This window comes from Daucus carota, chromosome 8, assembly GCF_001625215.2.
Source record: "Daucus carota subsp. sativus chromosome 8, DH1 v3.0, whole genome shotgun sequence".
Lineage (NCBI taxonomy): Eukaryota > Viridiplantae > Streptophyta > Magnoliopsida > Apiales > Apiaceae > Daucus > Daucus carota.
The window spans coordinates 21,968,193-22,110,203 of record NC_030388.2 but is presented as its reverse complement, the minus strand read 5'-3'; the positions used below and the strand labels follow the sequence as shown (position 1 = coordinate 22,110,203).

At 33.1% G+C, this 142,011-nt stretch overlaps 12 protein-coding genes across 25 annotated transcripts; 5 read left to right on the top strand and 7 right to left on the bottom strand.

The window, feature by feature from the left end:
- Positions 1-421: 421 nt before the first annotated feature.
- LOC108199323 (protein RDM16) lies at positions 422-5,282 on the top strand. 2 transcript variants are annotated; one of them, XM_064082657.1, is made up of 7 exons: positions 1,062-1,083; positions 2,239-2,316; positions 2,394-2,520; positions 2,630-3,040; positions 3,139-3,333; positions 3,414-3,574; positions 4,151-5,282. In XM_064082657.1, coding segments are annotated over exons 1-7 (1,839 nt in total). In that variant the 5' UTR covers positions 1,062-1,081; the 3' UTR covers positions 5,016-5,282. The 2 variants fall into 2 exon arrangements, with proteins under 2 accessions (XP_017222581.1, XP_063938727.1); XM_017367092.2 differs by having other exon boundaries at positions 422-1,083; positions 2,239-2,520.
- Positions 5,283-6,980: 1,698 nt separating this feature from the next.
- Positions 6,981-11,420, bottom strand: LOC108199324 (rRNA 2'-O-methyltransferase fibrillarin 1-like). 4 transcript variants are annotated; one of them, XM_064082658.1, is made up of 10 exons: positions 11,183-11,419; positions 10,546-10,750; positions 10,251-10,459; positions 9,487-9,726; positions 9,096-9,194; positions 8,923-9,000; positions 8,646-8,813; positions 8,174-8,254; positions 7,910-8,076; positions 6,981-7,165 (listed from the first exon to the last, which is right to left on the bottom strand). In XM_064082658.1, the coding sequence occupies exons 1-9, from the start codon at positions 11,273-11,275 to the stop codon at positions 7,924-7,926; spliced, it is 1,326 nt and encodes a 441-aa protein (XP_063938728.1). In that variant the 5' UTR covers positions 11,276-11,419; the 3' UTR covers positions 6,981-7,165; positions 7,910-7,923. The 4 variants fall into 4 exon arrangements, with proteins under 4 accessions (XP_063938728.1, XP_063938730.1, XP_063938732.1 ...); XM_064082660.1 differs by lacking the exon at positions 9,096-9,194 and having other exon boundaries at positions 11,183-11,420; XM_064082661.1 differs by lacking the exon at positions 6,981-7,165 and having other exon boundaries at positions 7,936-8,076; positions 8,174-8,244; positions 11,183-11,420.
- Positions 11,421-18,934: 7,514 nt separating this feature from the next.
- Positions 18,935-20,953, top strand: LOC108203598 (protein RDM16). The gene is made up of 3 exons (XM_064083457.1): positions 18,935-19,001; positions 19,083-19,243; positions 19,822-20,953. The coding sequence occupies exons 1-3, from the start codon at positions 18,939-18,941 to the stop codon at positions 20,684-20,686; spliced, it is 1,089 nt and encodes a 362-aa protein (XP_063939527.1). The 5' UTR covers positions 18,935-18,938; the 3' UTR covers positions 20,687-20,953.
- Positions 20,954-22,647: 1,694 nt separating this feature from the next.
- On the bottom strand, positions 22,648-27,126 carry LOC108197840 (rRNA 2'-O-methyltransferase fibrillarin 1-like). 2 transcript variants are annotated; one of them, XM_017365552.2, is made up of 10 exons: positions 26,901-27,126; positions 26,251-26,455; positions 25,957-26,165; positions 25,170-25,409; positions 24,785-24,883; positions 24,613-24,690; positions 24,336-24,503; positions 23,864-23,944; positions 23,609-23,775; positions 22,648-22,835 (listed from the first exon to the last, which is right to left on the bottom strand). In XM_017365552.2, the coding sequence occupies exons 1-9, from the start codon at positions 26,988-26,990 to the stop codon at positions 23,623-23,625; spliced, it is 1,323 nt and encodes a 440-aa protein (XP_017221041.1). In that variant the 5' UTR covers positions 26,991-27,126; the 3' UTR covers positions 22,648-22,835; positions 23,609-23,622. The 2 variants fall into 2 exon arrangements, with proteins under 2 accessions (XP_017221041.1, XP_063938550.1); XM_064082480.1 differs by lacking the exon at positions 22,648-22,835 and having other exon boundaries at positions 23,635-23,775; positions 23,864-23,934; positions 26,901-27,112.
- Positions 27,127-43,774: 16,648 nt separating this feature from the next.
- On the top strand, positions 43,775-46,707 carry LOC108199935 (ABC transporter G family member 1). Its single transcript, XM_017367961.2, has one exon. The coding sequence runs from the start codon at positions 44,164-44,166 to the stop codon at positions 46,396-46,398; it is 2,235 nt and encodes a 744-aa protein (XP_017223450.1). The 5' UTR covers positions 43,775-44,163; the 3' UTR covers positions 46,399-46,707.
- Positions 46,708-55,160: 8,453 nt separating this feature from the next.
- Positions 55,161-62,734, bottom strand: LOC108197036 (SAC3 family protein A). Of its 3 annotated transcripts, none has more exons than XR_001801895.2 (8): positions 61,954-62,734; positions 61,679-61,819; positions 61,432-61,491; positions 59,763-59,893; positions 57,415-57,548; positions 57,102-57,337; positions 56,224-56,876; positions 55,161-55,966 (listed from the first exon to the last, which is right to left on the bottom strand). XR_001801895.2 is itself a non-coding variant. In XM_017364512.2 (7 exons), the coding sequence occupies exons 1-7, from the start codon at positions 62,566-62,568 to the stop codon at positions 56,775-56,777; spliced, it is 1,419 nt and encodes a 472-aa protein (XP_017220001.1). In that variant the 5' UTR covers positions 62,569-62,734; the 3' UTR covers positions 56,123-56,774. The 3 variants fall into 3 exon arrangements, 1 of the variants encoding a protein (XP_017220001.1); XR_010286407.1 differs by lacking the exon at positions 55,161-55,966 and having other exon boundaries at positions 56,123-56,568; positions 56,647-56,876; XM_017364512.2 differs by lacking the exon at positions 55,161-55,966 and having other exon boundaries at positions 56,123-56,876.
- A 2,028-nt stretch (positions 62,735-64,762) lies between these two features.
- LOC108199302 (uncharacterized protein At3g06530) lies at positions 64,763-84,358 on the bottom strand. Its single transcript, XM_017367070.2, has 39 exons — positions 84,089-84,358; positions 83,428-83,641; positions 83,231-83,326; positions 83,028-83,145; positions 82,771-82,944; positions 82,216-82,386; positions 81,487-81,542; positions 81,292-81,381; positions 81,072-81,220; positions 80,804-80,886; positions 80,559-80,666; positions 79,992-80,066; positions 79,211-79,379; positions 78,247-78,386; positions 78,053-78,145; positions 77,472-77,658; positions 76,866-76,963; positions 76,600-76,752; positions 76,339-76,492; positions 75,806-75,939; positions 75,591-75,672; positions 75,353-75,512; positions 74,965-75,040; positions 74,622-74,795; positions 74,423-74,491; positions 74,231-74,335; positions 73,494-73,583; positions 71,874-72,085; positions 71,522-71,732; positions 71,228-71,410; positions 70,542-70,637; positions 70,403-70,470; positions 69,974-70,322; positions 69,265-69,486; positions 68,270-68,926; positions 67,565-67,971; positions 66,800-67,058; positions 65,534-65,704; positions 64,763-65,339 (listed from the first exon to the last, which is right to left on the bottom strand). The coding sequence occupies exons 1-39, from the start codon at positions 84,249-84,251 to the stop codon at positions 65,109-65,111; spliced, it is 6,447 nt and encodes a 2,148-aa protein (XP_017222559.1). The 5' UTR covers positions 84,252-84,358; the 3' UTR covers positions 64,763-65,108.
- A 2,449-nt stretch (positions 84,359-86,807) lies between these two features.
- LOC108197437 (CDP-diacylglycerol--glycerol-3-phosphate 3-phosphatidyltransferase 2) lies at positions 86,808-91,148 on the bottom strand. Its single transcript, XM_017365057.2, has 7 exons — positions 90,503-91,148; positions 89,388-89,485; positions 89,227-89,277; positions 88,926-89,039; positions 87,544-87,600; positions 87,365-87,450; positions 86,808-87,246 (listed from the first exon to the last, which is right to left on the bottom strand). The coding sequence occupies exons 1-7, from the start codon at positions 91,068-91,070 to the stop codon at positions 87,126-87,128; spliced, it is 1,095 nt and encodes a 364-aa protein (XP_017220546.1). The 5' UTR covers positions 91,071-91,148; the 3' UTR covers positions 86,808-87,125.
- Positions 91,149-94,235: 3,087 nt separating this feature from the next.
- LOC108197359 (cytochrome b5 domain-containing protein RLF-like) lies at positions 94,236-101,379 on the bottom strand. 7 transcript variants are annotated; one of them, XM_017364949.2, is made up of 7 exons: positions 101,241-101,379; positions 100,684-100,793; positions 97,918-97,978; positions 97,515-97,815; positions 96,692-96,829; positions 94,855-94,905; positions 94,236-94,651 (listed from the first exon to the last, which is right to left on the bottom strand). In XM_017364949.2, exons 3-7 carry the CDS (start codon positions 97,948-97,950, stop codon positions 94,575-94,577), a joined length of 600 nt encoding a protein of 199 aa, XP_017220438.1. In that variant the 5' UTR covers positions 97,951-97,978; positions 100,684-100,793; positions 101,241-101,379; the 3' UTR covers positions 94,236-94,574. The 7 variants fall into 7 exon arrangements, with proteins under 7 accessions (XP_017220438.1, XP_017220437.1, XP_017220439.1 ...); XM_017364948.2 differs by having other exon boundaries at positions 97,918-97,983; positions 101,241-101,378; XM_017364950.2 differs by having other exon boundaries at positions 97,918-97,983; positions 100,684-100,818; positions 101,241-101,372.
- Positions 101,380-102,298: 919 nt separating this feature from the next.
- LOC108196992 (uncharacterized) lies at positions 102,299-109,134 on the bottom strand. Its single transcript, XM_017364453.2, has 5 exons — positions 108,892-109,134; positions 105,100-105,258; positions 103,958-104,218; positions 102,825-103,484; positions 102,299-102,687 (listed from the first exon to the last, which is right to left on the bottom strand). The coding sequence occupies exons 1-5, from the start codon at positions 108,970-108,972 to the stop codon at positions 102,601-102,603; spliced, it is 1,248 nt and encodes a 415-aa protein (XP_017219942.1). The 5' UTR covers positions 108,973-109,134; the 3' UTR covers positions 102,299-102,600.
- Positions 109,135-116,510: 7,376 nt separating this feature from the next.
- Positions 116,511-119,125, top strand: LOC108197417 (putative RING-H2 finger protein ATL21B). Its single transcript, XM_017365028.2, has 2 exons — positions 116,511-117,273; positions 118,537-119,125. The coding sequence occupies exons 1-2, from the start codon at positions 116,514-116,516 to the stop codon at positions 119,010-119,012; spliced, it is 1,236 nt and encodes a 411-aa protein (XP_017220517.2). The 5' UTR covers positions 116,511-116,513; the 3' UTR covers positions 119,013-119,125.
- Positions 119,126-119,748: 623 nt separating this feature from the next.
- Positions 119,749-130,237, top strand: LOC108197044 (mitochondrial inner membrane protein OXA1). The gene is made up of 9 exons (XM_017364521.2): positions 119,749-120,296; positions 121,330-121,420; positions 123,175-123,222; positions 125,089-125,147; positions 126,780-126,855; positions 126,975-127,106; positions 128,192-128,299; positions 128,880-128,934; positions 129,321-130,237. The coding sequence occupies exons 1-9, from the start codon at positions 119,851-119,853 to the stop codon at positions 129,608-129,610; spliced, it is 1,305 nt and encodes a 434-aa protein (XP_017220010.1). The 5' UTR covers positions 119,749-119,850; the 3' UTR covers positions 129,611-130,237.
- The last annotated feature ends 11,774 nt before the right edge of the window (positions 130,238-142,011 follow it).

Genomic DNA, 142,011 nt, shown 5'->3' with positions numbered 1-142,011 from the left:
CAACATGTTCCGATTAGAACTATTATTAGTTTTAGAATCCTTACTTTATTTATAGCATTAATTAGAGTTTTGTAGCAGAAATGCACATAAAAAAATATCGTATTTATATATTATATTTTGAAATTAATTTCAAACACACAATGATTTAAAAAAATATATTTATATTAAGTGCTTGGTATAAGGGTGTGATTTAAATTGTCTGTTTAAATTATTTTTTAATCACAAATGATTATAAGTACTAAAATTAATATAAAATAATTATATAAATTAATTTTTTAAAATTAGTTTTTGTTTTTTTTTTGAAACCAAAATTAGTTTTTGTTAAAATTTATTAAAAAATTATAAATTATATAAAATTACGAATTACCGGCCTCTAGGAAATATCTTTTGACTTAAAAAGAAAAATGGAAACACGCTCGATAACTCGAAAGCCCCAAAGTTACACAGGATCTATAAAATACTACGCTACGCAGAGGCGGAGTGTGTGTTCAAAAACCTAGGGTTATTATGGATAAACCATCGGAAAAAGATAAATCCAGCCGGCGACACAAAGATCCCGATCGCGATAGAGATCACCACCACAAGCACCGCAGCTCTAAGCACAAATCTCGAGACGACGACGACAAGCACAGATCGAGAGGCGACCGAGAGAACGATCGCGAGCGGCGAGAGAGATCGTACGAGTCACGGGATGAGCGAGAGAGGAGTAGAGAGAGAGTATTGGATGTTAATTTGAGTAAGAGGAAGGAGAGAGGAGGGAGCGAGGAGGAGAGATTCGATGAGAAGAGAGCTAGGGTTTCGGATGAGAGGAGAGAGAGGAAGAGGTTTGAGGATGTGAATGGAGAGGAGAGAATCGAGAGAGACGAGAGAGAGGAGAGGAGAGAGAGGAAGAGGATTGAGGATGGAGAGGAGAGAGGGAAGAGGAAGGAGAGGAGGAGGTTTGGGGATAAGGTTAAGGAGGAGGATGTGGATGTTGATAGTGAGAGTAAGCGAGGCAGTTTCGATGAGGTTTTGGTGAAGAGAGAAGTGAAGAATGAGGAGGTGAATGGGAATCAGAATGGTGCGGGGGGTTCTGTTGCCAATGTGAGTATTACTCACTGCATTTCTGATGAATTATTGTGTGTGTTTGTGTTTTATGTAGTGGTAGAAATTTAATTATTTATTGAATGTGTGATAGTAAGATTACATTATGCTGATTAGATAGCCTGCTTTTTGTGATGAGATGTGTTCGATTAGCTTAGTGTCTTTGTCTTTTATGTCATAGTTGGAGCCTGGAGGATGAGTCTGTAACTGGGCTATGGGATGTTTGATTTCAGGACTGAAATGCCTTTGGATTTGATTAGTTTATATCATAACCTAGGTGCCTGGAAGCTTGATTGTTGTTTCGATGTTTAGCTTACTAATTAAGCCTGATTTGTGTTCATGTTTTATGCATTTGTCATTGTTATTCTCTAATTTTTTCTAGGTATGATCCATTTCAATATTTTAGCCAAGAATCTATCCATGTTATATAACGATTAAAAGCATATCTTGTTCTGGAGATGATGTAAGTGATTTGTATTTGAGCTAAATTTGAGGTCCTAGTTAAACCATTCATTAGTAGTCATTTTATATATGGTTTTTGTATTATCTATAATGCAATATCACTGTTGTGCATATATACAGCTATTACCACATGCTATTAGATCTTTTCACTTAATGATTCATTATTCTTCTGGTTGTATACCAATTTTAGCAATATAACTCGCTAAAGACGAGATTGCTTCACATCTTAGGTGGGGTTCCTTTTTTTTTAGAACTATTGGAATTGGAGCGTGCTATCATTTCTTGTGTCAGCATATTTGTTATGGTACCAGTTGTATGACTCCACACCCTTTGTGAGGACCTCAAAATGGGTTCATCAGGTGTCCTATGGCAATATGGCATTCACAGTTCACGTTATTATGTTTTCAAACATATATACCCATACATGTCTTCTTTGCAGAAATTGTATATTGCTTTTTTGTGATCAACATTTAGTATTCAATGTTATGCACAAAGCAGTAAAGCACATATCTGCAAGTAAACTGTCGGCTGGTCAATGGTAGTATTTGTGGAAGACTTTTGATGAGTTTTTAACTTTTCCTTTTAGTTGTCATGATGTTGGTGTGCTCTAAAGATATATTCTCAAGCATAATATTTTTTTCAAAACTCATAATTCAGTATACAGTTTTAATTGATTGATTCTATTTTTTACAGGGTGCTGGTTCGGAACCACTCAACATGGCATCAGGAACTCTGCCTGGGGCCTCTTTTACTCCTGTCGACAATCCTAAGGTATCTTCAATTTATACCACAAATGAAAATAAGGGAGTTATTGTGAACAGATCTTATGAGGTTCCTGGGAAATCTAGTACAGATGGGACAACTCCAGCAGCTGGGAGAAGTGGAGGTCTCCACTCACTTGATGCTTTGACAAAAGCGAGGATAACCTTGCAGAAGCAGAAGGAAATCTCCGAGAAGTTAAAGAAAATTCCATTGGTAAGTATACGATATAATATCACAAGTTTTACGCTTTCATTTTATTTCTTCAGTAGTTACCTGTCAATAATCTACTATGCACACCTAAAATTTCTTGTTGATCTTGTAGTTAAACAAGAGTATTGGGTCGAAAGAGGGATCTAAAGCAGCAGTCTCTACATCAGGCATACTTCCTACTCCTGCTCCATCTGCTGGAGTAACATTAAGTTCTTCAATTCTACCTACTTCTGCTTCAGCAAAACCACTTGTGAGTGGTGTGCCTCATCTAGAGGGCCTTACAGCACCAAAGGTTGAAGCGGTTAAACGTGCACAGGAGCTTGCCGCTAAAATGGGATTCAGACAGGACCCACAATATGCTCCTCTGATAAACATGTTTCCTGGACAGTTACCACCTGATGTTACTGTCCAGCCAAAGCCTGCAAAGGCTCCTGTTCTTCGTTTGGATGCGTTGGGCAGAGAAATAGATGAACATGGAAATGTGGTGAATGTTCCAAAACTGAACAACCTCAGCACCCTGAAGGTTTGTTATTTGTTTGCTTGCTGAGTTATAACATTCTATATCTTTGTTTAAAGTTATCTTAATGCAAATTCACCAGTGCTTTCTTTTATGTTGTCCAGGTTAACATTAACAAGCAGAAAAAAGATTCATTTCAAATGTTAAAACCTGAACTGGAAGTTGATCCCGAGAAAAATCCACACTTTGATCCGGACATGGGTATTGATAAGAATAAGCTTCTGAGGCCTAAAAGAATGAATTTTCTATTTGTAGAGGAGGGTAAATGGTCGAGAGATGCAGAGATTACTAAGTTGAAGGTATTCTGGTTTATATTTTCTATTCTCGCTCTGGTTATGTTAACATTTTTTTTATTCTCCACTTCTAATTTCTTTTTCAGAGTCAATTTGGTGAAGCACAAGCGAAAGAGTTGAGGGTCAAGCAAGCACAGTTTGCAAAAGCTAAAGCAGAGCCAGATATAAATCCCAACCTGATTGAGGTATCAGAGAGAGTGATCGTGAAAGAGAAACCAAAAGAACCAATTCCTGAAGTTGAGTGGTGGTAAGATACCTGAATCTTTCATTATACAGTATAATTCTGCTTGATTTATTTTAAGAGAATATATTTATATTAGCTTTAAATTGTTGTCGGGTCGTTATAAATCAAAGCAGTAAAGTCTATCTATGCTCTTTGAAACTGTGATTTACTGATTATGTTACTTAATTGGTTCCTTCATTATATGTAGAACTCAACATGTGAAGTTTTATTTATCAAGCATGTGAATTAAATTCTTTTTCGTACTATTCCATATTACATGTGAGGTTTGGGTTGCAGATGATATTAGCTGTTTATATTGTTAAAAATGCTAAACTCACATATAAAGCTGATTGAGAAATCAGCTTCATAATATTGGAAGTGTAAGCTTGTTGCCAGGTCCATTTTAAAATTACATTGGTGATGCCTGCACGTGCCTATGTACACTTGTGAAAAGTGCCAGATCCTATATTGAAGATTTTAAGTTCGTGTACGATAGTAGTGATGCTAAGTTTGGTGTTTTTCCTAATTATTCGCCCTTTGTTGATCAAATTTAGCATGTCAAATAACTAACAAGCGTATGCGATTGCTCATTATTTTCAGGGATGCACCTCTTTTATTGGCTGGTACTTACGATGATATATGTGACGGTAAAATAGCGGAAAATAAGTTGAGGATGGAGAAAATTACCATTTATGTGGAACATCCACGGCCTATTGAGCCACCTGCTGAACCTGCTCCTCCACCTCCTCAACCCTTAAAACTGACGAAGAAAGAACAGAAGAAACTCCGTACACAGAGACGACTTGCTAGGGAAAAAGATAAGCAAGAGATGATCAGGCAAGGCCTGATAGAACCTCCTAAACCCAAAGTTAAAATGAGCAATCTGATGAAAGTGCTTGGTTCTGAAGCAACCCAAGATCCTACTCGACTTGAAATGGAAATCAGAAGCGCTGCTGCTGAGCGTGAACAAGCTCATGTCGACAGAAATATGGCACGGAAGCTAACCCCTGATGAACGCAGTGGAAAGAAGAAAAGGAAACTTTTTGATGACCCTAATACACTAGAGACGCTAGTTTCTGTCTATAAAATTAATGATCTTTCACACCGTCAGACCCGCTTTAAGGTTGATGTGAATGCCCAGGAAAATCGATTGACAGGAAGTGCTGTGATATCTGACGGCATTACTGTTGTGGTAGTTGAAGGTGGAAGTAAGTCCATCAAACGGTATGGGAAGCTTATGCTTAAGCGAATAGACTGGGCTGCAGCTGTGAGAGATGAAGACGAAGATGAGGATGAAGCTGTTGTAAACAAATGTGTCTTAGTGTGGCAAGGAAGTGTTGCTAAACCGAGTTTTAACAGGTTTACTGTCCATGAGTGCAGGAGTGAAGCAGCTGCTCGGAGGGTATTTTCTGATGCTGGAGTTCCTCACTATTGGGATCTTGCACTCAACTTCACAGAGGAGTGATTAGTCTGCTGCAGAGTTATATTGATAGACCAAGTTTTTGCAGTTGCTTGAGCGGTATCCTTTTTATGAGTTCATGTATGATTTAGAGCTTTAAACAGGAAAAAACTGGCTGATTTTATGTATCCCTGCTCCATGAAATACTTGTTTTGAGGTGGGCACTTCTAGCCTATAATTTCTAGTTTGGTCTTTGGTCTTTGATCATTATCTTGTAAGCTGTTGCTATAATAACAATATGGACAGTAATCCACTCTTCTTTTTATACCTTCATTTTATGGGAAAACAATATATGCTAAGTTGTATTCCTGAAAATAAGCCGGTTGGAGATATGTTATTAATTACTGACACTCCAAATATGTAGCATGTTTTTTTATCTTGTTCAATTTTTTTTGAATTTGGTGCTAACATAGTTTCGATGCAACTTGCAGAACCTCATGTATTTTGCAAGGCTTGTTAGTGCAAAGCGTAGATCAAATTTGAAGTTTTCTACTACTATTTGATTTTCTGATTTTATTGCATGATGTTTCTTGAATGCTAAGTTTTGCCAATATACTATATTTGAGGGAATGAATGCTCATATTTAAGCAAATCAGTTGGGATTAGTTGCTGATTTATGAGCTTGTTTGACTAGATTTAAATTAATGTCTTATGATTTATAATGATTTAATAGTATAAATAAGCACTTTAAATTGTACAAATAATTTTATATTATAGATAATTTTTAAGTTATAAAAAATATAATAAAAAAATAAATTTGATAAATTATTTATTTAAATGATAAAATTTATATTTATTAAATTTTATAGAAGTATAATTCTTGATTATGAATCTTGTTTTAAATTCGATCCTGATTTTAGTGTAGTGTGATTAAATGCATGCTCGACTGAGAAATAAGGTTTTAAAAAAAAACATGCTATTTCGTTGATGGACTGTATTCTCTGGTTCTAGTACATCTAAATAGTTTTCCATGACCTTACTCTGAAGATGATGAAGACACAAATAACAATAAATGGCAATCCCTGGTGTGGAGATTTATAATTTTAACCAATAATATTTGGTTATGAAGGCGTAACATCATGTAACAAACATATTCTCCGCTACTCTCTGAGTCTCTACTATAGTAGTAGTTCATTTTTATTTACACCCCCAAGTCGAAGCTCTCCTTTCCATTCTAGAATCATTTCCTTGATTTTTATCGAACAATAACCTTGACTCTTGACAGAATGGTTCCTAATAGAATTTTTTAAGTAAATTAGGAGAAACGTTGTATGGTTGGCTGGAAAAGAAAAAAGACTAGATATATATAATTTCCATCTCAAAGAATTCTGGCAAGCAGAATGAGAGCCTCCTCTCGAACGAAGGACTTCAGCAAACCAAGGAAGATTAATGCAGTTGTCAAGTACTTCAAAGCTCAATGTACGCGAAACACAACACAGACTGGCCGACCTGGATGAAAATGTTCAATTTGGATCAACATGAATAACTTTTCTTTCTTCACTACATCACTACTAAATTACAAACCAAGACAGCATGATCCATTCAAGTTTTTCATCTCTCATGATGCAATCCAGTTCTTCTAACTTCTTTTCATAGTTTCGGTTAATGAAGGATCAGGGGATGTACACCATCGAGAAAGAGCAGGTATTTTTTACAATAAGATAGACAAGCAACTTGACAAGGGAGATTTGCTGCTAATTTCTATTGGTCACGCAACTATAAGAAATCCATTGATAAGGTTTAAATTTTGCATTCCACACTTTGCAACAAAACCTTAGTTAAGGCTTCTTCTCCAAACGGAAAATCATATCATGCCATTTTTTTATCTAACACAAGCCATACACCATCCTTCAAACATGAACCATAAGCAGTTACACTTAGACAGGTACACCGTAAATGTTGGAAGCAGCATTTATGTTTATCTCGAGAACAACAAAAGAAGAAATGCATGGAGCATCTTCAAAGAGATCGGAAAACAAAATGTGATGATGATCAAATTACTGAATATCATATTTATAACTACCACAGTAGTATTAGATTAATACAAAATTAAACCTAATTTTGAAAAGGATTCAGATTACTTCAAATTGAATATAAAAACAACCAAACACCAGACAAGTCTACAAAGAGGAGCCATTCCATCCAAGGTTGGATCCCTGCAAACAACAGATATATAAGACTAGCAGAACATCAAGACAATAACACGTAAACTACAAATAGCTGGATATACCGGGTACGTTTGGTTTGGTTTATTATCACAACTTGTGAAATGCAATTAGACCTTGGCCACCCCAATATCATTAGGTAATTTCAATTTGTCAATATTTAAATCTTTTTCATACTCGAAGACCTAATAATGAATAAAAGTTACGGCCGCAAAATATGCAAAAAAACTAAACAGAAACAACATAAAATGCAAGCATTACCAAAGATAGAACAATCAACTAGATAACATGAACAAATACTGCTTAAAAATTAACCAAATGCCAATAAGACTGTATTTTAGTAACAAGAGGTTTTTGACCGGTTGGGGGGGGGGGGGGGATTGGAAGTCAATGCTGAGCTAGGGAATCCATTTACTTTATTCATCAATCATAATTATGAACGTTAACTACATGTTATGAGTAACTGTAGTTGACTTGCCTAATCTCTTATGATCGATCACCGAGAAATAACTCCTCAGATCCTTAACACGTATATTGTCATTGGGATGCTATGAGATCACAATTGTGAGGGCACTGACTAAAGGCTTAAATTCAATAAACATAGTCATGGTTATGACAACCAAATCATAATTTTAAAGAAAGCAAATATGAAAGAAAAACTAGTATATTAAAATAAACAAAATTCATACACAACACCAACTTAAATTTAAGATCTACCGTTGAAGAAAAACACACCTTTGAACATGCATTTAATCATCAAGTAAGCGATAACTACCAACAACCAAGGAACATGCTCCCTCCATCAAATTCAGCATGATTGTTTCAATTTGCTTAAATTCCTTTCGTTGGAAATGAATAGTAAAAACATCTTTAACTTGACCAGTCGAATTGAGGTTGTTCGCCTACAATTAACATTAGTCATCAGCATAGTTCAACAAAGACATCAAAGATATCAAAGACATTATTACACAGTAAATCATATACTAATTGAAAACAAACCCGTGTAGAGATCATGTAATGCCCACCAGCTCTAAGATAGAAACGAACATTATTAACCATAAATAGCGTCTCTGCAACATACTAGCAAACACAAAACCAAAATCACTACTATGTAAACCAGAATAGTAATAGAACATAACAAGTTATTGAGTAAGGTGTAATTCTCTACGCACGTACGAAGAATTATGAAATATCACAAATGAGCATGGTTACAAAGATATATTAGATATTCAACTAATAGCCATTAGCCCATTCTTTGAAACATGGAAATCATACCGACTATCATATGAAATAAGCAAAACAAAAATTGAATGATGAACTATACATGATTAAAAAGATATAGTATTACAAAAGTTATTTGTAATTAGAGTAAGACCCCTGTCTCAAATTTATTTAAAAACACTTAACACGAAATTGTGCACTTAATGGAGTACGAAATATTAAACTTCATATTACGGGGACAGAAGAGAACCTCATCCAGATGACGATCAGTCTCAGCAAAGATCACATCAACCGTACTAACAAGCATGCGGTAATTCCCATGATTCCAGAATTTTTCTATAATTGTCACAACATTGGGCCTCGTCCCGGCCATGCCTACAACATCATCAATATTCCCCACTACATAGACCATACCATCCTGCAAATGAAAATTATGGAAATATGTTTTCAAACTACTATTGAAACACATGTCTGGTCAAGGTATAAATGATAGATATATGTAACCTACGACAGACTACATAACTTACCGAACCAACAAGATCGGACAGATTAGAAACCGTAAGTCCACATACATTTCCCAAGTATAAAACACGAGAGCCGGGTTTCTAAAAAACATAAAACAAAAATAATTATTTAGATTTACAAAAATAATTACACAACTCATATTCTATTTCAAGTTCCGAGATATGATAATACTTACAATCCATATGTTCGTAACACCATACATGATTGCGGCACTTAATTTCGATCTGAGGGGATTCCACACTCTGTACTCGACTTCAGTTATGTCCCCCTCATTCTGAGATAAAAAGATTGAAATAATTCCTAATAAGTAAAAACTTGGTCGGCGGATGGAAACACAAAGCTATGCATTATTGTGCATTAAACAATGACAACACTAAAAAAGGACAAAGGACCAATATGGAGCCTTTTTAAGACATTAATTGAGAACTAATACATTGGGTTTAAAGAATTTAACACGTGACAAAAAAAAAAAGCAGTTTCAACATAAAGATAATAATATTCATGGAGATTCATAACTACATAAATCAATTAAGAGGCAAATATTAATCACAGATAAATCGACTCACCTGAACACGCATTAATTCTTCACCATAAAGAGCTTCGCCGGGTACTAAATTTTTGGTGCACAACATGTTGTCTTTACCCTTGGTTTTGAAAACACCTTCAAATCTAAATGGCACAACCCCAATTTGTTTTTTTAACGAAGAAAATGATGAAACCAAGATCGGCCTTTTGATGACTTTTTGAGTACACGTCCGGTTGTAAAGGCGCGCCAGATTAAATTGAGCCCTTTCCAATTCACCATGCTGCATATAATCAGAATTCAAAAGTGTTAGTATGAAAAATTATATATATATATAGGTCCTACTCCAATAGAAACTAATAGAATAGAAACTAAATAGAAACCAATGAGATTAAGTAGAATGATGCGGGTTTTGGGACCGGGGATGGATCCCGAGATGGGCCTAGACGGGGTCTAAGTGGGGCCTAATAGGGCCGGGTCGGGGCCTAGTGGCAACATGGTGGGACCAAGTCTTGGCTATTTAAGATTGTCTACAGCATGTCTAGGGCCTGTGAGGAGCCTTAGCGAGGCCCTAGCGGGCCCGGGGTGGATTGAGTTGGGGTGAGGGCGGGCCTTAGGTGGGTGATGACATATAGGGGGTGGGTGAGGTCATTTAGGTATAGTTTCTCTTGGTTTCCATTTTAGTTTTTATTTTAGTGGTTTGTATTTGAGCAATTGCCTATATATATATATATATATATATATATATATATATATATATATATATATAGATGTTATAAATGCTAGCTTGAAAAAAGAACAACATACCCCCAAGCCTATCAGTTGATCAATTTTCATCCGCAAGCCACGCATGACATCACTAATCAGTCTAGCACTTCGAACACATAGTCCTGTTTTCCTTATAATCATTGCTCCCAGCATTGAATCACCAACTCCAACGGTATACATACTTCCTCCCGTTTTTGGTTGTGGAAGAGCATCCTCGAGAAATTTCTGTAACTGATCAGTCACGAGTGCTAAAAAAGAAACAAAATTACAACTTTGTGTAAAAAGAAGAGGGGATACATGGAAAGAAGTGGATTAAGACAGAAATGAACTTTACACTTGGAAATAGCATTCATTTGAATTAGGGCATTCTCGACCGATGAAAATGGTAGATAAGATTCAAGCTCAAAGGGCTGCTCTGATTGGTTGAGGTACTCCTCAACTGATTCAAATTTGTTCATCCCAACTTCAGTGATTCCACGGGCAAGAACAAGGGCATATCCGGTGGCACATTCAAAAAGTAGATGAATCGGCATAACTTTCTGAGAAACATAAAAGGCCAGTTAATTGTACACCACTTACACAAGGTCTGTCAAACCCAAACCAATTTTAAATTTTGAAATATTTAACAAATGCAAGGTGGGCATGAATGAAGTTTGTGAGAGTTTTTGAGAATGATTAATATTGCAGGGCTAATACTGTGATTTACTATAAGTGAGAGGGAGTGAAGTGTAATTTGAGTCTTTCTGTTACTTTTCTCTTACAAACTAAGGTGATAGTACAGGGCCTATAAAAGGCTGCATAACAAATTTCTCTAAATGAAACATTCTCAAGCGATCTTCTTTTTTCTATAGAGAAGAATAACAAAAAGTATAATAATCAAACAAAACAAATAATTGAAATCCACAAATATATCTACAAAAACATCAGCAAGCAATTGAATTGTCGACAATATTAGTTGAAAAATAATTTACCCCTCTTCGGATACGAGTAACTTCTCCGAGTGTTAGCTCTCTACAATCATCATCACCTTTTCTTTTTCGCGATAGGTCGAGGATATAAGCCATTAGCCAACCAGCCAAACTTTAATCAGATGCTAAGGGATGGAGAAAGGGGCTTCCACTGAAATCACCGGCTTCACTCACCTTTTAAACACAAATCAGTGTTTCCCCATTGGACGTGGATATAGAACCGTCCCGTAAAGAGAGCTATAGAAACTATCACGACACTCTTTTATTCGGGACGGGAAATTGGAAAATTTTATGACCCTAAAATATTAAATTATTCTTTTACACAAATTATTAAAAATAATATAATTTTATATGTACTTATATTATTCTCTTTTATTTTTTACTATTTTATATTGTATTATGGTTTACTAATAATAAGTTTATGTGTGTTTTTGATTATATGATAATTAAAATTAATTCATAGTCGAGTAATTAACTGATTAATTTTAAAATATATTTTAATTTATATTAGTTTTAAAATTTTTAGGAATTTTCAAAATACTTGTGGATCCTTATTTGTCGTTCGAACGATGATCAAAAAATATACTATATCAGTATTTGTGCAAATTCAAGAATTAAGACGAAACTGAATCCATATTATTTAGATTTTAGGTTCTGAAATTCGAAGTAGAGATTGAATTTCATAATTCTTGAACCGATAGTCGATCTTATATAATATTTGATTGAAAATAAAATATGATTACTATATATTTTATTTAATATAATAATGGGACATTTATATTTGATCAAAATTAGAGCATTTAAGATATAATAAATTATTTAGAAAAATTATACATATATTTAAATTTAATAAAATTGTATAAATGATATCAAAATAATCAGTACTTTTTTTTTTTGAAAAAGAAAATAATCAGTACTTAAATTTATATATTAACATGATTATTTTTATTTGAAAAATTGATTGTTCAATGCGTAGCACAGGTAAAACGTAGAAAAAGTCCTGAATATCACAATTTGGATTTTAGGTTTCGTGGTGCGGTTTGTGAAAAATTCAAACCGTACCAAAAAACGTGGTTTTTAAATTTCGTGGTGTGGTTACGGTTTGAATTTTCCACAAACCGCACGATGCGGTTTACAATCCTTCAACCTGATTTTTAGTTTATAATTTTATTTTCTATTCAAAATTTAAGAGAATTATAACAAAAATAAGAATTCTATTATCATACAAATCTTAAATATGAATTGTGTTCGTTCTATGATTGTTCAATAAACACAATCTTATTCCTTTTAGGGTTCCTAAATAAGAAAATAATTGTATTACCTTTACAATTCAATAAGAAAAGAATTGTATTATCTTTACAATCCTTTATTTTCTATTCGAAATTTAAGAAAATCATAAGACTAAATCGAAAATAAAAATTCTATTATCGTACAAATCCTAAATATGACTTGTATTTGTTCTATGATTGTTCAATAAACACAATCCTATTCCTTTTAGGATTTCTAAATAAGAAAATAATTGTATTACCTCTAGAATCCAATTAAAAAAGAACTGTATTACCTTCAGAATCCCTCAACCTGATTTTTTGAATTACATTTTTATTTTTCAATTTAAAATTCAAGAAAATTATAAGACTAAATCGAGCAATTCCGGAGACGCCACATCACCGCCCTTCGTATCCTCCTACTAGCTTATAGCCAGTGCAATGCACGGAACTTTTTTAATTAATTTATAAAAATTTATTATTAAGTAAAGGACTATTGCAGTTTTTGCTAGCCTTTCATCATAATCAAGGCAGGTTGATTCCCACTCCTCAAAGAATCCAATAACATCACCTGCAAGAGCTTTGAGCATATGACTTTGGCCCTTTCCAAATTCTATGGACCTCAGCAAGATTGGAAGAATTTATAGAAAAAGTAATATTATAATTAAAAAAAACTATTTTATGATAGAATTGTTCTCCTATAATAATCAATACATGTCTTCAAAATTATTTAATAATACAAATAAAATCAGAATTACAATAATTATATAATCAATTATTTGTAATAAAAACCCTTTTCATAGTAGAATTTTGTACGATATAAAGATTCAGATGTTGGTTTCACTGTATATACAATCCAAAGTTTATTGATCACGTCCTCTCTAATTTTCTATATTTAGGATATTTCATTATAGATTAGATTATTTTGCATCTTTGTATATTATTATTATTATTATTATTATTATTATTATTATTATTATTATTATTATTATTATTATTATTATTATTATTATTATGACCATTTAATGGATCTATTGCACTAATAATATTACATTGATGAACAATAAAATGAGAAAATTAAATGAATTTGTACTTAATTAAAAAAATAATTAGATCAACATAACCGGTTATGTTTAAAATCGTTCCTTTTGTTTCAGGAATTTAGCCTTTGGATCTAACATGGATCTTGCTCGTAGACTCCTCCAGCGTTTTGATGAATTTATAGATAACACCAATAACCGTTTCATTTTTTATCAACAAACAATCGAACAACTTCCGGCTGACCATCAGATTGTTCGTGTCCAGAGTGCACAAATTAGGCATGTTTCTCCGATTGTTCATCGGGTGCATCCAGTGGCGGATGCAGCTCCGAAAATAAGGGATGTCGTATATAATATTTTGTAGCGATATTAATTTGAATGAACACAGGGGAAAAATAATATTCATATTATATAAATATTTACCGTTTCATAACATAAATAAGTCATATCCACTCTGATTAGAATGACGGATACCAAAATGATTCAGACTACGTAATTTTTTACCGTTGCACGACATTATGTAATTATATAAAACTAATTATATAAAATCAAGGACAAAAATTTAAGAGAGGTTAACTGATCCCTCTTGCCCCTGTTGTCGAAGGGCATAGACTGAGAGTGAGAGTCATGAGGAATCAACATATGTCTCATGGTAATATTGCTATGCGAAATGCAAGATTTTTTGGAAATGCTGTACGTCTTGTCATTTACCGTGTAAATGAGGATAATGAGTTGACATATATCTACCAGAGGTATATTGAGTGGTAGAAGACGAAAAGGAAGACGGAGAAGAAGACGAAAAGGAAGACGAAGAGGTGCTCACGGATGAGGGGCACGTGGTGTATTAGTATGTAGGACTTCCACGGATGTTGGGTTCGAATTGAGTATCTATGGTGAAAAAAGATATCCGTAAATTTCTAGAGTTAGTTGTAAAGTTAGTTTTAAAAGAGTTTGCTATCTTGTTATGTTAAGTATTAATATCAATTTTATGTTTTCTGGTACATTATACTTCTCTCAAATAACTCTGTTTTTTTATAAATTTTCTAAGATTCTTTGAAACTGAATGGAACATCTTCCAACTTATTAGGAAATTGGGTCTGCAAATACTTTTGCATTGTCTTTTTATAATTAAACCGACTAATAAAGACAATTGTTCATTGTTCTTGAATAGTGTCGAGATAGATATGTATATGTTAATACGACGAATTTTTCGAGATCATAATCTTCCGTCTCTAGACTGAGTTGTTATTTTTCGAGATCATAATCTTCCGTCCCTAGATTGAGTTGCTAGCTCTTGGTTTTAATATTTTGAAGCCTAAGAATTGTCCAATAAAATTCAGAAAATTGAAATTACTTCTCTATTAGATTATATTTGCATCAACAAATTGACTTTAAAGATTTAATTGTCTAAGAGTATTTATTACTACATTAGTACTCCCTCTATCCCATTTTATGTGACCCTTCCTTTTTGGGACGTCTCAAAAAGAATGAACCTACTATATTTACTATTTCTGAACCCATACTTTTCACTATTACACTCATCACTTATCTATTTTATACTCTCTTTTTATCAAATAAATACTATTACAACCACTACTTTTCTCCAATCTATTATTAAATTTTAGTAGGTCCCACCACTTACCCACTTTTAAACTAAATTTACTCTTTCTTACTACTTTTTCTTAATCTCCGTGAAAGTCAAACCAGCTCACATAAAATGAGACGGAGGGAGTATACTGATAGCTATGCAATTGGAGCAAATAAAAATAGTGGGATAGTATAGTTTTGATTAAGATTGTTGCAGGAACCAATTTTCGTTTTAGTCTGTCCATAATAGTATCTAGTGATAGCTTGTCAATTAGATTTTATAGTAATTCTACAATGTTGTGTGGTGATTGTTCTTTTGCATGACTTGTTTGGCCACTGATCAACTTTAGTTTTTCTCATTTCTAACACATGAAATACTTCAGATTCATGATGTAGTGGCCTACGTCTGATATATTGAAATATGAATGTCAGTTTTTTGTTTGCTTCTTGCTGATCGGGCCTTTTTCCTGAAGTAAATGAGTAAGATATGTTAAATGCATATTATTATGGGATAAGCTGCCACCATAAAGCACTCTCCAAGTCACCCTCTATATGTATATGGTATTTAATTTCTCCACAAGCTTCTTTTTGCATAATGTTAGAGCATCTATAATAGACTCTTAAATAGGTTTCTAGCTCAAAATATAAAGAGAATGATCAAAAATTGAGCTCCAAGAGGCTCTTAGTGGATCTTAAAAAACTTAAGATCCTCTTCTCTCTCCTCTATTTTAAGAGCCTCTTTTCTCTCCTCTATTTCTCCACAAGCTTCTTTTTGCATAATGTTAGAGCATCTACAATAGACTCTTAGATAGGCTCCTAACTCAAAATATAAAGAGAATGATCAAAAATTGAGCTCCCAGAGGCTCTTATGGATCTTAAAAAACTTAAGAGTCTCTCCTCTCTCCTCTATTTTTAAGAGCCATGTAGTAGCTCCACTACATGAATTTAAATCCTTGACATAGTGGGTTTAGATATGAATAAAATATACAATAATGAGAGGATATAGAGAGCATTGTTGGAGTTATCACTCTTAAAATTATACTATATTACTAAGAGTCATATTTTTTTATATTATATTTAGGAGTCTATTAGGAGACTCTTGGAGATGCTCCTAGGTATTAGAGCAAGTCCAAGAGTGTCCTAGTGATTGCCTTATAAATATTAAAAAAATAGTGTCCTAGTAGTTTAGGACATAACTTTTGTACATCTATTCCAATAAGTCTTATCTTGATGCCCTATTACTAATATATATATATATATATATATATATATATATATATATATATATAGAGAGAGAAAAGTTCAATGGAGTACACATAATGATTGGAGTATTGGAGGACAAAGTATCCACCATCCACTCATTTTCCATCCAAGGGCTGACATTTGTTTGACAGTTTTCTATTTTTAATATAAAATAAATTCATTTAAGTCATACTGTATTTATGTTAGTATGTCTACACGTATACTGTACTCATTAACTGGCAGTTACAACTACCGCAAGATTCTAGCATCTCTATTCTGATAAAATGAAGTGTACATTCAACTTTGCTTTTTCCATGTTCTTAGTTTGTGCTGCACTCCAATATCGGAGATTTTACAAGTTTTCGAGTCATAGCTTCTTTTTTTTTTTTTTCTTCTTCATTCTCCACAAACACACATGGCAATTGATCGTCATCAATCAAATTCGTTGGATTGCCTTTAATAATTGTATTCTGGTTGAGTTGTTTGTGTGTAAATATTTAGAGTATAAACGTTTCTCCTTTGGAGTCGACAGATCATGTGTATTTTTCTGTCCTGCGCGCTCAAAACTTTGTTCAAATTATATAGTTATATCGGACGAAGCAGGGTCAGCGAAATAACTTCATGGAGGACAACAAATTCTTCAAAAATATGTGTTGTGGAGGGCACAATGCATAAGTCACAAAAGGGGAGAAAAACGATGACTGTATATTATGTCTTTTTTGACACAGCATGCATTGCAGACCCCTAGCGTGCTCTCACCTAGCGCAGGCAACATTACTACTTCAAATCTCGTGTTCTTAACCCTTGTGGAGTATAAGAAGAAATCTTATAGCGTCTAAGAATTTATCCCAGGGAGTAATGAATTTAGGGTAATTAATATAGTTCAAATAGAGGTTAATATAGTTAAACACCTTGTTATGCAATTGGATGAGAGAAGTATGAAACTATTTTATTCTATAACTAATTTGTTCAAAAACAACTAGTCCGGGAGAAAAACCTTAAGGTGTTTCATATAATTGAGCTTTACGAGTTAATAATCGATAGAGTAAACTGATGGTGGGACAATTTATTATTGCCTATGTAAGCTTCATTTTCGGTTGTAGCTTCATTTTCAGATGGGAAACGATCAATTATTTACTTCAATCTAGTAAATAATGAAGCTACAAGTTGTTTCTGGGCTAAAACGAGTCAAGAATGAAACTAAAAGTTCATTACAATTTCAAACAACCGAAAATGAAGCTACAAGTTGTTTTTAACTTGAAACGAGTCTGGAATGAATCTAAACGTTGTTTCCAACTTCAATCTACCAATATTGAAGCTACAAGTTGTTTCCGGGCTCAAACGAGTCAAGAATGGAACTACAAATTGATTCCAATTTTAAACAACCGAAAACGAAGGCACAAGTTGTTTTCAACTTCAAACGAGTCTGGAATGAAGCTACAAGTTGTTTCCAACTTCAATCTAGTCAGTAATGAAGCTACAAGTTGTTTCCGGGCTCAAACGAGTCAAGAATGAAACTACAAGTTGATTACAATTTCAAACAACCAAAAATGAAGCTACAAGTTGTTTTTAACTTCAAACGAGTCTGGAATGAAGATGCAAGTTACTATATTAAGCTATCCTGAGTACCTTGGGAGCTTCATTAACAGTTTATTAAAGATTTCTATTAAATTTATATTGGAATAGTATACCAATATAAATTTAATAGAAATCCCCCATTTACTACCTAATAAGCATATAATATTTAAACTTATAATTTAATATATATTATAACTTATAATTATAATTTGACAATGTTCCCAAATATATATTATAAGTTATACAATTTGGTTCCCAAATATTATGTCTTGTACTCTATTAAATCCTGATCTATGAAGAATTTTCATAGATCCTTAAATTTAGCTTCATTATTTATATGATTAATAAATTAGTATATATAAGCTAGGGATTATTGACTATTCCAATGTCAAGAATGGATATCAGTTTATTAAAGATTTCTATTAAACTATATATAATTAAATACAAAACTGTTAATGCGCGAGGAAGGATGTAACATCCCACTATTTGAAACCTTTAATTACGAGGACAACATGTATACCAATTTGTTACTACTTTTGTACCGACCTGTGGTGGGTTTTTGATCCCGTATTCACTTGCTTGGATGTTATATAGGAGTTCTTTTGGCTGTAAAGCTGAAAACAAAGTAGTCGATGTAGATTTTTTTACTAAATTCCGGACTTCTAAAATGTTTCTTTGATAAATTTGAAGTTCTAAATTCAGTAACTCAGAATTTTTGATGAATTTGTACTTGCAGAGTCTGATATATAGTTGAAGGCCGGAGAGAGCAAAGAACTGACAGTGCTGCAACATTCACCCTAAAACATTACTAGTATTATTTACCTTCCACAAGTGAATTTATTTAGCAGTCTCATTTTAAAATGTTACCGCATATTCAGAATTTTGGATGTTAAGATTATTTTATCATTTGTCTCATATATTATGCATTAACTCTGCATGCATATCTGTCAAAAAAAAAAACATAGTCCATATAACTATGTCTAGGGTAATCATACCATCTAGCCTCTTTTGTAAAGTTTAAAATATATCTAGTAAATATCAAATGGAATGAATTTTCTATTTGTAGAGGAGGGTAAATGGTCGAGAGATGCAGAGATTACTAAGTTGAAGGTATTCTGGTTTATATTTTCTATTCTCGCTCTGGTTATGTTAACATTTTTTTTTATTCTCCACTTCTAATTTCTTTTTCAGAGTCAATTTGGTGAAGCACAAGCGAAAGAGTTGAGGGTCAAGCAAGCACAGTTTGCAAAAGCTAAAGCAGAGCCAGATATAAATCCCAACCTGATTGAGGTATCAGAGAGAGTGATCGTGAAAGAGAAACCAAAAGAACCAATTCCTGAAGTTGAGTGGTGGTAAGATACCTGAATCTTTCATAATACAGTATAATTCTGCTTGATTTATTTTAAGAGAATATATTTTTTATTAGCTTTAAATTGTTGTCGGGTCTTTATGAATCATAGCAGTAAAGTCTATCTATGCTCTTTGAAACTGTGCTTACTGATTATGTTACTTAATTGGTTCCTTCATTATATGTAGAACTCAACATGTGAAGTTTTTTTTATCAAGCATGTGAATTAAATTCTTTTTCGTACCATTCCATATTACATGTGGGGTTTGGGTTGCAGATGATATTAGCTGTTTATATTGTTAAAAATGCTAAACTCACATAATAAAGCTGATTGAGAAATCAGCTTCATAATATTGGGAGTGTAAGGTTGTTGCCAGGTCCATTTTAAAATTACATTGGTGATTGCCTGCACGTGCCTATGTACACTTGTGAAAAGTGCCAGATCCTATATTGAAGTTTTTAAGTTCGTGTACGATAGTAGTGATGCAAAGTTTGGTGTTTTTTCTAATTATTTGCCCTTTGTTGATCAAATTTAGCATGTCAAATAAGTAACAAGCGTATGCGATTGCTCATTATTTTCAGGGATGCACCTCTTTTATTGGCTGGTACTTACGATGATATATGTGACGGTAAAATAGCGGAAAATAAGTTGAGGATGGAGAAAATTACCATTTATGTGGAACATCCACGGCCTATTGAGCCACCTGCTGAACCTGCTCCTCCACCTCCTCAACCCTTAAAACTGACGAAGAAAGAACAGAAGAAACTCCGTACACAGAGACGACTTGCTAGGGAAAAAGATAAGCAAGAGATGATCAGGCAAGGCCTGATAGAACCTCCTAAACCCAAAGTTAAAATGAGCAATCTGATGAAAGTGCTTGGTTCTGAAGCAACCCAAGATCCTACTCGACTTGAAATGGAAATCAGAAGCGCTGCTGCTGAGCGTGAACAAGCTCATGTCGACAGAAATATGGCACGGAAGCTAACCCCTGATGAACGCAGTGGAAAGAAGAAAAGGAAACTTTTTGATGACCCTAATACACTAGAGACGCTAGTTTCTGTCTATAAAATTAATGATCTTTCACACCGTCAGACCCGCTTTAAGGTTGATGTGAATGCCCAGGAAAATCGATTGACAGGAAGTGCTGTGATATCTGACGGCATTACTGTTGTGGTAGTTGAAGGTGGAAGTAAGTCCATCAAACGGTATGGGAAGCTTATGCTTAAACGAATAGACTGGGCTGCAGCTGTGAGAGATGAAGACGAAGATGAGGATGAAGCTGTTGTAAACAAATGTGTCTTAGTGTGGCAAGGAAGTGTTGCTAAACCGAGTTTTAACAGGTTTACTGTCCATGAGTGCAGGAGTGAAGCAGCTGCTCGGAGGGTATTTTCTGATGCTGGAGTTCCTCACTATTGGGATCTTGCACTCAACTTCACAGAGGAGTGATTAGTCTGCTGCAGAGTTATATTGATAGACCAAGTTTTTGCAGTTGCTTGAGCGGTATCCTTTTTATGAGTTCATGTATGATTTAGAGCTTTAAACAGGAAAAAACTGGCTGATTTTATGTATCCCTGCTCCATGAAATACTTGTTTTGAGGTGGGCACTTTTAGCCTATAATTTCTAGTTTGGTCTTTGGTCTTTGATCATTATCTTGTAAGCTGTTGCTATAATAACAATATGGACAGTAATCCACTCTTCTTTTTATACCTTCATTTTATGGGAAAACAATATATGCTAAGTTGTATTCCTGAAAATAAGCCGGTTGGAGATATGTTATTAATTACTGACACTCCAAATATGTAGCATGTTTTTTTATCTTGTTCAATTTTTTTTGAATTTGGTGCTAACATAGTTTCGATGCAACTTGCAGAACCTCATGTATTTTGCAAGGCTTGTTAGTGCAAAGCGTAGATCAAATTTGAAGTTTTCTACTACTATTTGATTTCTGATTTTATTGCATGATGTTTCTTGAATGCTAAGTTTTGCCAATATACTATATTTGAGGGAATGAATGCTCATATTTAAGCAAATCAGTTGGGATTAGTTGCTGATTTATGAGCTTGTTTGACTAGATTTAAATTAATGTCTTATGATTTATAATGATTTAATAGTATAAATAAGCACTTTAAATTGTACAAATAATTTTATATTATAGATAATTTTTAAGTTATAAAAAATATAATAAAAAAATAAATTTGATAAATTATTTATTTAAATGATAAAATTTATATTTATTAAATTTAATAGAAGTATAATTCTTGATTATGAATCTTGTTTTAAATTCGATCCTGATTTTAGTGTAGTGTGATTAAATGCATGCTCGACTGAGAAATAAGGTTTTAAAAAAAAACATGCTATTTCGTTGATGGACTGTATTCTCTGGTTCTAGTACATCTAAATAGTTTTCCATGACCTTACTCTGAAGATGATGAAGACACAAATAACAATAAATGGCAATCCCTGGTGTGGAGATTTATAATTTTAACCAATAATATTTGGTTATGAAGGCGTAACATCATGTAACAAACATATTCTCCGCTACTCTCTGAGTCTCTACTATAGTAGTAGTTCATTTTTATTTACACCCCCAAGTCGAAGCTCTCCTTTCCATTCTAGAATCATTTCCTTGATTTTTATCGAACAATAACCTTGACTCTTGACAGAATGGTTCCTAATAGAATTTTTTAAGTAAATTAGGAGAAACGTTGTATGGTTGGCTGGAAAAGAAAAAAGACTAGATATATATAATTTCCATCTCAAAGAATTCTGGCAAGCAGAATGAGAGCCTCCTCTCGAACGAAGGACTTCAGCAAACCAAGGAAGATTAATGCAGTTGTCAAGTACTTCAAAGCTCAATGTACGCGAAACACAACACAGACTGGCCGACCTGGATGAAAATGTTCAATTTGGATCAACATGAATAACTTTTCTTTCTTCACTACATCACTACTAAATTACAAACCAAGACAGCATGATCCATTCAAGTTTTTCATCTCTCATGATGCAATCCAGTTCTTCTAACTTCTTTTCATAGTTTCGGTTAATGAAGGATCAGGGGATGTACACCATCGAGAAAGAGCAGGTATTTTTTACAATAAGATAGACAAGCAACTTGACAAGGGAGATTTGCTGCTAATTTCTATTGGTCACGCAACTATAAGAAATCCATTGATAAGGTTTGAATTTTGCATTCCACACTTTGCAACAAAACCTTAGTTAAGGCTTCTTCTCCAAACGGAAAATCATATCATGCCATTTTTTTATCTAACACAAGCCATTCACCATCCTTCAAACATGAACCATAAGCAGTTACACTTAGACAGGTACACCGTAAATGTTGGAAGCAGCATTTATGTTTATCTCGAGAACAACAAAAGAAGAAATGCATGAAGCATCTTCAAAGAGATCGGAAAACAAAATGTGATGATGATCAAATTACTGAATATCATATTTATAACTACCACAGTAGTATTAGATAAATACAAAATTAAACCTAATTTTGAAAAGGATTCAGATTACTTCAAATTGAATATAGAAACAACCAAACACCAGACAAGTCTACAAAGTGGAGCCATTCCATCCAAAGTTGGATCCCTGCAAACAACAGATTACAGATATATAAGACTAGCAGAACATCAAGACAATAGCACGTAAACTACAAATAGCTGGATATACCGGGTACGTTTGGTTTGGTTTATTATCACAACTTGTGAAATGCAATTAGACCTTGGCCACCCCAATATCATTAGGTAATTCCAATTTGTCAATATTTAAATCTTTTCATACTCGAAGACCTAATAATTAATAAAAGTTACGGCCGCAAAATATGCAAAAAACTAAACAGAAACAACATAAAATGCAAGCATTACCAAAGATAGAACAATCAACTAGATAACATGAACAAATACTGCTTAAAAATTAACCAAATGCCAATAAGACTGTATTTTAGTAACAAGAGGTTTTGACCGGTTGGGGGTTGGGGGGGGGGGGGGGGGGGGATGGTTGGGGATTGGAAGTCAATGCTGAGCTAGGGAATCCATTTACTTTTTTCATCAATCATAATTATGAACGTTAACTACATGTTATGAGTAACTGTAGTTGACTTGCCTAATCTCTTATGATCGATCACCGAGAAATAACTCCTCAGATCCTTAACACGTATATTGTCATTGGGATGCTATGAGATCACAATTGTGAGGGCACTGACTAAAGGCTTAAATTCAATAAACATAGTCATGGTTATGACAACCAAATCATAATTTGAAAGAAAGCAAATATGAAAGAAAAACTAGTATATTAAAATAAACAAAATTCATACACAACACCAACAACTTAAATTTAAGATCTACCGTTGAAGAAAAACACACCTTTGAACATGCATTTAATCATCAAGTAAGCGATAACTACCAACAACCAAGGAACATGCTCCCTCCATCAAATTCAGCATGATTGTTTCAATTTGCTTAAATTCCTTTCGTTGGAAATGAATAGTAAAAACATCTTTAACTTGACCAGTCGAATTGAGGTTGTTCGCCTACAATTAACATTAGTCATCAGCATAGTTCAACAAAGACATCAAAGACATTATTACACAGTAAATCATATAATAATCGAAAACAAACCCGTGTAGAGATCATGTAATGCCCACCAGCTCTAAGATAGAAACGAACATTATTAACCATAAATAGCGTCTCTGCAACATACTAGCAAACACAAAACCAAAATCACTACTATGTAAACCAGAATAGTAATAGAACATAACAAGTTATTGAGTAAGGTGTAATTCTCTACGCACATACGAAGAATTATGAAATATCACAAATGAGCATGGTTACAAAGATATATTAGATATTCAACTAATAGCCATTAGCCCATTATTTGAAACATGGAAATCATACTGACTATCATATGAAATAAGCAAAACAAAAACTGAATGATGAACTATACATGATTAAAAAGATATAGTATTACAAAAGTTATTTATAATTAGAGTAAGACCCCTGTCCCAAATTTATTTAAAAACACTTAACACGAAATTGTGCACTTAATGGAGTATGAAATATTAAACTTCATATTACGGGGACAGAAGAGAACCTCATCCAGATGACGATCATACTCAGCAAAGATCACATCAACCGTACTAACAAGCATGCGGTAATTCCCATGATTCCAGAATTTTTCTATAATTGTCACAACATTTGGCCTTGTCCCGGCCATGCCCACAACATCATCAATATACCCCACTACATAGACCATACCATCCTGCAAATGAAAATTATGTAAATATGTTTTCAAACTACTATTGAAACACATGTCTGGTCAAGGTATAAATGATAGATATATGTAACCTACGACAGACTACATAACTTACCGAACCAACAAGATCGGACAAATTAGAAACCGTAAGTCCACATACATTTCCCAAGTATAAAACACGAGAGCCGGGTTTCTAAAAAACATAAAACAAAAATAATTATTTAGATTGATCAGTACATTACACAACTCATATTCTATTTCAAGTTCCGAGATATGATAATACTTACAATCCATATGTTGGTAACACCATACATGATTGCGGCACTTAATTTCGATCTGAAGGGATTCCACACTCTGTACTCGACTTCAGTTATGTCCCCCTCATTCTGAGATAAAAAGATTGAAATAATTCCTAATAAGTAAAAACTTGGTCGGCGGATGGAAACACAAAGCTATGCATTATTGTGCATTAAACGACAACATTGAAAAAGGACAAAGGACCAATATGGAGCCTTTTTAAGACATTAATTGAGAACTAATACGTTGGTTTAAAGAATTTAACACGTGACACAAAAAAAGCAGTTTCAACATAAAGATAATAATATTCATGGAGATTCATAACTACATAAATCAATTAAGAGGCAAATATTAATCACAGATAAATCAACTCGCCTGAACACGCATTAATTCTTCACCATAAAGAGCTTCGCCGGGTACTAAATTTTTGGTGCACAACATGTTGTCTTTACCCTTGGTTTTAAAAACACCTTCAAATCTAAATGGCACAACCTTAATTTGTTTTTTTAACGAAGAAAATGATGAAACCAAGATCGGCCTTTTGATGATTTTTTGAGTACACGTCCGGTTGTAAAGGCGCGCCAGATTAAGTTGAGCCCTTTCCAATTCACCATGCTGCATATAATCAGAATTCAGAAGTGTTAGTGTGTGTGTGTGTGTGTGTCTATATATATTATATATATATATATATATATGTGTGTGTGTGTGTGTGTCCTACTTTAATAGAAACTACTAGAATAGAAACTAAATAGAAACCAATGAGATTAAGTAGAATGATGCGGGTTTTGGGACCGGGGATGAATCCCGACATGGGCCTAGACGGGGTCTAAGTGGGGCCTAATAGGGCCGGGTCGGGGCCTAGTGGCAACATAGTGGGACCAAGGTTTGGCTCTTTAAGATTGTCTGGAGCATGTCCAGGGCCTGTGAGGAGCCTTAGCGAGGCCCTAGCGGGCCCGGGGTGGATTGAGTTGTGGTGAGGGCGGGCCTTAGGTGGATGATGACATATAGGGGGTGGGTGAGGTCATTTAGGTATAGTTTCTCTTGGTTTCCATTTTAGTTTTTATTTTAGTGGTTTGTATTTGAGCAATATATATATATATATATATATATATATATATATAATAGATGTTGTAAATGCTAGTTTGAAAAAAGAACAACATACCCCCAAGCCTATCAGTTGATTAATTTTCATCCGCAAGCCACGCATGACATCACTAATCAGTCTAGCACTTCGAACACATAAACCTGTTTTCCTTATAATCCTTGCTCCCAGCATTGAATCACCAACTCCAACAGTATACCTACTTCCTCCCATTTTTGGTTGTGGAAGAGCATCCTCGAGAAATTTCTGTAACTGATCAGTCACGAGTGCTAAAAAAGAAACAAAAATACAACTTTGTGTAAAAGAAGAGGGGATACATGGAAAGAAGTGGATTAAGACAGAAATGAACTTTACACTTGGAAATAGCATTCATTTGAATTAGGGCATTCTCGTCCGATGAAAATGGTAGATAAGATTCAAGCTCAAAGGGTTGCTCTGATTGGTTGAGGTACTCCTCGACTGATTCAAATTTGACCATCCCAACTTCAGTGATTCCACGGGCAAGAATAAGGGCGTATCCGGTGGCACATTCAAAAAGTAGATGAATCGGCATAACTTTCTGAGAAACATAAAAAGCCAGTTAACTGTACACCAGTTACACAAGGTCTGTCAAACCCAAACCAATTTCAAATTTTGAAATATTTAACAAATGCAAGGTGGGCCTGAATGAAGTTTGTGAGAGTTTTTGAGAATACAGGATATTGCAGGGCTAAATATGTGATTTACTATAAGTGAGAGGAAGTGAAGTGTAATTTGAGACTTTCTGTTACTTTTCTGTTACAAACTAAGGTGATAGTACAGGGCCTATAAAAGGCTGCAGCGCCACACATTGTACGCATAACAAATTTCTCAAAATGAAACATTCTTAAGCCATCTTCTTTTTTCTTTAGAGAACAAAAGGTATAATAATCAAACAAAACAAATAATTGAAATCCACAAATATATCTACAAGAACATCAGCAAGCAATTGAATTTTCGACAATATTAGTTGAAAAATAATTTACCCCTCTTCGGATACGAGTAATTTCTCCGAGTGTTAGCTCTCTGCAATCATCACCTTTTCTTTTTCGCGATGGGGCGGGGATATAAGCCATTAGCCAACCAGCCAAACTTTAATCAGATGCTAAGGGATGGAGAAATCACTTCCGCTGAAATCACCGGCTTCACTCACCTTTTAAACAGAAATCAGTGTTTCCCCATTGGACGTGGATATAGAACCGTCCCGTAAAGAAAGCTATAGAAACTATCACGACACTCTTTTATTCGGGACGGGAAATTGGAAAAATTTATGACCCTAAAATATTAAATTATTCTTTTACATAAATTATTAAAAATAATATAATTTTATATGTACTTATATTATTCTCTTTTATTTTTTACTATTTTATATTGTATTATGGTTTACTAATAATAATTTTATGTGTATTTTTGATTATATGATAATTAAAATTAATTCATAGTCGAGTAATTAACTGATTAATTTTAAAATATATTTTAATTTTTATTAGTTTTAAAATTTTTAGGATTTTTCAAAATACTCGTGGATCCTTATTTGTCGTTCGAACTGTGATCGAAAAATATACTATATCATTATTTGTTCAAATTCGGGAATTAAGATGAAACCGAACCCATATTGTTTAGATTTTGGGTTCTGAAATTCGAAGCAGAGATTGAATTTCATAATTCTTGAACCGATAGTCGATCCTTATATAATATTTGATTGAAGATAAAATATGATTTATTATATGTTTCATTTAATAATAACGGGACATTTATATTTGATCAAAATTAAAGTATTTAAGATATAATAAATTATTTAGAAAATTTATACATATATTTAAATTTAATAAAATTGTATAAATGATATCAAAATAACCAGTACTTTAATTTATATATTAACATAATTATTTTTATTTGAAAAATTGATCGATCAATGCGTAGCACAGGTAAAATGTAGAAAAAATCCTGAATATCACAATTTGGATTTTAAGTTTCGTGGTGCGGTTTGTGAAAAATTCAAACCGCACCATAAAACGTGGTTTTTAAATTTCGTGGTGTGGTTACGGTTTGAATTTTACACAAACCGCACGATTCAGTTTACAATCCCTCAACCTGATTTTTAGATTATTATTTTATTTTCTATTCAAAATTTAAGAAAATCATAAGACTAAAACAAAAATAAGAATTCTATTATCATACAAATCTTAAATATGAATTGTGTTTTTTCTATGATTGTTCAATAAACGCAATTTTATTCCTTTTAGGGTTCCTAAATAAAAAAAATAATTATATTTACCTTTACAATCCAATAAGAAAATAATTGTATTATCTTTACGATCCTTTATTTTTTATTCGAAATTTAAGAAAATTATAAGACTACTATCGATAATAAAAATATCGTACAAGAATTGTATTTTTTTTTTGATAATGAGAATGAATCTCAACGAAATATGAATCGGCAATTCACCGTGATAATTCTTTCATTCAAGAAAGCTTATTATCTAACCGTCGGACATGCAAGATGATCGGGGAAATTTAGACAATAAAATTTTAATGTCCGAAAAGAAAAACCGGTCTTCTTCCAATAATCCTGAAAATAAAACATGGGAAACAATAATTAAAAATATAAGTCGATATATATAACAGATTATATCAAAAATATTCCCACAATCATGATAACTCATAATTGAGGCAATTAAACTCTTAGAGGGGTGTATTCGATTGGGATTTTAATGCATTGTTTTTAGTCTATGGATTTTAACGGATTGTACGGGATTTTGATTTTGTGCGGATTCTTAATGAAATGTCGCAGAGTTTATAGGATTTAGGTACAATGCTTCAAAATCCCATTGAATTTGGTGGGATTTCAAAAAACTTAAAATACACTGAAGAATGCCACAAAATCCATCATTTTATGAAATGAAAAAAAATCCACCAGCATTTGAATACCATCAGATTTTAATGGATTTTAAACAATCCCAATTGAATACCATCGGATTTTAAATCATAATTTTAAATCCCAATTGAATACCACCAGATTTTGTAGCATAATTTGAAATCCCAATCGAATACCTCAAGATTTTAATGGATTTCAAACAATCCCAATCGAATACCCTCGGATTTCATGAATGCAAAAAAATGCTTTAAAATCCCAATCCAATACACCCCTCTTAATTAAGGCACAATTAATAAAATATTAACGTCCTTAATTAAGACACAATTAAGGCCTTCAAATCAGGCACAATTTACGCCCTCAATTAAGAGGCACAATTTACGCCTCAATTAGGAGGCACAATTTACGCCCTCAGTTAAGAGGCACAATAAACGTCCTCAATTAGGACACAATTAACGCCTTCCGTTCTGAAACCGAATCCCATACTTATTCCGAAACCGCCGTTGCCATCACCCTCGGCCACCACCGCTATGCCATCGGTCAAGTTGTCTCATCGTATGCGAAGCGAACAACGAAGCGTTTCATTTGTAACATGAAAAATCGCCAAAAACACCAAAACTCAAGGATTAAACAAACAAATAACTAAAGAACAAAGTTACAATTGCAAGTATTGCCACAATTTTCAAGACCAATTGGGCTTCTTTCGATTTACCTTCTTTACACATTTTATGTATCAAAACATTAAATTTACGAACCCACATTCCAGAGCATATCATCAAAAACCCACATTCCAGAGCATCATAATAAAACCCCCAAATCATAACAGGTGTACAACACTTGATCATATCATCAAAAATCTTTTCGGAGAAATAACACAGTATAACAGTAAATAGGACTGATCAAACATTTGATGGCGAGACAAAAAGAAGCCATGGCACAATATGAATAAACAAATGATAAACTTAGAACTAAGGGTCACTCGAATAATCAATAACTCAAAATACCCAGATCAGATATGATCACAAAACCATTATTCAGTTAATTGATCATAACAAAAACAATAATTAATAATCAGATTACTCAAACCCCAATAAAACATAATTAGTACTCAAGACATAATTAGTACTCAAGTGTGTGTTCAACCGAACTGGTGTGTGTGGGGGGGGGGGGGTTACAGGGAAGCTTTTTTATTTGTACTCATTAATGTTGAGGAAATTGAACTTGTTATGTAATACTAGTGTACAAGAATTGTATTTGTTCTATGATTGTTCAATAAACAACAATCTTATTCTTTTTAGGATTCCTAAATAAGAAAATTATTGTATTACCTCTTAAATCCAGTAAAAAAAAGAATTGTATTACCTTCAGAATCCCTCAGCCTATTTTTTGAATTACAATTTTATTTTTCAATTTAAAATTCAAGAAAATTATAAGACTAAATCGAGCAATTCCGGAGACGTTACATCACCGCCCTTCGTATCCTCCTCTTAGCTTATAGCGAGTATAATGCACTGGACCTTTTCAATTAATTTATAAAAATTTATTCTTAAGCAAAGGACTATCGCAGTTTTTGCTAGCCTTTCATCATAATTAAGGCAGGTTGATTCCCACTCCTCAAAGATTCTCTTGAATCCAGTAACATCACCTCAGTTTGTAAGAGCTTGAGCATATGAAGAGTACTAACATTAATGGTTACTAACATTAGTGGTTACTTTGAACGTAGACTTTGGCCCTTTCAAAATTCTATCGACCTCAGCAAGATTGAAAGAATTTATAGAAAAAGTAACAATTATAATTAAAAAATTGTTTTATGACAGAATTGTTCTCCTATAATAATCAATAGTAGAATTTGGAAAAAAAAACCTTTTTCATAGTAGAATTTTGTATGATATAAAGATTCAGATGTTGGTTTCATTATATATACAATCCAAAATTTATTGATCACGCCTTATATTTAGGATATTTCATTATAGATTAGATTATTTTGAATCTTTGTATATTATTATTATTATTATTATTATTATTATTATTATTATTATTATTATTATTATTATTATTATTATGTATCTATTGCACTAATAATATTACATCGATGAACAATCTATATCCAAGATTTTAGTTATATTTTTTGGTTTGGTACTCCCCCTCTTGCACTACAAGTCTACAATATGAGGGTACTCTACAAGTCTACAACATGTGAATGTCTATTACTCTTACATTGTTAAATAGTTTCGAATAAAAACACTCATGACAATACATTATCATATAATATTTCATAAAAAGTTATAATGATGTTAAAAATAAAATTATAAATATATAATCTTAAATATCTTTTTTTAGCAAGAACAAAACCCTTTCTAACTCTAATTTGTAATATGAAAATATGAAAATTCTGATTTTAAATTAACTGGATAATAAATTATCACATATTAATAACAAAACTATATTTATAAATAGATAATAAATTATAAAAGCTAAATTTTTGTGAGAATAATCTGTTGGTTAATATAATTTAATTAAAATTCAATTCATTAATATTAAAATACTGATAAAAAGATATTAAAATTCAATATATAAATAGTAAATTATGAACTATATATCCGCTTGTGCTTCGCACGGGTAAAGGCTAGTAAAATGAGAAGATTAAATGAATTTGTACTTAATTAAAAAAATAATTAGAACAACATAACCGAACTCTTTTTAACTTACGTAACGTGAAACCCTTTCTAACTCTAATTTGTAATACGAAAATATGAAAATTCTGATTTTAAATTAACTGGATAATAAATTATCACATATTAATAACAAAACTATATTTATAAATAGATAATAAATTATAAAAACTAAATTTTTGTGAGAATAATCTGTTGGTTAATATAATTTAATTAAAATTCAATTCATTAATATTAAAATACTGATAAAATGATGTTAAAATTTAATATATAAATAGTAAATTATGAACTATATATCCGCTCGTGGTTCGCACGGGTAAAGGCTAGTAAAATGAGAAGATTAAATGAATTTGTACTTAATTAAAAAAATAATTATATCAACATAACCGGTTATGTTTAAATCGTTCCTTTTGTTTCAGGAATTTAGCCTTTGGATCTAACATGGATCCAGCTCGTAGACTCCTTCAGCGTTTTGATGAATATATGGATAACACCAATAACCGTTTCACTTCTTATCGACAAACAATCGAACTTTCGGCTGACCATCAGATTGTTCGTGTCCAGAGTGCACAAATTGGGCATGTTCCTCCGATTGAAGTCGAGAAACAATTTAGACTTCGTTTCCAACTCATGCTAGTCGCATTACATAATGACCCGATAAAAGGAATGAACACATGTAAAAAAATAATATTCATATTATATAAATATTTACCGTTTAATAACATAAATAAGTAATGTCCAGTTTGATTAAAATGACAGATACCAAAATGAAAATATAGACAACAAAAACTTAATATTCAGATTACGTAATTTTTTACCGTTTCATGACATTATGTTATATGTAATTATATAAAAGCAATGACAAAAATTTAAGAGGGGCCGACTGACCCCTCTTGCTCATGTTGTCGAAAGGCATGGAATGAGAGTGAGAGTCCTGAGGAATCAACGTATGTCTCATGGTAACATTGCTATGCGAAATGCAAGATTTTTTGGAAATGATGTACGTCTTGTCATTTACCGTGTAAATGAAGATAATGAGTTGACATATATCTACCAGAGGTATATTGGGTGGTAGAAGACGAAGAGGTACTCACGGATGAGGGGCATGTGGTGTATCAGTATGTAAGACTTCCACGGATATTAGGTTCGAATTGAGTATCTGTGGTGAAAAAAGATATACGTAAATTTCTGGAGTTAGTTGTAAAGTTAATTTTAAAAGAGTTTGTTGTTATCTTGTTATGTTAAATATCAATATCAATTTTATGTTTTTCTGATACATTGTACTTCTCTCAAATAACTCTGTTTTTTTTATAATTTTCCTGAGATTCTTTGAAACTGAATGCAACATCTTCCAACTTATTAGAAAATTGGGTCTGCAAGTACTTTTGCATTGTCTTTTTGTAATTAAACTGACTAATAAAGACAATTGTTCAGTGTTCTTGAATAGTCTGTCGAGATAGATATGTATATGTTGCTGCGACGAATTTTTCGAGATCATAATCTTCCGTCTGTAGAATGAGTTGCTATTTTTCGAGATCATAATCTTTCGTCTCTAGACTGAGTTGCTAGCTCTTGGTTTGAATATTTTGGATGCCTAAGAATTGTCCAATAAAATTCAGAAAGTGGAAATTACTTCTCTATTAGATTATATTTGCATCAACAAATTGACTTTAAAGATTTAATTGTCTAAGAGCATTTATTACTACATCAGTACTCCCTCTGTCCCATTTTATGTGACACTTCCTTTTTGGGATGTTTCAAAAAGAATGAACCTACTATACTTACTATTTCTGAACCCTAATTTTCACTATTACACCCACCACTTATCTATTTTATACTCTCTTTTTATTAAATAAATACTATTACACCCATTACTTTTCTCCAATCTATTATTAGATTTTAGTAGGTCCCACCATTTTACCCACTTTTAAACTAAATTTACTCTTTCCTAACCTCCGTGAAAGTCAAACCAGCTCACATAAAATGGGACGGAGGGAGTATACTGATAGCTATGCAATTGGAGCAAATAAAAATAGTGGGATAATATAGTTTTGATTGTGATTGTTGCAAGAACCAATTTTAGTTTTAGTCTGTCCATAATAGCATCTAGTGATATCTTGTCAATTAGATTTTATAGTAAATCTACAATTTTGTGTGGTGATTGTTCTTTTGCATGACTTGTTTGGCTACTGATCAACTTTAGTTTTTCTCATTTCTAGCACATGAAATACTTCAGTTTCATGATGTAGTGGCCTACGTATGATATATTGAATTATGAATGTCAGTTTTTTGTTTGCTTCTTACTGATCGGGCATGTTTCCTGAAGTAACTGAGTAAGATAAGTTAATGTATATTATTATGGGATAAGCTGCCACCTTAAAGCACTCTCTAAGTCTTCCTCTATATGTATATGGTATTTTATTTCTCCACAAACTTCTTTTTGCATAATGTTAGAGCATCTACAATAGACTCTTAAATAGGTTCTCAACTCAAAATATAAAGAGGATGATCAAAAATAGAGCTCCAAGAGGCTCGTGGATCTTAAAAAACTTAAGAGCCTCTTCTCTCTCCTCTATTTTAAGAGCCATGTAGTAGCTCTTAACTTGTTTTTAATAATAAAAAAATTCATTCACTCCACTACATGAATTTGAATCCTTAACATAGTGGGTTTAGATATGAATAAAATATACAATAGTGAGAGGATATAGAGAGCATTGTTGGAGTTGTCACACTTTTTTTTTTTTTGATAGATGAGTTAATTCAATAATAAAAAGCCATACGGCATCTACATAAACAGTCGCGTCGAACAAACAAAACACAGAAACAATCACTGATCAATCCATTCTTCTTGGAGATAAAATCACGTGATTTGTTGAAGATGATATGTACACATACTTCGCCACATTCGCTTCCGCCACAACCAGTTTGAGCTATCGACTGAGAATGCAATCCCCTAACAATTTTCATAACTAAATCAAGCATCATACTCACACAAATGGTGAGAAAATAACAAAACTCACACAAACGGTGAGACAACATAAAAAATCCAAGATAAAACACGAACTAAACGTGATAAACTAGCAACTTTAGATTTGCAAATACATAAATAAAATATTAACTAAACCAAGACAATCCCTAGATCTGGGGAACAAAACCACAAAACAGAATAACTCGGACCAATTTAGAGAATAAAATCACCTGGAAGAACGAGAAATCCGCAGTTCTGTGGAATTGAGATCTAAGAAAAAGAAGGTCAAATGGAAAAAGCTTTGATTCCTTAGATCCGAAAAATAAACTAATGCCAAAGTTTAAGAAAAAATAGATCAATCTTACCTAACAAGAAAGATCTTTAGGAAAATCACAAGATTTATTAAAAGAAGAAGGGAGAAAACAAATAAAGAAATACTGTTTGGGGCTTTCCACCGGTAGAGATCCGGTGGAAGCCCCCAGCGGCCGTAAGTGAAAGAAAAGAAAGGGAGCGGCTGCTGGAGTTGTCACTCTTAAAATTATAGAGTACTATATTACTAAGAGTCATATTTTTTATATTATATTTATGAGTCTATTAGGAGACTCTTGGAGATGCTCTTAGGTATTAGAGCAAGTCCAAGAGTGTCCTAGTGATTGCTTTAAATATATTAATAAATATAGTGTCGTAGTAGTTTAGGACATCACTATTGTACATCTACTCCAATAATGTGTCTTATCTTGATGCCCTATTACTAAAATATTAATATATTTGAATACAATCACATGTAAGACAACTGTGAAAAGGAGTGAAAAAGAAGGGATGTGAATATTTTATGAATGAAAATAGTTTACGGCAAGTCTAGTAGTGCCTTAAAAATAAATGAGGCATATGTTGTGTGTCCTAGTGTTTTAAGGCACCAATAGGACACTGTTAGATTACATTTTTGCCTCAAGTGCCTTAAATTCTAGTTTAGGACACCATTTTAGGGCACTGTTAAACTTGCTCTTAAAGTAGTTTAATTCACAACATACAACTCCAACGCAATTCCTACCTATCTAATTCCTACCTATCTTTGCCTTTGTGCATGCTTCATCTATGACCCTAGGCTTTCACGATGATTATTGATGCAGGTTGTAGTAGTCACTGATATCAGCCTAGAAAAGGCAATTGATTTTGATGACTTGTTCCATGATCATCGGCCTCCAATCGCTTGAGGTACAAGGTCTTTTTGGTTGTTTTGTGACTTTGGGCCAGAGTTTACTATGCTTGCATGTTGATGGCAAGGATCCACATACGGGTATTATTGCATCTATTAGCAATGACAACCCTGTGCAGCTGTGCTAGTTTCATGTGTTTCTGGATCAGATGAGGATTCTCAAAAATTGATATCTTTGGCCAATGACAATAATGATACCTTGACCAATGAAAAAAAAAATGAAGATATAGACAAAAAACTTCTTCGTAACTTTGCTTTTTGGTTCTAGGCAGTGCTAAACCCCGTGGTTGCTATGTTTGGCGGCATTGTTGGACAGCAAGTCGTGAAGGATCAACCACTTTTTCAAGTTAGTTACATTTTTGTTGGCGCCAATTTAATTGTGGCTTCTTATATCGCAGTTATCTAATTGTTATGAATCATTTAGGGAGTAAGGTCTTCTATCATAGAAATATTAATTTTAACTTGCACTTGTTTATTGTTTATGTGGACGGTTCTTTTACATTGATTCTGTTGAATCTCTTCCTGTTGAATCTCTGGAAGCTGATGACCTAAAGCCATTGAATTGTCATTATGATGCCCCAATCTCGGTTTTTTTATCTAATTAAGCTACAAAAAAAAGCTAGAGTATGAAGTACGTGTAGACTGCTTAGATTATCACTGTGACCTCTTAACCAATTTTCTTTAGTCAGCTCCCAGCCTAATTGTTTGCCCTTTCCATGAATCAGGTTCAAACACATGAAGCACTTGAATTTCACATCCATTGAAATTTTCTTCCAAAGATCCAAGACCTTTATTCTGTTATGGCGGGTTCTATTTTACCAACAGAGACATTCGATATTTCTCTTCCTAACTGGGTCAAATCTCCTAGTAGGTTTGCATATGCTATTAACAAAGTGGTAGCCCCTGAGTTGAGACAAGTGAAGATTGTCACAAAGGATAAAGCCACTACCCTTTCTACAGCATCTTTAGATGATGTTGCAGTGATCAATGCCTTGGTCATGACTCATGAAGCTAGAAACATATCATAAGAAGCTGCCGCCGCCGAGATTCAAAGTGAATCCAATTCAGTTTCAGAAGCTTCTTTAATCCCCTCCTCTCACAGTAACATTGAGCATTCGGTATATAATTATATGTCGGCTTAGTTAAGTACAACATGTTGTACATAGCAACCCTTAATTAAAAAAATTGTATATTTAACTACGAATTGTGTACACTTAATCCTGTAATAATTTTATATGCTTGTATTAATTTTTCAAATAAATGGTTTAAATTTACTTACTATAAAAAAATATTATAATATTATTTTAACATATTAGTTACTTTATACAATGAAACTAATTTAAATAATTTATCATATAATTTTGAATTTTTTTTATATAAGTAGTGATTTATATTTCTAATAAAATTCTTAGAATAAATTATAATATCACAAGAGTTGGCTCTTTGGAGTATAAAATAAAATATTTGGAGTCGTTGAAGACCTATAACAACATTGTTAGATTAAAACATAAATGAAGGGTAGAGAATAGACAGGGGGATAATACGTATAAAATTTGAAAACAGAATGGGTTACTACATATATGTAACGTAATCTGAGATACTCTATTATACTATCTCTCACATACTATCCCGCTTAAGAACGGACTAGATAAAGGACAACAATACTTTAAATAATTGTGATCACCGTATAACTTAGACCTAAATGAAATAATATGTGGTACAATATAAATATAATACCGTAGTCATGGCACTTACCTAAACATTTCTCAATTATCGGTTGACATATTGAGTTTAAAGGAAAATTATCATGGTTGAAGCGCATCAGAGATATGTTGAAAAGTTGAAACCAAGAGGCACGATAGAGACTGCGAGAGAGGTGTGATTCTGGGTTTCGTTTCTTGGGCCTTGATTCAAGGTTTTTTTAGTGAATTGGGCTTCTCTGTTATGTATAATATTTGTATTTACACATGCATAATCATTTTATAGAAAATTAAAATCTATATAGGAATAGTCTTAAATAATTTATAACATTGGACTCGATAGTCACAGAAGCTCTAAATACATATGTACCCTACTTTAAAAGTCTAAAAGGTACTATAAAACAAGCGAATAATTCAAATTCGGCCGATAATTATTAATGATATATAAGACTAATTAGTTGGGACATTTTGAGGACGTGTTTGGTAATATCTGATTGGTTTGAAGTTTGGTGGCCCAATATTCATAAATTTTCGATTTACTCCCCAACCTCCTCTTACCATAAAGTTTCAATTCCCTTCATTTTCTCTGGTATACATCATATAATTTTATTAAATATACTCCCTCTGTTTTTTTTTATATGACGCTTTGACTTTTGGCACACACTTTTAAGTGTTTTGACCGGGTAGTTAAAAATATTATTTTTTGAAATTTCTTTTTCTGAATAATAATATATAATCAAAATTTTTATTCAGAAAAAGAAAATTTAAAAAATAATATTTTTAACTACCCAGTCAAAGCACTTAAAAGTGTGTGCCAAAAGTCAAAGCGTCATATAAAAAAAAACAGAGGGAGTAGACGACAAACTAGAAGATGTAACACACTTCCAATTATTGGAACTTTATCCCTGATTAACTCAACTGTTAAGCTTTATTTCTAACTAATCAAGTGTCTATGTATTAAAAAGTTTGATTAGTCAGGCTTTATCTTTAATTTTATACTCCCTCTATGTTATTTTATAGATAAAAAATATCTTTTTTTTTGAAATTTCGGAAACAAAATATGAGCGAGTTTATAAATTAATATGTTTATTAAAGAAACTATATTTTTGAATGAGATAAGCAAGCAACAAGGATTTATTTATTATCAAGTCATTCTTGTTCATGACGAAATTTATTAAAATAGAGAAATTTGTAAAATATTCAAGATTTAAAGATGTTTGATATGACCCTTATGAGACATTCATCATGCAGATAAGCAGACCATGTACTAAGAATGAAGAGTTCATATAAAAAGTAGACCTTTCATTTCGGGTGCTAATAAAGAGCCATAAATAATCAGCATGGTCACTGAATGGTCAAAATAAGAAATCCAGCATTTTTCTAGTAAATTAAACGGATCTGGGCAACGCTCTGTTAATAGAAAGAAAAGAAAAATGCAAAGTCAAATTAGAAGAAGCTGGAGTCGAAGAAATCACATTATTTGGCCTTTTGCATGTGAAAAAGTTGTTGCCTTTATTTACCTATAAAATAACTATTACTATAGGGTGTTTGTTTCCGGCTTAAAATCCGGGCTTCTGATTTATAAGTTATAAGCACTTATTCGTATAATTTGTGTAAAAAATCAAGAAGCACTTATAAAAAGTTAGGAATGCTAGCTTTTGTCTCAAGATTTTTGCTTATTTCTCAAATACTTTAATCACTTATAAGTCTTAAATTACTTCTAACTTGTACTCCACTTTTTATTTTAAGCAAAAGCACTTATTTTAAGCTCTCCCGAACGGCCCCAAATGTATGAAATGTCCATACCTTTTCTCATGGGTTAAGTCATAGGCTTTGGTGCAGGAGCTGGGGTCGGTTTGGGAGGCCACCGGCGCCAAAATCCAATCCGGTACTGTGTTGCGTTCAGCAGTTAAGATATTAAGGGTAGTTCTGTTTAGGTAGTTGAGGGATACTTATTATTTGGCCTCATATTTATCGAGTAACATAAAGGGATCCATGTGTACCTGAATCGGAATTAAAATTATTCCGTACTTCGTTTTCTAGAACGGGACCTCACCCGTAACACATTAATACCTTTTGTGTCCAATTTAATTTTATACTACCTCCGATTTTTATTTACGGTTTTTTTCATTGCTAGGAACATATTTTAAAATGAATATAAAATATAATTTTACAATTTATTTTTAATTTTCTATATAAAAGTTTAAACATTAAACTTTTATTTAGAAGAAAAAAAATGTGCAGAATAATTTATCAAGCGATATTTTATAAGAGTATTAAAAATGCGTTTCGAGCCCCGTCCTACAATGTAAACAATTAAAGGACCAAATTTTAAGTTATTAAGAATAAAATAATATGTTAATAATTATTAACGATATGAGTACTATTTTTGTTTATAATTTTATTTTTATTAATTTTCACAGATTAATCGAACATTAATTCCAGACTTGGGATGTAATTATACTCTATTGGAAGGTTAATAGAAAGCCATATTTGTGAGTTGCTAAACAATAGGAGTACATCTCATCCATTAAAGCGCATACAAGAGGTCAATTCAGAGCTCAACTACAACCTAAATACAATCGCCATACAATTAATTTTCATTTGACTTGCGCAATGCTCACAATTATCACATTCATCTACTCCAATTGACATACAAGTAGTTTAATGAGTCATTGTAGAGACACATGTCCACATTATAATTTCATTCCCGTTTCGTATCACGTACTAATATCATAATCAATATCTGCAACTGAACAATTATTTTCCGCAAACTGCAAAGCTATAAAGTAGATACATATTACCATCGACATTAAATTTTGTAGGCATGATACAGACGCTGTTTGGTGGGTTTATCAGTATTAGCGTTAAGTTATTTTCGATTTTAAACCAAAAACAATCTGTTTACTCTCGAAACATAGATCGTTTGATTTTTTACGTATTTTTAAATATTTAAGTCTTCAAAAAAAAAAAATTTAAATCTTTTGACCGCAGGCTTAGAATTAATATTTAAATTTTTTTTCTGAATAATAATATCAATCATATATTTTTATTGAAAAAGGAAAATTTTGAAAATAATTATTTTTATTTTTACCATGTGGTCAAAAAACCCAAAATTGCGTGCAAAAAGTCGAAGCGACTTATAGTTAAACAGAGGGAGTATTAAAAGATTTAGAATTAAAACAAATTAGAAATTGATTTAAACTCTGAGGTTGGTAAGATGTACTTTTTCAAACAACTAATATTTTTATATAAGTCTTTTTTAGTAAAAATAATTTTACCACCCAAATAACTAATCTATTAAACTTATTTTTATTAAATAATAAATCATGTATGATATAAAACTACATAAATATATAATTTAAAATATAATTAGCGTAGAAGCCCGTGGGAGGCACGGGCCGGTCATTTATAAATTGATTTTTATATTATTTATTTTGATTAATATTTACATTTGGATTTTTAATATATCAATTTTATTTGACTTTTAAATATTTTTTTTAAAATAAAATAATAATATCCATGATAATTGATTCAACATGACAAACAAATTTTCATATAATTCGAATTGGCATAATAGAATTCGCACATGAAAGAAGTTTGCATTATCATTTTTCAATATGTTATTTAACTAAAACACAATAGAATGTGTATGTAAATGGTAAAAATTATAAGCATGATTCGCATGAATTGTATAATCAACCCATGGTAAAATAGTTAAAATTTATTAATATGTTCATATGCTACGATCATCAAAGAGATATAAGATCAAACACCGAGAGACATGTATATATGAAAGGATATTTATATGATACAGTCTTATAGCAAAGATAAACATAATATTTAGTAGGTCTTTCTCCCTCTCCCTCTATAGTAATCTCTCTCTATATATATGTATCATCTTACTCATTATTATGTTACAATAACTATCCATCAATTATAGGTTAATGATACATTAATTATAAGTCGGTCGATCAATTATCAACTATTTAATTATTATCTTATCAATGGATGTTATCGATATTTAACAGACTGTTTTTTTTAATAATTTATATATGATTATTTGTTTAATAGTTGACTGTTAAAGTATGTTGTTTAAAATCGACCAACTTGATCGATAACTTGGTCGAGTACCCGTGCTTTGAATGCTAACTCGATATTTAGCCTAAAGTTCGGCATAACTCGAGTCAAAATCGGGACAATATGGATTATACATTAAAAAAATAAAAAAATGGTTAAAAGAAGAGGAAAGATCCCAAATAATAACCTAATTATCTAACTCTTGTAAAGTTTCATATGATATTATAACAGAAACACAATTTATCATACAATACACATTTTTTAATAATTTAATCTCTAAAATTAATTTATAAATACATACAAACTATTTAACTAAGTACTTCTCGATTATTTTGAGTATTTATTACTCGATAGCATTAGTTAGCATTTAATGACTTGCCACTCGAGTGTCAGAGTTTTATTGAACAATACCATCACTCTAATGATAATATTTGGATCACATGACATACGTAGTATTTTTTTGTACTCCCACTTTTTCAACACAACATGTAACAAATCTAAGATTTGTTGTAAAATTTAGTCATTAATGTAAAATTTCAACTTTATAAATATGATTGTACTATTACATATATAAATACATATAAGTATGTACATATGTATGTATGTAAATACATACATACACATATACATACATGTAATTAAAAATAAGTTTCGGAAACAAAATCATTCCACAAAAAGGATGAGAGCTAATTAATTACTATATTAGAATTGACATTAACTTAAATCGAAAATAATTTGAGATAACTGCACGTGTAAAAAAATTTATAATTTTTTTAAATAAAATGAGAATCAAGATATCTTAATTTAATAAGTTTAATCATATATCTCAACTCCAACTCACATAAATTTATTTTGTGTAAAATAAATAGCAACATTAACATTTATTTATTTCAATTCCTTTATAATGAGTGGTCATAAATAAGTGTAATTAAAATGCAAATGTATTAATTACTAACACTTAGTATTTTAAATACAATAAATGACACACCACTTGGTAATTTTGTAATTACATATAACATAAGGGTATAATGGAGATTTCACTACCATTTTTTTGGCTCATTTTGCCCTTGGTTGCCATTTAATATATAGAAGTAGATGTATCCCGATAAATTACTACTCCTTCCACCCCTCGTTTGTTTACATTGGGGGACGTGGGCTCGGCATGCATTCTATATATTTAAAATATAATGTATCCCGATAAATTACTACTCCTTCCACCCCCCTCGTTTGTTTACATTGGGGGACGTGGGCTCGGCATGCATTCTAATGCTCTCATAAAACGTAGTTTGATACATTATTTTGAAATTTTTTTCTACTGAATAAAAGTTAGATGTTTATTATTTTATACTAAAAAAGAATTTTTTTAATAATAGGTTATATAACTATATTTTATATGTGTCTTAAAATACGTGTCGAGCAGTGTAAAAAAACTGTAAAAAAATGAGAGGGACATAAGAGTATAATTATAAGACAGTTTTTACGGGCTTATACTTTTTGGGCAAAGGAGGCAGCAGTACTATAGATATGTCAATTTGTATTTCCATCTGGTCGGCATATCTGTTCTTCTGTAACGAAAGTTTAAGATTTTAATTCGTAAAAGCTTAATTTTGCAGCACGGTTCATAATCCATATAAATATATGCATCTCTTTTCTCTCGGTGCCTGTCTCAGCATGACGAATATTTACCAAATCTGTCAAAATGCAAAATCAGCTGCAAATATTAAACTCTTATATCAATTTTGTTTCACAGTTACATGTTTGAGAATTAGCGACTAGCTGTTAGCGGATTGAATTAGATGTTTTGACTAGGCGATTGAAATAGATGTTTTGACTAGCGGATTGAATTAGCTGTTTCTCGTAAAACTGTTTCGTAAATAACTGATTGATTAATTTTTTCTAATACAAAGCAAAAAACTCTCCAAAGCAACTTTTTCAAAATCAGCTTTTTGGGTCCAACCTCTATTTCAATACACTAACTATCAAACACTAACATTAGCGGATTCTAGCGGTCAAACTTCTAACACACTTCAAACATTTAATTTTGCTTCAAACATCTAATTTTGCTTCAAACTTCTGATTTTCAAACGGGACTATTATTTTTCGAAATGTGATTCTCCCCCGCATAATTAACGTGGATAACTATGGATAACGTATATAGTACTTATTTCGGAAGTTTGCTAGATATTTTGAGAGCCCAACACAACTAAAACAAAAACCATGAATAACCCATCCCCACCTAATCAATCTCCTCATAAATTTCAAATTGAAGCCACTCTCCACGCGCATCTCCCAACGAGCCGCTTCCCTCCCTTTGGAAATCACAAGAAAAGAACTAACGTGCTCATTTATATATTACGAGCAGATGTAGGTTACCACACACAATTTGTCCCCCCCTACCACATTCCATGCATATGGAGTGATTTTTCTTTTTCCATTCGCCACCCAACTCAACTTATAAGTATTAATTTCGCACACACCACGCCATTCACACCTCCTCCTTATTCAAACATTTTGCTCTTAAATCTATGCTTAACTTCTATATATAAACTCACATCTACTTGTACATCTCTACAAGCATTATGGGATTTTAAAGCTTCTTCATTCACTCCTCCCTCCTTACCTACTTATAAACCACCCTATTTATTCACCCTCATGCGTCGTCGTTTTATACGGACCTCCTCAATTCCCGCGGTGATATTTCGTCCTCTCTAGGTCAAAGTTTTTTCTGTCGGTTAATTATGTCTCGTGTGGTTGATGAAAATTCATCGCCGGATGATCAGCAAGATATTGAGCGTTTTGATTCGGCTTCGCCGACGCTGGGGCAGTTACTTAAGTGCGTCGGCGATGTGAGAAAGGAAGTTACTGGAGACGAGACTCCGGTTCATCAGGCCGTGGATATGAGCAGCGCGATGGGCACGGAGCCTCGCTCCGTGCCGTTCGTGCTGTCGTTCAGTAATCTTACGTATAGTGTGAAAGTTCGACGTAAGTTGACGTTTTCAAATTTATGCGGAGGCGGTAAAAGGAGTGTTGCGGGTTCGGCTGCACCAGCCGAACCTTTCGCAACAGAAAATATGTTTTCGAGAAGCAAGACGCTTCTCGATAACATATCAGGGGAGGCTCGGGACGGAGAAGTGCTCGCGGTTCTCGGAGCCTCCGGATCTGGAAAATCAACGCTGATTGATGCTTTGGCGAATAGAATTGCGAAAGGGAGCTTGAAAGGAACGGTTTCGCTCAATGGAGAACAGTTCGAGTCGCGGCTGCTCAAAGTCATTTCGGCTTATGTAATGCAAGATGATTTGTTGTTTCCGATGCTTACGGTTGAAGAAACTCTGATGTACGCAGCTGAGTTTCGTCTCCCGAGAGCTCTTTCCAAGTCGAAGAAGCAGCTCAGAGTGCAGACTCTGATTGATCAGTTAGGTCTCCGAAACGCTGCGAATACTGTAATTGGAGACGAAGGCCACCGCGGAGTTTCTGGAGGCGAACGACGTCGTGTCTCGATAGGAACCGATATTATTCATGATCCGATCCTGCTTTTTCTCGATGAGCCGACTTCAGGACTTGACTCAACAAGTGCTTATATGGTGGTGAAAGTGTTGCAGAGAATTGCGAAAAGTGGAAGCATTGTCATAATGTCCGTACACCAGCCGAGTTATCGAATACTCGGATTGCTGGATCGCTTGCTGTTTCTGTCTCGCGGACAGACTGTATACAGCGGATCTCCAGCGAATTTGCCTCTGTATTTCTCTGATTTTGGCGTTCCGATGCCTGAAAATGAAAACAGGACTGAATTCGCGCTGGATCGGATCCGTGAGCTCGAGGCCACTCCTGGAGGGACTAAAAGCCTGGTGGAGTTCAACAAAACTTGGCAGAATATGAAAAGCAGTCGTCGAAACACGGCTTCTTACCTCAATAGTCCTAGTCCTTTACACAATTTATCACTCAAAGAAGCGATAAGCGCGAGTATCTCGCGTGGAAAATTAGTCTCCGGAGCTGTGAGCAGCGATGTGACTCGCGCATCTATGGTGCCTAAATTCGCCAATCCGATTTGGAACGAAATCGCGGTTTTATCAAGACGTTCGATTACTAATTCCCGGAGAATGCCTGAGCTGTTTGGAATTCGAGTCGGTACTGTCATGACTACAGGCTTTATCTTAGCCTCAATTTTCTGGAATTTGGATAACACGCCCAAAGGCATCCAGGAAAGGCTTGGATTCTTCGCGTTTGCTATGTCGACTACTTTCTATACTTGTGCAGATGCATTACCCGTGTTTCTTCAAGAGCGTTACATATTTATGCGTGAAACTGCTTATAATGCTTATCGACGGTCCTCTTATGTTATTTCTCATGCCATGGTTGTGTTTCCTACGCTGATTTTCCTCGCGGCCTTGTTTGCAACTCTCACATTTTGGGCAGTGGGACTCGACGGTGGATTATCAGGCTTCCTATACTATTTCCTAATTATGTTAGCCTCGTTTTGGGCAGGGAGTTCTTTCGTGACATTTCTATCAGGAGTTGTGCCTAGTGTGATGCTTGGTTACACAATTGTGGTTGCGATCCTAGCCTACTTTCTTCTGTTCAGCGGATTCTTCATCACGCGGAACAGAATTCCTGATTACTGGATTTGGTTTCACTATATTTCGCTAATTAAGTATCCGTTTGAGGCAGTGTTACAGAACGAGTTTGAAGATCCTAACAAATGCTTTGTCCGTGGAATTCAAATATTCGACAATTCACCCTTAGGTGCTGTGCCTGATGCATTGAAGGTGAAGCTGCTGGAGGGAATGAGCAAGACGCTTGGCGTGCCACTGAGCGCGACGACGTGCTTAACAACCGGAGCAGATATACTGAAGCAGCAAGGCGTTACGGATTTAAGCAAGTGGAATTGCTTGTTTGTGACTGTGGCCTGGGGATTTCTGTTTAGGATTTTATTTTACTTTAGTTTGTTACTGGGAAGTAAAAACAAAAGGAACTGATAAGAAGAATAAAAATGCAAGTAAAAGTTGGTTGGTTGTGTGAAACCAAAGTTTATGTGGCGGGAAGAAATGTGTGGATTTTATCTTAATTTTTATTTGAATTAAAATGTAAGTTTTTGCTAGTTTATTATAGTTGGATTCAAAGGTAGGTGCAAAACTGTTGCAAATACAGGTAAGTGTAGATAAATATAATTTTGTTATTTATATTACTTTATGGCATATGCAATAAGAATGCTACTAGCACATGATGTATGTAAATTTTACGTACTTGAATCTGAATTTAAATACATAGCAGAATTTGAATCCAAATAGTTCGAGCAGAACTTATCTATTATAGATATTTATTGTGTGTGTATATAGGCACACACTAAATGTTTTTTTAGATGAATAATTTTTTTTCAGTAGAGATTATTATGTATTGTCCGGAGCATCATTACTAATAGATTATTAGCTTAGATTAAAGCTAATAAAATTTCATCATCTAACTCAAAAATGATAACTAGCGTGTGCTCATATGCACACACACTAAATATTCCGATTTATTATATTACATACACGGTGTAAGTTCCATTTCCTTGAATTTTTTGTGGGCAAGATTTATGCAATAAATCTGATAAGATCGTGTAAAACTATTTGACAGGGATGGTTCTGAAGCAAGTTATTATTGTGTTTACGTGTTTTGAGTCTTTTGACCTGCAAACTTTAATGAATAAGTACAGTAGTACTATTCGTTAGACAGTGAAGTAGGTGAAAGTAATTTCTTAACAACTGCAATTTAAATAAAAATTTCTTCTTTGTAGTATATGTGGCGTTTGGTTTAGTTTTCAAATTTCAAAGTCATTCAGATTTGAGACAACTGAGCAACTCTAATAAATTTATTTTCAATCTCCTAACTTAGAGTAAAAGAAATAAGAATAAAAATAGGAAAATATTATATCCAAGTCAATTTTTTAATTTCCAGAACAATTTGCAAGAATTAGTATTGAAAGTGTATGATTTGTGAAGATGCAAGAAGGGCTAAGAATTAAATATGCTCTGGACTAAATATGTTGCTCCGAAAATAACATTTTTCTAAAAATAGTGCTCCAGACACGTCTCGGTACAAACTTGCAAAGCAAATGACGTCCGCAATATGCAAAATTTGCTTCAGAAATCAAACGTGAACGTTAAAAAGAAAGATCAGAGGGAGTCTAGAGTACTCACACATAAGTCATTTTTTTTTTTGAAAGAACATAAGTCATGTTAATAAGCGAAAGTTAACGATATGGTCGGTATTCGATAAATAATTTAAATGCAGGTTTCTTGCAAGTAAACGTATATCCAGAAAAACTGAGAATGGCTCGCACCATATGCCACACGCATTGTCCATACACGCGCAAGTAAAGAAATATAATCGTATTTCATCATTTTTATAAAATACTATTTTCTAAACCTTTTGTTTTTATACAGATTTATGTGTTTCAACCAAATACAACTAGATGCAATAAAAAAACATGAATCGTAAGCAACTCGAACTTTTTTTGAAAAAAAATTACTCTAGAATGCATTCGGTTAGTTGTTTTTAGTTGAAGACGATTTTTTTAGATTTTTTTTAAAAAATAATAAATTTATTAAAAAATGAAGAAAATATAATATTTTTCATAATTATATATAAAAAAATTGTGCTCCGAGATTTTGTCAAGTCAACCCCGGTCGTATGATTCTAATTAACACTTGGCATGTCGGATTATACCGCATGTTCTTTGATTTAGTTTATAAATGTAAGTTTTTTTTGATGTGTGTTAAAACAAAATTTTCAATTATTCAATTATGCTCATGGACTACATTAATAATTTATTTTTTAGATGACTTATTTTTGTTGATAAAATTTTTTATGTATACAGAAGGCTAGGCTAACAATATTTGATGACATGAGAGTCTTCGAAATTATTGTGTATGTTTGGCTAGCAGAAGCCGAAGGTGCTTCCCGTTTCAATTTTTCTTGACCCGTTTGTGTAAATAAGTAGAAGACTTTGAAAAGCGCTGAGAATGCTAATTTTTCTTTCAGAGTTTCTGCTTCTCTTCCAAACACTTTATTAACTTATTTACTTCTAATTTGTACTCCACTTTTTCAATTTAAATAATAAGTCATTTTTTTAAATTAATCCAGACGGCTTCATTGTCGAAACACGCTGAAGAATTCGTATTAATATTTTCGAAAAACTACTGCTTACGGTATTGCAACTTGTAAGTTGTAACAAGTGTAAAGAAGTGTTGAAGAATAGCAGTGCTAATATAGCACAAGTAGGATTAGAGCGTTGGCGTAATAAATGTGCGGCGGCGATACTGCTCTCCGTTGAATTCCAAAGCAGCACAATTATATGGGCACACATTCATCCACCGTATAAACACTTCATTAATTTCATATTGGGACTTGGGAGTTGTCTACATCGCTATCGCTAAACACGATTTCTCCTTCTGGAATCGGAGCATATAATTGACACAATTATGACAAATTCGGCTTATACGGTGTGCATGATGGATATTCCGTTAAATCAATATACTTATATAAAGGAGAAGCGAGGGGCGTCTAGGTGGCGCCTCTCACATCGCTTTTGAATGAAAAATATCAAAAATTAGAACTATCTTTTTTCGTTTCAGGTATATTAGAAGCAAGTATCAGAATCTGATTTTGTTTCAGATTATTTATGGAATATAGTAACTTGAAAGTTTTAATCAAATTCTATTTCAGATTATTTAATTATGGGAAATACAGATTATTTATGGAATACAGTAGCTTGAAAATTTTATTCTGATTTTGTTCAGATTATTTAATTATGGGAAAGAGTAGCAAACAAGTCTATCCGCACCTATAAATACCCGTATAGATCGTAGGGTTTTGGATCATCTAAACACAACCTCCTCTCTCAATACCACAAATCTACCTCTTTCTGGTGATAGTTCTCTTACTCGAGTTTTAAAGGAGAAGCGAGGGGCGTGTAGGTGGCGCCTCTCACATCGCTTCGTTCTATTTTTCTAATTTTCTGAAATTTTTGGATGAAAAATATCAAAAATTAGAACTATCTTTCTCTTACTCGATTTCTAACTCGGAGGTGCCGTTCTTCTGCAACGATAAGTGAAGGCTGTTTGTACAGTATTAAAAAAACAAAGGTAGTTATAGACCGTTATATTGGAGTCCACAAATCCAAACACAGGAAAGAATATAGTCTTGACATCATATTGATGGTTGATATCAACAAAATAAACTATTACTGATGTATGTTTGTTGGTTATTCTTTTATAATATTTGTTTTGTTCATCGGACATGTTTGTTGTTGTTAATTTTTATATGATTTACTTTGTATAGAGGAAAAATTATTCATGCATTATATGTTTGCTCCGTTCAAGCAACTTTTAGGAAGGTAGTTATAGACCGCTATCTCACAGATTTAAATTACATGTTTTTGTGCACAATCAATCTAAAAAAATTGTGGGTTTTCTTTTAGGAAAGTTTAAGCAACTTTTAGGAAGGTTTTAACGAGGCTCAAATTGTGGGTTTTCTTTTCAGACATTAAAGACAATATCGTCTAAACCTCCGGGAGTACTTGCTTACTCTTCGGTTAGATGATATACTTTTGTGGATGATAGAAACTCTGTTCCGTTGGACATTGTATTTTCGATATTTAATATCAATGGAAATTTATTTTCCTTTTCAAAAAAAAAAATCTAAAAAAATTGAAGGAAGGTGACAATGCAAGAACATGATTACTTTTCAAAAAAAATAATTAAGATTCGTCATGCTTTAAATCGTTAATTACGTGAATAAATTTATTTTCAATTTTTCACCATGAACTATAATCCAATTTCGCAATTTTATATATTAGTATTGGTATTATATCAAGATTTTTATAATATAAATTTATTTTATCCTACAAATATTAACTTTGAAACATTAATATACTTTTTATAAACAGCCACAAAATTATTTTATTCTATTAATATTAATATTGAATCATTAATAAAATTTTTATAGGCCGCCGCAACGCGCGGTTTCTCAACTAGTTTATATAATAAAGCTAGTAGTATGTAACTGTATTCAATTAAAAATATACCACTGTACTCCTCCCTCCGTTCCAGAATATTTGTCACATTTATATTTTTATTGGTCAAATTGACTAAATTTTGACCAATGATTATAAGTCAATCACTCATTATTTAAAAAACTGAAAATTACATCTTAAAGTAGATTAAAAGTTATTTTTAGCGACATATTTTTTTTATTTTGTCAATTGATAAAAATAATAATAAATTTCAGTAAAACTTTAGTCAATTTGACCAGTACAAAATCAAATGTGACAACTATTTTGGGACAAACGGAGTAAAAATTTATTCACTGATTGTAACCTGTAATTGCAATCGTATTCGCAAAGCAGAAAAAAGGGTGCAAGTCTCATCGTTTCAAAAGATAATTTTCTGAAGCCTTTACACGTTTATTTTAATCATTGTGTGATTACTATAAGTTCATTTAGTTAATTAATCGATATACTCCAATAATTACTTGACTGATAAAGACCATAGACCATATTATCATTAATGATTTCACTCGTTTCGGACTAAATCTTCCATGTTAAGTAAAACTACAAGTCATCGTCTTGAATACAATAAAAGTATCCAAATCAACTAGTTGGACTCAAATTAGCCAGCTTTTCAACTTGCATGTATTATTCACATGCATGTTTATGCTTTAATTACAAACTTAAATACTAGTAGCGGTATATTCTGCTCGGATCTTAAGTTTGATCCATACATTCAACTATGTCTATCAAGTTCTTACCAGTCGTCTATTTGATGAAATGGAGTTGGCAATTAATTTCAGGAGATATGGACCTCTTGGATTTCATCTTTCAACTACCGGAACTGTTGGATCATATATTTTCTCCGTTTCAAATTATATTACCTCGTTCATTTTGAACATGCAATTTAAGATGTATTGATAACATAACTAACTGATCTATTTTTTTTAATGAAAAAAGCTAAAAAAACAAATATTTACGAAAATAGGCCATCAGTACACTCCAACTTACATGTTCAAAACGGCAAAGACTTTGTATATATTAATTATAACAAAAAATTACCATTTTTAATGAATTCAGTACACAGATCACACGAAATATAAACTCGTAGAAGAAATGAATCGCACAGCCTATTCCTACCTTTTAATAGTGTTCAAAATATTTAGAATATCCGGTGAATAAAATCATATATTTTTCTCAAGTGACAACTATATATCACCAGAAAATAAGACCCAAATATCACAAATCAATACGGATACAAACAGCAATGGAAAATCTGTAAATCACATAATGAACACGATGCGTTATTGCAACGTTTAATTGGAGCCATGAAAAATTGATTTTTTTAACTTCCTTGTGTGAAAGAAAACAGATTACATAATCGTTTAATCAGGCCTCCCGATTAATGTTTATTACTTGCTACTCAAAAGACAGTAAAGACGCAATTACAGGAGCTTGATTAGCATCCGAATTCTAGACTCTTTAATTTACAACACAAGCTTGGTCGTTGTAATGATCTCGACTTCCTCCGCTTCAAATTATGTGTTTATTTTAAAAATTATTATGTATGTTAAAATTATTAAATATATTAACATTTGAAAAATTACGCTCATCAACAAAGTTCATTTTGTAAAAAAATTCATTTAATAACATATTTATTGAATTGACTATATATTTTTGAAATATAAGTTAAAAATATGAAATATAATGCTAACTTTTAAAAATATACTCCCTATATTATGATATAATAGTCACTCTTTTTCACGTAGTTTTAGAAGTTTTGGCTGTATATTTGTAAATATTATTTTTAAAATTTCTTTTTGTGAATAAAAATATGACTTTATTTACAAAAAGAAAATTTCAAAAATATTTGCAAGTGTACGGTCAAAATCATAAAAGTACGTGGAAAAAAGTGAAACGGCTATTATATCTTAACAGAAGGAGTAAATGATAATTACGTTGCATTAAAAGTTCGTGGCAATTAATGTGAAACATTTTTCCTTAAAAAGAACATCTAAACCCAAACAAAACAGTAATTTTTAGATGGGTAATGCTACATACTCCTTAAAAATTTCCCAAAACTTTTAACAAATGATGAGGTAGACAAATGGAAAATTATGATTGCGTGATTGATACATATGCAAGGGGGTCTCATTATTATTGAAGTGAAGGCGGCCAATCAGAATTCGACACTTCATTTAGTGAAAAAATTTGAGATAATATTTTGAGATAACTAACATTTTTCTTTTTAGATTGCGTTCACATGGTCAAAAAAATCATAAAAGACTTTTATGAAGAAAGTAGAATGCATGAGGAAATTATAATCAAAAAAGAATGCATCTATAATTTTTGGGTTAATTATCAAACTCATCACTGAAGTGGACAAATGGTATCAACTTAATCACTGATCTCCATGGGTCTCAAGTTGCTCACTAAACTCGCTTAATGGTATCAAACTCATCACTGCCGTTAAAAAAAGTAACGGAGGTTAGACGGAGTGAGACGTGACACATTAATAAAAAAGACTGAAGAAAAACAAATGAAAGAAAATAAAAAAAAAGTAGAAAATAGAAATGCCACATAATTTGAAGTTTATATGAAAATAAAGTATGCAAATTTTTTTTTAAATTGATTTTAGGATATAATTATCTAAATAAATGTATGGAACTAAATTTTAATATATAATTAACTAAACAATTAAGATTAACTTTTATGTTTTTTATTAGATTATAATTTTTTTTGAATAATATTGAAATGTTTTCTCTTTTAATAAATTTTATTTATGTGAATATTATTTTTGGCAAAAAAATATTTTTAAACATTATGTGTTGTTTTTGAAGATTTTGGACAATGTGTGTTGCTTTATATGTTAAATTTACATATATTTATTTTCATGTTTTTGTTTGGTACAAGAAACTCCAAAAGAAATAGAAGTGTTAAAAATCAAAATGAATTTCTTTATGTTTAATCTCTAGATATTTCTTAAAATTTTTAAAAAGTTGATGATATAAAAAAAATTTGAAAATATTTTTTTGCCAACAATAATATTCACATAAATAAAATTTATTAAAAGAGAAAACATTTCAATATTATTCAAAAATAATTATAATGTAATAAAAAACATAAAAGTTAATCTTAATTGTTTAGTTAATTATATATTAAAATTTAGTTCGCTACGTTTATTTAGATAATTATATCCTAAAATCAATTTAATAAAAAGTTTGCATGCTTTATTTCCAGATAAACTTCAAATTATGTGGTATTTTTATTTTCTACTTTTTTTATTTTCTTTCATTTGTTTTTCTTCAGTCTTTTTTATTAATGTGTTCCGTTACTTTTTTAACGGCAGTGATGAGTTTGATAACATTAAGCGAGTTTAGTGAGCAACTTGAGACCCCGTGGAGATCAGTGATGAAGTTGATATCATTTGTCCACTTCAGTGATGAGTTTGATAATTAACCCTATAATTTTTATATTAAAAATTGTAAGAAAACATGATAAAGAGGTGAAATTATCGATCCTTTCAAATTTTTAACCACATAATTCAAAATGAGATGATTAAAAATGATAAAAATATGCATTTGTTATTAGCCATCATCATTTATAATATAAATTTTATTTCATTCTCCCTCCATTAAATTTCATTCTTTCTCCGCTCCATTTCATAAACAAAGCCTTGATAACTAACTAAACCGTGCACCTACTGTTATTAAACGACAATATATTATCTTCTTTTATTTTTTCACTTCTCTTGAACATTAAAACACGACAAAATTAGGGTTTTCTTTTCTCTCTCGTTTTGAGAGTTGATTCCCGTATTAGGGTTTCAGCCGTCACTTCTCCGTCATTCATATCTTCATCTTCTCATCAATTAACCTCTTCGCTCTCTCATCCCCTCTATTATTTTACTAGTTTTTCAATAAAACTAAGATCTAATCTTGTTGGAGTACCTTGTTATCAAGGTTGTGTGCCCATCTTTGTGGGATGTGAGTGTGTGCCCATCTTTTTTGGGATGTCAGTTTGTTATGTTTTCGTATTTTTATGTTTTTTGATCTGTCGTTCGATTATCAATCTAAAAAGGATTTATACGGTATTTTGGGAGATCGGTAAGACTCGCATCGATTTCGGAACGGTGGATACTGCAAGAGCTCCTTTCACAACAAATAATTGTTCATGTTTTTGGGACGTTTGGTGCTCCAGGATCAGTTGAACATTGGGCTACAGATGATGCTTATGTGAAGGTCAATTGCGATACCACTAGTAAAGGTCAATTGCGATACCACTAGTTTTATTACTGATGTAGGTTAGATTGCTCGAGATATCATTGTAATACTTTTTAGATCAAAGAATTTGAATATTCTATTTGTCAAGCGATCTTAAAACAAAACGACTATTTGTTTAGTTTGTTCTTTGTTTCACAATCAGATAGTAGTTGACAGTTCGGGAGTTTGTCCCAGTTGGATTTGTGCTTCGTATTAATAAAAAATTTTGTTTGTCAAAAAAAAAACACGACAAAACTAGCTTGGCTTATTCAATAAAAGTTGTCATGTATATCCTCCGGATGTTCCAACGTCATGCGAATATTAGGATGACACATCACTGCTGCTGCCCACTCTGGACTGGTATCATGATGATAATCCACAATAAAGGGGTACAAGAGGATACTTCATGCATATTATAAAATCATATTTTACATATATAGTAAGGAAGTATTATAAAATTATATTTTATATAAATATTAAAATGTGTCAGAATCCTCTATTTTCAATATAAAGAATTGAGAGATAAAAGAAATAGTACTTCACTCACCACTGTTGATATATATTTAGCCTTATTTTACTACATTATCTATCCTACATACGAAAAACCCAGCTCGAATATCGGAAATTTCTCTACCTCTACCTCTGTCACCACCTCCTCCGTCACCTTCGCCGCCTCTACCTCTCCCTTGCCTTGCACTTTGCAACCCCAATTCAGCGACCTTGCCACTGTCCTCCCCAAGTCCACCTCTTTTAACCGTCATCTATACACTAACTACATTCGCACCGAATCCCAACCTCTTTCAACCCGCCATCAATACTCAAAACCTCCGCCATCGTCATCTATACACTAACTACATCCGCACCAAACCCCGACCTCTTTCAACCCGCCATCAATACTCAAAACCTCCGCCACTCGAAATGAAAAGTCGTACTACAACTGACTCGACCACTCTGCTACAATCAATCCCCCCTCAAACTCCTGCCTTCCATTTTCGGCAGCCTTCATCCCCTACGATCAACATATTTAGTCAAACTCGATCTCAGAGCTTGAAAGTATTCGATTCGGCTCAGCTTGGTTACTACCCTGGTGTTCACAGAAGCTGAGGACTGAATACATAAATTATTCCTACAGTGGAAATCTCAGGAATAAGAGAAAAATGTTCCCTCAATTCACTGTCTAAACTCACCGGGGAAAGACTTAACATGATGCTAACCAACCTCAATATTGTTTAAAGCTTCTTATGAAGTTCGGACCTATGCACACAGACAGACAAAAAACAACGCTCGTATCAAGGATATGGTTTTGCAGGATAAACTAATAGTTGAGGTTTAAGGTTTACTAAAGATGGAATGTTGGCCTATATATATATATATATAACAAAAAGAAAAATTGCAAGCACGACAAACACATAAAAAAATAAAATCAATTAAATGCTTCAGCCTTATTGCCTAAAAAGTACTCAATAAAACTAAAAATTGTAAGAATCCAACAGATCACAAAGTGAAAATACCTTGACATGTCGGTGCAATTATTCGCATAAACTTTGTGAGGATAATGTAAGGAATGAATGTTTCTTGGAACATTTAGCCTGAGGCTGGGAGTTTGAGGGGGTCACATATGTACAAACTTCCTTAAGCTCACTGGAATGCTCTGCAAAGATTCATCCATCAACTCCGGTCTCCAATATTGGCATAATTTATGCTGGAACATGCTCTTTAAAAGTTTTAGTGGTGCCATCCTTGGCCATCGCCAGCTCGATTTTGACCCACGTATCTGCTCAAGCCTTTAATTCATCAAACTCTGGCTTTAGGAGCACTTGTTTCTCCTCCAATCGTAACCTTGCCTCACTATGCTCCTTGTACAAACATGCATGTCCTCTTACTATACTTATACTGTCATCTTTTAAAAGAATAAAAGTTCCCAAGATTCTTACAATTTAAGAGCCCTGATAATAACAACTTGATGCTGAAAACTTCTTCTGTTCAGATGTTGCTACGGTTAGACCAGCATGACCCACATTCTTCCGGAGATTTTCAATTGTTTAAAACATAATCACTTTGTTTATGAGGGAGCCCTAGTCAAAAAATCATTAACAGAAAGAGTGGCATCTCCGTGAGCAACATCAACTTCTGGTTTTGGCATAAAGAGACTAGTTGTTGAAGCCTGCACATAATAGAACAGATGGAAGCATTTTTTGAGGTTAGTCTCTAATTGTTTGATTCTGTGCAAAACAAATCAGAAAAGAAAGAACGAGCTTGGCATGAGTCTGTGGTATGTTGCATGTGAAGAGAACCATAAACTTCACATGGAAACTAAAGTGCAAACTGCATTTCTAGTAATGCTCATTTCAAGGCAATTCAAGGTTCCAGCTTGTATGTCATCAAATACCTTTGAGTCAAGTAGCACCTTGCCAGCATTATCTATAATAAGACATGCACCGTGGGCCTTCAACCATTCCGCACACTCCTCTAGTCCATCAGTGTCCTTCTCATCACTTGGTTCAGTCGGGAGCACAACACTACTAAAGCCTAGAAGCTGAGCAATATATGCAACAGGAAGCGTAGGACGATATGAACGGGAAATACATTTAACTGCGGTATAACGCATTTTTTCTACATACAGATCTGCAATAAGAAAATTTTAGATAAATAAATGTGACAACAGTAAAAAGATTATATATTCACTATAGGCAGAGGCCAACCCATGAGGAATGTGTTCAAATTAGGAGCCTTCTTATACAGCCTGAAGAACAATACATAATTTTCAAAAGTGACAGCTTGGCGCACTGCAAGAGCATGCTTTACAGCCCCGTCTATTCTGGCATCAACTGACAACCTGAAAATGAAATAACATGCCATTATACATGAACTTTCTACATAAAAAGCATGTAATAGAACACTGAACAAACAAATTGAAAACAGAGAAGTGAGCAAATTCGTTAAGAATAATGGGACATGACAATTTGTAAGCGACAACAAAAGCATAATGCGATCACCATTGCACTCACAAACCATACTAACGGAAAGAAGGTTATTCATATAACCAGAAAGACTTGCCAGATATTTGGACATAGTAATCAATTTCACGACATGAATTTCTATTCTCTATTCTTTTCCGACTTTTATTATCACTACATATTCTGATCGATGATCTTAATCCACCATCCGGGTTTGAACACTGATTTACTCTGCTCTGTCAGTTATCTATCTCTCCCAACAATTTAGCGTGTCTCCCTACAATTTAGCAGTGTACGCGATTTGAATATGCCAAATTTCTGGATAATTTTCTGTTGTCTTTCTTCTTCAAGCAACTCCTGTAGTCGGTTTTCATCGCAAGGATTCCTTCTCTACGATTCGTCTGATATAGACACAAACATTGTATCTACATTAACTGGTGCGTATTAATGGATCATCACGGATCTTGGTGAGTCGAAGAATTTGGTAAGGTTTAGTGCGTACTAATGGATCATCACGGATGTTGGTTCGTCGAAGGATTTGGTAAGATGGATCATCACGGATGTTGGTTCGTCGAAGGATTTGATAAGGTTTAGTGCGTACTAATGGATTATCTCGGATGTTGGTTCGTTGAAGGATTTGATAAGGTTTAGCAGAACCGACATAGATGGATTACACAAGAAGAAATCAAGTTAATTCAAAAAAGTGTGCAAATAGTGGCAGTTCTTATCCAGTTTGATATCTCCGTTTCAGATCATTGTCACCCATCATCGACAAACGGGAACTGTTTAGGTAAGTCCCATGTGAAGAAGGCCATGGGCTAAGGTATATTAATATTATATCACACACTATATTATTTATGGTGCACTAAGCCGGGGGTCTTCACGGAAACAACCTCTCTGCTTTAAGGGCAAGGGCAAGGCTGCGTACATCTTACCCTCCTCAGACCCTGCTCTAAGCGGGATATACTGAGTATGTTTGGTTTGGTTTGGTTATCTTTGTAGTAATAGGAAAGTCTCAGGCGTTTTTTAATTGAATTTGTTATATGACTCTTTTGGAATCTTTGGCCATCATCTGCTTGTATGCTCAAGAGTCAATGAGTCATATACATAAGTTCCCTTTTTAGTGAGAATTATAATCACTGGAGTATTGCACAGTCATACTTAAATCTTTATTAAATCAACTATTTTCTATCACGTTCTTGTTCTTTTTGGATGGCCTATTAATCTTCCCCTCTCCCTAGGACCTAGGAATTATTAATTCCATAGAAATGAACTAAAAAGTGATTAAAATTTAGTCTACGATAGCTCAACGACTAGAAGTAGTATAAATAAGCAAATAAGTTTGTGGTATGCATTCACAAAGAAGCATGGAACGTGTACATTGTAGAATATGACATATATAAAAATATTTTAAATATATATTTAATTTATGCATGATTAAGGCCAATAGCACAACTAAGACTTTATGCTTAACAAGTTCAAGAATACTTAATTATCTAAATAATATAAATTTGGGTTTTATTTTTGTTGAAGTGGCTATAAACATCAATACTTTGCTTTTGTTCAAGTAGCTACTTACCACCAAATCATAGTATTAGTTCCCAAAAAATTTCAAGTTACGCTAATGAGGCTACCCAAATATACGGCAAGAGCATCGTGATATCTGATACGGGGGTGTTTTGAATTAACCTAAATATCACTTCTTACTAGGTGGATTATCACATGAAACAAACATGGGCAAGGGAACATAGAGCTTTATTCTGTGACTCAGTGACTGATTTTGTTTCATGCAACTGTCTGTCTTCCCAGGTAGAATTTTACTCGTTCGAAATTAATATACAAATTTATGTACAATTTCCCTCCTTAGCGCACAAAAGTAAAATAAAAAGAAAGTTATAGATTTATATACAATTCCCACATTTAGATTCAGCGATTCTAAATTATCATTACTTAAAGAATGAAAGGAGACAAAAGACATATTCTGAAGAAAGTGAAAATGGAGATGAGAAGCAGTAAATTACTGGCAATTTCTTGACATACAAGATATGAGTAGTGGTGATCACACTATCTGTCCTTTGGTGCATACTACTAACCTTGACATGGCTGACAAGAGGTCCCTATTATTATTAGAGTGTAGAATTACAGAAAGTAGATTGTAAGCCGAAAATTCCATATCACATCCCTTGTGTCCTTCTGCATAAAGTTCTTGCAATTGAGATTGGCACTGCAGAAGAGATCAAAGGTCAACTATAATAACAATTAGCTGATTAAAAAAACTATATTTCAAGTCAGGAAAGACAAAAGAAATTTACATACTAAATTACACATCTAAAAGGCAAGTTACTACAGCAAACTACTAATCTGATCTGCAGAGAATGTTTCTTGCTAGCTCAAGTTTAGATATTTCATTCAAATTAGTATTTCAAGTAAATTTATTATATTTATGCTATCAAGTGATAGCTGAAACAGGAACCAAACCTATTGAAGCTGATTGTGTAGCGCAGAGGATGAAATTTACATTATATAGAAAAATGACAATTATAACTCATATCGACTGACAACTGCCCATACTTTTTTGATTCTCCGGAAGTTGGTCATTTTTACCCTTTGGATCCCATTACCCAGATATGTGTATCATTTATGAATATCTTACATACTATGTGTATGTATACAACTTACTAAACACAATCAATTTCTTGCTCTATAATGGAATAGTGTCAAAAAAGCAAATCTAAGAATGCAAAACTGGCGTCTTCTACCTGTCAGGATTAAAATTCTTGTGAACATAATATTACATTAGCATTCATTGTAAACAGGGCCACCAAAAATGATGAATAAAATCAATAAGATATCTTAAAAAGGAGCATTCAATAAAAAAGAAATGCCTCCATAGCTTTAATACAAAGAATACATATATATGGCCATGATTCCCACATTAGGAATGCCTATTCAGTAAACCAAAAGTAAATAAAATAAAATAAAATAAAATCTTCTTTATGCATATCTCCTTTATTTTCTAAGTGACGCATACTAGTGTTCCATTATTACCATATGTGCACTCAAACAGTTATATTTAACCCGAATATTAAAAATAGTTATTTTTTTTATCTTTATTTAGAAAACAGTTAAAAATGGCCTTCACCCCCATTATATATCACCTTCATGTATAACAAAGTGAAAGAAGAATAAAGATGGTAAAGATCAGAGAAGACAATATTAAATCAACTTCATTCATAATTGGAGTGATTTGAAAAATCAAAGACTACGATATTCATGAACCAAAGAAACTAAAGGAGGCTGAAACCTACGCACAGAGATGAGTGAATGTTAGCTAAAGACATGCATTGCTATCAATCGTTGAAGCTCCTGAGTTAGTATCCATTTATATGACATCATTGATGATATAACAAGTTAATGATGACATGCCTAATGTCGCAACTACAAGCCTGATCCCATCATTGTCATGAACACACACACACACACACACACACACACACACACACATTTTGATACGATTATTTTTACCTTTCAATAAGCCAGAACTTAGGATTAATAAGACTGGTGGACAAGCTACAACATATCCCTGCTGGTTTTAAAAGAAAGCTAATAAACCCAATCCATTCTATTTCTAGGAACAAAGCTTGGCCTAAACAATATCCAAATCAAATATACGAACCATGACAAGAAGTAGAAATTTCAAGCTGAAATCAGCTACTTAAATGAAGACGTCCTAAATGGAAACTGAAGATATTACAGACGAACCTGATTATACTCTGATAAGTCGCCAACTTCAATTGCTAATCTAGCATGAGTTTCATAAACCTGAGACAAAATAATAGCCACAGAATTTATTCTAAAAATAAAATATAACATTAGAAGCTTGCTACCCAAAGAGACAAGTAATAAAATTGGAACATGTATCAATTCACCTTTCCAAATTCAAATATTAAATAACAAAAAACAATCATCTTATGCTGGTCACAAGATATCTTCAAATTCAGAGTAGTACCTTAACTGTAAGCTCATTTCGTATGCGCTGTACCGTAAGATCTTGGCGGATAGATTTTAACTGATCACATTTGTAAAGGTAGTTCTTCTGGGATTTCTGAACCATGAGAAGAGCTTTTTCTAACACTTTTTCTGGTCTCACCTAAAGTGAACATATAATTCAATTAAATAGAAAAGTACATTGCAATACATAACACAAATTCTTTTAATCTCGTAATCAACAAATTCATTAAAAAAACTATATATGTTAAAGAAGGAAAGTTGGAATAAAATTACAGTGGCGGGATCAGGTGCGGAGGTAAGACGTAAATAGCATTTCTCGACTTCCTGACAGGTTCCCTTAACAGTAAAAGAATCCAAGTCAATATCTTTAACAACTGTATTGTTTCCTCCTTCACAACTCTTACTTCCAGCAGACAATCGAGCTCCAATAGTTTTAGGTCTAGTATAATTATTTCTAGCCTGATTGCCACGTTGATTTTCAAAACGTTGAGAACGATTCTCCCTTCTCAATTTCTCTTCTTCTGCGTAATTGGCATTTGAACTCTGGTCTCTATGACTATTAATAGAATTATTTCGAAACGAGGAACTAGGCTGTTGAGGAGCATATGCTCCTCTTTGCGAATACGATCGATTACTCTGTTGCAGCTGATACGATCGATTACTCTGTTGCTGTTGCTGCGGATACGATCGATTACTCTGTTGCTGTTGTTGCGGATACGATCGATTACTTTGTTGATGCTGCTGCGGATCCGATTGATTAGTTTGATAACTAGCTGCATAATTTGAGTTTCGATATCGGGATGAGTTTGTTGTAGCTCTGGAAGAAGCCGAAAAACTCGGAGTAGCTTGTTGTGAAGTTGTGGAGAAGTTGTCTGGAATCTTCTCCATCGAGATGAATTATATGGTTGTATAGATGATGAATATATTTGGATGTTGAGGAAATTAATTAGAATTGATTTGGTGATTTGTGTTTACCGATCTGTGCAAGGTTACGACCGCTTGGCAACGCTGGTGTGGTGGGTGAGGCGACCGAAAATATTGGAGAAAAGGCTTGATGTCACTATTTTAATTTGTAATATAGAAATACATAAAAGTACGATTTTATTATTATTATTACTTCGACATAATTTAAATTATTATTTTTTTAAACCGGTGTCCGGGCCAACTTGCGAGCGCACCTCGACTACTAGCACACTCATACTCTGAACATGGTAACCCACTTACTTCCGGAGTGCCTAGGGAATCTAACGCATGACCTCAAGGGAGCAAGTATTAAGCGTCACTGTCCAATCATCTAGAACACGCCGTGGGGATAATTTAAAATTATATTCTTATTAATCAAAACATAACACTATTTTCAAAATGATGAAGGATTTGTGTGTTGTGTTTGTGTATATGCGTCATGGAGATGAAGTTGGTGGCGAAAAGAGGAAGTTGTCGTTAGCAGCAGTGATTATATGACGAAGGAGAGGGAAGGAGAGATGGTAGAGTTTGGTCGAAAGAGGCCGCCGAAAAGGTGAAAACAAAAGGAATGAGGGAGGAGTTGTGTTTGTATATATACGTTGTGGGGCGAAGTGTAGGGAAAGGGGAAGTCATCATTAGTAACGATGATTGTACCGTGAGCGAGAGAGGAAAAAGACATGAGAAGAAACATGAGAAGGAGAGAGATGGTGAAATTTGTTGGGGAGAGGTCATCAAAATTTTTCTGGCCGGCGAGAACGAAGAGAAGGAAAGGGTAGTGAATTTTGGCATCTGAAAACACAATTTAAAGTTACGTTGTGATTATTTCTTTTTTCAAAAAAGATTTAATCACATAAAGAAGTTGTGTTTTCTTAAATGCAAGATGAAATTGTGTTTTCGTAAACAAAAGACAAAGTCACGTTTTGAAGTGACATTTGACGTCATATTTTAAAATTGTGACATTCACATCAATTCCCTTAAAAAATGATATATAAGACCAATATCCAAAATATTCTGGGAAATCACCGGAACATTAGTGGCATGTCCAGCAATACCCTTTTTGAGAATGGATATATGTATATATATATTTGTTGTTTCTAATTGCTTGATTGGAATAATTAATGACATTAGTACCCTTTTTGAAAATGGATATATGTATATTTGTTGTTTATAATTGCTTGATTGGAATAATTAATGATGAGGTGATGACCATGATGATTAGTAATGTTAAATAAATGGCTATGTGAGTAATGTTCACCAATACTCTCAAGAGAATGAAAAGGTGAATTTTATGTCTCGAGAAACTTATTCCGATATTGTATATCGTCTTTTCTAAGAGTTAATATATATAGGCAATTGTTCATATACAAACGACCAAAATATAAATTAAATTATTAAAATACAAGCGACATCATCTACCCTCTATATGTCATCTCTCACCCCCTATATGTCATTACTCACCGCTCATTCTCACCCCTGCTCAATCCATCCCGGACTCATTACCCCACCCAATCCATCCCGGACTCATTAGAACCTCGCTGAGGCCCCCTCAATCCATGCTCGAAATGTTGGATATGCGGTCAAGTTTCTTGATTTAGTGGTAAAAAATTTCATGGGATCGCAAACGATTGATAACTAAAAGGGTGTTTGGTTCATAGTATATAAGCCCGGTTAACAGGAATCGAAATCTCAATCCCATCAATCCCATGCATAGGTGTTTGAATTAGTTGTTTGTTGCTATGAAATGAGAACCCTGAACCCCAATTCTCTTAGCTGGTTAAATCATATCCTTCTCACCCCCTGGGTTTCCACATCATTCTCATTCTCGTTAACCCCATTCCCATACCCTCCATTCTCATTCCCCACCTTAATCCAAACAACCTCAAAAATTAGTTGTGGCAGACAAGTAAGCGTACATATATCAATTTAAACAACTTGAACAAATCGCTTAATTATCTCTGTATGAACCCTGGATTAATCAACTATATCTAGATCATCTATTACTTTATATAAAATTTAATTTAATTATCTGTAAATATTGTTTTATAATATCGTATGTTTTTTATCGAAAGCTTTTCCTCAACCACAAAGGTTTTCTGCCTACATAACTACACTGCCAGGATATTTTGATGCTCTTCAAGGCATACCTTTAAAAACTTAGAAGGATAATAACATTGCTACTTCTACTAACAAACACTGATGCACGCTAAATATGCTAGTATCACTTACAAACTGCATAGGTCAAAATTTGCAGCTTCTTTCCTTCCAAAATTCAGAACATCATACCTATCAAACTAGGCTGCGGTTCTTGATGTACTCTATATACACTAGAAACTGGGAGAGGGGGTTCCAATTTGAATATTTCTGACTTGACTGAACCAACAGAATCGTCCTTAAATTTGATAGCAATTTGACCCTCAAACTGTCTTGCACACTGTTTGAAAGTGGCTGACCTACAAATGATATCCTTAGAGGTATTGACGAAGGCTTTCCCCACTCATTGATTCCATTTCCTTGAGAATTTCTTGTGCAAGAGATTTAACTTGTAATTCAACATCCTCGAGTAATTCACCAAGGAAGGGGATGGTTTCAGCTAAGAATACAAGATATTCTTCTTTCAAATTATCCACAAGGTACTTAACAATTCGTAAACCCAGCATACGGGTACGGAGCTTTTCACTACGTGTATGCATCAACACCTGATATATGAGAATAAACATGTAAATGGCCAAATCATAAATTCTCTGCATGAATTAATCGATAGTGCATAATAATAAACCATGAGACCTAAAACATGGATTGTATTAAGAAATCACAAGTAACATGAAGCTCCATCCAAGTCTAAGTGGTCAATTCAGGTATAGTTCGAACTGAAATGCAATCTATTAGTTACCTCGTGGTTCAGAGGCTTCCATAGAAGGTCACTGCCGGCTGTAACAGCCATCTGACCAACACAAGTGACTATCAATCCATCAACATCGTCTACTGTTGGTATGTCTGTGTACTGTTCTATATATCTTGGCGGTTCTATGTCAAGCTGCGCTATAATGGGCTTTAGTAGAAGCTGCAGATATTAAAAAACAAGCAGATAGTAAGTTAAATGATAGAGAGGATCATATCTAAACTTTTACGTTGATACAGCCACTTGTGGTCCAAATTGTAACTTGAGTTACATAGCTACCCTTCATGGGCCATATACATATAGGAGCAGGTATAGTTTAGTGAGCAACAGTATATGTAGGAATCTTATTACCAAGCATCTGCAGCATCATCACAACTTGAACATAAGCAACAACTTCCACATGTAGACTGAGATTAACCAAGCACTTATAATGCAGTTTCTTTACAACAAGAGAAACTACCACATGAAATTGAACTTTACTTCTGTACATAAATATGACTCCGAGTAATATTGATTTGTGAACTACAAATCTCTTGGAGTCGGATCAACCAATTAGTTATAACTATGATTCTTAATCAATAATTTTGGCTTTCGGCTTGCATATCTACGATTTTGTGTATCGGTTCTTCAGTTATAAGATTCCATCATACTTGCTCAATATGCACCACACTACCAAAGAGAGACTAGATGCTTATTTGGACCAGTGAAGAGATCAACGCCAGTAAGTATAATTTAGAATAACTTGTGAATTAAAACATCACATATCAAAATGCAAAAAAACCATATATGTAGAAAAGAGAGGTTTTCAACTAAATAGGTTCAGTGCACCATAAAGAATGGGGACAAAAGAACTTTTAATATAAACCGATGAACAAAAAAGTACCCAACCCACAAAAGTTTTAACGAAATCATGAACAAGAACTGCTTTCAGTACTTTCAAATAGAGTTCATGTGAGGATTAGTTCTCATTTTCCCCGTTGCTGGTACAATATTACTAGATCATGGCATATTAGACCCACTTGATGCACTATTCCCAGAATACCAGCCAAGCTAACAACATGATAATTGTTTCACGATGTCATTTGTTTAAATACTACACTGTCTTCTCCCATTTTGCCTAACGTGAACTTGGTCAGTGGAAATACAAGAGAGACTACATTATTTTGCTAGACAGATATAGTATGGACAGATAGTTGATATATTATATCAGAGTTGAACACCATTTCGCATTTGAGTTCATACAGATAGTGTACTTGCCTGGAAATTGGAAGAGTCAAGAAACTTGAGGTTCCCAGTATCATATAGAAAACACTTATGCAGCGATGACAAAATCAGCGTGCGGAGGTGCCACATTTCAACAGACAGTGTTCCGTTTCCACCCTTTTCACTATTATTTTCTTCCGCGACCTTTGCTTTCTTTTTCTTCCGAATCAGGCTGACATCTCCTCCTGCAGAATTACTAAGATGCCGTACACAACCATCCAACAAATATTTGAAGTAAGGAACAAATAGCGACCTGGCAAAACACAACAACATCAGTGTATAAACCATATCAAAGTGATAAATGACAAAATGATCATAAAATTTACTCAACATATTAGAAAAACAATCAGGTGAATTAAGAGATCAGTTACTACATAACAATAGGCTGTTGTGTTTGCGAGAGGCACCACAACAAAGAAAACTTATTAATTCATAAGCTATAGCTCAGAAGATACAAGTGACCCAATGTGAAAAAGAGAAAGAACTATCTGACATCTGTCAAGTCCAGCGGCATGAGAATTTCTAATACTACAATATTTTTGTTACTTAACTGAAGCACGAAATTTCATCGAAACAAGAAATACAGTGTATTAATATTAAAATCGAAGAACTGCTACTCGGACAAATAGGACTGAGTTGTTGAAATTTACTGAATAATTTCCATATGTAGATAGGATACCCGATTTAGTTCTAAAAAAATTTGAGACTTAGAACAACGATTTCCCTTTAAAGAATAAAGACAGAATGCAAATTACTCACCTATGGCTTTCTGCAAGTTTATTCACCAACCCATAGAAAGATATAGCTCTATCAATGTTCAGTCCACTTCTATCACCTTCTTCCACATTCGATTCTGACCATTCAATACTTCTTATGAAAAGAGGTTTAAACATAGTCTCTGTGAGTTTCAAAGTTAGAATTATCATTGCGTTTATGACATTTTTCTCAACAACATTGATGTTCCCAATCGAAGCAGGCTTCTGACAACGAAGATCAAGTGCTACCAAGCACAAATCATATATTTTTACATGGTTGGCACCCAGAGAAGATCTATCCATTGTACCGATTGAGTTTGCCAACATTTCAAAAACAGTTGATAAACTTGAATCCCCAGATTTCATAGCTTCAGAGTATATACTTAGAAGGGGAGAAAGTAACAGCCGAACCTGGCAAAGAGGATCAAGTAAAGCATGTGTTAATCTGCATGTGTTAATCTAAGGGGATGACTTCGTATACTAAAATTATAACTACTCAAATTGGACATGAAAGTTTCATTTAACTTGTCAACTAATTCTAGTATTATCTAAAAACTGGTACAAGAAAATAAAAATATGATACTGAAACAGCACAGAACACATGTTTGAGTGTCCTTCGCAAACCAAATAATGTGTATCAAAAGGTCAAGTCAAATAGAACTCTGCATTGAAATCAGGTCAGCATAAATAGTTTAATGAGAATACTTACAGGGACTTTTTCAACAATGAGTTTTCTTACTACATCTGCTTTTAGCTTCAACTTTGGGTCAGCAATTTTAGTAAAGTCGGGATGCAAGACTAAAAGTTCCAATATATCTCCAATAAAAGGGCTAAGAAAAACACCAAGCTTGTCTATGATTGCTTCAAGAGTTACGAGTACAGACATGAAGAGAGCTTCCTTCGGATTTGATAAAGCTGAAGATTTATAATCAGTAGATGAGGAGATATTATGAGTACTCTTTAATAGGTGCCTCATAATAGACGGAAGCTCAGAGAGTGCTTTTGGACCAAGAACGTTGATCAAAGCACCTGCTGTCCTTAAACAGCTACAAGATACAGCTAGGTTATCTGAATGAATATTCTTTGAGATGGGTTCAAGGCACAGGTTGAAGCTTGAATCATTTGACGGAAATCTATTAGCCAAAACTTCCAAAGCTGAAACTGCACTGAGTTTTAAGGATACATTTGAGTTGTCATCAGACTCATCAACTAGCTTTACGATATCTGAACACAATTTGTTAAAGGATTCCAAAGCACTGGCATCTAAGTGAAGCCAAGAGTCTCTGGCGCCATTATTAATCCCCCTTCTCTCATGCTTTGGTTTCACTGCAGTGTCCTTTAATGTTTCACAAAGAAGCCCAAGGGCCTGAAACCAAAAAAAAAAAAACAAATCTGAATAACAAAGAGCACAGTACAGAGAGAGACAAAAAAATCTAAACATCAGTTTGCACTGCAGATGAGATCTACGCACATTCATGAAACACATTCTTTTTTGAATGTTCTAAAACACAAAGACCACACCAGGTGACTGGCTCAGCATCACTAATAGTCTTTTCTCTTCTTTTTTTTGAACAACGTGGCACTAATGTTAAAACTAAATATGTTAAACTGTTTCAGAAGACATTTGACCCTCCTAATACAAAACTAAAACTAAACTCATGCCATCTTTAGTCGATCAAATGATAAATGTACTTGCATTACTACCTTTCTTTTGACATCATAATTAGCATGATTCAGTAATTTGATGACAACTCCAAAGTACGCTGAAGGGAGTTGTAGTAGCCCTTTTGTAATATTTTTCAAGATTGAGCGTATGCGCTCTTTCAATTCTTTTCCAATGGAAGACGGGAGACCATTCTGTTTTCTTCTTGAATCAGCCAGTTGCAAATGAGAAACAAGCTGTTCTGTGAGTTCCTCAACTGTTCCCTGGATATATAATAAAAATTTTGAGGGTGAATTCCACATTAAAAATACACAAAAGAAAGATCCCTGAGAAATTATATTCCTAGAAGAACAAAATATTAAACATCCACAATAGACTTACATACAGAGAATAATTATCTGCTTCATTGTTTGAAAATAAAACAAATGCAGCACCAGAGTTTTCTCATTTTATTTCAAGAAAAAGTCAAGTTTGCACCCAACTCTAAAATACAAAAATGGAGAATCACAGAAAGTTGAGATCTACTAAAACAAGAACAAAAGCTATATTTGGAAGACCAATAAAGATAACTGACACAGAGTCAAACCCTGTTTATAAAATATATATTTAATCAATGCAGCAGGAACAAGGAACTATTAACACAGTATATTGCAGTAGCTCTTCATCTGCCTGATTCATATTAAGAGCATTCCAAACATGTGCGCTAACAATAAAAATACAAAGTAATCAAAAGTAGTAACTAGGTATCACCTGAATATCATCCGCATTATCCACAAACTTGAGCTTAAAAGAAATTTCAGGATCCTCCAGCTTGTCAGAAATAAATTGCACCGCAACTAGCAACTCCAAGAAAAGTTCCTTTCTCCAGGTACCTGTTTCTATCTTCTGAAGAGCCATAACAAGGGAAGGAAGCCAGATAATGCATGAATAGTGATCGCATATCTGCAATGCAAATGCATACTCCCACTGTGTACGGATTCGAGTAGTTAAACCATCCAATGATTGCCGACTATCTGTAAGGAAGATGTTTTCCCTCGTAACCAATGACCGGAAAAGGATGAGAAGAAGAGAAGCTAAGCTAAAACTTTCTCCCAGAGTTCTGTAAAAGAATTTTGTCATACAAAGGAAAATTTATGCTACCAATTTACCATACTTCAGCTGAATTATATATGATTATACCTCAAAAGATGGGAAATGACTGAAAGTCTTCTATGTTCAGCAACATCAGGCAAAACTCTCACAAAAACCTATAATACCATATCTTCATTAGAAAGAACAAGTACCCAACTGAAGTAATTATTGAAAGTATACACATTACCTGTAGCAATTCCTCGATGTTTCCGGTCTTAGATAGCCAACATGGAATAATGACAGTTATAAGATCTTCAAAAACTTTTTGCGAGTGGCTGTCAACCTACAAAATCAATCTATTAATCCTGAAAGTTCTTAATTTAGCAAAAAAAAATTATAAATAATTAGCAAAAAATCATGATAATAAGATTACAACGTTATTTAAGACCCTATACTTCGCTTTTAAGAAGTTTAACATTTTGTAGTGTGCATCTATGTGAATTTCTGAGAATAATAAATTTCCCAAGTCCTTGCACCTTCATCACAAAAAGTGAACAAATGATTATTCATAAAAACACCTACTCCCTCCGTCCCACCAGGATGTTTACGTTCACTGTTTGCACGCATTTTGAGGCTCTTATAAAGGATAGTTCAATAACGTTTTTTTAAATTATTATTTTTTGAATAAAAGTTTAAACGTCAAACTTTTTTTCAGGATTTTTTTTAGAAAAAAAAAACATTATGGAACTATGCTTTATATGAGTCTTAAAATGCAAGCCAAAAAGTAACGTAAAGAACCTGGTGGGACGGAGGGAGTATAAAATAAAACATAATTAATTTCAAAACATCTTATCTACAATTTAACCCTTACAGATAATATATAAAAGGCTTATGCAAGAGAGCATGGTAGGAATGGCATTCTAAATCAATCACCTGTGTCACTGCTGATTCCCCAACAACAGTAAGAATATCTAGTATGTGATCCAAAACCCTGTCTGGAACCACCTTTGCAATAGTTGATAACAGCAGGAACACGTGGTTGCGGATTACTGCGTCCTTTGAAGAACGAGCACATTTGACTAAAAGTTCCACGTCAAAACTATACTTTACCTCATCCTGCCATAATCATCAAACCAATTTGAAAAAAGTACAAAGCATATATAAGTATATAACTTTAACGGAAAACTATATCTAGAAGAGCTAAAGATACAATTTAAGTGACGAGACCTTTTGTGGCAAGGATGTAATGAGTGAAGCACTAATCTCCTCAAGAATCATTAATAAAGATTGTTGAACATAAGATAAGGAGCTGGAACTAGTCGGCAACACCTCAGGTGAAGCTTGGGTATAATTCTCCTCATTATTGGTAACATTGATCCAATAATCATCCATAAATAGTGAGCGAAGAAGTTGAAACAATAGCCCTAATATTGATGCTCTGTACACAAGGATCAAATGAATTCAGCACAAACAGACAAGCACTAGATAACTACAATTCGATATATATTCCTATCGAAGAAGACTGAGTAGAAATAATCTTTAGTGATTGAACTGACCACATGCCAACTTTTTAACAAACCTGTTGTAAATCTCTTTCTTCAGTAGGATGACATCAAGAAGAGAACTAAGAAAAGTAACTACACCTCCACATCTCAAGGTTGCATCTTTATGTTGGCCAGAATTTAGATGGCTTGATGATTTCTTCTTCTTCTTTCCATGAGCAGGTTTATTTGGGAAACCTTCCTTCTTCAGAACAACTTCAAGAACCAGGCCTACAGTTGAGCTTGAAATCTGCAGCATTAAGAATAACATTAGAAATGCATCAAAGGCAAGCATCTCCACTGCTCCTAATTCAGTATTTTATTAAAAAAAATTATATCTAAACATTAGACGGTCATTTTATCCGTAATAAGACATAAGAATATCAATGCCAATAATCACCTTGCTAAAGTATTTACAAAGTCATTAAAATCTTCTAGAATTACTTGCAAATTTCTGAACTGACTATAATAAACAAATGTAGCCTACTAGCATTAATGTAGCCTACCAATTACTAATAATTCAAATACTATTTGCGAATGTAATAGCACCCTCGTCCTTCGATCTGATACCCACAGCTAGTATCTATGGCGTGGTTTAATAACGTAATCACTCACTATGTAGAGATGAAAATCAGATCTTCAAAATTCAAATATGTAGTAAGTTTATAATGAGATAACTGGACAGTGATCACAATTCATTAGGTAATCACTATGCATAGATGCAAATTAGAGCTTCAAACTTCAGCTTAATACTCGCTATGCAGATCGATGAGTGCTTGCATATAAAGCACACTTCAGACTGCTTCTACACAAGTAGAGGTTGAATCTTGTTCAGACAAAGCCTGTGTTAAGCACTCGAATATAAGTCAAGGCTATAGTACTCCAGTAGCACTAATAGTAGAGTTATATAACTAGTAGAAGGTCATTGAGTAGTAAGGCTCACTAAAAGTACATGAACTTGAAATTTCGGTTATGTTGCACTTTATAAAAAGGAATACTCTTTCAACCAATCTCTTTCTCTCTCTACTTTCTCATGGCATTTCCTCCCTCTGTAATAAACTCTCCATAACAATGTTCTCTCTCTCTAGCTGATCTTTGCATTCTCTCTTCTCTACTGCTTGTTTCTCTGTTAATTACCCGGCATTCACTTGTTTTAGCTGTTCAATTAGTTCATAAACCTAAAATATTCAAAAAACATGACTACATCAGAAAATACAAAAATCACATAAGTCGGTTCTTGACAGCCAGGTAGACATATATAGAGAGAACTTTTTATTTAACTTGTTACCTGTTATTCACGAAATCCAAGTCACAATACAAGGCAATCTAATGTGGAATTTATGTGTTTTAGCCGTTCAGTTAGTTCAGGAACCTAGGATATCAGAAAAACATGTGAATATACACAACTCACAAAGACAGAGGTAGGTTCTTAACAGCCAGGTAGACATACAGAGAGAAGTTTTTCTATTGTTGCCTGTTATCCATGATTCTAAGTCCCAATACTAAGGCAATCTAATGTGGAATGTTGAATGGACCCACACCCTACAACCATTTCGACTATTATCAAGTTTGACAACTCGACACATTGAGGCAGATAGATCTAATAAAATGAAAGCAATTAAACTACAGACTAGACCAAAACACAAAAAGAAGAATACCTTAATCCGCAAAAGTGCCTCTCTGGTAGCATTGTGTATATCAACATGTGCACTGTGAAACAGGACCACGAGGCTTTTGAAGAGTAATTCCTGCCAAAACATTAACTCAGTAAAATTCTTATTCCACAAAGAACATAGGAATGTGTGTATTGTATTAAAATTATGTGATTTAAACATATGAAGTGGGTCTATAAGGAAACAGCTACCCCAAGGAACTAAAGCCTGGGATTTCGGACACCTCATGTCCTCAGACCACCTCACGCTGTCATGATCAAAACCTAAGCCTACAGGTAGGAGTAAGGCTCAAGTACATCTAAGCCTCCCAGGGCCGAGACCCTACTTCCGTGTGAAACATACTCGGTATATGTGGCCTGCCTCGGAATCCTATTTAGGAACATATATTCGTTGAAGAAAAGGTAAAACAACAATTGAACTACGAAGAGGTCTAAGGACTATGAAAAAGTTGAAGGCCAATACACCGAACAGCAGGGTTCCTAAAAAATAAGGATCCTGGCATACTAACCCTTGTGGAAAACTCGAAAGAAAAACAAAAGCAAGGAATTGAATAAAGAAACTCCTATAAATCAATTCTAATAGATTTCATATTGTCATTGCTCCTCAATAGTACTGATAAAAAAAACATATAAGGACAAAATTTTGGCATACCAACACTATATGTTGGTGGCACATATGAGAATTGGTAAAAAGGTATAGAGGAGAAAAGAAAGAAGATAAACCTGGGCCTCTATCTTCAAACCTTCGAAGAAGGAACTATTGATATTTTTCAAAACAGTTATACAAGGTTGCACAATAGCAGGGTCTTCAGAGAATGTACCCTCAAACTGCAGTAACAGGACGAACAGCAAATGTTTATGAGCAATTATTGGAAAATTGACCTGAGAATGTAAACGGTAAAATAAGCTACTCACCTCCAAAGCTTTCAGTATTCCATCTACATGAACAAAACCATCAGGCGAGGGAACAGGCATCATACAGAACTGCAGAGGAAACATAAAGTCAAAATTCAACTGAAGTTTCAAGTTTCAAAAGAAATGAAGCAAACTAGAACCGGTGCAAAACAAAATAAGGAACAAATCTGAATTTGCAAATAGAATATAAGGTGATCACCTCCAGCAAAAGGCACATGGTATTAATTTCAGTTTTTGACAACTTTGTACAGAATTGATCATTTCCAAGGTGAAATTGATGGCGACGGTTCAGAAGTTCATCAAGCAATAACTCAACATCTTTAATATGCATGACTTCACTCCCAACTCCTTTGAGCAAAGTTAGAAGCATTAGCTGCACAAAACAAAAACAATAACCAACTTGGAATTGTATCCCCTCTAACTGTGCTAAGCCACCACAGCTGGATGACAACAATAAGAATATATTCAAAAGCAGCGAAAATTTACAGTTACTCCACTGTAACAGAGAGCTGGAGGTGAAATCCAACATATGAAAAACCAACCTTTCCATAAGCTGAAAGTTTTAGAGCAGATGTAACAAGGTAGTGCGTTATATCCTCTTTTACAGCCTTCTCAAATCTGAAAATATGGATCAATCAAATATGTAAAGCTAACAAATAGAAACTTATTTGATGGAGAAACTCACAGTTTGAAGAATCAATTTTTGCAAATAACTAACAACTCTACAGATTAAGGTCCCTACTTATATAAGAGAGTACAACTAACTAAAAAGAGTAGTGCAAAAAATCACCATTCATCTGTCACTAATTTAAATTTGTTTCATGTTGAAGGCATAACCTTATAGAGATTTCATTAAACTTTAAACTTCAGAGTGCTAGAAACAGACTAATTCATAACTACAAAAAAAAACCCTAAAAGGTTAATGAATACCTCTGTCCAACACTCTCAGAAACTAAAATGCTATGACAGGAAGTGCCTAGCAGATTTGTGAACAGCGAGGGGAGAATATTTTCGTCTGATACAATCAGCCTCATTTGCTGAATCAGTAATCCTAAAAGCTCTCCCAGAAACTGACTCCCCAATGCACTCCCTGTATCTTTTTGAATTATAAAGTCCATAGAGAAAAATATTAAAAAGGAAATTAACAATATACACAAGGAGTCAATACCATTCTTCCTTCCTGAAATAGTAACATGTGGCCATAATGCGAACAGCCCTTCGATGCAGCTCATAGCAGCAACACGCACATCCTGTAAATACACTCATACAAATGTAAGTGAAGCAAAATACAAATCAAAACAGGAAAGTAAACCTTGAAGCACTAAAAAACAGACAAAAAACTCTCCAAAGTATATAGTCTTAGCTATAGCTATGTTACAGCACCTGATTAGTACTGCACACTGCAACAAGAACTGAGGGGAATTCCGCAAGTAGTTGCAGAAGTATGCTCTCATCTAACTGAGAGCAAAGATGCACAAAAGAATGAAGGCTCTCGACTTTAACAGCAACAGAAACACCTGCGAAGATAGAAGGTCCAACATTAAATAATCCCAACATAATGCCTAATGTGCAAGATAACCAAAACAAAAGGCTGAAAAGCTTCTTAAAAACAACTGTTCAACAATGTCATTATTGGGACCTTGATTCTGATAAATTAGCAGTGCTTTCTAACAACAGCATTCAGATGTTGCGCAAAAATACAGTGAAATAGAAATTTTATAATTTCCAGAAAACCATTCTTCCAATTTCTCACATCAAAATCATTTATTTTACCGTTCTAAAAGCAAATATAATAAGCAAAAACGTAAGAAAAATAGCAGTTACAGTACATAACTCATGTGGACCCCACGTGAATAAATTTACTGAATAACTTCAAAATCACTGGCTAGGTGCTTGTGAGATCCACAAAAACTAACCTTCACCGGTAAAAAGTTTGGAGAGAAATCGGACCGGAGAGATCTTGCACTTTCTAACAAAATAATTAAGATGTTCCCTAAATACTGGCTTTGATTGAGAAGCAAAGAAAGTAAATGTATCTTGCAGTGTGAATAGCCACTTTTTATTCTCATCCTGAAAATTACATGAAAACATATAAACTTTGAAAGCCTGAATTAGTTGAAATCAAGACCTTTTCCACTAAGAAAAGAAAACATATTCACATTACTTGTAAAACCAACCTCTGAGATGTCTTCAGGTGCTACTGTGATGATTGCCTCTGACAACTTCCAGAATAATGACCTTAATATTTTAGCACTCAAGACTTTCAGATCAGTGTCAAAAAGATTATCAAGGAACGTTTTGCAATCTCGATCCAGCAGTTTTGAGGTGGACTGTAAATCATATAACAAGGTTGGACAACATATACTTTAACCACATGTCCTAAATTAATAAATAGTTTAAGTCTACATGTAGAATACTGCAACCAGAAAGTTCTTTGAGCTACCTCAGTTACATCCAGATTCCCAACATGCTCTAGCGATTTCCACTCAATTATCAGAGCTGGAAAGCATGCCTCATACAGTGTGAATAATTGAGAAACATCTGTAAAAAGGATACTTGTGTCATTTTATACTTCAGCACAAATAGGCTTCAGAAATTATAAGCAAGGCAAATAATATATATACACTACTTATCACAAAATAACAAAGTAGGACGAGCAATAATCTTAAATCTCTGCTACTATCTTTTAAAGTACCCCGTGAAACGAAGCAGGATGAACAATGGTCATGCCTAAACTTCCTGATACAAAAAGGATAACCTAGTTGCATAACTACTCTTTCACTATTGCATCAAAACCACTGAAAGGCATTCAATGAGCATCCAATTAAAAGCCAAATTCACGATGAAAATATCAATATTCTAGTTGGAGATAGATAAAGTGTGCATCAATTGTGCCCAACTCATTTTTCCATTCAGAAAAAGACATCAGCAAGAAAAACTATTGTACTTGTACAAGATCCACAGCACTCAGTACAAACTAGAACTGATTAACACAAACACAAGCTTAGAAGTACTAAAAGAATATCAGACTGATGCCAGAAAAACTTACCAATCTTCAGTCTCGTGAATGACTGCAGTAAAACCAAGAAGAATAATGTTTTTGACAAATCTGACACATTGCAACATTCAACCAGCCAAGTCATGTACTCCTCAGGGTGCGGGTGCACTGAAAATGTGTCCGCCAAACCACTAATAGTATCCATATTTAGAGCTGTTATGTCCTCATGTTTTAAAGTCTGCACAACCCAAATAAATAAAGCTGGTACTTATATCCACATATACATGTTAGGAATTTCGGTTCACAATTTCATATTTCGACCAACACATTTCTAGTTCTCAAAGTTCATTTAGACAAGTAACTTGAAAAAAGGGCTAACATGTGTAGCAAGAGTGTCATCCCAAAAGAATACGCAGCAGAAAAAGTAATAAGAACGCTGGTCTAGAAGTGAAGAGATACATTCAGATACATATATAATAAATGATCTGCTGCAAAGAAATATGCAACAGTATGCAACTATCCCTTGCAACTTTCATTTATTAGACATATATGAATCAATTTATAGCAATATGAAATTTACGGGACAACTCCCCTCTATTTACCAAGATGCGGTATGAACGAAATAAATTTACCTTCTGTGGATGGCAGATACTGGCAAGATTTGCATAGAGAGGCCATTTTACTTCTCTTGTCAAAGATATAGCTCTAACATTCAAAATTTGCATCTGCGTCAAAGAATTAAAACTAGAAAGTAAAAAACAAGCCATGTAAAATATCAACACCGATGTAATCTGTGGCAAAGTACGATACATAAACAAAATAAAACCTTCGGAATGATTAGAATCAAAGGAAAAAGCATGCCAGCAAGTTGTCTCGAATATTTTTCTTGATCATGAAAATTTAGAATAGCATGCTCTAGAGAGAGTAAGGCGACGTCAGCAGCTAGAGAGGTATTATCGGGGGAACCTGCAGTACAGATGGTGCTTTAATAAATTCAACAGAACAATTTACCTCATAAGATAATTCCAGACATTTTTAAAAATTGAATACACATATGTCCATAAAGAAATGCATCAAAACTGAGATTAAAGAATAAGAAAAGTGCCACAATCATAGACAAATAAGAAGGGCAGTCTTGTCATCAGTATTTACACATGGAAAACAGATGGAAGTTCACAGCAAGTACAAAACTATTGCCAAGTACAAGCACTGATCTTAATTTACATGTAACTCATACCACTTCGCATCCCTCATCTATACATCTGATTTATATCACCAAAAATAACTGGTTTAGAACTCTGATCCTATTGATTGTTATAGTTTGAGCATTCCAAAACACCTTACAAAGTTTTAGTAGATGTAACAAGGCTATGAAGTTGCAAAATGTACTGCACTGACGCTCTATAACTCGCAAATGATAAGTATAACCATAGCTATCTTTGTCACACATAAGATCTATATCCATAAATATAGCTAGAAATGTAACCAGTCATCCTCCATATATACACACATCACAAAGCATATAAGAAATTACGGATGTGAAGAAACTGTTTCAGATGATCATGATTGCACTAACTAACAATTCAGGAAAACTTAGCAACAACCAATTTACCAGTCTATAATTCTGGACAAACATGTTTACTATCCTGTTTTTTGGATTGACATCACCAACAAATCAGTCATGTCAACAAAGTTATGTCATAAATAACAGCATCATGTACTAAAAAAGTCTAAGTTACAATACATGAACAAGTACTTTTTATTAGGAATTCATGTTAGAGCACACTCACGTGTCATCAAATTGCTTATGCATCTTTGTAACACATTTTGAAGTGCCTCCAGTAGAGATGATGAATTAATTAATTCCGACAATCTATCTAATTTCAGAGCAGCATGAACCACACTTAGATCATCATCTTGTAGCCTGCGCAAGACTGCATCCTGGATAGTTGAAAATCTCTGGACAGCAGATAGAAGAGCATGTCAGATGTCAACGAAACAACAAAATCTTAGCACAAAAATGTGTGTAGAACACTTAAATTCACTGCACTAAAGCTCGGGACTAAGGACCTGGAAGAACACTTTATAAAAAGATAATGCAAAGTTAAAATCCATAGGATATTAACACGCAAACTCTATTAGTAAATTATTTCAGTTGGGCAATTAATACAGATGGAACACCTTGCCATCACTAGATAACACCCCTGTTCCCCCATAAAATGTTGGATGTAAATTTATCATGACAAGTCAGCTATGTTTACTTCCTTGTGAGCAAAGTCAAAGGTACAGCACAGGTTGTGAATTGTGATGCTCGAGGGCAATAACAAACTCACTACTACACTGCTTCAACATTTATATGTTGTGTATTTCATTTCAGAATGAAAACAAGATATTTATAATTGCAAGAAACATACACTTGCATATACGACTATAGTTCGCTTGCAGACTCCACTACTCCACTCACAAATAACATGCGATGCAAAAAATTACAGCTGATTCATTGATATCATCTCTGGATGTTACTCATTAACAACAGTCTACATGTGAAGTATCAAATGCGCAACAAATCACCTGTAAATCAATATCCTTGCATTTCAGAAGACTATCTGTATCAAAGTTGGAGAGTGTAATACGGCGAACCTCAGCCTATGCCATATAAGAAAAATATGAGAATGCAAATCATAATTCACATCTAAAAATAGGAATAAGATGTAGACATGAAGCTTATATCCAACGAGATGCCATTAAGAATCTTAAGATGAATACGGCCATACGAGTGCCTAGTGCATAACAGCAAGGACACGTGGAATTAGCATAGAAAAAATTATGGAGATTCGGGGGGTATAAAACATGTGAAAAAAACCAAAAACATGTGAAAAAAGTCATTGAGTTAAAGGTGAATGGATACTAATTAAAGCACAATCAGTATTAGAAAAAAAACAATTGGCAAGTAATTAGAGAACCTTCAGTCTCATTGAAAGTCACATTCTATTCGTAACAGACCCTTGATTTTTATTAACAGTGGTTCCTTCACAATCTATTCACCCCCCCCCCCCCCCCAAGACGGACTAGCGACACGGCACATCCCCTCCGCAGAGTAGGTGTGCCAAATTTTATGCAATTAAGAAGAAGTCTTACCTTGGGATGTTCAAGTGCAAACCATAGTTTAAAATCAGAAGTTGACAAATCCTGCTTTCCGTCCAACATCTGACACAGAACTTCATGCATGGAATCCTCTTTTTTTGACTGCATTTCAGATCATGTGACTATGTGAGAAAAGAAGGAAAGTAATATAAGAAGACAAATAGTCTATGCTATTTATAAGAATAAATTGAATGAGGAACCAGGACAAAATTAATAGAGGGAAGAAATGTATCTTGAACCTCCAAGAAACAGTTAACAGCTCCACGTAATTCACTTGGGTATCTCCTTTTAATGGAAAGAAACACTTCCTTCAATCGACTTCCTAATTAATCATATCAAAAAAAAACCATTTAGGAAAGATATAACAGAACAAACAGAATGAGGGAAATCAATATTACCATGGCATGCAGCATGCTAAGTGATGATATGTGTGTGTGTGTGTGTACTTTCCAAAAGCAACGCATTGCAGTGAGCACAGAGTATCAAATAAGTATATACATATATAACCTGACTCAAGTGAAGCCGATTCATTTTTAGTCTTGGACAACCTCACACAGGTATGAAGGAGCTTAGAAACCATGTGGCCAACTAAACCCTTAGCAGGAACTGTCTCAATGACTGAAATCAGAGAACGATGGCAAAGATCATCTGCAGGACTGTAAACAAAAAAAATTATAATGACTAGGAAAGAAACAATATTTCGAGAAATAAAAGTTGAATTTTCAACCTATACTCAAGGAGGGACTCCAATAAAATAGCCAAAAACTTATCGATGTTGAACTCCTTTGTCAGACCCACAAGAATGCCCGGCAAATCACTAAAGGTATAGAGCAGAAAAACATACTTTTAGGAATATGAAAGATGTAAATCATGTTATATTTAAACACTATGACAAATATGCAGTAGTGCTCTCAATAGCTACCTGATCACCTTCAAGGAGTCCACAACCTTCTTGGGGAGCATGTCCACAGCTTGCAACTACCATTTTTAGTATTAGATCAAATTCCATTTTGGAGAGAGATTCAAGAATTCATTGCTGAGTAATAATTTGCATAATTTACGAAATCTATAGGCATAAAAGTCTAGCGTAAACATGTTACGCCACATTTATTCCTACATAATGTTCTGGCGCATGAATTGAGAACTTGAATATAGACTGCCTTGAGGTAGCATATTGTAAGAAAATCAAACTTTATATGTAATCATATTCTAGGGCACTAGGATCCTTTAAGAGTACCCATATATGTGTCTGGAATATTGAAACGTTGACAAAAATTAAGCTATATACCATATGATATTTCAACAAATGTTTGTGTTTTTTAGTAAACATTATGAATTAAAAAATGCATGCATATTCATGTAGGATAAGCTATCTGGTTAACACCATTTCACCATACCAACATTATCCTCATGGCATCCTTGCGCCCATTATAGACACCATGACAGTGACAACAATGGATCAAAAACATAGAAAGACATCATAAGATACACAAATGCAGCAGCTTGTATCAATTAGATGATAAATATTACAATACATTACACCAAAGCCACAAGAAATTATGTATGTTAACACTAACATGTATTAGAATATCTAAACAGCACCTTTTAGCCATTTAAATAGAAAATACTTGCATTTTTAATAATAACATACCTGAACAAGACTGATCAGTGCCATAAATGACGCACGAATCCATTGTAGATCAGTTGTTTCTGTTGCATCTTTTCGTGCTATGACAGCAACTGAACGAATTAAACTTCTCACGAGATCAGGGGCCAATGCAACCTTATTAACTAGTAAGGTAATTATCATCAAAGCACCAGCCTAAATAGGATAATAGACATTAGAAACATCTTACTAGTTTAATTATTACTGAAAATACTGTGAAAAATATTGAGGCAGCCACTGTTGCCTAATAAATAATATAACTCCTTCCCTACTATTACACGATAGTAAGCTAGCAATAACGTACATTTATGGATAGTGAACTTGTTATCCTAGGATTGATATAGTGGATATAGATACTGCCACTTTATAAATATAATAAATCTCTGCATCAAAAATAGTAAAAAACATACAACATAGAATAAAAAGGGAATTCTTTCAATAATTGCATAAATTTGTCACGGTAGGTACATAGCATCATAAGATAGGCAAGGGATAGAAATGCAATCACTACGCTTGAAGAAAAAGAGAATATAACATTACCTTATGATCAGGTTCCACTTTGACATTAGGCTGAAGTCCATGAACTATATAAGGAAGGATCCGCTTCACAACATTAGAATCTACTACATTAACATAACCAATGACTTCAATGATAACTGCTATGCAAAATCTCATCACTGGCCTTGATGGCTGCATTTTTTTTGTTGGTAGAGCCTAAAGATATTGGAGTGTAAGGATACGCTCATGAAACGCGAGGAAGATGATGATAAACTTATTAATGAACAGGATTAACTTACAAATTCGCACAATGCATCCAAAACCCCCAGATCACGAATACATTGCTGCACAATAACCTGCCTAGGAGGTGGAGCTCCCGAGTTTTTAACACCCTCGAGAAACTTCCATTTACTATTACTGAATTACAGCAAAAAAAATAAAAATAAATTGCACGAACTCCTCTCACAAACTATTAAACAGGTGGCAAATAAGATTTTATTACCCTGTGTCCAGTAGTTGCACTATACGGACAAACACATGTGTATCATGGTACGGCAGCGCACATAGAATCAGCTCTTCCGAATTGTACACATGTAACCTAAAGTACCAACCCATAGACAACCAATAATAACCACAACTCTAAGTACAGTTAAACCAGTTAAACATTCAAGAATCCAAAAGAAGTGAAGGCCTTCTTACTTGTATCGACGTATCAAGTACTCTAGAGTCTTCAAAGCAGCAGGCAATTCAAGATATCCTGACAATAACCGCATATACGAACTAATCGACAAATTGATTTGGTTATTTTCCTCTATTCCCATCAACTCCCTATCCATTTCTCTACTCTTATGACTAAACAAGTTATTCTTATAGCTCTCAAATCTTCCATCTCTACTTTCAAGAACTTCCAATCCTGAAAAATTACATTCAACACAGTCATTTGTAACCTCAACTACAAAAAGAAACTCATTTTTCAATTTTCATCCTAAACGAAAATTAGCATTACTAGTTTACTACATACACTAACACATCAATTTTATTCTAAAATCAAATTGCATATACATTAACAATTATATCTTAGGGACCTTTATCGAGCTTAAAAATACAACAGAACTACAAAAACATAAGAACTTATCGAGATCATCAATTTTCTTCCTGAACGCAAATTAGGAATACTATGCACAGAAAACTCCAATTTTCTTAGAAAAGCAAATTAATGATTATATACATATGCAATTATGGACTCGGAACCTTTATCGAGCCTAAAAATACACTATATTCATTAGGTTGGGACCGAAAATGTAACAACTTATCTAGATTATTAATTTATCGAGTATTAACTTATCAAGTATGCATATACCTGAGAGAGCGATGCTGAGAAGTGATTCGAGGTCAATATCAGCAGCTTCTTTCGGACTAAACAATATAGAAGGGCGAGTGAAGGGACGCTTTTGCGGCGCCTCTGTATCGACATTAATCAGCGACTTAATCGCTTGTAATTGAGAAGCAATTGAACTCGCCATTTCTGAGGCTTTTGAAATTCTGTTAAATTAGGGTTTTGTTTGGGGATATATAGTTTTGGCGGTGTTGTATATAAACCCTAAACCCTCGAAACAGAAAAAAAAGAAGACAGTGAGCCGTTATATGAAAAGAGGAAAGGATTTAGGGGCCGGGTTTGATTTTGTGATCGGGCTTCGGCGGCCCAGTGGACACACTTTTAATAATTTGTGAGCTTTAGGCTTTATCCGTGAAAGATATTTCTTCTTTTTGTTTGGTACAGCTCTCGTTAAAGTGACCGGTAAATTTGATTTTTAGTATTTGATTAATCTTTATAAATTTTCTTATAGAAGTATATATAATAATATTAAAATTAAAATGCTATGTTACTTTAATTATGAACAATTAAAAAACTTTTAATATAGTAAATAATTTTGTTAATAAATAACTAATATAATGATAATTAAACTTCCTCCACGAGACTTGAGCAATGAGCTTCTTTTGAAGAACTGACCCCTCTGTAAATTACGAGACTGAACCTCACTCACTCACTCTAATATGCCATCTTCAATCATTCTTATCTAATGTAATGTCACTCGTGAAATTTAAAACTCACATATTCGAACTTGATCAATCCACGTCCAAGAAGACCGATCTCTATTTCTCTTGCTTCGTACTGATATGATTTCAACCTTTCTAACTGGGCGGAATTAGATTTACGTTGAATGTATTCATGCCAACATAAACGCACCTCACTTATTTCTTAGAAATAGACTGAAAACATAAATCAGAAAATAACAATCGATATATGATCTATCATGATACTACTACAAATCCAATCCAACATATGTATTTGTGTTGTCTTGAATCAATGCTCTTGAATCTATGCAAGCCTTCCTCAGTATGTGCTTTTTCAAGTTCGAAATTTTCACCCCTTCCTCACATACGCCTGCACATGTCTTCATATACCTTAACTTTTCTCCGCGACTGTTTATTCAGACATTCTTTTGTTAATTATAAATAATTTATTCTTTATATGTCGTTCTGCCCTCCCTAGACACGACATTAGTTCCAAAAAAAATCTTTTCTTGAATTTCATTTCAGTTTATAAGTCGTCATTCCACCACCAAGACTCTTTCTGATCATCGACATTTTTTTTTTGACACTCCCAGTATTCTCATTGTTATACTTCTAATTTAGTTGGTCATATCTGTCCACCTTTGATTTTCATCTAATCTAAAACAACCCCGAAGTATGCCCTTTAACTTTAGCACTTTCGATCATTTCAATTTTCGTCAAAGAATTTGTGGTGTTACAACTCTCATTTCGTTCATTGATTTGCTACTCATAGATAAATCCATGACCTAGAGACAGATGTTGTGTAGCACATGCATATTTAAAAAAATTCTCACAATCTTAACAAAATATAAAATTCATACCACGACGGATTATAAATTTGAGTGGTATAGCCGTCACTCCTGAAAATAATTAAATTCTCATCATACTTGCGAAAATAAAAGTTAACAATCACTAAGTAGTGCGCTATCGCCATTTCAAAAGTGTCAATCCAAATAATGGGGAAAAAATCAAATAAGAATTAAATCGCCAGGACAATTGAATATAGTTACTCATCCGTTAATGAATTTCTACGACAAACAGTATATCATAAATTTATCAGTTACAAAATCATTTTACAAACATACTTAATCTATATTATACTATTATAACAAATTTTATTATAATTCAAACACATTTAAATATCTTTATTAAAACATATTTTTTGACCAATTTTTAATTTTCCTTTTAATATTTTAACTATTAAAAATTTATTCAATATGTTAAATAATAAAAAACTTATTTAACACATCAACTAAAACTATATTAACCCAAACACTTTTCTTAATTATTTAGAATCTATTTAAATTAAAAAATACATATTATTCTAACATAATTTTATTATTATATTAAAATAAAATATATAATTACAACTTATTATGCAAGTTCTTAGTTTTTTTAAAAAAAATTATTTTTTATTCTTCAAAACAAGGAAGATAGTTATGCATATAATCACGTCATTCATTGATCATCAATGACACCGATGTACTTAATATATAACCCAACTTAAATGGGATATAAAAATTATTGATAAAATCATTTTCATATAAACTTTAATAACTAAATACAAATCAAATCGTTGCAAGATTCAATTATTTAGTCCCACAAAACTAATATAAAAAACATATTTTTTTTGACTCAATTAGATTCGAACACCAATTATTATATTTTAATTTTTTTGGCAAGCACAATTCAGTTTGTGATATTGACTTTGAAAATCAAACCAACAAATTCCGGGCTCTCACGCTCAAGTGTAAATAGTAATCTTGCATCGTTTCAAGTTTTATTAAACTATGCTTGTCCTAAAACCTTGAGCATTCAACTTCAAGTTCTATTAAACTCTTCTTCCGTATAAACTCTAACCACAAGAATAACTCCATTTTCTGCAATTAGTTTTTGGAAGAAAAACAGTGCATGTTGGAGACCCCGGAATCCAACTCATGCATCAGAGATCTAAATGTTGTATATCCTGCACATAAAATGCCTATTATCATTGAACCAACACAAGGAAAGGTATAAGAGTATAGTTGTATTTGTATTACATCAACCTCCAGTATAAGCACACTTCCGAACAGTGAGTAAACCATAAACATGGAAGATAACCACTTCAATAATATAAATTTGTTGGTTGAATGAATATAAACTGTATGAATCTCAACTAAGCGAACTCCTTTCTTTCACCTGTATACAGATATCCCAGTGCTCATATGCGGGGATCGTATGACTGAAACTCTAATAGCTGATACACTCTTCCAGACGACGTGGGGTGTAGATAATCAATGTCACTACTTTAGCAATACTTTCCAAATTTTCTTCATGTACACAACTAAAGACCATACAGCTAACCATGCTGAAATATAAAGCAAAGTGACACCTGAAGTTACAAGTACTCCTGGTCCTGCTAGGCTATAAGATCGTAGTCCCATGAAAAAAAAAACCAGGCTGGTTTGTCAGGAAACATACATACAAAATATTCTTGTGTGTGAAACGCATTGGATACTCATAAGGACATTGAGGCTTATACCTGCTGTCTCTAATTGCCAAGAGAATAGTTAATGCTATCATTTGTGTGGCTGTTTTCCACTTCCCCAAATTATTTACAGCTACAGCCTGAAACATTGATCATCCCGCAGACCAATTAAATGTAGAAGGTACAATAACTAGCTTACAATATATAAAATCATTTTTTGCAGAGACCAATACCTCAGAGAGGTTACCACTCTGAGAAGCGGCCCACTCTCTGACTGCTGACATTGTAATCTGTAAATTGGCCAAAAGTTAAAAATCAGGGAAATATAGGTCAGCCTATATATGATATAACTCACACAAGAGTATAAATAAGACATGAAAGTTATAAAGTCAAAACATGCAAACAATTGACAAAAAAAAAAATTGCACGAAAGCAACACTGTTTAATACTTGAAGCAAAATTCAAATAATTTTAAACTTTAATAGACCACACACATATGTATCAAACTACAAACAAGGAAAGAGTTTACGAACAAAAGATAGACGAGGCCAGTGAGCCCAGTCTCATGATATCTCTGATACTTACTAAAAGGTTGATTCTTGATCCTGGCAAATACCAACAACTACTCATCTATGAAGCAGTTTGCAACTTATCATATTGAAGAATATAAGAGGAAATAAAATATGATCAAATTGCTAGGACAATAATCAGCCAAAGAACAAGTTATCCTTTTAGACATAGACAATACCCAAATATCCTTCCTGAGTTCCCACCAGAAATATTTCACATGAGCGGATTATCTAATAAGAACAAAAGACGACAAAAAAGAGATTTTGTTGGAAAATGATTATTGCTGCAAATGCTGCTAGCCACTAGGTCTATTATGTTTAGTATCACTGCTTCCCTCATCAACATGTTCAATAACATGTTCTGCCACATTTTAATACAAAGTCACATTTGTGTATTTCAAGTCAATAGGGATACTTGTCAGTTGTTATTTCAACTTATTCTATGAAGCAGATGTACAGTAATACTTTTTACTTGGAGGTTATTAACTGTTTGGATAGTCTCAACAACAATGTCCGAGATTAAAAAAGTAGAAAAGAGCAAAGAAACTACTGAAAGATACATGTGAGATAGTGAACGTAACATCAGTTTTTCTAAAGTTCAATTAAAAACATTATTTTACTGAACCAAGTGTCTAATTCCTACATACAAAATTTAACATATAAGTTTTAGGTCTTAAGTTATTATTAGACTCACCGATATCATTTACACAAGTAGGGCGTTAGCCACACCTTTCCCTAGGTATCATTGATCCCGTGGCATTAAAGTAAAAACAGAAGTTCTGGAATTTTAATATATAGGATGATTCAAATTTCCCTTTTAAGAGTAGCCATATAAACAACAAATTCTTGAAACAAAAATTTTTACAAAATACATATTACAAAGAGTAACAACGACATAATATTGATAAAAACAGTAACTGTAATTAGCAATGAAAAAATAACCACCACAAGAGTATCATCCATCAATTCACTCATCATAGAACTTAGCAATTTTCCCCTTCAGAATAAATATCTTTATCTATGAAGCTTAGGTAATGGGTCATTACCTCTCTCCCAATTATTGCAATTGATGGTATTGTCAATAACCATGGAAATTGTTCAAAGAGAGCAACTTCTGGAGGTTTTGCACACAGCAGAACAAGCGTAGCAGCAACCATAAGCTGCAGTCATTAACCATGAAAACAAAAATCAGTTTTATATATCACTCTTAATTCTTAAATATGAACTCAATATGGACATTACTTTTATATTTCCCACTGCTACATTATAAGCTTTACTTCACGAGTTTAAGCTCAGTAAAGTCCACATATATTTATAAAGTCCACTATATAGGAAAGAAAAAAAAACCTTATCTGCTACTGGATCCAAGAAAGCCCCAAATGCACTTCCTAGCTTCATCTGGTCAATAACAAAAATGTACAATTGCCAATTGGTTAACTATATCCTAAATTATGAAGCAGATATATCTGCATGCATTAAAAGATTTTAAAAACAAACACAGCAAAAACCTTTCGAGCAAGGTACCCATCAAGCCAATCAGTAATAGCTGCAGCAATGAAGATACTTGTTGTAGCTGTTGTTCCCCACCAGGTATCCATATAAAAGGCTATACAAAATTAACAGTGGTTGTGGTCACTCTTAATTGGTGCAGAGATATCAAGCAAAGCAAGCCACAAATACTTCAAGGCAATGAAATAAGTGGAAATACTTTGTCTCAAAAAAAATAAAAATGCAGCCTCGAAATTTAATAATAAAATTAATTATATATCATGATCCAGAACAATAGGAGATTATCATTTATGATCATTAGCAGATGCATTCTGCAGTATATATTCTTAGTTAGTCCATGTTATGAAAGATGATCAAGCTATTGACAAACCAATTATGTAACTAAAATCCCATAGGTTGGTAGAAACAGATTAGAATAGATAAACCATTTCAGAATTGGGGTAAATATTGAGAATTTCATTACTTCTTCCTTCTCGTTCAAAAAATAAAACTCAGAGATAATCCTACAAATATGCTCCTTCGTGCTTTAACTCATGTCCTTCAGAAACTCATTGCAGAAAATCTAAAGCCTTTCATATTGATCACTCTTCCTCTTAAAATGATTCTCTTGCACCTTTATATTCACAATATTCTTCGATCCTAAGTTCCTAGAACCGCAAGGTTTTTGGAGTGCGCTGACTTAACATGGCATCAAAGCTCACATTAAAGGACAAGTCTATTAAGCCCTCTCACCCCTAAACTGCACTAATCCAATGACAAGTTCAGTGCTTTCTAAATAGTAATATTAATAAAGCTCCCATCTTAAAATGAAGATCATCACATCATAATTTCTAGAACAACTAAACAGATTCACAACAAGACTTGATAACTAAGAATGTAAACTGTAAATTCCTGTGCATTAATGCAACACTGTGTTTGTCATAATGTTTCTATCAACAAAGCAAATTTTCCCTGATAAAATTATCGCATTCTAAGTTATCAAACCATCCAATCAACACAGACAGCTTGTATCGATAATCAAACCGACTCTTTCAAACACACACACATTTAGAGACAAACTAGATATTCCTAAAAGCAAAACAAGCATTCCAATTGTGAAATAACCAAAACTTACTGCAAACAATAAGCGGAACAGCAGCAACACGGCCAATTGTTAAAATAGTAGGCAATGTAAGTAATTTAGTAGATTGATGGCGCGGCTGCTTTGACGGCGACTCAGCTAGCTCATTGCACCGATCATCATTATCACAATTATAATTATGAACATTCTGCTTAAGCAAAGAAGACGAAACCGATGAATTTTTATTATTATCATAACTATTTAAAAAATGATGATTATCATTATCATCTCCGTGATTAACATTATTGGTTTCGGATCCCATTTCAGCAAACAGACCCGAACCACCACTACCTCCTCTTCCTCCTCCTAATCCTCGTCTCGAAAAGCGAGCCAGAAAGACAAACCTCGCTCCCTCTCTCTCTCGGTTACAAGTAATTGAATGTAAATTGAATGATTGTGATTGGGGGCGGGAGAGAGTGGGAGAGATTGGGAGAGATTTGAGAATCCGGCGGAGAGAGGGCGGCGGCGAGGAGAGAGGGGCGGCGGAGCGACGGAGGAGAGAATTGTGGCGGTGGGGGAGAGAGGAGGAGATGAGGAAAGTGAGTTTGAGGAGAGGTGGCATGGGATGGAGGACAAGTATATTAGGAGCAAAGGGGAGGATTGATTGGGTGGGTGAAAAGTTGGTTTCTTATTCTGCGCACTTTTGGGCTTAGGTTAGCCTTTCATGGGTTTTGCTTTTTATTTTCTTTTTTTATATATATAAATTAATTTAGAGATTTTATAAAACATGTAGTAAATAGTCTCGATACATTTTTTACATGTGTTGTATGATGATTATGTGCTGTTTACTCACAATCACGTTTAAATATAAAAATTAAGGTGAGTATATTCGCAATGTACCTAACATATTCTTGATAGTTAGTTATTAATGAATTGGCACATGATTATTTTATTTTATAATAGTATTGTTTATATATAGAATTTCAAGTGTTCTATCATAAATCAATATCAATATACTTATATAAAGGAGAAGCGAGGGGCGTGTAGGTGGAGCCTGTCACATCGCTACGTTCTATTTTTCTAATTTTCTGAAATTTTTGGATGAAAAATATCAAAAATTAGAAATATCTTTTTTAGTTTCGGGTATATTGGAAGCAAGTTTTAGAATCTGATTTTGTTTCAGACTATTTATGGAATATAGTAGTTTGAAAGTTTTAATCTGATTTTGTTTCAGATTATTTAATTATGGGAAAGAGTAGCACAAACTACCTTTTTTAGTTTCGGGTATATTAGAAACAAGTTTCAGAATTTGATTTTGTTTCAGATTATTTATGGAATACAGTAGTTTGAAAGTTTTAATATGATTTTGTTTCAGATTATTTAATTATGGGAAAGAGTATCACACAAGTCTCTCTGCATCTATAAATACCCCTATAGATTGTAGGGTTTTGGATCATCTAAAGACAACCTCCTTTCTCTCAATACCACAACTCAACCTCTCTCTCGCGATAGTTCTATTGCTTGATTTCCAACTCGATGGTGCCGTTCTTCTGCAACGATAAGTGAAGGCTATTTATGCAAGCAAAGGTAATTATAGATCGCTATGTGAGAGTCGACAAATTGAAACAGGGGAAAAGAATATGTATGTTTGTTGGTTATTATTTTATAACATTTGTTTTGTTTATCATAATTCGTACATGTTTGTTGTTGTTAATTTTTATATGATTTATTTGTATACATGAAAATATGGTGGAGAAGCGAAGGTGTGTAAGTTGCGCCTCTCACATCGCTCTGTTTTATTTTTTTAATTTTCTGGAATTTTTGGATGGAAAATATCAAAAAATTTACCTTTTTAGTTTCGGGTATATTAGAAGCATAATTTTTATAGGCCGCCGCAACGCGCGGCTTCTCAACTAGTTTCTCTCTAAAAAAAAGTGTTCTATCATAAATAAAAGTTATAGAAGATGTGAAAAGATAATTTTTTCTATTGATTTTAAGTTCAACGAATAAAAATATCTCTTAAAAATTCTTATATGAAGAAAATTGTTTATGGGTTGCATGTGAAATCTGTAGATAACCTATAAATTTGAGCTGTATTAAAGAAATACCAAATCTTATTTCTTATAAATTTATTTTTCTTGAACTTTATGACTATTAAAATTTGAATTTGTATTTCTCTTTAAAATATATATATATATATATATATATATATATATATATATATATATATATATACTGTGACAATTAAGAATTTATCGAGAAACAAAAATGCACAAATATACGCCTGATTCGAGCAACTGTCAACAAGCGTCAATTGACAATTTGACATAAATTGAGACTTTTTCAACGCAGCAAAATGGATGCTCCTCTCTAGGTGAAGCAGAATTAGACTATTAGTGTAACAGGAAGAAACCCACAAAAGGCAGCAGACATGCAATCTAAAATTCTTACTGTTAACAAAGCTTAAAAGTTAAAACTACAAGCAACTGATAAAGAAAAGAAATTCTTTTACTATTTTATCTTCTTATGATTAATACTTAAGGTCCACTTTACCTTATTTTAAAAAGATATTTATAGATTATAGGAGAGAAGTTACACGAAAAGGAGTAATTTTTGACTTATATATTTATATTAATATAAATTATCTTTTAAAGTGATTTACACATTTTTGTAAAGTCAATTGTTATAAAAGAAAGTCACCGTAAAAGTTACGAATTTCAACTTATTAAATTTTGACTTATAAATCAGAAATAATAAGTAAAACATTGACTTGTAAATTTTTTAACCAAACAGATGAAAGCTTTTGTCAAACAGCCGCTGTAGTTCCTGTTTGTTAGCTATTTTCCTTTTGACATGTTATGTCACCCTATATCACACGAATGTGATTTTGTAGAAAACTAATGTTTCAGTGATATTTTGATGTCGGGCTGATTTTTTTGATATTCAGGGCCCTGCCGACGTTTCTTTCAACTGACTAACGAATAATAATAATTTCTTAGTTTTTGTTTTCATAGCAATCCCGTGGCCAAGTCACCAAACTATTGGTCGGCATCTGTCAAGACATCAACCAAATAAAATCATGTTGAGCGGTCACAAATTTATGTCACCAAATTTGTTCACTTCCTTGCTATTGCAACCAGCAAAAGCACTTTTCCTCAACTGCCTAATGGTATACAATCCCAAATTTCATAGAGCTATACATTAGATCCCCTGGTTATATTTCAGCTCATTAACATATTCATGCCAAGACCATACAAGATTTCAAGTCATTTAACTTATTTGCAAACAACTGAATTCGAGTCATAATGGCTTAATGCCTATAACTACAGAATTCCGAAACATAAATACCAGCAATACAAGTTAAACCGGGACAGATTCAAGCATTCAGGTTTAAGGAACATGACACAGTTCCTCGAACAAGTCAAGAACCAGCAGCAACACAAGTTAAACCGGGAACGGATTCAAGCTTTCAGGTTTAAGGAACATGCAACAGTTCCTCAAACAAGTCAAGAAAAATGAAGAAAACACTAGTACTAGATGCATCAGAAATATTAATCTAAATATATTTTAAATTTTATAATATATTTTAAAGGTCATCACGAAACGTGACTTTGTGTATTAGTCCATAGTTTATTTTTTACTAGCATTGAATCGGCAAAAAAAGAGAGAACAGATAAAACCGGGACTGAAAAAACTGGGATGCTAATTTTTGCCAGATGAGAAATACTGAAATAGTATTTTTAAAAAGATTAACAGAGAATTGATCATTGATTAAAGAAGAACAAAGTGCGTGGTAGCATAACACGACCTAATAGGAAAAATGAGATGATAAGGCTTAAACTTCTGCCAGGACATATATAATGATAATCTTAATAGTTTAATTATAATTTGTTACAATGATTTAAAAAATGTATCACAACAGAACCTGAAAATCAAAAGCTTGCCTCCAATCCAAGGATGCTGGTCCTGGTCATAATGGACATCTTGGGTAATATTCACCAAAAAAAATTGGTGGAGACGCCCGGCAGAGGCGAGTCACATGTGTTTTTGCTAAAGCTATGTATGTATCCCATGAATGGACAAAAGACTTACAACCGGTCTCTCATTTTTTATGAAAAGGCGACCTTTACTGGCTATCATCTAAAACACCGACCAGACACTTCTCCAGCAAGAAGTCAGCATTCACCCAGGCATGGTATTTCTCTGATCATAGTTTAAGGATGTTGCAACTTGCAGGCAATGTAATACTGTAGTATATAATCTTATATCAATCAAAAAGCAGAAATAATCAAATTCTGAAGAAGATTTGGTGATGTTTTGGCACCTACACGTTGTATGAATAGTTTGCTAAAGAATGTAGATACATATACGTATGGTAAATAAATAATTCAACACTACAAGGATACTGAATAAAGCAGTACAATCTTTTCCAACAGCCTTCATTAAGAAATCGACACCTGCAAAGCGAGGAAAAATTAACAGATTGAAGCTTTTGTTATAAGAACACAGAAAGATATATGAAAAGTACGAGCTTCATTTATTTCAAATGACAATTCCTCAACAAGCAAGCTTTTGTAAGAGGCCGAAAGGCTGAAGTTAATCTATAATAATAAAGCTAAACAGCTAAATCCACAAGTCGCATGGCAATATCCAATATAGATTGCAACTATCAGGAAGCTAGTTAAGAATTCAAGTAAAATGACAATAAGCAATCAAGTAAGAAGACTGATATGAAAACCATAATTACATATAATGTACAAAGCTGCAACTGTCAGATGATAAGAATTGCATCACATACTATATCAAACCTTCATGTCAGTAAGAAGACTGATATAGAAACCATAATCATATATAAGGACTATCCTTTTGTCCAGATCACTTGTGATGCACTTAAAATTTGTGTTTACTATAGCATGAACAGATAAAATATAGCTGATCAAAGATTCTGCATAATAAAACATACAAATTGGAACATGCTAATTTTCTTAAACAGTTGATCATGAGAGGAAAATCCTGGAGGCATTAAAGACTTGAATGAGTTTAACAATACATAGCAGAAACGACAAAAAAGAAAAATAACAACAGATTGAAATATACAGACCATGCAAGAACAGGTTTCCTGTAGCCTATAACCACTAACCACAAATGCATATTGCACTTTATGACATTGCTCGACAACTAATTCCTATGAAAATCAAAGAACCAGCCATGTGACATTAAAATATATGCCAACTAAAGCTCTCAAAAACAAATTAAGCAACTTGAATATGCTTTGGACTTGTATTTTAATTGAGAACAATTAAATTTGCCATTTTGGTATAAAATGGAGCAGTGGCGGAAGGAGCCTTGTGGCTGGGGGGTCGGCTGCCCCCGCTTAACTCAAATATAATTTTTTTTTTATAAGTCTGATCTTGTGGATTAATGTTGTTTGCGGCCCCTGCTATAAAAAATAAAACTAACCCAGACCCTCTACTTTATTCTCATAAAACAAAAGTAATATATAGAATGGAAAAAGTAATACACTCAGTGAAAAATAAACAATATACTGAAATATAAAGAGGTCGATTAATTAGTAGTATAAATTTTCATGTAATGAAAGTTAGACCATTATAATATTATGTTTCCTCCGTCCCACCAGATAATTTACGTTCATTATTTGCACGTATTTTGAGCCTCCTGTAAATTATAGTTTCATAACGTTTTTCTAATTTATTTAATTTTTCTGAATAAAATTTTAAAAATCAAACTTTTATTCAGGAAAAAAATTAAAACAAAATATTATAGAACTAACTTTATAAGAAACTCAAAATGTGTTCCAAAAAATAACGTAAAGAACGTGTCGGCATAAAGGGAGTATTTACATTACGCCCCTCCTTATATGAATTTCTAGTTCCGCCACTGAAATGGAGTAAACTATATTAAGCAACACGCAGAGCACACATTCATTAAAACATGTAATTATATGTATATACATAGATAATGTTTAACTTGTGAATCCATAGATTCAAAACACTAGTAACAAGGATTGTTAACAAACCCTTCAGTATAACAAAAGAGCAGGGTGAGTCCGGGGGAAGTTGAAACTGTGACAGGATCATAATTTTTTAAATAAATAAGATAAATCAAACAAAGAGAGTAAACAAACACAACATTTATGATTTAATAACATTTACATGTCTATGCAGAACAAAGGCACAAGAAACTAGAAAAATATAAACACTGAAGGGCACAAAAAATCTGTACCTCCCGGATGGAACTTCATATACGGAGTTATATTGTAGACACGACCATTAAGAACAGTCCACATGGAGTCTTCTTCTGTTTTGTGCAGCTTCACTTCTTTCAGTGTAATTAGCCTCTTATTTGACTGTCCCTTCAACCCTAAAATAAAAGAGAATGTATTCCGATAATAGATTACTTTTATCATGAGGAAGAAACATGTTTCAGAACTTGGTAAGCATATTTATTGTTAAAGACAGACTTTATTATAATCGTCAACATCGTAATTGGTTTTTTATTGTATGCCATATTACCATTAATAGTCTATACAAGCTGAGAAAGTGATAAATAAAGAGAGTAATTTTCTTCTACATGTTCAAGAGCCTAACCACAACACATATATTCCAAGTAGTTTGATGCTGTTCACACTCCCAAGTAAAATCTGTGTCGTTTGCCATTGTTTTCAGTTTTCAGAAACAACATTTTCATGTTCTCGGTTTTTAAAAACTATTTTCTAGGTATATATTTTTTAAACAGTGGACCAAACACCACATTTGTTTCCCAAAACTGTTTTTATATTTTAAAAACAGAAAACAGTTTTTTAGTTATGAAGCCAAACACCCACCAAACATTTTCTAGTCGAGCGCACACATAGTGTGATCCATGACAACACTATTACTGTAAAATTTAAAAAAGCTACATCGCTCGGAACATTAGATATAAAATTCACAGCACAATATTAATTGACCGAAGCTTCTGAAATTCTGTAATGTTTATATGCACGGGTAACAAAAAGAATCTACTATTAAATTGATATATAAACAACAACTATTCAGCGAGAGTATACCTGCTAAGTCCGGATGTGTTTGAGTAAGTTTAAGCCAGTCCATTTGACTATAACCCTTCTCAAAAGGAACCTTGGCCCTAGGTGCAGGCTTCTTCACTACAGTTTTCAGCTCCTGTGATGCACTCGGTGAACTTTCTACATCTTTTGATGCTTTTGCAGCAGTCGCGTCATTTTTTAAAATAGCACCACTAGTATCATCAGTTGGACCGCCTTTTCTCGGTTCATCATTCAGATTAATATTTCCAACATCTGGAACAGTTTTATGTGCTTCAAAAACTTCTACATTGACCGGACCCGGTACCTGAAAAATATTCATTCATTTCAGTACTCACAAAACACCCCCTCTCGTCGACTCGCGCACAAAAACATAAACATTTCACATCACCCAAATGTAACAACTTACCTTACAGAAAGTAAAGTCATCATTATCATCCATTACAAATCCAACACAGCTAACAAGCAATCTGTCCTGCTCAAATCAGACCAAATAAGTCTTTTACATACAAAACATATCAATGATCAAATATGCAAGTAGAAAAAAATAATCAAAAATCAAATAGACCTAATCACTTCAATAACAAACACCCATATCTATTCCCCCCCTTTTATGAATAATTTACTTTAATTAAAAAAACCCATTAAATTAATATTAGGTAGCTATGCACAATAAGTTTAAATCAAATTATATACAGCATTTTTCAATTGTTAATCAAAAGATGAACTTTAAAACAGAACATATATATACACGAACACATACATTGAAACTCCGATATAAATGCAAAGACGCAGAAATGAAAAAAACAAGAGGGGACGAAATTACTGATTGATGAAGCTGCTGAGATTTGCAAAATAAATATAACACGGGCATATAACATAGTGGCTATTTGGTCGTTTAAATGTGGATGGATTTCAGCTGGTTTTTCAATTTTTGGTGTATTGGGGAAGACTTCAATTGTTCAACTAAGGACGCATGATCGTGAAATTAATCTTTAATGATGGTAGATTAGATATAAAATATATCATTTTGACAATATATAACATTCACTATGTCTCTTTCTCTTACTATCTCTTTTTCTATTATAAAATATAATAACTGTGGAGAGTAAAGGAAGCCGAGCAAGCTTTGTTACTCAATGCCTTGTTCTTACTAAAAGATCCTTCCTCAACATGCACATGGATCTAGGGTATTACTGGCTTCGCTTGATAGTCTATATAGCACTCGCCCTCTGCATAGGTGCTTTGTTTCACGATGTTGGCCACGCTTATGGCTCGATTCAGATAAACATAATTTTGTTTTTAAGGGTCGCGTAATCATTAAAATTATGCTGCCATTATAAGCAGAACGCCAGAACTTCATAATAAAGGTGTCTAACTAAATAGTTAGCAATTTACAGACTAGAGGTTCAATGCTCAATTTTATTGCAGGCTTTCTGAGTTCTGACTTTTATGGCCGTTGGTGGTTTCCCTTCCTTTGGAGAAGATATGAAGGTTAGTCTACCTTATTATACATAGAGGTGGCAATATGGTTGCAAAACCATTAAACCGCTCCAAACCAAACCAAAATTGTGAATTTTGATCAATATGAAATCACATTTAGGAAAATGGATTTGGTTTGGTTTCTAGTCTCACATTTCTCACAAAATATGGATCTAACTATATTTGAACTATGTTTGTGTCTCTTTTTTAAGATTTCTTATAACTCTTCACACTATATATTGTGTTCTTTTCTTTTTCTCTTCTTTTTGCTAGTTACTACACATGCACACCCTGTGATTAGAGCCGGCCAAACGGGCGGTTCGTGCCGGGCCGGGCCGGTTCCATGGCGGGCCGTGCTCGCTACGGCGGGCACGTAACCGGCACGGCTGTGCAAACGTGCCGGGCCGGGTTGAGGAGGAGAAGAACCGTAACCGGTGCTGTGGGTTGAGCGGTTTTGTACGGTTTGGCGGGTCACGGTTTAGCGGGTCACGTTTACGAATTAGCACGGTTCACGGTTCATTTTTCCACTATTAAGTTTCTAACACTCTTAAACAAGCAAGAACCTAATTTGGTGCCCCTGTATCCATTTTGTTGTTCAATTTTTTTCTTTCAATTATAAGTTTTAAAATTAAAACTAAATCAAACTAAAACCAAATCATGTGTGACTTACTGTTTACACATTGTGTGACTTACTGCTAATGAATTTTTGCAGTTTTAATATGATATTAGCTAATGAATATATTTCAGATTAATGTTATTGTTTAATTTAATTATTAATAAATTGTAAGATAATAAATAATATTTTTCAGAAGAATTACAAAGAACTAGGAAAGAAGGAGATTCCATTCCTGCTAATTTTTTTTAATTTTTCAATTTTATAATTTACTTGCTACACATTCAACATCTGGTATTTCCTTTTGGTTCACGTGCTGTGCGGTTCAAACGGTTCACGTGCCGGGCTGTTCAGGCGGTTCACGGTTCGTCCGGTTGACGGTTCGGGACGGGCCGGTTCAGACGGTTCACGGTTTCAGATTTCCTAACCCGTATTCGGCACGGTTGTTATGGCGGTTCGTGCTGGTTTTGAACCGGCCCGTTTTTGTACGTTTCCTGCGGTTAAAAATGGCGGTTCGGGGCGTTCGGTCCGGACGGTTCGGCCCGTTTGGCCACCTCTACCTGTGATTCGAACTCATGACCTTCTTAGAGAAGCCAAGAGCTTGAACCACTACATCAACTCACACACCCACACATGCTATTGTTATATTTACTATTCATTACCTTGTCACTTGAGTGTACTAATTTTTGTTCATCATATAATATTTGTTTTTACTTATTAAACTAGTTTACCCATAATTCAAACTAAAACCATAACCACATGTATTAATATATGGTTTGGAAATGGTTTTGATTCATTTATCCAAACTAAATCCATTTTATAAGAACCAAAACCAAACCAATCACATATTTTGCCACCTCTAAATATACATCTCATCTATGATCTATGAGCTATATTACATATAATTTGCATATCATTTATTATAGAACTCTGAGACTAAAATGCTCATGACGTAATATATGTGTTAGATTTTTACGAGAAGCATATACTATTGACATGAAAAGTTTCAAGGTCATATCTAACCAGTCAATCACTGCAAAGTATTCACAATAACACATCTAATCATCACAACTACAATACCTTCTGACAGCAAGCCCTCCAAGAAGCTTGTATTAGAGAGATTCAGCTTGAGGCCCCTGTTTTTCACCCTCGAGCTCAACACCTTCTTTCGGGAACTGGAACCTCCTATTCTGCACAACAGATGTCTCCCTAATTCTACTTCATTTGAATAAATCAATTAATAAATCCAGATTCAAAAACTAACACACGTACATATAATTATATGTCCACCATTCACCAAATCAATATATCACAGTAAAATCATTAATTAATCCGTAGACACAAATTCACAAACATACAGAGAGCATTTTATCGATCAACTCAGGACCGTAGAATCATATTAATTCATCAAAATACATCATTAACACACCGAAATTAGAATAAAACTGATCAGATGATACAATTTCCTAATCAATTGGCTCTTGTCTCCAAGTAATTCGAGAAAGATTATCTCAAACAAAACAAAGCTTAAAATTTCAAAAAACAACTAATCACCTACACACACAATTGATTTCAAATAAAACAAAGCCAAGAAATAAACAAGGCAAACAATCACGCTCAAAATCTAAGCTTCATACCTTGCCGCTGCAAACCTAGCTTTCACAACACCGTCCCATTCATCTCGCACAGACACGGCTCCTGTAATATCTCTGTAATAGAAGATGGCAGTTATGTGATTTTTTTTAAAATAGGGGCATAAACGTATTTTCAATGATATTTGATTTGAGGTGAGCATATTCGCGATGTACCTAACATATTCTTGAAAATTAATTATTAATGAATTGGCACATGATTATTTAATTTTATAATAGTATTGCCTATATTTAGAATTTTAAGTCTCCTATCTTGAACAAAAAAAATAGAGAATGCGTAAAAAATTATATATTTAATTGATTTTAAGTTGTTGTAATAAAAGTATTTTTTTAAAATTACTTAGATGAAGAAAATTATTTATGGGTCGGATGTTAAATTTATAAACAACCTGTAAATTTGGCTGTTTTATAAGAAATACTAAATCTTATTTATCATATATACATATTTTATTGAGCTTTTATGAATTTTAAAATTGGAATTTATATATTTTTTTAAAAATATAAATTGTGACCATTAATTATTCTTTAGTGTATGTTTTCATCGCAATCCCGTGGCCAGGTCACCAGACTATTGGTCGGCATCTGTCAAAGACATCAACCAAATAAATCTTGTTTGAGCGGTCATAAATTAATGGCACCAATTTTGTTCACTTTTGCTATTGCAACCAGCAAAAGCACTTTTCCCACTTTTCCTCAACTGCCTAATGGTAGCGATACACAGCCATTAATAACCGTCGAAGAGTTAAACAACACACAATCGACATTAATAGTTGTTTAAGAGTTAAACAACACACGAGTTTTCGACCGTTGAATGAATATCCAACGGTCAGGATTATAACAAAAATTTAATGTGTACAGCGCTTTTTAAGTGCTGTATAAGGATTGACATGTGCAACATTTTTTAACCGTTGTATGGGTACATGTTAAAGTTTTGTTATAATCCTGACTGTATCCAACAGTCAAGGAACTACATGTTCTTCAAACAGTCCCTGGCAATTATATGCCAGGGACCTGCACCCTTAACATATTGATGCCCAAGACCATTCAAGATTTCAAGTCATTTAACTTATTTGCAAACACCTGAATTCGAGTCATAACGGCTTAATGCCTATAGTTACAATAGTCCAAAACATAAATACCAGCAGCAACACAAGTTAAACCCGGAACAGATTCAAGCATTCAGGTTTAATGAACATGCAACAGTTCCTCGAACAAGTCAAGAACCAGCAGCAACACAAGTTAAACCGGGAACAGATTCAAGCGTTCAGGTCTACGGAACATGCAACAGTTCCTCGAACAAGTCAAGAAAAATGAAGAAAACACTAGGTACTAGATGCATCAGAGATCAGTCAGTCCTTCGCTTCTTGCGGAGATTCTCAAAAACCTGGTGGATATCATCAGATGTGACTGCTCTTGATGAATCACGGGACCCCTGCAAGGAAACAAAGAAACCAAAGTCAGAGTGAAATTACATCTATTTGCAATGTAAGGAATTTGAAAAAGGATTAAGACATAGTTGAGGTGCACACATGTGGACAAACAGTTGTAAGTCTGCAATACTAAACTTACCATAAAACTAAGAAGCTCATTTTTCATGTCAGAAATGCCACTCAAGATCTCAATTTTTTCAACATGGCCTAGCCCATTGAGAAAGCTGGCATCACTAGTTTCTTCTTGATGCAACTTCTCTTCCCTCTTCTGCTTGGCCATTTTTTCATATTCCACTATTGAGTCTTCATGGTCGAGCAAGAAGCCAACTCCCTTCTGGGTGTAGAAGGCTGTGCAGTTTCCACAGCGGCAGAGCAAGGCTCTCCAATTCTTAGAGAGAAACATTGGTTTGTTCGTCACAGAAGGAGGTGAAGCAAACAAATCAACTCCAGCGATACACGAAACAGCTGCATTGGTAGCTTTAGTACATTCTTTAAGTAGCAGATTTGTCTCAGAGTATCCTTCCAGAGTTTTAACAGCAATTTCAGCATCAGGCTTAGTCTCAGTACAGCCTGCTTTGACAGAATCGCCAACACAACCACCAGTCTTAAGCTCACCAGAGGATCCACAAGCTGGAAGTGCATTTTCTACAATGCATCCCTCTTCATTTTTGCTTGCAGCAGAATCCTTACATGTTGCCAAAATGATTTGAGGATAAACCGACAAAAAAGAACAAGCTCCAGAACATGCCTGGCAGATAAAATCCTCATAGATGGGCTCCCCTTCTTCGTCTCTGGGAATCTGTTGTAGAGGGGATAGAAATTATTTATTAGCAGTACTGAGAGAGTCAGAGAATCAAAAATGAAAAAATCAGGGAGAATCTGGTACAACTCTTTCTAATTCAACAAGATGAATTTGTTTTGTAATTGTCTTCATCATTTACGTTCCTGGTCAAAATACATGGAGTGGATCAAGGGCACTGGCACACATTACTGCATGCAATTACATGTAGGACTAGAAAAGAGATACTACATTAGTGCGACATGTGTGCATACAATTGATATTTTGCACATACTGTATTAATTAGAACACTCTTATCGACATGTGTGAATAACTTGAGCAGCAATACGTGTCGTTTTTGTTATCAGCACTTAGCACTGGGTCATTTTGTACAGTAAAATGACTTCTCAAAAACAAATCTAACCAAAAATATGACAGTAATATATTAGCATATGCTGTGTAAAGGTCCAAGAAGACGGAATTAGGGCTACAACCTCATCAGGTGACTGAAGACCAAGATGTTCCTCATGGAACCAATCCTCACAGATACAACACTGTATCATCTCAACTTGCTCCTCAAGATCTGGATCAGGGTACAGGCCCTCGCATGTGCAATACCGACCTCTGAAGTTATGGTTGTACAAATTCTCAGCATTTTCAACCTCTTTGTTTGGAGAAATCTTGCAGAAGCCCACTCCAAATTTAGAATTTCCACAATCACACCTAAAGTTTCTCTTGGTCCATAACTCAACAACCTTGTCACATAGCAAACAGCCATGAGTAAAGAAAAGCGGTCACAATAATAGGGTGCATTAAAAATCAAAACTAACATCTATTATTTGCCCTGCATCACCTAAAAATACATATATTCTATTACAAAACATAATAGTACCTTTCCAAAATCATCCTCACTTATAATATCAGACAGCCAAGAACAGCAGCACAATTACCATTACAGAAATTAGACCTAATTACACCTAAACAAAGAGTAACAATATTGTCTATCAACTAATGCCAGCAAACAAAATAACAAGAGATGGCCTACTTGGGCTGGGTTCAGCAGACCCAGGGTGAAGATAATGATTAACCTCATAAAATGGCTGAAAATTCTTATATTTAGAACTAATATCAATATACTTTGCTTCTTTAAAGCTATCCAAAATGGCCCGACTAAACTAAAAGATTGAATTGGAAGAATTTGTTGCATAAATATTTAAAAACCTATAGAAGAATCGTAATATATTACAATTAATTCCTTTAAGGATATATTGAATCAGTAGTATCTAGATTCACCGATGGAAAGTGCAACCACCACCCATCCACAAAAAATCAGAGAGATCAGGTGAGCACTCATAACTAACATAACAATGTATTCGCAACCGCAAGTCCAACACTTACCAACCAATATTTCCATGTAAATATACGTTCTATATTGTATTTGTATAGTAAAAAGAGTTCATGTCCACAACTGACATATGTAATAGCACAAGCCATTATGATAATAGAGTTCTGCTGGTTATAATAGCATTTAGCAACAATTTATAGCAAGTAGAAATATAAAAATTAAGATGATAGTTGTGCATATAAACAGCGTAACAGATAAAACATAAATGAGAAGTCGAGATCAGAAGAATACATCATGGCCGTCATGGCAAGAAAAAGAGCAGGCTGTGCAAACCCCAGCATTCCCATCTGGTGTGCATGTCAAGCATGAGAAAATTGCCTGCCTCTTCATATATCCCTTTGGGTAAGTGCACTCCTCGCCATCATCACCCCCCAAAACCATATCCGCTTCCTTCAAAACCATGTTACTTGTCAATATAAGAGTCCAATACCATTAAGAACTTAAAACAAACCACAGACAAATCAGCAGGTAAAACATAATGAACATTTCTCGTCAATAAGAGATCTTCATCTCTCTTATGCCCATAAGAATTTTTTTATGGCTCCGGGGTTTTAGCTAATGGAATAATGGTCTCATGCCTATTTCGACAGAAATCTAGGCAATGACATCGAATATTTCCAGTGCAGAACTAACCGATGTAGTTATGAACACATTACGAAACTTTGACCGTTCTTTTCCTATTACTAAAAAAACTTCTTCATTAAGCGTAAATGTAAATGTATATGTGTATGTATCAGAACACCCGGCTGGTTTATTTATTTAGTATCAAAGGTTGGTACTCCCTCCGTCCCTGATTAGATGTCTAGTTTATTTTTGGATGGTCAAAATGATCTAAGTTTGACTGAAATCTACATATCTACATATATTATATAAAAGAAGATTTTAAGATTAGCTATATGATTGAAAATTACATCCAATCTATTTTAATATGTAATTTTCAGTTTTTTTAAATAATAAAGGGATAGGTTTTAATCTTCAGTTATTATTTTGTAATTTTGACTACTGAAAAAATCAAACAGGAAACTAATTAGGGACGGAGGAAGTAATATGTTACTATATTTGAGATTTTGTACTTTTTTGTGTCCCCTAATTTTGTTACAGTTAATCGTAATACCCACAAGACGGGATTATTTAGGTATCAAGATCAAATATCCAAACTCACTATTATGCATAAGCCCGGTATCATTAAAAGCGTGGATATGCGCATGCATATGCAAGATGCGATGAGCATGATACATCTTCAATGATGCACCCACTTTAATGCGCCTCGAGCGCTTACCGCTTTAATGCGCCTCGAGCGCTTACCGCTTTAATGCGCCTCGAGCGCTTACGCACAATCCAAAATAAGCATGATTATTTAAAGATGAATTTTTTAAAGCAAATAGGTCAAAAAAAACCTACAGACCTCGTAGCAACCGACACTAATAGATACATACAAACCATATATACATACAAGAATGAAAGATATTGAATGCGAGACAAAGATTAAACTAATTTTCTTATAATTCTTGCATATGGATACACACACATATACGATAAACACTTGTATGTATTGATATATTTATACATACAATTCTTGTATAGTTGCATATACACATATGACTAGAAGATGATGAATATGACTAGGTTGAGGATCCGAATCATAATAATGGAGATGATGATTTCGTGAATATCGATAGAATATTGATAAGGAGGATAATTTGACTTCAAATTGTTCTACTTTGGATCTATATGATGATCAGTTTGGTTTCTTTATCAATTAAATATCTTCTTATCTAGAAATTAACAATATTCTACATTATATAGCATTCACATATGTATATTTCTTTGTCTTCGATGAATCCGTGCATTTCGCAATGCACATCGCGCTCATGCTCCAGGGGCCTTTGAACTTATGTAATATTCACAGTTTATATTTGCCTGCTGTGACACACACACACACACACACACATATATTGTGTAGATTTTCTTTTTTTAGGAAAGTATTTTATTTTGCAAGGTTTTTGTCAATATTTTCTCTATGGTATTTAATCAGTTTTGGAATTAGTATGATTTCCAAAAAGTGTCCTAGTTAAAACCTAATATGTATCTTACGTAAATTGATTAACACTGTTAATATGAGATAATGCCCTTCTTTGGTTATGCAACTAAGTTAGATTATATACCTAAACACTTATATACATATTGCGGCAGCTTGTAAACTTTTGAAGCGCAAACAAACATATGTTTCTTTACTCCTCTGTTATACTCTCTATTTGCATGTTCTTTATGTTTACTTTTTGAAACTGATATGAAAGTGAATGTCATACATGCTTAATCATGTAGTTAAAATGGTTTTACTTTTGTAACAAAAAAAACTTCATCAAATTTGTATCATCTTAAAGTTTCTTTTTATTCTTTTTAAGCATATGACCTTAATTATTGTATGTGTGAATATCATTCTGCATTAGTAATATGCACGTGTATATTAAGAATGTGTTAAATGATGAAAGTTTGGTTTGGCAAGAGTTTATTCAAATATATATTACTATGTATTTTGATTTGGAAATAAATAGATTATCTAACTACAATCTTACTTCTATTATCTAGTTGATTATTATGTATATCAATGTTAAAACTTATATGTTTTATCTAACCAATATTTTTTTATAAGAATATATATATATATTTGTTTTTTTTAAAAGAAAAAATTTGTAACTCTTAAATTTATTAAACAATCACGTACATAGCTTATTTTAGTTGTCGACTCATGTTTTTATTTAGATAACATGCTTCTCAAGTTCATCCTGGCCAAATTATATTATATATTATACTTATATGCATGTATGCCCAGTATGGGAACTATTATATATTAGTTACAAATCTTACTTGGTACAACTGTGAGTCATAATACATAATTGAAAATATTGTATTTTTTTTAAACGACTAGTCGTTAATTAAATCTTTATTATTGTAGGCTTGTAGTCAAATATCCGTGTAGAATTCAGTGTTGACGAGTAAACATGTGATTGTTTTTGTAAAGATAAGTTTACATTTTGCACTTTCCAATTTATTTATCAATGTTCTGTATATTTTGTTATGAAAATTTGTACCAAGTAAATATTATTTTATATATAAGAAATGACCAACTAACTTTGACTTGTGAACCCGTTAGTAATTGGGTATAGTTTCGAAACTAGATTATGATACTTTACTAAGGCGGGCTTGACTTAACTGACTATAACTTAGTAAAGGGAGCATTAATGACCCCTACGAACTTATCACTGGGTATTTGTGACCTTAATGTACTGTAGAATTTATTTATAATTAAATTATAAAATTATGACTTACAATTTTGAAATTATGAATGAAAACAAGTTTTAATAATTCATATGATCCGCTAGTTAGTTCGAAAAAGTTTTATTTTTAATTCAGATTTTGGATTTTTGGGAGTTCATTTTATGATATTATGTGATTTTACTTTGAAAAATTATGAAATTTTAGTTTTATTTGGAATAATTGACCTAATTAATAGCTTGACTTGTCGGCTGTTACAACTTATGTGCGCATATCACATTGTAATAACACTTCATAAGCCTCCAGATGAACAGATTGTGAGAAAAGTCGATCCTATGCATATATTAGCTATAACATGAATACCTCGAAAAGAGCATAACAAAATTGAAGGACATAACATATATTGTGATGACAAAACAACACTTCATCACATTCCATTCATACGGAGGCTTATGCATATGTATAACTATCGGTGGACTGTGGGCAGTGCTTCCGACCCAAGTACTACAGAACCTCCATAAACGTTACACAGCAATAGATTAGTATTTTTTTTTCTCGGTCCGAACATAACAGAGACAGTGTAATTTTAATCTCCATACGCGAATAATCTCGATAAACAAATAAAATTACATATTAGGGGCACATGAAAACACAAAATCTGAACAGAAGTAACAAAATCAAAGCATCAAATAGCAAATAACTAACAGTGCTCGTTTAAACACAAATGCATATACAAATAAAATTTACCATTTCTTGCTCTTCGAGGCCCTCGAGAAACTGATCAATTGTGTAAGTCGGCTCAGCTTCCTCATCGAACGAGTCCGTCATTTTTGGGGACGAATTGAAAAGAAAAAAAAAAGTAAAAAAAATGGTTGTGAAGCTCAGAGTTTTGAGTGAATTTCAGACGATCGGATACATTTTAGAAGCCCTAAATTGAATAAGGAGGGTGGGTCGGGTTTGAAGAAAAGAATATAGGGCTTTTATTTGGGTGCTGACACGCGTAGGAGGGGTCTGTTTTTAAGGCGAGATGGGCTTGGCCCGGAGATAATGTATAGTAGTCCCTCTCTGCCGTTGAATTGTATACATTTTTTTTTTTGGGACGTTGTATACATACAAAATACAATAAGCTTTTATAATATAAAAACTTAACTGCACCCACTACTTTCTTCTACTACATCTCCGTGCCACTCCTCATATGTATACTACTCAACGGCACGGAGAGAGTAATCGTATAAAAATCAGAACCGAATGTATCACAGGTTCACAGGATCATATTCGCGTGACTTTTTTGAGAATGGACAGGTGTTTTCGTCCGCTGAAGTAGTTTATAAGCTCAAATGTTCGAATAAATAATTAATTTGTGGTATATTAGGCATAAAATCTAATAATATAATATTATTGTATATATTAGAATGATGAGTTAAGTTCCATGTAGTCCACATATTTACTGTAGTACCGTATACCACGTATGTTCTGCAGCTATAGAATGCCATAAAAATATTGCAAAATATATGAAACTTGTTATTTTGTGAAATACATTCTATAAATATCATTATTTCATGAAAAATATTGAAAATCATTTATGTTCGACAAGTAGAACACATATGTTCTGTAATATGTAAATATGTTCTGCAAACTTAACATGTTTTGCAGAATAATGTGTTTTTCACTATTTAACCTGTAGGATGTTTAGGATTGTCAAAATTTTTAACAAAATAATGATGTTTATAGAACATGATTTGCAAAATAACACATTTTGCAATGTTTTTATGTCATTTTATAGTTGCAGAACATACGTGGTCTACGGTACTACAGTAAATATGTGGACTAAATGGAACTTTGTTCTTAGAATGATATATATCTTACAAAGTCAGATTTTTAAAATCAAAATAAACCAACAAAAAATATTACAAGTGCTACTTTCTCATATCTTAGTTAATATAAAAAAATACACAAACAACATGGATAATCTAATTTTTATTCATAAAATTAGTAACCAAACAAAATAAGCTTAACTAAAAGATTCACTGGAACACCTCTTGATACGATTAAAACAAGTTGAATATTTTCAAACTATGACGTGATCATGTTGAGTTCATATTTGATGCAATGATCAAATTTATCTCAGATTCGAATATAGTAAAATTTTTAAAACTCGTGCTCGATTCCTATTAAATGTGTAAGTTTGATTTTAACTCAGCCGGTTTATAAAATATAATATACTTGAATAATTCGAATCGAACTTGAATATAATATGGAAAGTTCTCTTTCTAACTCTTTCACAATATGCAACATTTATCAGCAAACTAATCATACCAACCGGACGTACTCATCATACTTATCGCAATTCTAAAATTATCATTTGAAATAAATATTATGCTGGAAATTACTATGCCGAAAAGGTTGTTGTCTGCCAGTGGGCGGACAGGTTGCCAATCTCATGACTGATCTTAACTAAGTGAAATTCTAATACAAAATTGACTGAAATAAGACGATGTCCTGACATAGATATGAAAAGAGAATCCTCTCACAAGATGTTTTTCTCCGCATGCCATCATAGATATTCGAGGCAAATTTTCCTAATATGTTTGTGTGTTTTTGTCAAATCAACCATGTCTATATTTATATTTGAAAAAGTGAAAAGGAAACTGGAAATGAAAACCTACACCGGCATATTAAAGTCTGTTTGTTTACATATCCCATGATATACGGGATTTGTAAACAAGCGGAATCTAATTTGTCGGTCTAGTTTTTGCTTACAAAACCCATAATACATGGAGATGAGTAATTTGTGTCATGAATTGATTTTTTATATGAACAAACAAGTACATCTATACAGATCAATCTTCCGGTTAATTGTGTAACATATTAAGGGTCTACAATCTCGTAAAAACCTCTTCCACATAGATGCAAAAAATTAAAATGGTTGGCAAAAACAATTGTCTTCACATGCTTTCAGTTTCAACATAAAAACAAAAAGACCTAAATTATGGATTAGTTTCACAAATGATCTTATATGCAGGTTAGTGACTGCATGACTTATCATGACTCCAAAAATCTTGTCAAACACATCTTTTTTCGTCATACACAATGAAGCTGATTTCATGTATATACCATACCTATGAAATAGTAACTCATTTAGAGTATTTCCTGGGATGTTTGGATTTGCTCTACTATCATCTATTAAATTTTCCCATTTCACGTCACATGACAAATAGGATCATAGATTTTCAAACCCCGACATGTATACTTCTCTTCTATTTTTTTGATGGCCCAAGTGACACCATCAAATAGCCTGATGGTATGTAGCCTTCAAATACATATCTTTGTAGAACAAGTGCATTTATATCTAATGTTATTAGCATGTATCACTGTGATTACAAAACCCTCTTGCATGCATTAGTTTTTTAGAACACTTTAATATGATTTTTTCCATAAAAATCATCCAAGGTCTTATTTCAATCTTATCAAAAGCTTTGTTATCATAGATCTCTCCATTCTTATACAATCATTGATGGTATGCGTCATCATTTTCGTCGATTAAATCATGCCACTTCTCAAGTTTCTTTTTAGGAGTCTAAAAAACCATCATTATGACCGCACTCTCCTCAACAGTGTCCTCATTCTCCTCATTTTCTGCAGATCCAATATTTCACCTCTCTCGTTACCTCCACTCTCTTCATACACCCCACCCCCAATTCTCAGTCATATCTACTGTACTCCTAACATCAAATCTCCTCCTAAAGTTCAATACTAATTTTCATGGTTTAGTAGATTTTTAGTAATCCGAACACACATAAAGATTAACTATTTATCATAATATCTCTCATACATCTGTAAAAAGTTTTTATCAGTCATATGAGTTTTTTTGATCCATATTATACATATAATTAAATGTTGGGTGGGTATAATCAAGTTTATAGCCGAATTTCTTAGTTACATGTGCGTAATCAATCATAATATCCAATAAATTACTTTCATTTATATCAACATTCAAACTAACCTCATTATCCCTCCAAATAAATTTGAGCATCTTATTATCACACATTCTCCATATACAAATAAAAAACATACACATGCTTACAAGAACATATACATATATAGATATATGTAGACATGAAATAAAATGCATGCATCTCAAATTTGAAAAAACAGTACAAATACACAAAATTTCAAGACATATACAAAAGATTAGCACATATTTGTAAGTTATAATTGAGATCAGTACGAAAATATAAATCAATAATACAATGATCGGATCTTGTGATTAAAACTTGAAATCTTCTTTCCCTATTCTTTCTTTAAACCGGCTAAAATTCTTTGAAGTGAAAAAACTAATTCTTGTTCTTTTAGTAAACAGTTTTAAAAATATTTAAAACAGGCTTATGCATTATTGTTATATTTAAATTGTATATTTAATTATTTTTACTGGATAATACGCGTTTTTAAGTAATTTTAATCAGAATTTTAATTTCAAAAATACTTAATTGTTTAATTAATCATAAATACGGTGATGACATGTGTAAATCCAAAAACAAGTTGTGCTATCATTGAGAAAAATTGAAAACCTGAATAATATCACTCATAATTTTTTTAATTTAATTATAAAAGGTGGATATTACTAAATATAACTGTTATTATCACTAATTTATGGATTTATAATAACACTAACAAAATTAATATTTTCAATGGTTTAAAATGTAATCGACTTTGCCGAAGCGCAAAACTGAAACTTAATCCATAAAATTAAACAAATTCGATTTTGATATTAAAAATATCACAGTTGAGTTATGTAAATTCATGTCATAATCAATTTGTAAATATATAAATCTATAAATTTATACTAGGTTATATACTATTCTGAGAATAGTTTGAATTTGATACCAGATCAAAAGAATAGACCATGATCAAATTTGATTTTGGCTGATTTTCGTATCAATTATTTTATTAACATGTTTGAATAGTTTGCCTTGCACTAGTCTCCATGTTCTGTACTATGAATGTATGATATGTCATGGATACGCGAGTGATCGCCGAAATCAGTAATTTGGGTTGACTATTTGAGATTATTATAAAATACTCCCTCCGTCCCATCCATTTTTTTACACTTTTTTTTTCTCACCGAATTCTTTACATTTCAAAACTTATTAAAAATAGTCAATGGGTCCCACTACTTCTTCACTTTTCTTTCCTTTTCACACTACTTTTACTCCACTATCTTCTTTTTATATATTAAAAATCGACGGGTCACACCACTTCACCCACTTTTCTTTCTCTTTTCCACTACTTTATACATATTTCTTAACCTCCGTGCCCAACCCATTCGATAAGAAATGGGAGGGACGAAGGGAGTATAAGTTTATAAATTTTTTAAATAAAAAATTTTAAATAAAAATTTAAACATGAAATTTTTTTTCGTGAAAGAAATATTTTGAAAAAATATTATAAAACTACTTCTATTTTATAAGAGTCTTGACATATGTATAAAAAAATAACGCAAAAGATCCGTTCGAACTGAGGAGTGATTCAGTGAAATAATAGTGAGAAGATGGCGACTTTGAATATGAGTTTCTTGTCGGCCCAAATCATGAGCATGTATTTTAATCAGAGGGTGGCTGAGTAATGTTCTAGGCTTCTAGCACCAGTCTGCCATCCCTCTCTTTCATACGCATAGCTGGTGTGTGGTGACAATGCACGGATAAAGACTAGTTGTGCATACCCACCAATTAATGTACAAAATCTAAGGTAATCGTCTCATGTGATTAAAAATAAAAATTTAATAATTGATCACAAGGTGGTATAATAAAAAAATGTTAAGAAATTTTGTATAAAATCAAGATTTTTACTGTTGCAAACAATAACAGGATTTTTACTGAAAAATTATTTGAAATATATAGGTGGGGTTTGTTTCCGGCTTAAAAGCCGGGCTTCTGTTTTATAAGTTAGAAGCACTTATTACTGTTTGTGTAAAAAATCAAGAAGCGCTTATAAAAAGTTAGGAATGCTAGTTTTTGTTTCAGGACTTCTGCTTATTTCCCAAACACTTTAATCACTTATAAGTCTTAACTTCTTCTGACTTCTACTCCATTTTTTTATTTTAAGCAAGAATCACTTATTTTAAACTCACCCAAACGGCTCCATAAAATCAAGTTTTACCAACAGCATTTTATATCTCAAAAGATACCTTTAGGGAAAAACAAGTTCCCATATTTTAAAGAAAAAAAAATTGTGTGTTTCAGTTTTTACGGAAAATTGTCATAAATTTCATCAAACGTCACCGAAAATATATTTTTATATTATAACTCAAAATATACGAATACTAACCAAGTTATTTAATTTACAATAACGTTTTACTATTTTTTTAACACATCGTGTAGACCCTGATTTATTAGGTGTGCATATATTATTTGAGTCAAGTCCTTGTCTTTTCATAAATTATCTAGATAATACTTACTTTAAGATTATAATGTGTTCGACGTAGGATTATTTGTAAAAATACAAATTTTATACAAATTATTTACAAAATATTGTCAAGTTGAAATTTTATTAAAATTATCATTTTTCGACAAACTATTTATAAAAATACGACTTACAACTTCTGCAACCTCATTTGCAACGTCACTTTGCAACTATTACAAATAAAATTACATAAATGGCAAATAAAATGTCTCATTTGCAACAGTTGTAAAATGATGTTGCAAACGAGATTACCTAAATTGTTGTATGAGTTACAAATGAAATTTCTCATTTAAAACTGTTGCAATATGTTGTTGTGAATGAAATCACAGAATTTGTAAATCTTTTTTTGTTAATAATTTATAAAAGAAATAATATTTTTCAAAATATTGAAAGTTGGGAATAACATATTTATAAAAAATTTCAAAAATTTAGACAGGTATGAAAAAACCCTTAATTATATCGTAGGTTTTTTCAGCCTAACAAAAACTCACCGGAAGGAAAAAGTGTTGATATGTTTTTTAAGCCCCATTCACCAAATCGAACTCCTAATATTAAATAAAACAATCCGATCACAAATTGATACCGTAACACGAATAAAAGGACTCCAATTAACTCATGAAAACAACTTATCTATCCATAAAATCTTGACCTGGCCTGTCAAAGAAAACTATATTTACTTAAACAAAAAAAATCACCATTACATATTTACATCTCACAAAACGGAAATTACTCTCAGACCAAATACGAATCCCATAACTTTTGCAACATAACATGACAAAGTTGACTTCAAGTGACACCGGTCATTCCACATAATTCATTATCGGGTTTGAGTTTGAACAAAAAAAAATATATTATTGATGAGTGAAATATTATTAATGATGATTTGAACTAGGCTCGACTCAACTTGTCAAAACATAATATATATAAAATTTTAAATTTTATTTAGTGTAAGAAATATAGATAGAATTATAGATAATGAAATGTAATTTTCAGTTTGATTAGGTGTGGTTGTTTTTTTTCTTTAATGTAGGAATCCGCAGCCGCTACCATTTGAGTGCGCTTTGGATAAACCCACGAGCTTATGGAACTGGAGTTCTGGTCAATAGCTTAAAGGATAGCTCCACCGGGACATGATGAAGCGGCTACTTATATTTGTATATATATATTATCTTCAAAATATTGTTTAATTTCGGCAAAAAAAAAAATATTGTTTAATTATTTTTTTACGAGAACAGACGATTATAATTTACTATTTGTTCGATTCAATCATTGATGTAAATGCTGTACGATCCTGAACTACTAAATTACTAAATTAACACCTTTGTTTAGGGAAAAAAAAACCTTTTACACTCGATTGGTTTATCCCATACATAGATAGATAGTTACATACTTACAAAACGGAAAATACTCCCAGACCAAATTCGAATCCCATAAATTTTGCAACATAACATCAGAAAGTTTGACTTTAAGTAAATAAATTTCCTTCATTAGAGCATCTCCAACCATACAAAGCCCTTGGCTAAAAAATGAGTTGGCATTCCAAAATTAAAAAATATAGCCAACGTCCTGAAAAAATAGCACTCCAACCGCACTAATCTGTTGTCTATAATTTTAGCCAACCTCCTATGGATGGCTATATTTGTCGAACCTCTACAGGTCTGTAAGAAATCTGTAGGAAGATTACACATCATTTATTACCATATTAAACTGATATATTCTATTTTAACAATTTAAAATATTAATAACATACTATTTTTAAATTATAGCCAACCAATATAGCCAATACCATTGAAGCAAAATGTCTTACAGGTTCAGCAAATTTTACATAATGTCTTACAGGTCCAATTCAGCCAACGAATATAGCCAACACCGTTGGAGATGCTCTTAGGCACTTGTTAATTCACATACAGATGTACACTTATTTAAATACACACATGTCCACCAGAATACCTACCACTCATGACCACCAAGCTACACAACCTTTAATCTCACTTTTACACCAAATAATGGAGATTCTCACCTCATTATCATCAACCCTTCTCATCATCTTGTTCATCACACACACTCACACACTCGTATTGTGTGTCGAGACTTGTGAACCGGCCACATGCAGCCCGGCCGGTCCAGATATCCGGTTCCCTTTCCGGCTCACTGGCAGACAACCTAGGCACTGTGGTTACCCAGGTTTTGATCTGTCGTGTAATAACAAAAGTCAGCTTTTATTACATCTGCCGTTTGCAGGCGATTTTGTCGTGACTGATATAAACTACGCGGCGCATGTTATTTATTTTAAACCGGAGTTTTGCCCACCGAATGCTATACAAGATTTGAGCACGTTGCTGCCACCTTTTGTGGGCGGTTTTTTGAGGGAGCATACTTTTTTTAACTGCTCGTCGAACCGGTTTTTTCCGGTGGCTGAACCGTTCGAGACGTTGGAGTGTTTTAGGGGGGTGAATTCTACGGTGGTTGTGGTGGAGAGTAGGCTGTTTGAGGGGGCGAGTGATCGGAGATTGCCGGAATCTTGCCGGAATGATAGTGCCACGGTGGCGATCCCGGTCGGGTTTAGGTGGGACCTGCCGGCTTGTGGGAAGTGTGAATTTGAGAACCGGACTTGTGGGTTCAAGAATGAGGAGACTTTGGAACTTGGTTGCGCTGGTGATTCAAAAAGAGGTAACTGTTAAAATTTTATTTTTTGTTTTAGTTTTCTCTGTTATAAAGGTCTTGAAAATTTGAGGGTGTCAAATTATTGAGATGTCGCGAGCAAGGGGGGATCTAGAATGGTATAAAACCGCTTCCTCAAAACGCTTATATATTTATAAATAATTTTGGCCACTTTTATAGTTTTTGTAAAATTTAGAAGAAAAATGTTGAATATTTTGTTATAGAGGGTTACTTGTCCCTGTGCTCCTTAGTAGATCCCCGGTTACCAAACTAATTCGTTTATTATGATGTTGATTGGTGAACAATATATTTGCTGTTGTGTTGTGATTTGTTTGTCCATATGATTATTTTGAAATGAATGTTTTTGAATGTACATATATCATATCCATGGTGGACCTAATTAGGAGTGGGGGCTCAGTCTCTCTAAACCTTCTACAATTACTAAACTCTGTTATGTCATGTTACCAGAAATTATACTCGGGGTTTATAATTCTGTGTCGATCAAATACAAATTTGTGCTCTGTACTTCTAGTTTGCGTAGTAGGAAAGAATTTTATGCCTGAGTTTGATGTTCGATGCTTGCTTAAGCAATATACTTCCTTCTGGTATTGTTCCACCAATCCCCACTAGATTCGAAGTTTTGGGCTGGTTGGCTGGCTTGGTTTGATTTAGTTTTGCTGTTGAATAATGGGTTACAAGTTTAAAGTGTGTGTGAACTTTTAAAAACAGTGAACCGACAGAATGTAGCAATGCACCAGTACATTTGAGGTGGCTGATGATTAATAAACAGTAATCACAGGTAGAAAGATCGTTAATTAGGAACTACATATTATAAGATAGATTAGATATAACTCATACAAGTGGCAGCCAGATAAATGGAGGTGGTGGGCAAGCTCCTCCAAGCATAAGTATCACTGAAACCACATGCTATTGCTTAATTGTTACTGAAAGTTAAAATTTGCACATATGGTTATAGAAAACACAAGTTGTCATATAATACTACACACACATTAAAGCCTTTCTTGGAGCTTGTTATACAGAGAGTATGCATGATCAAGTATGATTAATGGTCGATAGAATAATCTTAAACTTTTAACCGTAGTTACTATATGAATTTGTTGTAATTTGACCCATTAAATCTCCCATTCGATTCATTGACCATTTAAATTTACCAGCACAATCTAAGTTCAAACTGGACAATGTTGGTTCTACCACTCAGGATGTTATGAGCTATGACATGAATTTATAATTTGTCTGGATGTCCTTTATCAGGTCATTCAACGGCTGTCAAGTATGGGATTGTATTCGGAATCGGATTGCCTGGATTTTTGATACTTGCATTTCTAACATACTATGCAAGGAAGAAGATCTATCATCGTACTCACATCGAACGACACTATGCACCAAGTCTTCCAACAACAACGATAGCACCACAGCCTCCCGCCTTTGTAACTGGCCTCGACAAGCTTACCATCGACTCTTATCCAATGACGGTGTTGGGGGCCAGCAAAAGACTGCCGAAGCCTAGTGATTCAACTTGTGCAATTTGTCTATCTGAATACCAGCCTAAGGACACAATAAGGACTGTCCCAGCATGTAATCACTATTTTCATTCTACTTGTATAGATGAGTGGCTTAAGCTCAATGCCACATGTCCAGTGTGTCGTAACTCGCCAGAGGGATCATTTGGTAGGGCCGCAACCTCTACTTCCTCATCTTCTTCCTCAAGTTCGCATTTTTCCAGTTAGGCAATAATCTGTGCCTCATTTTTGTGAGGAATCTTTGATATGTGTACATTGCGCGGTGTATATAGACAATGATGGTGAATTGGTGATAATTAATGGAAATGTTAGTTTGCTAAGCTCAGTATTTAGAAAAATAAGATGCATGGTGTATGCTTACCATTCACCGGAGTTCTTATTCAAGCTAAGTATGATATGCAATGTATATCTGATGTGACTACAAGTTTGTGTTAATTTTATGCACTGCAGTTACGTGAATAAGGAGAAAAGAAGAAGCCAGGGGAATATATTTAGTAATGCCTATTCTTCAGGGCAAGGAAGATCTTCAGAAAATAATTTCCTCTATTCTTCTTGTTTCTATTTGATCAGGCTGGATATGAGCCAAACAGATCACAAAGTTTTTTTTGCTTTAAATAATTCTAACTTATTTTTACTTTTTTCTCTACATAAAAATTTTAAACACTAAACTTTTATTCAGGGAAAAAAATAGTTCAAAATAATAAATCAAACTACTATAAATATATGTTGAACTCCGTCTCCCAATATAAAAAATAGGGGGATAAAGAAGTAAATAATTTCATCATTTAATGTTTTTTAGCCTAGCTAAATAAAACATAAAATACATCATTTTTAATTTATTAATAAATATTTGACCAATAAAAAGAGGGCTTGAACCAAAATTAAAGGGCAATAATAAATACAATATAACAGATTATTAATTTTTTTGGGAAAAACACAATATAACTGGTTATTTTTGCCTGTAATGATGCAGAGTTTATTGTTAGACTCTGAATCCCTGATCAATAAAATTAGAGTTGCTTCTGGTTGTCATCATTTTACATGAATGGCGTTTCGCCGCAGTCTCATCACACGAGCCAAGCTCTTCAATCAACACAAATTCGCCCCTTCATTTCAATTCATCCTCCACCAAAACGACACAGATGACTCTAAAACCCTAAACCCCCAATTTTCCCGCCAAAATCGCTCGTTTACGAGCACCGGATTGTTCAACACTGCTTTTCGGAACCCGGAGGCTTCGTACTCGGTGCTGAATGGGCTGAATTTGGCGCGAAACATGTCGTCGTCGCGGGCGATCGACGAGGCAGCGGGGAAGATGGAGTATATGAGTGACGTGGCGGGGGTGTTGAGTGATGGTGGCGTGGAGGTGGTGAGTCAGCAAGGTGTTGCGGCTGTTAGTGAGGTTGCGGTGGCTGCTGCTGATTCGTATTTTCCGGTTGCCGCTTTGCAGTATTTGATTGACTATGTTCATACTTATACTGGACTGCCGTGGTGAGTGTTTCTGTTTTGCTTTCCATATTTTTTCAAGTTTGTTAATGTGCTGGTCTCGTGTTGGTTTGGAAGTTATTGCATTTTGGTTGAAATGAATGTGTACGGAGCGTAATTTAAATAAAGCAAACATCTGGTGTCGTGTTCGGGTTATCAATTTGTACTGCCTAGTAATATGCAAAAAGAGTCGATTTTATTTAAAGAAACAAAGAATTTGTGCCTTTTATTATGAATATACAATTTCATTTTATTATTGAAGTAATTTGAAATTTAACAAGTTTGTTCCTAGTAAATAACAATTAGACCTTTTAGTATGCACTGGTGGTAGTAGTAAATTATACTCCTATAAGCCATGTGCTATTAATTTTGCCTTCTTAAGAGTTTGTGATTAGGGAACTCGATTTTATATAAATGTGGAACATAATATCTGAACATGAGGTGTTTTTTTGGCGTATATGTTTTAGAATAGTGCAAATGAAATGGAAGTTTAGATAAAGACTTATGATTTGTAGTGACTTAATGTGATAAGTGCTCAATTTAATTGTCTGTTCGAGTATTTTTATATTTTAGATGACTTGTGAGTTATTAAAATTTTATAATAAAAATAAGCTTGATACTTTGATAGGTTATTTATTTTAGTGTTGAAATTGACTATTATTAAAAATTATAAAATAATATAAGCTGTTCAAAATAAAAGTACATCCTACCAAGTTCTGGCTTTAAGTCAGTTTGTGGCTTACTTTAAACTATAAGCCAACTTCCGGCTTACTACCCAAACAAGCATTTTTCAGCTTAAAGTCAAAAATGACTTTAAGCCTTTTAGCCCAGGCAAACAGCCTCTTTGTCGATATTTTTAAACAGTTTAGAGTTATATCCGTGGTTGTGTAAGGTGAAGTATAGTTAATTCCCATTCAGTGGTTTTTTCCATACATGTTACTTTGAGACTCATAGCATGTGCTAAACATTCTCTCTTTTTAACTTGATGTAAATTTTACTTTATCTTACTGTAAGTTCGTAACAATGTAATAATATTCAGGTGGGGAAGCATAGCTGCAACAACTATTTTGATTCGATGGCTGGCAGTTCCACTAATGATTAATCAGCTCAAAACTACTTCAAAGCTAACGGTAATTTTCGTTTCTTCGTCCTTCATGCTTCACGGGTAATATTTATAGTGAATACTGAATACTCTGTATTGTACTAGTTGAAACTTGATATAATTACCATTGTGGCGGAAGCAAGATTTAGTAAAAGGGCGGGCGTCGCTTAAATATAAGAAATCGTCTTATAATCCAACAAAAGGAACTTAATACATAAAATCAATACAACAAATTTCTAAGACTTAGGCAATTGAATCCTACGAGAAGACATGTTTTGAAAACGATGTAAGATGTCATCATTTTCAATTTTTACAAATACTTCCTTCTCAATATATACTACCGAATATGTTTTTAAATGGGGGCAAATAGAAAACTTATGAAATTTTAAAGATTAAAAAATGAAAAACTAGTGGTCAAGGGTGGGCATTTGACCCCCCAGCGACTGCTCTCCCTCCGCCATTGATTACCATGACACGCAAGGAATTATTAGATCTCATAAACTTAACTTATTAAGTGTTACAATGATGTTTCTCACATTATGCTTTGAAATTAAAATGCAAAATCCAATCATCAAATGCTCGAAAAAAGCAAACCTCCCTTCTTTTCTTCATAGGACAAAACTGTTTACCTCCAATGTAGATGAAAAGTAAAGTTTGCACTGTTGACTTGATTGTTGCTTGGAATTTCTCTACGGCTCCACCTCAAATAGATAGAACTTCCGTCCCTGAATTGTCGATACAATGTAAAAAAGCAAAAGAATACAAAGTGAGAATAGAATATAACTCCAGTCAGACACAAAATTATTACTCCATTATATTTTTTGTTTAATGAATTTACAGTTCCACTACTACTAGTGTGGTACTGAAGCCAATATTTGGAGTTAAGACTACCAATATTTGCTTTAAAAAGATGTACCTTTGAACTTAGGTTAGTGTTCATATCTATTCAGTGATGAACCATACTTGAGAGTCGATCTTATAAGATGGTTTGACAGATCAACATAAAAGGCGAGCAAGCTTTAAGCTAATGTTCAGAATGCATATCATAGTGTGCAAATGACACTTCAAATTTTGGAGTTCACAAATAAACAACTGGCACATATTAATCATTAGTTTAGGATTTCATTGCATTGGTTACTGATCGACAAACTCTTCTCTCAATATCCAACCTCAAACTACATTGTGACCGTCCAGTGCAGAATATGACGTTTTGTCCGTGAGTAAGTTGGTTTGATTCATATATTCTCTCCTTTTGTAGTAATTTACCCATCATTAAGTGATAGATATTTATTGGAGATATTGGCTCAACTCTCCCTTAAAACAGGACACTATAAACATAGCCTCTTTTCTTTTTAATTGTAATTCATGATTTCAAGTCCTAAAAGCTGTGTCTTTTTCTTGACGAAAATGACAGAGACTTTCTACTCTTAATTTGTTTCGATCTATTTCTAAGATATCCAGTAAGCTTGGAATTTAAGCTATCTTATAGTGAACTTTTTTTTTTTAGCAGATCTTGGCATTTTGCACTTTTTTAATATTAATGGCACTTCCATATTGTGATAAATACGTGTATAATTTGTACAGTATGTCATTTCTGATAATTCAAGGCACTAATGTTTCAACTTTCAAGTTAATTTGTCTCTTTTTTTATATGACATTTTTCTAAGTTGTTTTTTGTGCTTCATCTCCATTTTCTTCTTATGCTCTATGTATTTGGTTTAATTTTAATATTGCTGATTGGAAATATTAGCAGATATTTAAAGATTATCTTATTTTTTGCAGCTTATGAGGCCGAAATTGGAGGAAATAAAGCAAGAGATGCAAGACAGGGTATGGACATTTAAGTTGGTAGTTGTATTATAAAAGATATATTGATGCAACGAAGAGCTCGGAAAATTGATAATTAATTTAATAATATATTATTATTTCAATGCAGATGTCTTTGTCACATATATCCAGGCTATCTATTAGAATATCTGTGATTAAGCAATATCTGGTAGTTGTTATTCACTAATCACTAGGAATCTAGAGGATAAGTTGGTTATTTGGATTGTTCTCCTGTTATCCATGTTAGGTTTGATCTATATATATAGGTGCAACCTTCCTCATTGTAATTATTCAAATAAAGAGTTGACATCATATTGGTGTAAGACAATTAGATATTGACCTTATCCTATTCCAGTCCTAAAAATCTACAATTCGTCAATACCACACTCGACCGCCGCAAATACTTGCCTTACCACATTTTTATCTCAGGACTTCCACCACACACTTGGCGGTCCTAACCAAACAGAAAACTGCATCCCCTTCAGATTTACAACCATGAAAGAGCACACTACAAATCTCAGATGATCAATTAGAAACCATAGGAAGGAAATACAGTGATCTAAGAACTAAGTGCTGGTGAGTATTGGTGTCATGCAACAACCGCCAGATTCCACATGTTACTCATCACTTATGATTAGAAGTGACAAAATTCGAAAAGACCCTAAACCCACACAGCTGACATGAAGAAACAGGAATTTGGGTCGGGAGTTTTTGGTATTGGGATGGGCTTGGTTTAATAGAAAATAAATCAAAAAATTTGGGTCAATATCTGGCTATTATGTATATTGGGTTTGAAATAAAAAAAAGATTACAGTTAGGCTTGGGTTAGTAGGGTTTCGTAGAGATTGGATACTTTGGCATATCTTTTATAAAGACGTGACTAAGTCCTCACACAGACGATTTGTTTTTTCAATCTTCAAGACACTATTAATAATGTTTTGTTGAGCTAAATTGATGGTAGCAATGAATGGTTGGTACGAAGGCCTTAAAGTGGATATTGGATAATGAGTTTGTATTCTGTCAAAAAGATAATATGCGGGTCAGGTGCTGGAGAACCTCACTACTATTGGTCACAATGAAATTCAAGATAGTAGCAAATGCGGATAATCTGTTGGGTGTCTACTTGATGAGGACAAGGATGAGTAGAAGGAACATTTAGAAGAGGAGATCAAAGTTGTGGAGTACCTCCATATAAATACAAATTATGGTGCATATTTTCAGATTTTTTCATGGACAAGATGATGTTTAATAAAATGACACAAATTTTCACTAGTACTTTTGTTTCTACTATTGGCTTAAAACTATTTGATCTTATATGTTTTAGATAATGTATATATCTATTTGCTATGTCTGTATATATTAAATTTGTGTGCGAAGAGTGCCTAAAAGTATCACTTAAGCCTTGGGAGCTCCTTTGCCTGTGTGCGCTTTCCACTTTTGATAACTATGCATGACTGATGACACGTCAGAATGTTGACGTTCCATACATAAAACAAAGGATATTACCAAAGACAATGAGGAACAACTGAACACAGGCTTGTTGGTAATTAATGTGAAGCCAACTATATTTCTGATGTTGTACATGAACATCACGATGATATACAAGTTGCACAAGATAACATGGTTTTCAAACCTGAAGTGGAAATTGTTGCACATCATGTCGAGTTCATTATTCCTAAATTTTTCAATGCAATCAAGGATCCAAGCAAATGTATATCTGCAGCTTACTACGAAATACAAATTTCCACCATATTTATTGTTTTTGCGGCTTACTGAACTCTCATATCTTTACATATGTATGTATGTACATATGTATGCATGCATGTATGTATGTATGTATATGTACTCAAATTCATTTATTTTGTGCAGGGTATGAGTCCTACTGCAGTAACAGAAGGCCAACAACGAATGTCTCAACTTTTTAAAGAGTATGTAACTTCTTACTTTGTGACATTGTCATACAGAATTATCTTTCATATGTTTATATATTTAATAGAAGACTTGGTGGTTATTAATTAGCTTTCTTACTTTTGTGGTCATATTTAAAGAATTACAAATTACTGATGACTTCAGTTTGTATAAGGATACCCACATGTTTCAATTTATTCTTTCTGTATATCAGTTTAGAGCCTGATTAAATTGTAAAAATATATAAACTGCACATTTGTGTTCTTAAAAAGCCCAAGCAGTTAAATCAATACTTAAGAAATTTGTCGTTTGGTATTGTGCAAAAAGAAATTTGTTATCTGAAATGAGATAATTATCTGTAATAATACATATCAATTTGTTTATACATTTCCCTTTTCCTTACAGTACATTTGTAATTCTTTTATCAGTAATAATCGGTAAGAATCTTTAAACTGGAAATAGCAATAATTTCAATCAGAAATTGTCCTTGTAATACAAATAAATTTTCTGTATCTATGTATTATTACCTATGTGCTTGTGTGTCATTCAAATAAAATTAATCTACGATTCCTGGTAATGTTGGTTTAAGGCTTATATGCACAAGTCCATGCTTCGATAATAATATGTTATTGAGAGCTCATGTTTGTCATTTGTGATGCTTTGCAAATCCTTTCCTTCAACTCCAGTTTTCCTCTGCATTTGCTCGTGCCCTATTACTTTGGAGCTAGTTTTAAATCCGCCTCTTCCCCCCCTCTTTTAGTAGTTTAAATGTTTCTTTGTCTTAACATACTTACAACTTCGGAGAAGATTGAATTTTGTGTACCTGAAATATACCTCGTCTATTACCTGCTAGATCAACTTTCAAATTTTGTGCACCGTCTTTTTTCATTTAACTGTGGAAGGGCTTTTGTCAAAATAGTATACTTGATGATAACACCCCCACCTCCTGGTTCTTAATTTATCTACTAACACCAGGAAATTTGGTAGGAAGCAACATGTTTAGAGAGCATTTTGTTTGTCCATTTAACATATTACTCTAGAAGAGGATTGGATATAATACTACAAAGTACAAATGTATTGGAATCCAAAATAAATTTTAAAAATCATAAGTTTATTCAAAAACCAATTGGAGTGAAAAAGTATTAAATAAAACCATTGTTGATTAATTGATATTGGTTGTGAACCTCTTTGTAACACAGTTACATAGAGTACCAAATTCTGCAAAATTTGTTCATGAACTATGAAGAAATGCTGATTTTGAGGATTGAATTTATATTGTCTGATTGGGAGAAGTAATTCGCACAAACTTTGAATTAGGATTGTTTAAATGATCAATAAATAATTCTATATATTTCTTTTTGCAAGTGTACTCCTGGTTAAAGTATATAGTGTCTTAACTGTCCATAATTTTCAATGAATTTTATTGCATCTACAGAAACATCACATTTTGATTGTTATGTTTTAAATATTGTGCTATTTGTGTTTATCATATTTGCTTGCACTTGTATCTTTGGATCTGTAAAATAACAAATTACGTGTTTAGTTACACCTGCAACTGAGACAGTTACCTTTACATCCTTCACCTTGATTGTTTTGGTAGTGAAAGCTGAATACATGTGTTGATTATTAACCCAGTAATGTTGGCAATGCAGATATGGTGTTACACCTTGGACTCCTTTAAAAGGACTCCTGATACAGGGTCCAGTTTTTGTCAGTTTTTTCTTTGCAGTAAGATATTATTCTTTCCACAATAAAGATATTAGATTTAATAATTTTTTTATTTTTGTTTTAGTTGATTACTCGTTATCTCCTTTTCCATATCACATCATAAATTTTTTCATATGCAGATTCAAAACATGGTTGAGAAGGTGCCATCTTTTAAAGAAGGTGGAGCATTCTGGTTTGTCGATCTGACAACTCCTGATAGTTTCTACATCTTTCCAGTTTTGACAGCATTGACATTCTGGATAACGGTTGAGGTAACAGTTTCATGACAATTCTTTTCCACGCGTATAAATATAATAGTAAATCTCTAAATCTAGGTAGTGATGCGAGTGATTGGATACATTTCCAGAATATTATTCTCTCAAATAAGAACAAACTTTAAAATTCTGGTTATTTTTTTGGGTCCAAAATTCAGAAAGCTAGGGGGTTGTGGAGTGACTACTTGGTGTTCCTACTTATAAGAATTTAGAAAGTCGCGGTGATCAGTGTTATTAAACATGATATGCCCCCTGAAGCGCAAAGGCATCCTGGAGCATAAGTGAATAATAAATCAGACTGATTTAAACAAGAAGAAAGATATGTCCATTATACACACACACATTTATACAAACAAAGCAGTAAAGACATCAAGAATCATATATGTCCGTGTGTAGTAATATACAAGAATCAGTATACAGGAGAAGATAGAAAAATATAGAAAAACCTGTTGCTTTTAAAAACGACCCAGATAACACCCCGGTCATCTGATAAAAAAGCGCCTTTCTTCTGTGTTTTCTGCATAGCGGATAAACCACTTCAGTAAAGTCACATTGCATCTCTATAGCAAAGCGCTTCCGGGGCGCATCACATCACTTCTCGCATATGTGGGCGCAGCGGGGAGAGAATTAAGCATTGAAAGTAATTGTATCCAAACTGGCTGTATATCCTGATAAGTATCCAAACCAGGTCTTGTCTTTCGTTGTAGCACACTCTTAGAATTCTATGTATAATTTTTTGACAGTTGTTTAATGACATGTAAGATTGGTTATTCAGCCTTTTTTTTTTTTTGCACGAATGCTTTTAATTATTTTTTTTTTTATACCTGCATATTATTTTACTTGCCACAATGGATTCAGTATGTGATGTTGTCATCTCTTTCAGTAACTTCTGTTAGAATGACTAATATATCATTTATCTACTAACTGTATATTATTGCCGAGGCTCCAATTTGTTGTGGTAGTTCATAACTGCATGCTATATTGTTCAAATGTGTTGCTACTCGATTTGGATGTTGCTGAAGATTCCTATGTCACTTTATTGTTTATTTCGGCCAACTCCTCAACTAATTGCCTTTCCACAGTGCAATATGCAAGAAGGTATGGAAGGTAATCCTGCTGGTGCAACAATGAAAAAAGTCATGAGGGTTTTTGCTCTTATCACAGTTCCTATTACCATGTCTTTCCCAAAGGTACTCAAGTAAATTATCTTCTCTTGATATGTATATAATGTATTTTAATTCTGATATCATTGCAAATTGTACTTGTCAAGTAGCACAGAGCATTGGTAAAGCCCCTCAGAGGAGGGATATATCTGCCTTATTTTCATACACCATGTGTGGAGCCTTTAGTGGGAAAACTCAGTTACAAATATCACTATAGTTTATATGGACAAAACATCGAACCAAGTTACTAAAACATTATACTAATGTATATAGAAAAATATGGGTCATAGTCTTGTAATTTGCAAAGAAAGTAGCTGTATGCTCATGCATTCGTTGTTAGATAATAATCTTACTTCTTTTTTTCATCCAATAAGTAGCTTCCACAGCAATTAATCTCATTATATTGGAAGGGCTTTTTATCATGTGGCATTTATATAATTATAAGTTTTGGAAGGAAGAGATGTGGTAGTAGTGTGTAGCATCTTTCCTTGCATCTCTCTGTGTTGCCAAATTTAAGTGGTCTATAAATATCAAGTTATATTAAGTTCAATGAACCCATATATCGAAGTATCAGCACCAGTAATCTAATGTGGAAGTTTTTATGCAGGCTATATTTTGTTATTGGATCACGTCTAACCTGTTTTCACTGTTGTATGGATCAGGTGAGCCCTTTTAGTTTTTTGCTCATCAAAAAATGCACTACTTTTATTTATTATACCTTCAAAAGAACCTCGAAAAACGTTTAAGTGTTATGCGAAAATTAAGCTTTCAAAGAGTAGCGATTTTTTTCAAACCCAACTCGTGCGAATGCTGGTATTTATATTCAATACCAAGCTAAACAAAATTCTTCAATGGTTTTACTTGTTTCAGGTTTACAGCTACTATTCCTATGATTATGTATCTTATTAAGCATATGAACCAATAATTCTGCTTAAGAAAATATGTTTACTCAATTTGAAACAACTAAGTACCATTTTAATATTCATTTGAACCATTATTGTTGGTTTCTGTTTTTAACTGCTTTACTATATCTCTTTATTCCTTACAGTAATTAGAGCACCAACTGTGAAAAAGCTCCTGCGCATCCCTGTCATACCTGTTGCACCAGTTACAACAGCACCACCTGCCTTCTCTTTTACCGAAGCACTTAAAAAGTATGTAGAAGCGCAAAAGAGGCAACCTCCACCACCTGCGAATCCATCAAATACGAGTTCCATACCTACCCAAACAGAAAAGCCAGCAAATCAAAACAAACCTGCAGTGTCATCGGTTCTGAGTCAAAGGATCAGGAGTTTAGAAAATCAAGTCAAGGGAAGAAAGAAGGGCAAAAAGAGGTGAAAAGTATTGAACTTTCACCATCCCGAGTAATGCACTAGCAATTATACGATTTTGTTAAACTAGAATAGATGTCACTTCATATATCTATGAGTGTTATGAATCGTTAGCTTGTGTAGAACATGCAACTTCTGTAGGTTTTAAGTTAAGAGGTTGGGGAAGTAAGAGCTTATCTTTTATCACGGGTTCTGCTACTTAAGAATATGGAGTTGTAGATTCTCATGTTTGTTACTTTTCGAACTGCTATTACAATGAATAGGAACTAAGAGAAGAAGAGGCTACAGATATGCCATCTTCTCTGGTGAATTGCATTCTTCTTAGTTAGATCCAGTTCATGCAGCCCATATTTTGTCCTACCGATGCTGTGGTGTATATGGTGTCGTGCAAATTTGCCAGAACCTGAATGAGGAGGCTGACAGGCTGTCAAGTTGGAATTAATCAAGTCAGTTGGAATTGTTTATCTCTCTGCGCATTTGGGGTAATTGATTCCATTTTTTAATGCATTATTATTTCATTCAGGCACAGTTAAGTTTCCACTTGCCCCCTTCAATGCAGTATAATTGTAGAGTACAGTTGAATTGCCCCCTTTCTGATTTAAAGTGCATGTGTCCTGTGATCTGCGTATGTTCAGTTATGACTTATGAGTCTTGTGACCACTTTTTAATTTTCATCGCTATCATAAAAGTTATCATAAAAGATGCGGGGGTATATTAATATTAATATTATCATAAAAGTTAATATTAATTTGATATGCATCAGTAGTTATCTTTTCACGATTTTGTAATTAAAATCAGTATTATTTAACTGAGATATATAATAATCTATTGTCATATATGTTTTCTATGATAAGTTATTATAGAACTGGCTACATCTTGTTCTACAAGATCCACATTTTGTGCTGTTTACAAACTACGGCATTGTTATAGCTAGTAGACGTGGGTCGCGGACTACTGATAACTGAAACAAGTAAATCACTCTTTAAAATATAATATAATAATATAATATAATGGGGCCGTTTGAGTGAGCTTAAAATAAGTGCTTATTGCTTAAAATAAATAAGTGGAGTAGAAGTTAGAAGCAAGATAAGATTTATAAGTGATTAAAGTGTTTGGGAAATAAGTAGAAGCCCTGAAACAAAAGCTAGTATTCCTAACTTTTTTTAAGTGCTTCTTGACTTCTTACACAAACGGTACGAAATAAGTGCTTCTAACTTATAAGTCGAGAAGTCCGACTTAAAAGGGGGGCCAAACACCCACAATATATGACTCTTAGTGAGTTAAACACATTGAAAAAGATGACAATTCCAATGCTCCTCTTTATACTTACTCTTTATTCATATTTTATTCATATAAATGAGAGAGAAGAGTGAAAAGAGAAAGAAAGGTTAGCTGTGAAATAGGAGAAAAATTAATATAATATTCATGAATAAAAAAGTTTAGAGCTATTAGATGTTTTTTAAAAGCGAGGAGAGATAATAAGCTCTTAAATTTTTAAAGAGTTTCTAGGATCTCATTGGAGCATCATTTTTTAATTTGCTCTTTGTTTAAGAGCCCCATTAGAGATGTTCTAAGACATCTTATAACTGCGGACAATGATAAACGGATAATTTAAACAATGCAATCTCGACAAAAATGTAGAAATTCATATCAATTTAATGTGTAACTTGATAAAATTAATTTAACTAGGGTATATCGCGTATTGGATAACAGGCGTGCCTAGGGCTGAGCAAATGGTCACCGAATTGAAATAATTGAAAACCGAAGTTTCATTTTTCTGAAAATCGATTTTTTTTGAAAACCGAACCAAACCAAACTTGTATTTCAAATTGAACCCGAATCGAAATACTTTGGTTTTTTCGGTTTGGATAAAAAGAAGCAACTTTTAAGAACAAAAAGCTGCAAATCGGCAATCAACCAGGATATTTTACCTAATTAGCTTTAAGTGTATTCGATTGGAATTTTAATATATTGTTTTTAGTCTATGAATTTTAATGATTTTAATTTTGTGTGGATACTTGATAAAATGTTGTAGAGTTGATAGATTTAAGCACAATGTTTCAAAATTTCATGAGATTACAAAAAATTTAAAATACACTGAAGAATGGCACAAAATCCATCATTTATGAAATCTAGAAAAATCCATCAGCAATTGAATACCATCAGATTTTAATGGATTTAAAACAATCCCAATTGAATATCATATGTTTTAAAATCCTAATTGAATATCACTAGATTTTGTAGCATAATTTAAAATTCTAATTGAATATCCAAGATTTTAATAGACTTCAAACAATCCTAATCGAATATCCTCCAATTTCAAGAATGAAAAAAAAATACTTTAAAATCTCAATCCAATAGACCCCTCCTGATATTTCTTCAGGAATAGCCTACGTTGTATTACAATATTGAAGGATGAGCCCAGGAGAAGGACTCGACATCAAATTCAATGTACCTGATGTAGCAGGATATTGATTTTAACGGTTGATTGGTGTATGCATCCTCTCAACTATCTTATTAACCAGCTACCCAAAGATCTGGCCGCTGGTGGTGAGGAAGGTGGTTGCAACTTGCAAGCGCAAGGCGCTGATAGGCGATGGCATACTTAACAGATTAGATGGGTATGGCATACTTAACAGATTAGATGGTTTTAGTCGATTGAGGCTTTGGGCTACTGTAAGACAGTAAGTAATTAGCAATGTATATATTTTAATGTATTATTAATATTTATATTAAATATAAATATAATTTTAAATTTTTATATATACATAAACTTCGATAATTTCAGTTAAACCGAAATTTTGTTTTCAAAAATCAGACCAAACCGAATTTTTAGTTCGGTTATAACAGAAAACCGAATTAACTGGAATTTTAAAAAATTCCAAACCAGAGCGGATCGAATTTATACGGTTCGGTTATTCGGCATCTGTTCGATTTTGCGGCACACGCAAAGTTTGTCATCATATTATCATGGTTTCGTAATCGAGGTAACAAAAGAGATTCAGTACGCAAAATGGAAATCTCATTCTTAAAGTGTGATTCATAGGAGTCAATAGTCATGTACTGCCACTACAACGCGTTATTCACATTTCACGTTTTTGCAAATTTATTAAAGTGATAGAGTTTTCTACCCCGAGAGTTATATTAGAAGAGGTTGAAGAAAGATTATACTAAGAGATACTTTCTCTGGTTTTTTTTATAAGTTATTTAGATCTTTTGCACAAAATTTTATGTGCTTTGATCATTTATTTAAAATTATTTTTTTAAAAAAATTCCTTTTTAAAATAAAATATGTGTTTTAAATTTTAATTCAGAAAAAAAACTACAAAAACTATATTAAATAGGTGATCTAAGCACATAGAATTGTATGAAAAAGACTAAATGACTTATAAAAAGGACTATAGAGAATATGTAAGTTTTCTCGAACGTTTATACAGTAAAACAAAACGTCTAAAAAGAGAACCACGGTGTAAAAAACACATTGAAGACGTTTTCGTTTTCTGATTTTATTAAGATCATGATATTTATATATCAATTTTCACCGACTAATATGGACTCAGAATGAATTGTTTTTCTATCACCAACTTTTTAAAAAGAAGAGGAGATTCAGGATTTTAAATAATTAAAAAAAATAACAAATATCAATTTTCACCTACCAACATGGACTCGAATGAATCACTTTCCTGCCACCGGCTTTTTAAAAAGAAGAGGAGATTCAGGATTTCAAATAATTGGAAAAATAGTCCCGAATTTTACAAAATCTAGAAGTTCAATTTGGAAAAAAATGCTATATGATGCAGTGTTTTGTTATTTTAATCCGAGCAAAATAGCGTTCTATTCTCTTTAAATCTAGCCATATGATGTAGCTTTTTTGATGAATATCTCAAACGTTACACGATGTAGCGTTAATAAATTGATATTCGGGGTCATTTTAATAAATGATATTCGTGATATTCAAGGTATTAACTAGGGTGAAAACGAGTCGAATAGGCACGAACAAATTTATAATTACTCAGATTCAGTTCGGATTCGAATTAAAATTATATAAGTTTATTCAGATTCGACTCGAAGTCGAACATCAATATTCGTATATGATTCGGCTGTGCTCGAACAAATACCAAATTACTCAATTTTGTATAATCATATCAGAATTCGTAAAATATAATTAAAAAATATGAATACTCGAATAATTATTTACTCTAACTAAAATATAATCATTTGTAAAGTATTATATTAATATAAATATTGTTTATATGACGTATATTATACACAATAATATACAAATTTTATGAATTCGATTCGAGTATTTTTAATAAATATATATATTCGAGTACTTTTAAATTAATCAAACTACTCTAAATAAATATTATTGAGCATCTACTAAATCAAAATCTATATTTGTTCGAATTATAAAGCCGTATTTGAATTCGCTCATATTTTATACGAATACAGATTATATTCGTTTTTTATGAATCAAAACCGGGTTTGAACCCGGATTACTCAGATTTGTTTCGGTCCTAATCATCATTAGGATATAGTGATAATTGAGGTCTTGACACCCAAACAATTGATGTTTAACACGTGCATTTTCAATTACGGATCTCACAATTATAATTGTTAATTTAAAAGTTTACCTTTTGTTTTGTAAATATATATAATTTACACTTTTAGTTAATAAAATTTTAAAAAAATATATCTAATTATATGATCAATACACTTAAAAATAGACGTTAGAAAGTCATTTTCCAATTATTTATAAAAAAGAGAATATAAATTTTTTTTTTATTTTTTTTTAACGTAGGAACCCGCAGCCGCTACCCTTCGGGTGCGCACTGGGTAAACCCACGAACTCACGTGATAGCCTGCAAATCACGTGAACCAAGGTAAACCGCACTTAAGCGACAGGCTCTGGTCCAGGAGGCATAATCACAAATTTCGCTCCCTTCGAAGTCGAACCTGTGAACATGAGGATACAAGTCCACTCTTTTAACAAGTCGAACTCTTTTAATTTGATTCAAGCACTGTTTGATTAAGATTCGAGATTATGCAACTTTAAGTTGTCACAAATAGCAAGAAGACACTAGGAAGAATGTTTTTTTTTACTGCCACACTATTTATCCTATAAAAAACTTATGTCTTCATTTCATACTAGCTTTTTTGGCCCGTGCTACGCACACGGGTATTGATTCTTTGATTTTTATCAACTTAATCTATACTTTATGTCGTGATTTACCCCAAATCTGGCGGGTAATCAGCGCAGTCAAATTATTTATTATGAGTTTTAAATTATAGAATTTTACATGTTTATTAGCATTTTGTCCCGTGCTACGCACACGTGTATGATTTTTTGTTTTTTTTATCGAGTTAACTTATACATTATTTATTAACAAATAGTATGATATGAGATATAAGTTATGAAAGCAACGTACGTAAGTGTTAAAATACCTGAGTTCTGTTATTGGCGATCAGTACGTTGTAGATGTTAAAAATAATATATACAAATGTCGACTGAAAAAATAAAATCACGCAACAGAATTTATAACGATGCGGACTATATAAATCTTTGTGTTTAGAAATATATATATATAATTATTAACTTAATTAACCCTCTGTTCTAAAAGTCAATGATTAATCACGATTAATTACCGATTAATCCTTGTTCCGTAGCTCGCCGAACTGATTAAATCTCCGATTATGCAGATTATAGAGATTACATCCATTCCTCAATTATAAAATTAAGGTGAATATGCTGATGATTATGAAAGGATATCTTCGATATATAATTATTTATATACTTGTTTCGGTATTTGTGACAAACATTAAAAATTAAATTCACCTAGTAATCCTCCCAAATAGGTCATAAATTTATTTGATTAATTAAAAGTGGAAAGTTATTTTTGGCAAGTAATTTTTAATCTCTAAATCTTCCTTCGTATCAAAATACATTCATTTTAAAAGAAATTTTTCTGATTACGCAATAGTGGCGCAGAGGCGTTTCTTGAGATTACGATTACCTCTTTCTTGCTACTGCAACATTAAATTACATGAAGCTCGAAAAAGGACTATCAAGATTTGGTATTCTTTAGAGTACTCATGTTACATTATTTACAAAATTTATATTTAAAGTAATTTATTCCATATTTAAACATTTATTATCTCTCGGAATAAATTAGTTTAAATCTTTCAAAAAATTATTAAATCCTTCATTCCTCAAGATTTATTTTATTCTAGGAAGGATTTATTTTCTCCATATTAATATTTGTCTCTAAAATATTAATATCATGTTTATACTTCTTCTGAAATATTTTCTCCCGGTCTCTCAAATTCAGTATTTTTCGGAGAAAAATATTCGCAATACTTAGAAAGCTCTTTCAACGTATCAAATTCATGATTCATCATGAACAATATTTTTCTAAGTATTTTGGTATCAAAACCTTCGTCAAGTATCCTTCTCTGTTTTCCAAAAGACGAAGTGTTTCGGTTTTTCATAAAACGGCTTTTATCTTAGAAAATCGGTTTAAATACCTTAAGATTATTCCCGTCCCTCAAAAGTATTTTATCTTTATGGGAAAATATTTTAAGTATTTATTCAAGTTTTAAGTTTGACCATAATCCCTCTCTGATAATTTCGAAAGAATTATCGTATTTTATTTGAAACCCGAAAACATGATTTATCGTTTTAAATCCAAATAAAATACTTCCACTTGCCAAAATGACTTGAAACTTGAGATTAGCCAATTAAATATTATTCTTAGTGCATGGTTAAATTTTCGTAATTTTCCGAGAACTTTCATTTCGGAGCGTTTCCTGACTGCCGACCCGATCACTGGCTGAACGTTTGACCAAGCTAGAGTTGACCAAAAATTACCAAAATTTCCAGAATGCCATTTTGTAATATTCTAAGATTTATCATATTTTTTCCGTAATTTATTTCGCACGTTCGAAATATCACGTTTTTATTGTAACGGTTTTTATCGGTATCTCGTAAAGCGTGTCTGTCTTCTAGTGCATTAAATGCCCTGAATTTTTAGTCCAAGATGCTGGTCAAGAACACCTTTTTAGGTGTGGGGGACAAGGGGACAAAGTGGAGTAGTGGCCAAGGTATGGTTAATTACCATTTGCATTTTTACTTCTACTTTTCTTACATTTACCCCACCCATTCTTGCCTATAAATACACCCCTCCACCCATTCATTTTTCCCAAGCTAATAGCCAAGTATATGCTGAGATTTTAGAGAAGAAACACTCTCCCAAAGTTTATTCAAGTGCCAACTTCTTCTACTTCATCTTTAAAACCTTCGATTCTTCATATATTCCGATATATACAAGGTTTTAAACCCCGAAGCTTCGTTCCACCCAACCAAGCTCCGCTCATCTTAGCATTTTCATAAACCACTCTTTTCAACCTCCCGAAGGGCTGCTCAAATTCATTCGTGTGCTTAAAGTCGTATCGAACCTCCGACGAATTTCTCCGGCGAGCTTTCGTGCATTAATCGTGTAAGTGGTTTCTTTTAGCTTCAATTATCCGAGTCTTAATCGACCATTTTCAAAGGGCTTTTCAAACGAATTTCTCTTCATCTTAAGCTCTCTTGATTTCAAAATACTCGAGTTGGCCACTCGTTATTATCGGGAATATTGTGCACTAACTTTACTTGCTCACTAACTCATAAATTGTGCTCCCATTCCCATCACTCCCATACCCTTCTTGTTTTAGTGAGAAACCCATTTTTCAGCCCTGTGCTCGGTGGGGATATCATTAAGATAAGATACGTGGTATTACGTGTTTATTTTCCGAACGTGTGTGTCGGGAGTGATTTTACTTGTTTCGGTGGTAAACCCCGTTTGGGCCTTCTCGCTATCGCGGGGTGTTATCCGAACAAGCTACTTGGTTCGATTGCGTTCGTGAGAGTGTGTGTGATATATCTTGCTCGACTTCGACTCCGTCTTTTCAAAACTCACTCATCACTCGATCTTATTAAAATCAACAACTTATATTTCTCCGCGCGATATAATTTGTTAAAATTGAACCAACGACTTAACCACCATACTAAAACGTTATAATCGACTAATTTCAACGTGGTTAAAATTGGACTAAAACTTGCGGAACCAAAACTTTTATAAAACAAGGATATATTTGCTTGTGGATATTGTGTTCTAACTTTTGTAGTGAGGTGAAGTGAAGTGAGGTGATCTTCGTTCTAAGACCCAAGTCTTTGACGTATTGACGGGGAGTTGATAGTCATAGCACCGTGAAGAAGAGGAAAGACCCAAGATCTAATACCTAAGATCCAAGACCGGCGAAAGGTTTAGAAGTACAAAGACCACTGGAGGTGCAACGACTTTGAGGAAGTGACAAGGATAGTTACGTTCCGAGACAAGTCTTGTTATTTACATTTATAGTGAGGAGGTAACGAAGAGTTACGCTCCAAGATATATATTTGTAAAGGCTTCTCCGCCTACTGTAAAGGAGTTCTTTATAGTAGAGAAAATCTCGAGTCCGGGGAGGAGCTCGGGGACTGGAATAGGGGTGAGTGGACTCCAAGGGTTGAGTTAGCCACCGCGAACCAGGATAAAATTGCTCGTGTGATATTTTCCTTTTCTTTTCTTACACTTCCGCACGTAACTGCCAATACTCTCGATACAAGTTCTAAAGAAGGGGTGAAAACTTTTTAAAACGACATAAATATTTTTAATTGGTGATTAAGCTATTCAACCCCCCCTTCTAGCTTAATTAAACCATCTATCGGGACCTAACAGATTAATATCATTAATATAATCAAATATTTAATATAATAATGGTATTTCATGTTTGGAATAAAAATCTATAAGTTTATGGATATATTATTAAATCATTATTTGTATAGTCAAAATAATAAAAAAAATATTAGGTAATTTTTATCTAAAATATTTCTAAAAAACATGAAAATAGTAATGATTATATAATTAAAGTTTCTCGGCGTCGCCTAACGGCGACGCCTCTTACCTTAAATAAAATAGCAAAAAATAATAATAAACTGTATGTAAAGAATTTTACTATTAAGTTATTTGAATAAAGCGATGCTCATCTATAAAATTTTTATTCAAATAAAAAAAATACTCATAGCATTTTGGCCCGTGCTATGTACACAGATAGGATTTTTTGTTTTTTTTCCAGTTAAGCTATACATTTTTTTATTAACAAACAGTATGATATGAGATATAAGTTATGAAAGACAACGTAATAGATTTTTCATTAGTATCATTAATTAAGGTGAATATGCTCATGATAGAGTTTCCTCCCGTCCTTATATAAAAATTGATAAACATGTTAAGAAATAATTAACTTAGAAAGAATACATCAATAAAGAAATACATATGTGGTTTCAAAAAAAAAAAAAATACATATGTAGTCATAATTCAGTTACATTACTAAAATTATGTGCTACAATTATTACCTACATTAAAAACTGATAATAAGAAGATATACGTCGTAAATATCTATAATGGAATAGATTCTGTATCGATTTAAGAACGGAATAGATTTTTCATTAGTATCATTAATATAACCAAATTTTAATATAATAATAATATTTTATGTTTGGAATGAAAATTTATAAGTTTATGGATCTATTATTAAATCATTAATTGTATATTTAAAATAATTAAAAATAATTTTTTTTCAAAAATATTTATAAAAGACATGAATATAGTAATTACTATAAAATTAAAATTTCTCGGTGTCGCCTAACGGCCACACCTCGTATCTTGAATAGAATAACATAAAATTATAATAAACCGCATGTAAAAAAATTTATTGTTAATTTGTTTAAATAAAAATATGCTCATTTATTACCACATGAAAATTATTTAAGCATTTTGGCCCGTGCTACACACACGGGTATGAAAAAAGTACTCTATTAATAATGAAATTATAACAAAAATTCTTGATCTGAAAGTTGAATGTAATGAACATGAAAACTGTATAAATTAAACGAAATAGTATTGTAGTAAAAAATGTCAAAATCTATGGAAATCAAATGAAGTTTGACTTCCTATTCGCATATAAGCTATTACAGTCCAGATCCATGTATCAAAAATTTGAAAAACCTAGTATATGAATACTTCCTTATTAAGAGCTGAAATTATGGAGTGAGAAAGGACTCCATTAATTTGAATTTATAACAAAAAGTTTTAATTTGAAAATTAAATATAGTGTTTATGGAAACTACTATATTTTATACAAAAATGGATGGTAATAATAAATGCCAAAATCATTGAAAATCAAATAAACTTTGACTATATTTCCTTATTTACATATAAGTTATAGCCGGCTAGATTCATGTATGTGAAAATTTTGAAAGTCTAATATATAGAAACTTCTTTATCAAGAGTTAAAATTGTGAAGTGAAAAAATACTCCATTAATTGAAAATTATAACAAAAAGTCGATCTGAAAATTGAATATAATGAAAATGAAAACTGCCCAAATTATACGAAAAAGTATTGTAGTATTAAATGCTAAAATAAGTGGAAATCAAATTATGTTTGACTACATTTCCTTTTTTTCTATGTATTATAGCAGTCTATATCCATGTATCGAAAAATAAAAAAATAAAAAAAATTAACATATAAAAATATCAAAAGTCTTGATTTGGAAATGAAAAGTATTGAATATGGAAACCAGTATATATTATACAAAAAAAATTGTAATAATAACGGACAAAATCAGTTAAATCAAATAAAATTTGACTATTTTTCCTTATTTACATATGGGTTATAGCATGCTAGACCCATGTATCCAAAAATTTAAAAGGTCAAATATATAAAAACTTCCTTATCAAGAGATAAAATTATAGAGTGAAAAAAAACTCTACTAATTTGAAATTATACCAAAATGTCTTGATTTAAAAATTGAATATAATGAACGTGGAAACCGCATAAATTAAATGAAAATGGTATTTTAGTAATTAATATCAACATCGATGAAAATCAAATAAAGTTTGACTTCTCTATTTGCATATGAGCTATAACAGTCTAGATCCATGTATCCGAATATTTAAAAATCTAATATATATAAACTTCCTTATCAAGAGCTGAAATTGTGGAGTGAAAAAGAACTCCATTTATTTGAAATTATAAAAAAAAGTCTTGATTCGAAAATTGAATATAGTGAATATGGAAACCACTACATATTATACAAAAAAGGATTAATGCCAAAATCATTGAAAATCAAATATATTTTGACTACATTTCCCTATTCACATATGATTTATAGCAGGCTAGATTCATTTATCTGGACGAAAATTGCGTCATATTCATTCTCGGTGTCTCCTGTCAAAATACAATGACACGCGATAAGAAGTAAACAAAAAGTCTTGATCAATGAGCAGATGTTGACAAAAATTGAATATAAATCTTCACACGGTGAGCATCCGATAGTGGCCTGGACGAATCATCTCTATTCAACAGCGGCAAGGAAAACTCAATAATAAAAAGAGGCTCAGTAAATGCATTAGAGGACTTATATGCATCATAATCACTATTAATACGAAAGGAAATTATGCAAAAATAATGTAAAAAAATTAATTACAAAATATTATGTCATCAATACAATATAAAAAAACTTAAAAACTGGAATAAAAATATAAAAAAATAAAACATACACCAATGCTAAGCCACAATCCCATATGTGGAGGTCGTATACTTTCACAAAAGCCTCTCCAGCTTTCCAAACTTTCACCCAGTGACTGTCTTAATCTAATATCAAGTGAATCAAATCAGCGTCCCACATGAGAATACCTATTAAATAACAGACACAAACTTATTACAAATTGTTGTATATCACACAAATGATTCTACATGAAGACGTTAACGACAATACGATCACGCTCAAACGACTTTCTAGGAACCAAGACCAAGAGTACTGTATCTTGAAAATAAATGCGTATGGAAACTTTACTCTAGTGCAGAAATCAATTACAAAATTATTTTGTAATACTTGAACCGATTTCACTCTAATATCTTCATGCATTTCTTTTAACATTAATCCGAAACACAAATAGAGTTTAAAGAGATTAACATGTTGGGAACAAAAAATATATTAAATGAATTAAAAAACACAAAGAACAAACAGTTTAGTTTAGACATTCTAACAAACACTTTATGTCCTATGAATTATACTAACCACAAATTAGAGATAAATTGAATCCAGAAGAATTAAAAGAGAAAACACTAAGATTACTTTTTGCACAACATAAATCCCAACACGAAGAGTTAAAAATGATGTTCAAAAAATAATCTCAAGTTCTATATCACAACACAAATCTTTCATTTGCACAAAAGTGTTCGAACCTTTTCTCAAATTCCATAAACATGAAATCAATAGAAATCGTGAGGACGGATCTCTCAGTTTTTCTCTGAAGCAAATTATC

What these genes read in the sequence shown, in the direction of transcription:
- LOC108199324 (XM_064082658.1), bottom strand. Translation starts at nt 11,275, where the DNA reads ATGGCTTATATCCTCGACCTATCGCGAAAAAGAAAAGGTGATGATGAT. An exon ending in CTGATCGTCATCTGGATGAG is followed by an intron (nt 8,255 to 8,645) that starts GTTCTCTTCTGT and finishes TGTGTTTGCTAG; the next exon opens with TATGTTGCAGAGACGCTATT. An exon ending in ATTACATGATCTCTACACGG is followed by an intron (nt 8,077 to 8,173) that starts GTTTGTTTTCAA and finishes TGTTAATTGTAG; the next exon opens with GCGAACAACCTCAATTCGAC.
- LOC108203598 (XM_064083457.1), top strand. Translation starts at nt 18,939, where the DNA reads ATGAATTTTCTATTTGTAGAGGAGGGTAAATGGTCGAGAGATGCAGAG. An exon ending in CAGAGATTACTAAGTTGAAG is followed by an intron (nt 19,002 to 19,082) that starts GTATTCTGGTTT and finishes TTTCTTTTTCAG; the next exon opens with AGTCAATTTGGTGAAGCACA. An exon ending in ATTCCTGAAGTTGAGTGGTG is followed by an intron (nt 19,244 to 19,821) that starts GTAAGATACCTG and finishes CATTATTTTCAG; the next exon opens with GGATGCACCTCTTTTATTGG.
- LOC108197840 (XM_017365552.2), bottom strand. Translation starts at nt 26,990, where the DNA reads ATGGCTTATATCCCCGCCCCATCGCGAAAAAGAAAAGGTGATGATTGC. An exon ending in AATGAATGCTATTTCCAAGT is followed by an intron (nt 26,166 to 26,250) that starts GTAAAGTTCATT and finishes TTTCTTTTTTAG; the next exon opens with CACTCGTGACTGATCAGTTA. An exon ending in ATTACATGATCTCTACACGG is followed by an intron (nt 23,776 to 23,863) that starts GTTTGTTTTCGA and finishes TGTTAATTGTAG; the next exon opens with GCGAACAACCTCAATTCGAC.
- LOC108199935 (XM_017367961.2), top strand. Translation starts at nt 44,164, where the DNA reads ATGTCTCGTGTGGTTGATGAAAATTCATCGCCGGATGATCAGCAAGAT.
- LOC108197437 (XM_017365057.2), bottom strand. Translation starts at nt 91,070, where the DNA reads ATGCCACCTCTCCTCAAACTCACTTTCCTCATCTCCTCCTCTCTCCCC. An exon ending in TGTTCCGCTTATTGTTTGCA is followed by an intron (nt 89,486 to 90,502) that starts GTAAGTTTTGGT and finishes AATTTTGTATAG; the next exon opens with CCTTTTATATGGATACCTGG. An exon ending in TGGATCCAGTAGCAGATAAG is followed by an intron (nt 89,040 to 89,226) that starts GTTTTTTTTTCT and finishes TAATGACTGCAG; the next exon opens with CTTATGGTTGCTGCTACGCT.
- LOC108197359 (XM_017364949.2), bottom strand. Translation starts at nt 97,950, where the DNA reads ATGGATGATAATGATGACTTTACTTTCTGTAAG. An exon ending in ATGACTTTACTTTCTGTAAG is followed by an intron (nt 97,816 to 97,917) that starts GTAAGTTGTTAC and finishes AATATTTTTCAG; the next exon opens with GTACCGGGTCCGGTCAATGT. An exon ending in AGATTGTACTGCTTTATTCA is followed by an intron (nt 94,652 to 94,854) that starts GTATCCTTGTAG and finishes AACTATGATCAG; the next exon opens with AGAAATACCATGCCTGGGTG.
- LOC108196992 (XM_017364453.2), bottom strand. Translation starts at nt 108,972, where the DNA reads ATGACGGACTCGTTCGATGAGGAAGCTGAGCCGACTTACACAATTGAT. An exon ending in GTCTTCAGTCACCTGATGAG is followed by an intron (nt 103,485 to 103,957) that starts GTTGTAGCCCTA and finishes CCTCTACAACAG; the next exon opens with ATTCCCAGAGACGAAGAAGG. An exon ending in ATGAGCTTCTTAGTTTTATG is followed by an intron (nt 102,688 to 102,824) that starts GTAAGTTTAGTA and finishes GTTTCCTTGCAG; the next exon opens with GGGTCCCGTGATTCATCAAG.
- LOC108197044 (XM_017364521.2), top strand. Translation starts at nt 119,851, where the DNA reads ATGGCGTTTCGCCGCAGTCTCATCACACGAGCCAAGCTCTTCAATCAA. An exon ending in ACTTATACTGGACTGCCGTG is followed by an intron (nt 120,297 to 121,329) that starts GTGAGTGTTTCT and finishes AATAATATTCAG; the next exon opens with GTGGGGAAGCATAGCTGCAA. An exon ending in TTACCATGTCTTTCCCAAAG is followed by an intron (nt 128,300 to 128,879) that starts GTACTCAAGTAA and finishes GTTTTTATGCAG; the next exon opens with GCTATATTTTGTTATTGGAT.
- LOC108199302 (XM_017367070.2), bottom strand. Translation starts at nt 84,251, where the DNA reads ATGGCGAGTTCAATTGCTTCTCAATTACAAGCGATTAAGTCGCTGATT. An exon ending in AGGCACTTTTGCGGATTAAG is followed by an intron (nt 72,086 to 73,493) that starts GTATTCTTCTTT and finishes TTAATGCTGCAG; the next exon opens with ATTTCAAGCTCAACTGTAGG. An exon ending in GGGAATCAGCAGTGACACAG is followed by an intron (nt 70,638 to 71,227) that starts GTGATTGATTTA and finishes TTGATTTTGTAG; the next exon opens with GTTGACAGCCACTCGCAAAA.
- LOC108197417 (XM_017365028.2), top strand. Translation starts at nt 116,514, where the DNA reads ATGTACACTTATTTAAATACACACATGTCCACCAGAATACCTACCACT. An exon ending in CGCTGGTGATTCAAAAAGAG is followed by an intron (nt 117,274 to 118,536) that starts GTAACTGTTAAA and finishes GTCCTTTATCAG; the next exon opens with GTCATTCAACGGCTGTCAAG.
- LOC108197036 (XM_017364512.2), bottom strand. Translation starts at nt 62,568, where the DNA reads ATGGAGAAGATTCCAGACAACTTCTCCACAACTTCACAACAAGCTACT. An exon ending in CCGCACCTGATCCCGCCACT is followed by an intron (nt 61,820 to 61,953) that starts GTAATTTTATTC and finishes TGTTCACTTTAG; the next exon opens with GTGAGACCAGAAAAAGTGTT. An exon ending in TTTGAACACATTCCTCATGG is followed by an intron (nt 57,338 to 57,414) that starts GTTGGCCTCTGC and finishes TTCTTATTGCAG; the next exon opens with ATCTGTATGTAGAAAAAATG.
- LOC108199323 (XM_017367092.2), top strand. Translation starts at nt 508, where the DNA reads ATGGATAAACCATCGGAAAAAGATAAATCCAGCCGGCGACACAAAGAT. An exon ending in ACAACCTCAGCACCCTGAAG is followed by an intron (nt 3,041 to 3,138) that starts GTTTGTTATTTG and finishes TATGTTGTCCAG; the next exon opens with GTTAACATTAACAAGCAGAA. An exon ending in CAGAGATTACTAAGTTGAAG is followed by an intron (nt 3,334 to 3,413) that starts GTATTCTGGTTT and finishes TTTCTTTTTCAG; the next exon opens with AGTCAATTTGGTGAAGCACA.